The sequence below is a fragment of the Sceloporus occidentalis genome, unplaced genomic scaffold, assembly GCF_023333645.1.
Source record: "Sceloporus occidentalis isolate IW3139 unplaced genomic scaffold, rSceOcc1.0.p SCAF_1, whole genome shotgun sequence".
In the NCBI taxonomy this organism is placed as follows: Eukaryota; Metazoa; Chordata; class Lepidosauria; order Squamata; family Phrynosomatidae; genus Sceloporus; species Sceloporus occidentalis.
In genome coordinates this window covers 243,580,185-243,724,363 of record NW_028316981.1, presented here as the reverse complement: position 1 = coordinate 243,724,363, position 144,179 = coordinate 243,580,185, and the positions used below count along the sequence as shown (strand labels likewise).

The window sequence follows — 144,179 nt, the reverse complement described above, 5'->3', positions numbered from 1 at the left end:
TAGTTCCTTTTCCTCAAAGAATTTGTTATTTTATTCTGAATTCTATTTTAAACAGCAACCATCCTTTGCAAGATTGTTTGGATTTCTAAGGAAAATCTAAAGATTCCATACCAGCTGTCTGAAGATCTGTTGTTAATGTTCATGTGTTTTACAAGCAGGACCTGTGATGCCCTCAGTAAGCATCACTGAATTCTGTGAAGCTTACTCCCAGGTGGGTATGTATAAGATTGCAGTTATGCACAAGAGTGAGATTTTATTAAATGCTTATTTATTTTGAATGCTTTAATCAGATTTGAATACAAATAATAGAAAGACAGGATGTCTGCTGGGGAGGTAACAGCGTAAGCAATGTGACTTGCTGGGCTGTTGTGATCAATCCAGAGCTCATGTACAGTACTGAACTGTTGAGGAGGTGATGGAAACAATTTCTTGTCAGAGCCACTGCCAGTCATACTGATCTAGGTAGCAAAAAAGCATCTAACCAACATTAAGATAGCTGACTTAGGAGCTTATCACACACAATTTTGACCACGATCTGGGCACAGGCAGGAGATGTGCATGACTGAGTGAAAATGCATTTTATCATATGCTGTACTGTCCTCAAGGTGGCCCCATGCCATTGCCCAGCACCAAGCTGTTCCTGATCAGGGCTCAGTTGCGTGATTTTGCTCCGCCGGAAAGCTTCTGCCTTTCAAAATTCATGCATCGGACCCCTAATTGGGGATGGCTTGGCACTGGGCAATGGCACGGGGCTGCTTTGAGGACAGTGCATTGTGTGATAAAATGCATTTTCACTGGGTCATGCGCGTCTCCTGCCCGTGCCCAGATCAGGGGCAAAAGTGTGTGCGATAAGCTCCATAGATCCCTCTCACACTACACAATTGTAGCACTATGGTTCTACTTTAAATGCTGTGGTTACATTTTGTGGAATCCTAGGGTTTGTAGTTTAGTGCGGCATTAGAGCTCTCTGGCTGAGAGTTCTAAATAGCCCTCTCTAAACTGCAGATCACAAGATTACATAGGATGTTGCCATGGCAATTAAAGTGGAATCAGAGCAATATAATTGTATAAAGTGAAAGGGCCCCTAGTTTTTATTATTATGAAGGCTTCTCCCTGTCCCTGGCAAAATTAGATTCCAATTCTAAATAGAAATAGGTTTTTTTCCCTTGTTAATTATTTTATGCTGTAGGCTTAGCATTGTTTTGATTTTTTCCCCTTAGTATTTTTGCAAGTCACTTTACATGTTTTGCTGGAAAAAAATAAAATTGGTATTCATAGCAATTGGTATAAAAATATGACCTCATGTGTGGAGATTATAATAATTTTAGCAGGGTTTTTTTGTGGAGAAGCACATTATAAGTTTGATTTGCTGCAGTATATAAAAACAACAACAACATATGGCTCTCAGAGAAAACACAACAAGAGCTCATTAAAACAATGATGCCATGGTTCACCTCTTCCCTGCACTATTAACATGGAGATTTAATGCAGAATGTAAACTTGTACAGGTATTCCAATTCAAAAACTGGGGGGAAATGAACCCTCTTATCCCATCCATCAATACAATTTTTGTCATCTAATCATATTCAGTGTTTTATGTGCTCTCCTAGTTAGAAGCAAAATGGAATGTTTAGGTTGAAGGGAAAGCAGAACTCGTGTGTAGTACTGCCTTTTGAGTTACTAAGAAAATCTGTACCCCTTTCCTTGAAAACTGATTCGCAATGCCTTTTCATGAAACTGCTTATAATCTTACTCCTATCCTGTACATTTTCTTTGGTGCCCTGTTAACTGGAGGCACCTCCACCAATCTGATATCTTCCAAAGCAGGCACCCTGTTAGTGATTCATGCATCCATAAGTGCAGCATATATACAGTATGCACAAGTCTCGTTTTGATGGGGTGTAGGCGGATACTCTTTTGCCCTTCTGTTCTGTTCAAAAACCTCTCTCAATGATACAACTGTGTTTGGAATGATACTGGAGTATTTGGAGAGAAGCTCAGCACACCTGCGGCAACTTTGGTGTGGCCACAACTGTTTGCACTGAACAATCGGCCTCCCTAGATAAGGCAGGCAGCAAACACTCTGCAGCTGTGGGAAACAATGTTGACTGTCCACTCTGTGAAGGACAGCCAAGTGAGCTCAGAGAGACCTATTCTGAACCGAGACCACTCTTCTGTTGGTTTGGTTCTTCAGCTTCTGATTGATAGCCTGGCCCTGGCCTTCCTACTGCTAATCAACCACCTGGTATCTCCTTTCCCTCCCAAGTGAAATATGACACCTCAGGGGAGGCTGTTGCTCCTTTTTAACTGAAGGAAGAGAAGGAGGGGAGAAATTGTTCAGATGATCCAGCTGCTCTGAGCTCCTGAAGGAAGTGCAGGTCCACAGTATCTGGCAGACTGTATCTCCCTGTATGAACTGGCCTGAGCCCTGAGATCCTCTGGAGAGGCCCTTCCCTCTGTCTCACCACCATCCCAAGCACAGTTGTTGGGATGTGAGAGAGGGTCTTCTTGGTGGCTGCTGCTAGACTTTGGAACTTCCTGCCCAGGGAGACCAGAATAGCCTCTTCCTTATTGACCTTCTGCAGGCAGATTAAAACCTCCTTATGCAGGCAGGCTTATGCAGGAAACAGAATGTTCTTAAAGGACCAGCTAGGGTGTTGTATCATTTTAAGTGTTTTAAATTTTTTATCTTGTTAACTGTATTTTTATTCTTTTAATAAGCAATTGATTTTAATATTTTAACAATTTAATTCTATTTTAATGTATCACTTTTCTGTTTGAATTGCATTGTTTTTTAATATTGTGAAGCCACTCTTAGCCCAAGTTCTGGGAAAAGAGCAGGCTACAAATAAATATGGTGGTGATGATGATGATGATGATGATGATGATGATGATGATGAAAAACCTGGATGCACTTCATCTGAGAGTGCACCCTAAGTCCTCCCATTTTGGGATGTGACCAATGACCTGAGTCTCCATCCTTCCTCCTCTCCCCACTGGTAAGTGACAGCAGTCATGGGCCTTTCTTGAAAGGTGCCAGCCAGTGGGAGGACAAGGAACAGTGTGTATGAAGCTATGCATACATGTAGGATCTCATCCCAAATCTGTTGGACTGCAACTACCATCATTCCCAACCAGTACAGTTAAGGAAGAAAACGGTTGGCTCATACCATGCCTATTTTCATGGTCAAGGGAACCATAAGGACATCTCTTTAGTTCCTTGCCTAACAATTTTATCTTGTGGTACCAATGAGTTGATTTGCTATTGGAGTCAAAGCACATCTTGGAACTGTGTGGAACTCCCTCAGAACTGACCTCAAATAAAGGACAGTAACTGAGTAAAAAAATTCAAGGCTGATCTGTATCAGTTTACTGTGGTTTTTTTTAATGAATCAAACTGATACAGGAATCAAAAGAACTTTCAAAATAGTTATTTGCTGCTTCAAGAACAGGATAGTTTGAGAGATTCTTGTTTCTCTTTGGACATGTAATTCATAGTTATGCATGAACCACCTGTGAGAAACTGTTCCTGTAGCCCTGGGAGAATGTGTATTGTATCATATGTATGAGACATCTCCAAGGTCCCTGTCCCCAACTGCCCTGATCAAGTCCTTCAGGCTCAGGTCCATGTTCTCCCTGATTGAATCTAATAATAATAATAATAATAATAATAATAATAATAATAATAATAGGATTTATTTATATGCCACCCAATCACTGGGAATCCGGGTGGCTTACAACAGAGGAGATAATAGACGGTTCCCTGCCCTCAGGCTTACAATCTAAAAAGACACGACACAAAAGGAGAAGGGAATGGTGAGGGGGGGGAGATCAGGTCCAGCATTCTTCTCTCCCTTTGAGGCCTGGACCAAGGCAGATGGACTGGAGGGAGGGCTCTTCTTCTTCAGGCTAGCCCTGATGGAGCTGGGTCTGCCTGGTCAACTCCCTCGCAGGCCGGAAGATGACAGTTATGGAGGGAGGAGTATCACATCTGGCATGTGATCTTCTGCCTTCTACCTTTCCTATCATCATTATCTTTTCTAATGATTCATGCTTTCTCATGATGTAGTCAAAGTATGACAGTTGCAATTTAGTCATCCTGGTTTCCAGATAGAGTTCAGGCTTAATCTGTCCTAGAACCCATGTGTTTGTCTTGACTGACCAGAGTATTCTCAGCACTCTTCTCCAGCACATGAGTTGATTTTCTTTCTATTGGCTTTCTTCACTGACCAACTCTTACATCTGTATGGTGATGGGGGATATAATGACTTGGACAATCCTCACTTTAATATTCAGACTAGTATTTATACTTCAGGATCATGTCCAGTTCTTTCCTAGCTGACCTTTCCAATCCTAGTCTTCTGATTTCTTGACTGTAGTCTTGGTTCTGATCAATCTTTGATCCAAGGTACAGGAACTCTTTGACTATTTCAATTTTCTTGTTATCTATGATGAATTCTTGTTGATCTTCTGTGGTTGTTATTTATGTTTCCTTAATGTTCAGCATCAAGCCCACCCAGGCACTTTCCCCTTTGACTCAGCATATTTTTACTTAAAATTCTTACTGCCAGTAACTAAGCTTTAAGGGAATGTATGAAGTCGAAGGTTTTGACAGCTGGCATCCATAGTTTTTTGTGGGTTTTTTGGGCTATGATGTCATGTTCTGGAAGAGTTTATTCCTGACTTTTCATCAGCATCTGTGGCTGGTATCTTCAGAGAATGTTGGCATGGAAATGAGTGGGGTGTATATATACTGTGTGAACCTTGGTCGAAAGGAAGTGATTTACATGATAATCTGTGTGTTGGTCTGTTGTTGACATTGCAGACTGGGTCAGCCAGAAAAATCAGCAGTAGCAGAACACGTTAGAAACCATCCTGGGCATAAAATTCTATTTGAAATCACTGAAATTCTGGACCATTCTAACAACTATCAGGTCAGAATGCACAGGGAAGCCATTGAAATCCACAAGCACCTGGACAACTTCATCAGGAAGGAATAAACCCTTAAAGGAAACAAAGGTGCGTTACAGACTGCCTAAAAGCGGCGGTCTGCCGCCGCCTCCATTTACAGCGTGGAGGAGCCCCAGCATCCAAACTGCGCAGCTCCTCTGCACTGCAAAAAGAAGCCCCAAAATGATGCTTCTTTTCACAGCGCGCTAATGACATCACGAGGCGCCAATGGCGCACTCGCGACGGCATTAGTGCTGCACAACGTCCGGACACTACGCATCTGCGACATCAAAATGGTGCCCCCCATGTGGACGGGCACCGCCATTTTGTATGTACCCAGTACATACTAGGGTTAGGGGCATCAGGAAGTGACACTCCTTCCTAACCCTAGTATGTTCTGGGGACGTACTATACGCCCATCCGGAATGGGCCAAAGTTTGGCTACCAGTCCTGAAAAACACCAAAATCAAGACCCAGCAAGTGCAAACGAAAACCACCCAGGGTCAGGGGGGTTTCCCAGCAGACAATGGATCACTAGTTAATAGACATCCTGAGGCCTTGCCATTCAACAACAGACCAACACACAGATTAACATGTAAATCACTTCCTCTTAGCCAAGGATCACACGGTATATATACCTCACTCACTTCCATTCCAGCAATCTCTGAAGATGCCAGCCACAGATGCTGGTGAAATGTCAGGAATAAACTCTTCCAGAACATGACCACATAGCCCAAAAACACACAAAAAACTTTAAGGGAGTTGTTTTTATCAGAATAAAGCCAGGAAGTCTGCACAGAAGCTGGCACACCATCAAATGATATTATCATTGGGTAGGGAGAGTGCCCCTCTGGGCAATCCTACTGGGCTAATAATAATAATAATAATAAATAATAATAATAATAATAATAAAAAATTCTATTTCTATTTCCCGCCTCTCCCTGCGGATCGAGGCAGGATTACAACAAACAAATTATTCCGGCTAGATTGGAATTCTAGAACCTAAACTGGAATCCCATATATCTTCACTGGGCATAGCATGTCATGGTGTTGGGTTACTTGATGTAACCTTGTTCCCACTCATGTATTGGGTTTATTACTCTTAATGTCTCAATAAGTCTTAACAAAATTATATTCAAGTGACATGCAGAACTCACAATACATGAACATATGTTGACTCAATCAACAATAAACATATCAGTTGTGTAAACTGATCTGTACTTAAACAGAGAGAACTCATATTCTCTTTCCATATTGTGGCTTATATCCAAATGAGGATAAGTGTGTGTGCAGGAAGGAGCTTCATGTCCAGCAGGTTTGTTTTCACACTTCTTTCAGGGAACACCCTGTCCTAAAAAGACATAACAATTTTATATACTTCAGCTTCTCTCTTCAGCAGTGGAAACTATTGAATTGAGAAGTGATGCACAAGAATTGGTTTTGCATGTATTTTCCTTTCACACAAGCCTCTCATCAAGTGAACAGTATACACACACACATACACACACCACAGTGCAGTTAAAGTTCCCTTCTTGGGCACACTAATGAGTTAGCAGAAGTCAGATGGTTCCCGGTTCAAATCCTTCTCTCAACCATCAGCTCATCTTGGATAACAGAAATAGAACTCCTGATGTCAAACAGCAGAGTTTTACTCTTTGGAGACCTAGCCTTAGATGAGAAGCAAGTCTGTGAAAGAGTAGAAAAGTGACTGTGATTCACCACTCTTAGGAAGAAAATTCTTTAGACCAGCTAAAGATAAATGTTAGGGTCTCATCTGTGATCCCATGAGAATGAGACACAATAAAAGACATGGGAAGAAAGACCTTCAGAATAGAAAAGACCCTGTTGGGGATCTATGTATTTTCTATGAAGTGAAAGAGTGGAAGTTTCCCTTCACACATCTCTAAAATGGTCAAGAACCATTGTAGGCTTAAGTGCAACTCTTACTTGGCAACTTTCTTGGAGAAAGAAGCTTATTGTGTCATCTCATTTAACACCAGCACCTTTAGCAAAACCTTGAAATGCAGTTCCTCCCTCATTCTTTGTTTAGGCTTCACAGAGACTACCAAGGTCAAATCTGAGCTGTTGTTGAGACTGAAATGCAATTCAAGCTAAATTTTTCAGAACATTGGAAAGGTCTGTGCTTTCTTTTTTCAAGCATGTAATTCTCAATGATGACTAATGCAAAGATTAACCCCTTCTCTCTCCACTCTTCAACTGTGACAGGGTATCTTCTACACATTCTTCAGATGATGTTTCTGTCAAAGTATGGACACTGATTCCCGGACTATCAGATGACTGGAATCTTTACAAGTTCAACAGAACAGTGCAGAGCGGAGATACATTAATGGTTTAATACAGAGATAATCTTCAGGTCCAGGAGTAGGGCATTGGATGGAGACTTTTATGTGCTCTATATACTCAACTATAAGTCAACCTCACGAATAAGTTGAGGTTTGGTTTTGGGGCCAAAATTATGGATTCTGCCATGACCTGTGGATAGATCGAGGGTAAAATTTGGAGGCTCCTTCAGTGTGTGTATGTGTGCGTATGGAAAGAGGGACTCTCACTGAGGCTTATCTTCATCATTTCAGCTTTCATTTCAACCAAAAGCACCAGAGGGAGGAGGACTCTTAAACAAACAGCAATATCAATCAATCATGCAGGACTCTTTCTGCTTGGCTCTTTCTAGCTAAACTTCACTCCGCAGGGCATGGTGAAAGGTGAAAGAGCTGTTATCACGTTTCCATAGTGACCCGTAAATAAGTTGACCTGGGATTTTGGGGTCAATTTGTGGGCATAAATTTTTAGACTTACAGATGGGTATATGTGGTAGTTATGTATTGCTGTTTTTCAGATGAAAAAATTAAGACCTACTGTATATACCCAAAAGACCTGGGTTGATTTAGATATGGGTCAATATGGTAATACTTTCTTCCCCAGCCCAGCTGTCTCCCGAAGGGACAGGCAAGCTGCAGAGGAGGAAGAAGGACAGGTGCTTGAACTTCAAGCCTCTTCCCAACCCAGCTGTCTCCTGAGGGGTCAGCCGGGTCGCAAAGAAGGGTGGGTGCTCACCCTTCAAGCCTTGTCCCAGCCTGGCTGCCCCTTGGGAGACAGCCAGGGTGGGAACGAGAAGGCAAGGCAGGCACTTGCTACTGAAGCCTCGTCTTCAGCCGCTTGTCTCCCAAGGGGACATCCAGGCTGTGAAGGAGAAATAAGGGCACGTGTGTGCTCACCTTTCAAGACTCTCCCCAGTCCGGCTGTCTCCTGAGGGGACAGCTGAGCTGCAGAGGGGGAGGAAGGGTGCTGGGACCCTATGTTTTACCCTCCACTTATCCATGGGTCATATCAGAGTCCCTAATTTTGGCGCCAAAATCTGTCCCTTATTTATACATGAGGTCGACTTAAGGTCAAGTATATATGGTATGTCTGGAGCAGAGGATATTTTTGTTGCTGAACTGCAGTCTGTGAAAGTGCTGCTCATGAGAGCACTAGATGTAGTTTCAAAAAGCCTTGTGTCACATTTCACAAGTTATTATTACATATGTTTTCCTGTAACAAGAGTAGTTTTACAGATAAGAGAATGGAGGAAAGAAGGACACTAGGAAATGTGAGTGCATCACACTTCCTGTGACCTGTATGTTTTTATTTACTGTGTGAAGAGGAACACTTGTATCTTCATCCAGGCTTTGGAGAAGAAAGAACTTGCTTATTCCCTTGTGGAGAGAGGGACCAAATTTCTGTAGTGGAGCATAAAAGAAGCATGAAGAACAGAAGGTACAATAAGCCCTTGGCTATCCTGTTGTCATTCCATAACATCTGTTGCCGTTCTTTATTTCTATATTGTCGTCTGCCAAGACAAGACACTGCTGGTAGAATATTTTCCCCTCTTCTCTGTAGCTCTTTTCATGTGGTCTGGAGGGTTAGGGACACAGATTTGAGGGACATACAATTAGGGCTGCATGTAGAAGGCAACAGGATGGGGAGTACCACTTTATAAATTTAAACTACCTTCTGACATGTAGTGCAGAGCCTTCTTGTTATGGATAATATTATGTGTAATGCTGCTCTTTGGCAGAAATGTGGTTTATGCATGGAACAGACCTTGGAAGTAAATTACAACAAACATTGCCTTTTTTGGTCATGACAGTGCAATGAAGTGACATTTCAAAAGTTTGCAAGAAGCAGAGATGCCATTAATTTGTTTGGTTTAATAATATGTTACTTTTAAATTACATTTTGAGATACATTTTGAGTGAAATTGAGTGGAATTTTTCATGTTTTCTGCCATTGTCTTATCAGTCCTTAATTTAGCTTTCATTTTTTTTAAAGCAGTGAAAAAGAAATAAATAATGCAACAAGTTAACTTTGAAACATCCTTGTAACGAGCAAGAACATGGAATCCCTCTTTAATATCATATAATGAAAATGAGGTTTTTTTTCCAAAGTAACATAAAATAAAATAAAACTTTTATTTATATCCCGCTTTTCTGTGACAAGACAATCGAAGCGGCAACAACATGTTAAAATCTACATTTACAAATTTATGTCCCAAATTCCTTCCCTTAAAACAGGATTAAAAAATTACAATTAAAACATCTATTAAAAACACAATAAAATACAGCGAGGACAGAGCGGTGGGCTGATACATGATGCGGGGGGCAGTCATTCTGTGGCTGGGCACTTTTATTCAGGAAAGGCCTGCCGGAAGGGATCCATCTTGACAGCTTTTTTAATGCTGTCACTCCTAGTTTTTCCGGCAACCAGACTGGCTGCCATATTTTGCACTAGTTGAAGTTTCCGGACTAAGCACAAGGGTAGCCCCATGTAGAGCACATTACAGAAATCAAGTCGTGAAGTTACCAGTGAATGTACAACAGTTTCTTGGTCCTTTACTTCCAGGAAAGGGCGCAGCTGGCGTATCAGCCGAAGCTGATAATAGGTGCTCCTGATTGCCGCATTCACCTGATTTCTCATGTGAAGCGACGGATCTAGGAGCACCCCCAGACTGCGAACACAGTCCTTTGTGGAGAGTGTGACCCCATCTAGGACTGGAGGTTGCAAGCCTATACCTGGTTTGGGGGGGCCTACTGTAAGTACCTCCGTTTTGTCTGGATTCAGCCTGAGTTTGTTTTTCCTCATCCAGCCCATTACCACTTCAAGACACTGATTGAAGGGAGAAATGCCATCTGTTGTTATAGCTGCTGATCGGGACATGGAGAAATATATTTGGGTGTCATCGGCGTACTGATAACACCCTGCCCCTAACTTTCTAAACTTCTCCAGAAAAAATTGTAGTTGATGTGGGGGGATGACAATAGGAACTATCCAAGGTACTCAGCCATGATGACAAGAGAGAAAGTGTGTCCCTGGTAAAGATAAGGTTAACAACTACAGATCTATAGCACTGAAAGCTATTAGCAGACCACCAGAAGCAAAAGGTTCCAAAATCATAAGAAATTTCCATGTGAGGAAGAGGCATCACTTCTTGTTAATTGCACTCAAGTCAATCCTGACCCATGGTGATCCTTTGGATGAGAAACTCCAAGATTCTCTGCCCTCCACTGCTCTGCTTAGGTCCTGCAAATTCAGGCCCATGACCTCCTTGATTGTCTAGCAATAGTTGCAACCTACAAAAACTAGATTGTCTGCAACTGCCCAGAGGACTTTTTCAGCAACCACTCCCAGATTATGGAATGGCTTGCCTGACATGATCTGTCATATTACCACCTTAAACAGCTTCAAAAAAGCTATTAAGACGGATCTCTTCCGGAAGGCCTTTCCTGAATAGATAACCAGCCACCAATAAAGTCGAATCCGCTATACCTATGATTTTTGCTACAGCCACTGTTCAACCTGACTGTCTGTTTGTTTGTTGTTATTTTAAAGCATGTTTTAATTATGAATTGTTTAATTGTATTTTAGGGGGGATATTGGGGTTGGGGATTGTATGTTTTAACATGTAAGCCACCCCGGTTGTGCTATACAGAGAGGCAGGATATAAATAAATGTTGTTGTTGATGATGTTGTTATTATCTGACATGTGGTCTTCCTTTCTTTATACTGCTTTCTATCTTTCCTAACATTATTGCCATTTCTAATAAGTCATGCCTTTTCATGATGTAGCCAAAGTGTGACAGCCTCAGTTTGACCACCTTGGCTTCCAGGGACAGTTCAGGCCTGACCTATTCTAGGATCTATTTGTTTGTCTTTTTGGCTATCAACTGTATTCGCAGCACTCTTCTAGCAGAAAATCTCAGATGAGTTGATTTTCTTCCTATCTGCTTTCTTTGCTGTCCAGCTCTCACTTCTGTACATGGTAATGAGGAATATAATGGACTGGACAATTCTAACTTTAGTGCTCAGTTGTTTATGTCTAGGATGTTTTCTAGTTCTTTCATCACTGCCCTTCCCATTTCTAGTCATCTTCTGATTTCCTGACTGCATTCTCCGATCTGATCAATGTTTGAACTAAGGCATGGGAAATCTTTGACTATTTTGATTTCTTCATTATCTAGGCTGAATTTATGTAGATCTTCTCTGGTCATTATTTTTGTTTACTTAATGTTCAGCATTAAGCCTGCCTTTGCACTTTCTTCTTTAACTTTCCTTAGTAATTGTTCCAAGTCACTAACCAAAGAAAATTCTCAGTGTATTTGTCCTGAGAATTAAGTCAACATTTTTCTTGAGTTTTTCTACAGTGAGTTTCAACAGTGGAGAATAAAGTAAGGTGGCCATATGTTATAGAAGGGTGATCCTCAAACTTTGGTCTTCCAGGTGTTTTGGACTTCAACTACCAGAAGCCCTTGGCCAGCAGTCAGGAATTCTGGGAGATGTCCAAAACATCTGGATGACCAAAGTTTGGGAACCACTGTTATCAAAGAAGCTTATTTGAACAGCTGAAAGAGGAGGCTCCTCATTTGAAACACATTCTGTTTTTTAGGGCTGTCCAGTCCAAGTCCCATTGAAATGTAAAGAACCCCAAGAAGGGACAGCAGGGGCCTTGACTTTGTCCTTTCTTTTACATTTAGCATCTGGAGAGTAGACTGAATAGACACAAATGTCAGCTTGTCAGTCTTCCCTATTATGCTTAAAAGTATCTCATTTCTATTTGAATTATTGTAATTATCTCTAAATTTGTATCCGTGCATATGAACTACATTTTCAAACTTTTTTGTACCTTTCAGGAGGGTGCAACATATAAGTAACCTCTCTGCTCTAGAGCAAAATATCAACATGGAGAATGTCCATAGGACATTTAGAATAGCCAGATGTCCTGGCCTGTGTTGGGCAATATGATGTAACCTTTGATGTTTGGCATACTATTTGCTGAATGGGTCAATTGTGTTTGTTAGTGTCACAAGACTAACAAAAGGGAGGGAGGAAAAAAGGGAATCTTACATCACCTATAAGACTAACTGATTCATACTTTCGCAGAAGCTTTTGTGGATATCAGCCCACTTTTTCAGATGTGATGACAGAGTGACATTAAAGTGTATTTATACACTTGGGGGAGTGGAGTAGCATGTAGTAGAATTCAGAAAGATACAATTTGCAATCCTCTTCCTAAATTTTCAAAGCACAATGGGAGGAGATGCAGATCTTCCAGATCTTTAAAATGGTCAGTTACTACTGACATGTGAAAACAGTAAGTCTTGGCATCAAAACATTTGTTGGGGATATTCCTTGTGAGGATTCTGATAGTAACATATGTAACATGCCATGAAATCATTATCTTTGTTCATACCACTGCTAATGAATTTCCAATTGTAAATATAATTCAATCCAGCTGTTTCTCTTTACAGTCTTCCTTTGTAATTACTTTCGTTTCAGAACTGTACTTATAAATTCCATGTCCAGAAAGGTTGATATGCTGTGCTGCTGATTTTTGGGTATTGCCGTTTTTATGTCAGATTCATTTCTATTTATTCCCTTGCATAGTGACTGTCCTGCTTGTTCAGTGTAGAAAGCAGAGGGACATTGCTGACATACAGTGATGTATATCACATTTAAGAATAAGCAAGTAAATGAACATCTGACATCATGAGTGGTAATAATAATAATAATAATAATAATAATAATAATAATATAGATTTATTTCTAGCCCGCCCAATCACGAAGAATCCAGCTGGGTTACAACAATAAAATACTGTAAATCAAATTACAATAGAATTAAAAAAAAAATCAAACCCTAGACCTACCCCCCTTCCCAGTACTAAAACAGAATTAAACAGCAATAGTATAAAAACATTAAAAACATTAAAGACATTAAACAAAAACAAAAACAAAAAAAAATTGGCAGGAAGATAGGCGGGGAAGAATAGACAGATGAGGGGACAAATATCTCTATATCTGTTGTTAGTCTCTGTAATGCTGTTCTAAGAGTAGATGTGGGCACAGAGTTGGCATCTGGGTTTGTGGCAGGGTCTTGCCCCTATATTATCACTCATGTTATGTATCCCGTTGTGGGTGAGTAGTTGTTTAAGGTTGGGAAGACTGCCTCTCAGAGATTGTGAGAGGGCTATATTAATCTCTAGAAGAGCTTGTAGCTCTTTGATGATATTTGAGTGGTCTCACCTGGGAGCTGTAGGTGACAATTGGTTGTGTTATGTCATTTTCTGTTTTTGGTTTGTTATGCAGTAGATTGTTCTTGGGAATAAAGCCTGATTTGGACAGTAATCCAGGTCATTTTGCCCTGCCTTCCAGCATGCTGTCTTCCAATGCAGGCAGATTCTGGCAACAGGCAGCTCCCTGTCTTATGCATCAAAGTCTAATATGCATATTTATTGAGCATAATTCATAACAGCTGCAAATCTAGGGGTTGTGAGGCTCTGTCAAATAATTAAAGCTGTTGCTATTTATTGCTGCTGCTATACATGCTAAATCCACAGTAATAAAAATTGCTGGTCAAATTCAGAGAAAACACTTACTGACAACATAAATATTTTAAACTTGCCTTTCGGCCATTAGATTTTTCTGGTTTTCTTACCTCCAACAAGATATAGTAAGAACGGATGTGCATTCTTTAGCTCATACCAGTCATCATTTTGTTCCTTCAACTGATACATAAAAGAAAAGAGAGAAACAGGAAAAATAAGAAGGAAAACATGAGATAGTCAGAATGTGTATATTTTAAAAGCATACTTCAAGTGATTAATGGGTGCCTCGTTGAATTTCATTGTATCAGTGAGACTTAATGGCTGCTGACCTTGGCCATGTGAAAAATAAACAAGCATTGGTTTCTGGAGATGATGAGTAATGGGGGAGCAACCACTGCTTTTTACAACTGCCAACTTATCTGTACAATATGAAATATGAAAAAGAAAAGAAAAAGACTTTAGAGCTGGACAGCATTATATTTTTCATTCTGATCTTTTACAGAAAGTGTACATTTCTTTGTGAAGCCTCCTGTTTCCAAACACTTTGAACTCATGTGCCTGAGCGTCCATTCAGATGATTTGAAAATGTTATCCAGGCCCAGTAGCACTATGGAGCATGCTCAGGCAGATGCTAGCGTTCAAGTGCTTTCCTGACACATATTTTAATGTTTTTCCCCTACCACTGTCCTCTGGAATGTGATGCGGGGTGTGTATATGCATGTCAGTCTGTTTGTGGCAATTCATTTTTTCATCTTGTAATTGTGATTTTCATCATCCTTTAAAATATATATACCAACAGCCATAAGGATGCGTGTTCAGATTGTGATGGCACTGTAATGGGGAAGTTAACTCATTTTTCCTTTACCAATTTCCCACTGAAAATTGTGTCTTGGAGCTATTATTTGCCAGCCCTCTCCCCAGCAGCTATGTGCTGCCAGTACAAGCTTCAACGGGACAGTTTTGAACCATTACAGTAGTGTTAACATCTTCATAACTTTACTCACAGTAGGACCACACTAGACAACTTTATCATTTTTGAAGCAGAATGGTCCCTTCAAAGGACCATAGAAATACCAGCAAGTCTGAAGGGTTAAGCTGTGTATCACAAAGTAACACAGGAGGCAGGCACTAAATGAATAGTTGGCCAGGATACAAGTATACTGGAAGACTATGTGGCTGATGAATGAAGAGTAGCACTGTTGTGTAGCCTGCATCTTGTTTTTATCAGTTCAGAGGTATGTTCCTGAATTCCTAGATGAAACAGAATATTTAGGTCCATTTCATTCTGGCTTTAGGCCTGGTTGTAAGATGAAAACATCTTTGGTCACTTTGGTGGATGAACTATGCAGGGAACTGGATGGGGAAAGTGTGCCCCTATTGGTTCTTCAAGATCTCTCAGTGGCTTTAGATACCTTTAGCTGTGGTATCCATCTGGGCCATGTTTCTGATGAGGTTTAGGGCACTGTTCTACAAACTGTTCAATCCTTCTGGGGTGGGGGTGTGTGAACTCAGAAGGTTGTGCTGGAGGCCTCCCGTTTTATGTCCTGGCCATTGGCCTGTGGGATTCCTTGGTGCTCAATTTTGCCCCCCCCCCATGCTTTTTAACATCTACATTAAACTTTGGCGGGATATAGACCACCCAAAAAGGGCGGTCTGCCGCTGCTTCCATTTCCGCTGGTGGGAAGCCTCAGCTGTTAAACGCCGAGGCTTCCCGGCGGTGAAAAAAGAACCCGCAAAAAGTGGGTTCTTTTTGTGTCACGCTTGTGATGCCCAAGTGCGCAAATGGCACACTTGTGATGTTGCCAGCATGATGGGAGTGCAGACGCTATACATCCATCGCGTCAAAATGGCGGCGTCTGTGTGTACAGTGCGCTGCCATTTTGACGCCCCTGTCACGTGCTAGGGGTGAGGCCAGTATGGACGCTGTGTCCTCGGCCAACCCCTAGCATGTGACGGGGGTGGCACAAAGGCCCATTTAAATCAGGCCTTTGGAAGAAGTCATCTGAAGTTCTGGGTTTTGGTGTCATCAGTATGTTGATTTCAAGGAAGCTATATCAGTACTAAACCAACATTTGCTGTCAGCAACAGGCTGGATGAAGGCAAACTAATTGGAAACTTAATCCAGGCAATTTATTCCTGGTCAGTCAGAAGGCAGATTAGGGAATAGGGACTCTGTGTATGATAGATGGGGTTAACCCCCAAAAAAGTCCCCTTTGCCACAGAAGCCCCAAAAGGTGTTTCAGAGAAAGGTAGAATGAAGCTGCCCTTTGCACTCCTAAAACTGCACACAAAGACACACGCATACACACACGAGAAAGAGAGAGAGCGAGCGTGTGAGAGTGAGTGAGAGAGGAGGAGGCTGGGTCCATAAACCTGCCTGATTCCAGGGATGTAGCCAAGGGGGGGGGGATCTTGGGGTCCGGACCCCCCCTTCCAATAGAAAAATGAATGGTGTGTGCTGCTGCGCCGCCGCACCCAAGCCCCATTATAATGGTGGCACTTAGTCTGGACCCCCCCCTTCCTAAAATCCTGGCTACGTCCCTGCTGATTCCATGCTCTCCTTTTCCAAGACAGATCCTCCATTTCTCCCTCATGCCCAGAAGGATTTCCAAAATGCCCACTCTTTCCCTTTGCAAAGTCCAAAACCACACACACACACACACACACACACACACACACACACGGTCCATAAACAGTGTTGCCAATCACCCTTGAAGGAAATCCCCCTGAAATTGGCAACACTGTCCATAAACCAGGCTGCAAAGAGGAGAGAGGCTGGGCCAGGGAAGTGTGTGTGTATCCCTTTAAGAAGTCTCTCCCAGGGACAGCAAGGCAGCTTGCAAAATCAGGAAACCAGATGCATTTGGAGCCTTGGTTTTTCACACAGCAGCCATTACGTGAGAGCAGCCAATTCGCAAGCAAGATGGAAACGTAAATTTGGTAGTTTTGCGAATTTACTTATTTCCTGATTAACCTCACATTTACCCTAGATTCTCTTCTGATTGCCTACAGCTTCATGTGAAAAGCAGATGCAAATTTGTCCCTAAACCCTGGAGGACCCTGCATTGGCCCCACTTTAAACTTCCAGTTTTGCCCTGTGTGATAACTTCTAAATACAGGAAGCTCAATGAAGTTCCTGTAACCTACATATTCAGTTGCAAAAGCAAATGGATTGATTGGTAGAATGAGATTTGTTTTGCTTTGTGACTCAGGATTCCATTGCACAATGGCTCTTGCATAATGAAAGTGACAGAGCATGGTGGAAGAAGTTCCTTTTCTGGAGCTGAGACACACACACACACATTTAGACACAAGCTCTAGGGTTTGACAGTAGTTTTGATCTTTTTAAAATTACCATGAAGGACAGCAAGTAGAACAACGATTCTTAGCACCACTTCCTTAAGTTGGTTGACAACAGGTATGGTTTACCTCTCCTCCCCAAGTCAGAAACTTAACTCTGAGCTAGGAAATATACATGGCTAGGGTATGAAAAAATAAAATTTAATAATAAAATTTATTTATATCCCCCTCCTCTACGAAACACAATTGGGACTGTTTACAACATTAAAATATACATACACAAACTATCATTCCCACCCACCCCTTAAAATACAATTAAACAGATTAAAATTAAAACATACAAATAAGTGGCTATAGTGAAATCAAATCAAAAGATGGATTTCCTTTATTTTGGTAACCAGGAAAAAGAAAAAACTGGAAATCAAGAAAAAAAATCTTGATGAAGATGCGGGGGAGGCTAGAAGGGCACTGTGGAGTTTCATCATTAACATGATTGCCTTACACAGAGGATGTGCGTGTATCACATGCAGGTTTTAAACCACAACTTTAGCAAGAGAATAGCACCTTTGGCAGTACCTACTGCACAATGCTACCTCCAGTCTGTTGCTGGTGTGCCATTGAAGCATTGTTAGAGGGCCTATTTTCATTGACGGGGAAATGCATCAATAAGCAGCCAATTGCAGTGCCACCCCATTACTGTACCATTGTTATAGTGATGGTTTGTGGCTGTCCTGGTATTGAGCAGTCATGTGCCATCAGTCTCCTCTCTCCCCCTCACTATTTCCAGGCAGGCTATTTTCTTTCTCCCCCCCACCTTCTTTTTCACTTTCTTTCTTTCTTTTTTAAATCACATTCCCATAACTCCAGAATTATGTTACAAATAAAAAAGGAAAAAAAAGAAAGGAATGCTGGGTAGGGCAGGGGGCAGGGAGGCAGCGTTAAGGGGAAATGAGATAGAGAGACTGTGGGGACCATCAATGGCATCAAATACCCCTGTCGCACTATTGAAGAGAGAGGTCTGATAACAAAAGCTCCAAAACCAGTATGTTTCTGTTCTCTTAATAATATGATTACAGAGAGACTGAGGCATGTTTGATAAAGTCCTAAGTGTAGTGAAGATCTAAAAGACATTTGTGCTTCAGCTGTCTTTACTTCATTTTCACATCAGAAGCTGCTATCAGAAGGCATGAAATAAATTCCTATGAGCATCTGGATAATTTTTTCTACACTTTTGTTATCCACACAGGATAATATGCCTTTCTGTTCTTCATAAGAATATTGTAAATGGCAGGATACAATAAAGAGAGCACAGAAATGTTAGAGGAACAAGTCAACTATTCAAGGGAAAATATATATATTATATGTTGGGCGTCTTCCTTACTTGTGGATCTACTTGTCACACTAGATTAGTGGCCCATCTAGCTCATTATTCTGGCACCAAATCTTGCTAGACATCAGCAGATGTGTCTAGAAATATTGGATTCCCATTATAAAAGGAAAGTGTGACAAGCACTGACTATTTTCCATTAGATCATCTTTTTTCTCTCTGGCCGCGTTCCCACTACGTTTAAATCCAGATCGTGATCTGGGTTAAACGGGCATGGTTCCCACTGAATCTGATTTCAGAAATCGATTCAGAAAGGGGCGCCATTCTTTTTGCCCATTTTTACCCATTTAACCTATGTCAAAAAGACACAGAGAAAATGGGGTGTTTTGGGGGCTGAATCAATTTATTTAGAAATAAATCAATTCTGCCGAAGTGGGAACCAGGCGGATTCAAATTGGAATTGAATATTCCCTGGTTCCCACTGGCAGTCCAGCCTGGGGTGGGGGGCATCTGGCATGGCCCGGCCTCTCCTGGCCCCCAAATCCCCAGCCCTACCTCCTTACTGACTTCTTTGGCCTCTGACCAGCTTCTCTGGGCCTTTTAAAACATTTCTTGTGGCCAGGGAGGCCGGAAGGACGTTGCAGAGAAGCCAGAAGCCATGCGGCCTGCTTCCTGGCTTTCCCCCAGCTTCTCTGCGACCTCCTTTAGAAAATTTAGAAAAAGGCATAGGGAAGCCAGTCAGTGGCCAAAGAAGCCAGTAAAGAGGCTGGGCCAGGGATTTTGGGGCTGGGCCCCCAACACTTGCAGATTCCTGAACTGATTCCTGAAAATGGCACAAACATAGTGGGAACCAAGTTTTTTCTGAACCAGTTTCAGGAATTGGTTCAGGAAACAGATTTTCTGGTAAGTGGGAATGAGCCCTTAATTAAGTATGGATTCTACCATTCAACAATATCTTATTAATACGATTATGGATGATTAAAACTGATTATTGTTATCTGAAGCTCCTATGAAGGGTTAGGTTGTACAGCTGGGATGGAAAGAATATTCCTAATTATTTTTTTAAAAAGTAAAAAACCTGGTTTCTCATTTGTTGGGAATCCCTGACGGGACTCTTCACAGTTTAGGACTTATTCTACATGAAAAATGCCTATGGCATTTCTGTGCAGAAAATAGTACTTTTTTTTGCAAGAAAATGCCATTTTATGGGCTAAATAAGTAGATACCCCATGTACACCCACCAGGAGTCAGTCCCAAACTGTGGATAGTCTTTACAAATATCCATTTTTCATTACTGTCTTGCAGCAAAGATAAAAAAAGTTAACATATTTCTTCTTTCCTGTGAGAATGAAATTTCCAAAAGTCAGCATTCATGTTGTACAGTACTATGCAATGGAAAGCATACCTAAGTTACTGGACAGATGACCTAAAGTGGTAGGTCTTTGCTAACTCCTGTAGTGCTAAATATGCAAAAAGAAGAAGACTGCCAAATCATTCATATTGTGCACACAGTAATGTCACAGGGTAACTTCAGTTTCATTATCTAACTTTATTCAAATTTGTAGAAACATGAGAGTAAAGATTCAACTGCTACTAAAGACTGAGGCCTAGACTTTGAACAATTAAGTGTTTCTTACAGAAACACATGCCTTGGGGCCTGTTATATATCCTAACCACATGTGCAAGACAAACAAATAAAAATGTATCAATAAATACCTTGTTAGCTGGAGACTTCATTTTGAGATTTCCCAGGATTGAAACAGCATGATACTAACTGAGGCTGAATAGAGGCCTTTTTGATTTAGGAGGCTGACTACTATAGCAACCATATTTCATACTAGTTGGAATTTGGTATTCATACATACTCAAGAAAGTGCTTTAAGCTATATAGTTTTAAGGTCTCACCACAGAATACTGATGAGATGGCATACTAAATTCTTTGCAATGTCTTTCTGTTGATGTCCAGGGGAATACAATCTTGTAATTCTGCAGAATGATTTAGACTCAAATGATAACTAAAGATTTACCTCTCCATGTTTTAATGTTTGAAAGGGCAGAGAATTTACACAGAAGAGAGAGCTGTTCTTGCTGCCTGTACCAATTTTAGCTACCCCCGCCCCGCCATGTTTAAAGTCATCCAGAGTAATTGTACTATTAGGTAATTTCGAAGCAAATGGTTCAGCAGTCCATCTTTGTTTTAACAAGCACCCTACTATGACCTTGCACACAAAGGCCTGATCTTATTGGTAATGCCAATTAGAACATACTGAATTAAACAGTTGTTCATTCACCAACATTCATCTCAGTTTCAGTGATTCCATGGGTCTACTCTAGCTGGAAACCTCAATAGGATTCAGGTCGAATAGTGGAATACTTCAGTCTGGATGGTCAAAATGTACGTTGAGTCACCTCCACCTGCAGCATAGCAAAAAACTGAAGCCAGTCTAACCAATGTACAGCTATTGTGAAGGAACAGTTGAAATTCCATAGTGATGACATTGTTTTTCTGGCTAAAAATGCCCACTTTTGCTTCCTACCTGATAATGCCTGCTTGTCAACAATTTCAGAAAACTACACAGCTCCAGTTCTTTCTCCTCCAAAGGAAAAGAACCTTATACCTGTTACCCCTAAAAAAAATGGTGACGAGACCAAATGTTTCTGTGGGGTTTTTGGGCTATGTGGCCATTTTCTAGAAGAGTTTCTTCCTGACGTTTTGCCAGCATCTGTGGCTGGCATCTTCAGAGAAATGTTATTTTTCATAACGGCAATTCTATACACCCAGATGCAATTCCCACTAAGTTCAAAGATGCTTAGTCCTAGGTAGGTACAGGCTTGCAGTTTCATTCCACTTTGGTTCTAATTGTCCATATCTGATTCAAAAAGTTGAAACGGTGTTATGCAAATACTAAAGTCACTATATAGAGAAGGCAAGGCTAACAAAAAGAGAAAAATTGGGTTCTATCAGTTACTTAACCATGAACTCATTTGGTGAATTCTAGCAAGGGATAAGGGATCAGCAGCAAAAGAAGAAGAACCGCATTATGCTAACTATGTCTGTAAATTGTTTTAATGATAAAGTAATAAAGTTTATAAAACTTTTTGTGTACTGAGGCTGCAATTGTATAAACATAAGGTTATTTGGGAATATTACCCCAGAGTTTTTACTTTTGCATGACCTTCTATGGATTTTCAAAATATCCTAATAAAACATTAAGGTAAGAAATAATAAAATATAGACAAGGAAACCAGCCAGAACCTAATTTCTCCATTGATCAATTTACAAAAAAATGGCTGTAGGTCTATACAAAAGAAGCATGAATTTCCTCTTCCAGGAAATTTTAAACACCTAACACATTTAGTCCCCTTAAATCAAGATATATTTGTATGCATACATGCATGGGCATATTCACATCTCTAACATCTCACTAGAAGTGTGGGGGATTTTTCATGACTTACAAGTCACAGAACAGTCTAACTGCATTACAAACATTTTTTTAAACAACACACAATATAGATCACACATATAAAGGTGGAATGGTTTACACATGGTGTAATGTTCTGAGTGTTGGACTAGGACACTGGGAGACGAGGGTCTGAATCCTCGCCCAGTTATGGAAACCCACTGAGCAAGTCACAATCTCTCAGCCTAAGAGGATGGCAATGGCAATCCCTTCTGAAAAAACATGCCAAGAAAATCCTATTATAGGTTTGCCTTACGGTTGCCATAAGTCAGAAACAACTCAATGGGACACAACATGAATGTGTTCTCTCTCTCTCACAGACGTGGAATTTAAAATTTCACTTTCCTCATCACTTTTGCTTTCCTAATGTAATATGTTATCTTTAATATTCATTACTATTACAGTTTTGAACATGATTGTTAACTGATAAGGGTTGAAGCAGATGTTTTTTTAAAAATCATATATTAGTACATCTGTCGACCAATTGAGAAATCCCAATACAGATAAATGAGCTTCCTAACAATAGTATCCCCCATGTTTCCAAAGCATTTAGTCTTTCTTTAAAAGAACATATTTTCAAAGATGATACTATGTATATGGATAGCATTACATTTATTGTAGTCATTTTTTTATCATGTCAGGCATTAAAATTCTTTTCTTTCTTGTACATACAGAGACATGTGTTTTATTTATTTTATTTGTAAAAATGAAAAATACTGAATTAGAGGCTTACAATGTTTTTAAAATGTGAAAGGGACTTTAAAAGAGACTTCATCCTTAGGCTGAATGGAAAGTTAGAGAGATCAAACTTCACTCTGTATGGTAACTGGAGCTTTGTCACAGTAGATATAAGAGCTCAGTTGTTCAAGGGATGCTGTGTTGTTGCTATGATCTGGAACATGTGATCAGGCTTTATTCAGCAAACTGTTCACATTCCTTTGAATTGCTGCATTACAGAAAGGAGCTGCTGATTGCGCTCCTGAATGCTTTGTTGTTCATCTCTCAACCTTTCCTGATCATGTAGAATCTCTTCCTGTGAAAAAATAATAAAAAAGTTAAATATACTTCATAAGCCTCAAGAATGAACTATAAAACAAATAAAACTGGTATCTTCTTCAGACCAATCCCATAAGCTCCTAGAATTTGAATGTGTATTTGTTTCTATTTATGCCTCTTTCTTTGAAATGGACAGGAGATTAATTCAATCCATCTATCTATCTATGTCTCTTTGATGAGGAAACTACAGTTTTAAACATTTCTATCTCATCATCAAGGGGAAAACCGTTCTTAGTAATGTCTTGTTACTGAGCGTTACCTCTAGTTATGGAAATGAAGGACAAAATGTGTAAGCATATCAGTAGAGCTCTGCTGGATCAGGTTAAAGAACTGTTATTCCAGCATTATTGTTTACCAACGGGAAGCCCACAAGGCATCCTCGCATTAGTGTCCCCCCCTCTCAAATAGTATTCAGAAGCATACTGCCTTGGATACTGAAGATAACATATGGTGGACTGGTAGCCACTGATAGACCTAGCTTGTGTATGTCTCATTTCCCTTTAATTCAAATCAGTGGCTATCACAAAATCATCATCTCAATTCTACAGCTCAGTTTTGGATTTGTGAACAACCTCCTTTTATCTGTCCTGAATCCCTCACCATTCAGCTTTTTTGGATGAGCCTACGTTCCAGCACTGAGTGATGTATGTTCTGAAGTGGAGAGCCAGTGTGGTAAAGCAGTTTGAATGGTGGAGTAGGACTCTGGGAAACTAGTATTTGACTCCTAACCCAACACTGGAACCCACTGGCTGACCTTGGGCAAGGCAGACTCTCTCAGACCCAGTAGAAGGTAATGGTAAACCTCCTCAGGGGAAAAAAAAACCCAATGATAGGTTTGCCTTAAATCAGTGTCAACCTGGAGGCATGTAACAATAACAATATGGTCTAAAGGAGGTTGTATCTGCTTCTCTGCTTCATCCTTTTCAAAATGTTGGTGCCTGACCGTCATTTTATATCTGAGTTAAAATTTGGCAGCTCAGAGTAATGGATTTTCATGAAACACTTGTTTCAATGTTCTGTCAGAGGGACTAATTATACAGGGCAATGTGGACTGGGTACAAAGACATACAGAATCCCTGGCATACTGCTAAGGTAAACTTTGTTTGCTCTTTCCAGTGAAGTATGGATTATATAATCATAGAATCATAGAGCTGAAAGACACCACAAGGGCCAGCCAATCCAGCCCCCTGATGAGCAGGAATACATAAGCAAAGCACTCCTGGTGAATGGTCACCCAGTGTCTGTTTAAAAACCTCCAAAGGAGATTCCACCACACGCGGAGGAAGCATAATTTACTGTCAAATGATTCTGACTGTCAGGAAGTTCTTCCTAATGTTTAGGTGAAGTCTCTTTTCCTGTAGTTTGAATCCATTGCTCCTTGCTCTATTCTAGCAGCAAAAAACAAGTTTGCTCCATCTTCAATATGACATCCTTTCAAATATTTAAACATGTTATCTCTTAACCTTCACTTCTCTAGGCCAAACATACCCACATTTCTAAGCTACTGCTCATAGGCTTCAAGAGTTTTTTCTATTTTGGTCACCCTCCTCTGGACATGTTCCAGCTTGACAATATCCTTCTTGAACTACAGTGCCCAGAACTGGACACAGTATTCCAGGTGAGGCCTGACCAAAGCAGAATAGTCCAAAAGGAAAAGGTACCCTGACTCTTATGCATTTACTCAGAAATAAAGCCTAGCATCTTAAGGAAGATTTACAAGCAAGACAGCATACAGTTGCCTTTAGTATTTCAATTGTTATTATGTGTCTTCAAGTTATAATCCAAGAACCAGTTACCACTCTGAGACCCTGATATCAATTTAATATCTTGTAATTTAATATTAAAAAGGGAAATTTTAGGCTAGTGGCTTGAGCAGCACAGGAAACCAGCTATACTGGGTCAAACTGGATAGTCCAGACTGGGAGAAGTCTAAGGCACTCAGCCTTGATGTGCTCATTGAAGATCAGAATCAGCATAATCCCTAGACTATGGAGAAGGTGATAGTGAGTTCGACTCAGAGATTGTTTGCAGATCCCAGACAAAGAGAGTTTCGGAATGAATCCCTTTTCGTCTGGTAACATTTACACCAATTGCTTGGCCGTTACTGTGTATCACACTATTCTTCTCTCGGAGAAAACCATTTAGCAATGAAATAATCCATTAATGCCAAGAATACTGTCCTAGGATGTGATTTTGAGTACAGTGCGCCAGTGTTATATGTGGCTTTGAGCTTACGTGGAAAGCTGTGTAGAGCCGCGCAAGAGCATGCAGGGCGCAATGGGTGGTGCATCCCATTAGAATGAATGGGGTGCACGCCTCTGGTGCTTGAATGGGGCTCGAGCATACGTGGGATTTGGCTTACGTGAGGGTCTGGAACGGATCTTCCCCGTAAGCCAAGGGCGCACTGTATAAATATAGACATTTTAGCACTAGCCATTTGGTCTAGTCTGAAGCAGAACAAAATCTCTGTTTGACTTCTACTACATTCCCCAATAAGCCAGCCCACCCCACATGTCACAGTGGCTACTGAGACATCTCCATTCCGGACACCCCTTGATTGGAGCTACACTTCAGGATTGGTAGAGTATTACCATTAGCAAGGCCTCCACTTTTCACCTTTTCCCACCTTTGCTTCGTTAGTTCTTGTGTATATGCATGAGAGACAGTATGTGTACGAGTGTGTCGAGTTTTTTTACTAATAAACTACAAAACCCATTTGGAATTGCCTCTGGAGTATTCTGTGCAATTTGGAACAAATATACAAAAAGATCCAAGGCTGAATGTTGCCCCAGCCAAAGTGTACTTTTATCTGAGCTATTAAAATTCCCCTAAAATGTATTAATTTGTTGGTGCCCTCCCAGGACCCTCAGGTTTTTGGATAACAAAAATCAACTCTAACTTATGGCAATCCTATCAAGATTTGGATAGAGGGGTTTTGCCATTACCACCTTCTGAAACTGAGATTTGCCATGGCCATCTAGTGGGTTTTCATGCTAAGTGGAATTCAAACCCTGCTCTTCCTGAGTCCTAGTCCAACACCCAGACCATTACATCACACTGGCTTTCAATATTTCAGGTAAAAATGATGTTTTGAAAGATTTATAATAACAAGGAAAAAGCCATTTCCCCAACTATAACATTTTGTTTTACACTTTGTTTAAATCAAACAACAGAAATTAATTGCAATGCAATTAGCACATAATATACACATATCAACTTGCCCCAACCACAGTTTCATCTGAATTAATTAAACAATAAAGAGTTTTCGTTTTGTTTTGTTTTTAAGTTTTTGTAATTGAATTCCTACAAATTGCTTAAGAATTTAAGAAATTCTAAAACTGAAATACTTAAAAATGGATTTAGAGAAAAACATATTATTATTATTATTGCTTTCACGTTACCAGTTTCTAGCATGAGGTCCTTCACATTAAAAAACACACAAACACTCCAAGAAGCTGCAGGGTACACCAAATTACATTCTCTAAAAACAATTTTAATACAGTGAGTCAGAACTGGATGAATCATCACTGCATTACTGTCTGGATCACTTCACACAGTGCAAGGGCAAAGGAAAACAGGATCCATATATTAAACTGTGCTGCTGTGCTTTTTGAAGTAAAAGTTTGCTTTTTCTTGGCATTTTAATCTTTGGGATCTGCTCCTGATGGATGCAGAGAGCAGGGGGAATCCCTTTTGGTAAATTTTCCTAATTACACAATGAGTAAGATAAGAACACAGTGGTATAAAACCTCTATAGAAAATCTCTGTTGCTGACCTCAAATTTCAGTGGCTAAGCCTAGAACTTCACCACCACGAGGGTGCATCCAAACATCAGAGAAGTAATTAATGCACCTTGTAAAGCTATTTAATGAATTGCTCTTTACCAGCACCTAGCTGGAAACTCTCAAGAATCATTCCACTTCCTAAAACATCAGCAGATAATCCTATGGTAAAGGATTTTAGGCCCATTTCACTTATTAATCAAGATGCCACGTTTCTTTCATCTATTCTAGTTAACAGGAGTAACACCTTTATAAGCGACTATATTCAAGATAGTCAAGTTGGTTTTATGCCAAGCCGAAGATTAGCTGATGCAATTAGGAGGACGCTGAACATCATACATGATGCTAATCACTCACACTCCCAACTCTCATTGTTATCTTTGGATGCCCTCAAGGCATTTGATAGATTAGAATGGCCTTATCTTTTGGGGTTTTTGGAAGGTATGAATTTTGGTTCACAGCTCTAGTCAGAAGCCTTTACATAGGGTCAACAGCAACAGTTTATATAAATGGGCAAGAATCTCCAAGGATAGATCTCTGCAGAGGCACCAAACAAGGGTGCCCTCTGTCACCAGTGTTATTTGCCTTAGCAGCAGAGCCCCTTGCTGACTCTATTAGGAATAATCATAAAATTCATGGTTGGCTCCATGGCATGCAGGAGCATAAGTTAAACCTTTATGCAGATGATGTATTTCTTCAAGACATGGACACCTCATTCCCCACACTAAAACATGTTCTCCACTGCTTTGATGTAAAAGCAGGCATCAGAGTCAACTTACAAAAATCCAAACTACTTTGTCTTAATACGCCTTTAGATAAGCAATTGAAATGGCAACATTTGACTAGCCTCCATCTTTGTCCATCGGGTTTCACTTACTTGGGTTTCACTTACTTAGGTATATTAATTACAGAAGATCCAATCCAGCTGCTCCCACAGAATTATAAACCTCTCACAGATTGGATGAAATCTAGATTGAAACTCTGGAAATCATACAAACTCTCGCTGTTGGGTAGGATAACTTTATTAAAAATGAAACTTCTATCCAAACGTTCGTTTTTGTTCCAAACTATTCCTCTGTCCATTCCCAGTTCTTATTTTATTTCATGGCGAAAACAAGTAGACAACTTTACATTTGCAGGTAAACGAATTCACTTTCCTAAAAATTGACGATATATGAAATCTAAGTTTGGAGGTCTTGCCATACCCAACCTGGAATACTACTTTGCAGCATTTCAATTAATCCAAGCTACCCAGCTCAGTAAGAGATCTACCTCTACACTTTGGGTAGAATTAAAATTAACCATAGAAAAACCTCAGTCTGTCAGCCCTTTTTTTCCTAACATCTCAGCTAGAACTCTGGACAGCATAGAAAACCCTTTTCTTTGAACATCACTTTCTGTTTGGAAGAAATGGTGCCATCTTATGGCTTCCAGCCCTCTCCCAATTAGACCATTCCTACTACATCCTTCTTTTCTTAGCCCAGGTAAGTTCACACAATTTAAAGGATGGGAAGATAAGGCCATCTATATCATACAAGACTTATTTCAGAATTCTAGACCTAAAACTACAGAAAGCATTTTAAATGTGTTGTCGCCCCTTAGACCCTCTTGGCTCCAAATTTAACAAATTACCTCATTTGTGTCCCAACTAGTACGGTCAGGAGAAACTCCTAGATCATTGACCATACTTGAACAAATGTGTACAGTCCCAGATCCACCACTGAAGGGAGGGTCAGCTGCACTGTATAACTGGATGGTTGAAAACTCCTATGGGAGGGGTACATTTTATAAAACAGGGTGGGAGTTGGATATACAGTTGGTTATTTCAGATGCAGAATGGCATCATATATGGTCATGTCCTCCTTATAAGTCTAAGTCATCTGCCCTATGGGAAAACACATTGAAAGTAGTATACAGATGGTACCTGACCCCTGTCCAGCTAGCATGAATGACAAGGAAGACATCTCCTTTGTGCTGGAGGGATTGTGGGGCAAGAGGTACTTAACTACACATGTGGTTGGAGTGCCCAAATGTTCAACAATTCTGGATACAGACTGTTCAATTGATGTCAGACATTACTAAGGAAAAGGTTCAACCCGCCCCAGAGTTGCTTCTCCTGTAGGGTTGCCATTCATCAGGACCTCCAAACCGGGACAAATGTAGGACAAAATGTTCAAATGTAGGACACATTTTTTTTGTGTCCTACATTTGAATAGGAGCCTCCGAGGCTTTCCCTCTGGGCCTGGGCCCCACCCTCGTCGGGGGCGGAGCCCAAGCGGAGAGGGACTACTCCCTTTCAGGGAGGCTTTCCCTATGGGCCTGGGCCACGCCCTCGGCAGGGGCGGAGCCCAAGCGGAGAAGGCCTCCTCCCTTTCAGGAAGGCTTTCCCTGTGGGCCTGGGCCCCGCCCTTGGCAGGGGCGGAGCCCAGGCGGAGAGGGACTCATCCCCTTCAGGGAGGCTTTCCCTCTGGGCCTGGGCCCCGCCCTCGGCGGGGGCGGAGCCCAAGCGGAGAGGGACTCCTCCCCTTCAGGGAGGCTTTCCCTTTGGGCCTGGGCCCCGCCCTTGGCGGGGGCGGAACTCAGGCAGAGAGGGACTCCTCCCCTTCAGGGAGGCTTTCCCTGCAGGCCTGGGCCCTGCCCTCGGCGGGGGCGGAGCCCAAGCGGAGAGGGCCTCCTCCCTTTCAGGGAGGCTTTCCCTCTGGGCCTGGGCCCCGCCCTTGGTGGGGGCGGAGCCCAGGCGGAGAGGGACTCCTCCCCTTCAGGGAGGCTTTCCCTGCAAGCCTGGGCCCAAGCGGCAAGGGAAAGCCTCCCTCAGCTTGCTATATCTCGCCCGGGAGCAGGGGCAATCCCGGTGGCGGGGCCAAACCGGGCCGTGACCGTGCGGCCCCGCCCCAAACCGGGAAAGTCCCGCCCCCAGGCGGGATATGGCAAGCCTATTCTCCTGTCACTATTTCAATTTGTTAATAAATTTCTCCATCATAAAGAAATTACATCTTTTTCACTTGCTATAGCTAGATTAACTCCAGGATGTACTAGGGCTGATAGAATTAGCATGTAGTTTGCAGCATTGAAGTTATTTCCCCAACAGTGTTGCAAAACAGTTCTGTGAGAAACTGCATATTACTTCAGTAAAATATGCTGTGTATACAATTGAAAGCAGGCCTTAGGTCATGGCATAAGGAAACACTCAGGCTTTTTCTAGTCACTGCCTCCCCCCTTCATTTTGTAAATATTTACCCTTAGTTTATAGAGCTCTTTCCTTTCCTTGTCATTTTCTTCAGCTCTAGCTTTGAGCCATGCTTCGTTCTGGACCTTGTGTTTTTCTAGCATCTCTTGGAGGTCCTGGTTTAGAGAAAATCCATCTGTGTGAGAAGCAATTTGTCAAGTACATGATTCAAAATAGAAACCAAAACTGAAATCAATGAAATGTTCAGGATAGCTGAAGAGCTCTGCTTCAGCATATTCCAGTACCCTTACAACTGCAGTAAGAGCTGTGGAAGAAGATAACAGCAATACATTGTGCCAGGTGAGAAGAAAAAGAAAATATTTACCTTCTGTTGATTTTTAAAGTGTATGTCATATTGCTCTTTTTCCTGTTTGAAAGCTACTGTTGCCTGAACCAATTCAGCTTTTGCCCTGAGAATGAACCGTGCAAGGGAAAGAAAAAAGGATTTTAAAAACAGCAAAAATACAGATTAAAGTCCATCCTTCCCAAGCTGCTGGTCATGGGTAGGGTTGCCATAGTGCCGGACCTCCAAACCGGGAAAATTTTGTCCTACATTTTCCCTCGCGATTGCGGCGGGGAGCGGAAGCCAAGCGGCGAGGGGAAGCCTCCACTTACAGAGGCTTTCCCTCCCCGCCTGGGCCCCGGGCCTCGCCGCGATCGGAGGCCAGGATCGGGGCCTCGTCTTGTTCCTGGCCCCCGCAGAGACCAGGAAGGAGGCGAGGAGAGCGCCAGCCATCGCCGGGGCCTCGCCTCGTTCCTGGCCCCCGCGGAGACCAGGAAGGAGGCGAGGAGAGCGCCGGCCATCGCCGGGGCCTCGCCTCGTTCCTGGCCCCCGCGGAGACCAGGAAGGAGGCGAGGAGAGCGCCGGCCATCGCCGGGGCCTCGCCTCGTTCCTGGCCCCCGCGGAGACCAGGAAGGAGGCGAGGAGAGCGCCGGCCATCGCCGGGGCCTCGCCTCCTTCTTGGCCCCCGCAGGGACCAGGAAGGAGGCGAGCAGGCCGCCGGCGATGGCCAGGGCTTCGCCTCCTTCTTGGCCCCCGCGGAGACCAGGAAGGAGGCGAGCAGGCCACCGGCGATCACCGGGGCCTCACCACCTTCTTGGCCCCCGCAGGGACCAGGAAGGAGGCGAGCAGGCCGCCAGCGATCACCGGGGCTTCGCCTCCTTCCTGGCCCCCGCGGAGACCAGGAAGGAGGCGAGCAGGCCACCGGCGATCACCGGGGCCTCGCCGCCTTCTTGGCCCCCGCAGGGACCAGGAAGGAGGCGAGCAGGCCGCAGGCGATGGCCGGGGCTTCGCCTCCTTCCTGGCCCCCGCAAGGACCTAGGAAGGAGGCGAGCAGGCCGCCGGCCATCGCCGGGGCCTCGCCTCGTTCCTGGCCCCCGCAGAGACCAGGAAGGAGGCGAGGAGGCTGCAGGGAGGCGGGGAGGTTGGCGCGGCTGCGCCCAAGAGGCGCCGCCTCCCTGCAGCCTCCTCTGCCCCAGGCCTCGCTGCTCTCCTTTTCCTCCGCACGGCCATGCGCAGTGGAGGAGGAGGAGGGCAGCGAGGCCCCAGGGTTGCCTAGCAACCCCGCTGCAACCGGGTTTTTCCCGGTTTTTGGCTGCACCCGTGCCGTGACCGGGCAGGTGCCGCCAAAACCGGGAAAAAACCGGTTGCAGCCGGGTTATGGCAACCTCATGGGTCACTTTGGCAGAGGATTACAGGAGATGTACTCCTATGGATCTGGTAATTTGAGAAAGGTTAATCAAAGTATACAACAGGGAAAAACAGTGGTCCAAAGCAAATTAGGGGTTTAGCAATAAATATTTTTTCAAAAACCTATCTTCCCATGTTTCAATGCATTTTAATAAAAATCCTCTCCTCAACTAGAACACTAAAATTGAGCACTTAAAAATGCCCCAGTGGGGCTCTTGAATAGTGTAAAAGGACAAAACAAAATCAAATGTAGAACTCTATACAGCAAGAGTCTGCTGGGTTGTATATTGCAGCCTATAAATTCCTCTTTGACCTTTCAATTATTGTGACTTTTGTGCAGCATTGTTCTTTTTTCTACTTTTAGTAGTGAGTGGTTTTGGCTCATAGTTTAACCTAATTCTATATGACATGTGACATGCCACATTGTATGATGCTACAGTATCTAACAGCAGAAATAGAACCACATAAATTTACTGGGATAGCCTTCAAGCCAAAAAGAAAATGAAAGGAGAAAAAAAAAGCCATGAATGTCCAAGGGAAGACAGTGCCTATTTCTGGTACAGGTTGAACAGCTGTCTGATATAGACTGAACAGTTATTGTTAATGGCTAGACAATCAAGTCTCCAAGAACCTATACTGATGAAAATGTCGACACCAGTGATTCACAAACTTTAGTCTTCCAGATGTTTTGGACTTCAACTCTCAGAATTCCTAACTGTTGATCAAGCTAGCTGGGGCTTCCCAGAGTGGAACTCCAAAACATCTAGCGAACCAACGTTTAGGAACCATTGGTCTACACATTGTAATTTACCCAGCATACCATCTTTACTAAGGGCTGAAACAACATGCAGGCGTCTGTCTGACATCTCCAAATGGTTTTTCTCCTGTTTGGTTTGTAACATCTTGCCTGATAAAGAGGTCCATGGAGCTTCAAAAGCTTGCAACAAGTATATTGTGCATTTTGGTTGGCCGATAAAGGTATCACTGATGGATTTTTGTTTAGATTTAAGAAAGTAAACCAACAACTGCATCCACAACCTCTTTTAATACAGAGTTAATTCCGAATATTTCCCTCTGTCTCCTTACTCATCTGGCTTTTCAGCAATGAACAATGGAAAATTCAAACTTGTTTTAATGGATCTGTCATAGTGTCTTCCCAATGGAATCCTAGAAACTGTGCTCCTGTTGAGGCAACTGAGGATCTCAAGTGGAAAATCTCCAGCAACCCCACAAGGTTACAACTCATGTGTTTTTATGGGAACCAAAAAACAAAACAAACAAACAAAAAAAAAACAATTTTTAGCTTGATGTGAACATGTGCCCTAAGATATCTTGATATTTGTGACAAACATCACTGGTTTTATGGTGTTGATTCTTTTATATTGCTTTAGACTTCATGCTTGTATTTCATTTTGAGTCAACAGTGTGATGTGGCAGCTAAAAAGGCCAATGCAATATTAGTCTGCATCAATAAAAGTATAGTGTCTAGATCAAGAGAAGTAGTAGTGCCACTCTATTCTGCTTTAGTCAGGCCCCACCTGGAATATTGTGTCCAGTTCTGGTCACTACAATTTAAAAAGGACATTGAGAAACTTTAGCATGTCCAAAGGAGGATGATGAAAATGGTGAAGGGTCTGGAAACCATGTCCTATGAGCAGGGGTAGGCAACCCTTTTGAACCGGGGGCCGGGTTGCTGTCCCTCAGACAACTGGGGGGCCGAAGCCAAAAAATAAATAATTAAATAATTTAAAAAAATTACATAAATAAATAAACCGGGACAAATGTAGGACAAAATTTTCAAATGGAAGGCACTTTTTAAATAAAAAATGGAGGACATACGAAAAAATTTGCTGATTTTTTAAAAAATGTTAAGATAAATGCATGTTTCTGAGGCTTCTATAGACAATTGCCCCACCATGCCCCTTGCACGAGACGCCAAAGGCCCCGGTGGCAATCGGTGGCAGGACTGGGCTGGGGCCGGTCCCAAGGCCTCGCTGGGCCGCATCCGGCCCGCGGGCCACAGGTTGCCTACCCCTGTCCTATGAGGAACGACTTAGGAAGCTGGGGATGTTTAGCCTGGAGAAGAGAAGGTTAAGAGATGATATGATAGCTGTGTTTAAATATTAGAAGGGATGCCATACTGAGGAGTGAACAAGCTTGTTTTCTGCTGCTCCAGAGAATAGGACCCGGAACAATGGATGCAAGCTACAGCAAAAGAGATTCCACCTCAACATTAGGAGGAACTTCCTGATAGTAAGGGCTGTTCGACAGTGGAATGCACTCCCTCGAAGTGTAGTGCATTGGAGGTCTTTAAACAGAGGCTGGATGGCCATCTGTTGGGGATGCTTTGATTGAGAGTTCCTGCATGGCAGGGGGTTGGACTGGATGGCCCTTGTGGTCTCTTCCAATTCTATGATTCTATGATTTTTTTTCATGTAGATTGTTACTGTAACCTACACAGAGAACATTGTTTGTTGGGTGGTACATAAATATTATAATGAATGAATGAATAAATAAATATGAGGTTTAATTGAGATGAATTTACATTGAAATAAGAGCTTCCTCCATTAGAAGAAGCATTTTCTTCTAATGGAGGAAGCTCCTCTAGTCTGAACTTGTATGAATTAGCTGCATTTCCACTTTCCCCAAGGAAAGTTTCTGTATAAATTAAATTCTGCCTACATTACCATTATCAGAAGGTGGACCAAGAGGAAATATCATCAGCATTTTCTACCTTATCTTTGTTTCCAAAATACTACGATCCCCAGGAAATATATTATTTATATGTAGTGAAACAATTCTGAGATTCAATTAGATTCTCCCACATTTTAAAACACTGAATGGTATGAGGAGGGGAAGAATATTTGAAAAATATTTAAACAATGGTCAAAAATGTTTCTCAACTGCTGAGAAACTCTGACTCTTGGACTGAAGAGTATTTTCACATTTCAGAACTTATTCTGCACAAAATCCACTCATGGTTGTTTTGCACAGGATACAGCATTTTCTATATAGAAAGTAACATTTCTGCAGATACATTATTTTCCATGTAGCGCATACTGTAACTGGGGACTTATATTCTGTGCAAAAATTCACACGTTTGTTTTGTGAAGAAAATGTGTAAAAAGAATATGTCTGCACAGAAATATATTTTCTGCACAGAAAATGCTGTTTCAGGCACAAAGCAGCCATCTGAGACGCTGACTCTGTTGATTGCAAGATCGGCAGGTTGGCAGTTCAAGGCCTGGGTCCCGCATGATGGGGTGAGCTCCCATCACTAGTCCCAGCTCCTGCCAACCTAGCAGTTCAAAAACATGCAAATGCAAGTAGATAAATAAGTACTACTCTGGTGGGAAGGTAAACAACATTCTGTGCAATCATGCTGGCCACATGATCACAGAGTAGTCTCTGACAATGCTGGCTCTTCGGCTTAGTAACACAGATGAGCACCATCCCCTATGATTGGTCAGGGCTTGACAACCTTGTCAACGGAGAATATCTGAATATCTTTACCTTTAACTCCAGAATTGCAAATAGCATTTGAAAATGGGGCAGTCGGAAGAATTTGCTAAAATTATACATTACTTCCTTTGAGAAGAAAATGAGTGAAGAATTACATGCCTAGAGAATGTTATAGGGGGAAACATTTCATTCCTTTATACCATAAGCATGCTAATCCCTTCCATTTAAAGGCAGCTAACCATGTCTCCCAAAGAAGCACTAGATCAAATAGCCATTCTAATAATGCCAAAGAATACCTACATGTTGAGCTTTTGAAATTCAGAGTCCAGCAAAGCAAAGGCCCTTGTAATCATCTCCATTGCTTGGTTACGCACAGAATGGAAATCTTGGAACTGAACTGTCTGGGTAGAAAGTCATTAGTTAACACTGCTTGAGCTGTTATAAAATAGGATGAAAGAAGAGAAAGCTTTTATCATGATTAACCTCCACTTTTACTGAGAGCAATGTTTCAAGATTAGCCAAGTTTTCTTGCATCACAGCCTGTTTCTTGGCCCAATAGATTTTTTCCTCTGTGGAGACCATAAGAAATTAGAAATGTTAGAATAATGCCAATCCAGAACTGATGTAGTCTATAATCTTATTCTTTCATTCAATCTTGATAAAGGGAAGGCTGTGTTACAGAGTGGTGAATGTTTGGGTAAATGTTATCTTATTTCTAGGTTTCAACTGAGCCTCTAATATTTTACTCCTGCTTCCAAAGGGAGCACGGGAAATGTTCGGCATTTATTTAGTTAATACAATGATTATTAATAGTGGCAATGCAATGTAACTAATCTGATCTTTTACAGCATAATGCCTGATGTTTAACAACCATTTCTTAGCATTTAGTACTAATTAATTCATTTGAAAAGGAGTATATTATGTAGACAAATATTTAATTGGTAGTTTAATTGCTAAGCAAATTAAATATAGAGTAATTACTTTGCTATGTAATGGTGATACTTGGGTAATCTGGGTAATCTTTATAAACAAATGATTTAAAGAAAATTTAAATGGGTCCCTCCAGCAAATATAATTTATTTTGAAAATGCATTTGAGCAATGTTTTCATTGCAGGAGACACAGACTGAGGCACTGACTAAAGGTTTTCCCAGGGCTAACTTAAATGGCAAGCAATGCAAACACTCAGCAGACTTCACTTCTTTTTATTCTATTCATCACTTAAATGTCAGGTGTCCTTCCTTCCTTTACCACAGGCATATGGGTAAAAGTGGTCCCCTAGAAACCAACATCTGGGCCTGAGCTGTAGTCTCTATGCAAAAGCAGAGTCTACAAATGGCCACTTATACAATATTCTGATGGGACTTATTTATTTGTTCATATATTTATTTGTAATATTTATATGGTGCATTTCATCATAAAATGCTCTCAGGATGGGTAAAATATATGGTACATTCTTGCACCAATAAAAATGCATGTCCAGTCACTGTGAAAAATTCCACAGAAACTTACATTTCTCTCAGTCTAATACAGAGATAGGAGAAGTGTGGTGTACAGGCCACATGCATTTCTCCAGGGCATTTTTGCAGCCCCTAAGGAATTTAATTTTTTATTTAGTATTAATTTGTTATTTCTAAACAAAAACAAATTTAAATTTCTTTACTCAAAATGTCCCCTGAAACTTTTTTTTAAAACATGTTTTTGCCCTCCCTGGGATTGTTGTAAACTAGAGGCACTTTTAAAAATGGAAAACTTCATGCCCAGGGGACAAAAATATGGCAAAAATTGCTCCTAATGTTTCATAGAGAGCATAGGAGCCACTTATGGAGTTAAGAAGAAGAAGGTGGAGGCATGGTCACCGGTATCTGATGAGGAATGTATGTGACCCTATCAAACTTAGGCCCTATACAGACTGGCCTGAAAGGTCAGCTGGGGGCAGAATCGGGGTGTCATGTCCAGATGACACATGATGCTCTTCCGGTACTGCATCCATATGACACAGTGCTGAAGGAATGCCATATAGCCATGCTGCCGTGGCTATAGCAACCTTCTGAGGGCACTAAAAGGAGCCCCTTTCTGCAGCCATGGTGTGAGGTTGCTGTGGTCCCAATATGACTAGGAAAGGGGTGATATCCTGCTGCCCCTTTGGGGTGGTCTGTCAAGCCTCTTAGTAAAAGCCTTATCACATTACAAATATAAGCCAAGATGCAGTGAGATAGAAGTGGCTTTCTACTTACATCTCCACGTGTCCTCAAAGCACTTTCATTCCCTTTCCAGAGGGAAAAAGCATACCTTTTACCAAATGGATTTTCCAGTGTGACAAAAGGTATGCTTTTATGACTGTCTCCCCCAGGAAGAGAATGGAAGTGCTTTAGCAGCATATGGAGGGATAAGCAGAAAGCAGCTTCTGTCTTGGTGCATTTTGGCTTACTTTTGTAATGCAATAGGTTCTAAGGCCCTGTACAGACTGACACTTTGTGCTGGCCTGTGGGTGGAGTCAAGGTGCAGAGTCTTGATGCTGGATGCCCTGCCCTTGCCCCCAGGGCATCATGATGCCGCGTGCCATTCCAGACAACACATGCATCATGGTGCTCCTCTGGCAATGCATCCAGATGATGCAGCCCTGAAGAGGTGCCATACAGCTGCACTGCTGTGGCTATGGCGCTTTCTGGAGGGTGCAAAAAGAAGCTACTTTTTCCGGCTCTTTTTGCACCCTCCAGAGGCTGGATTGGGCCATGGTGTGAGGTTGTCACAGCCTCGATCTGGCCAGGAAAGGGGAGGCTGCAAACCACCCTTTTGAGGCAGTCTGAATAGCCCCTAAGTTACTCATCCCTAGTTTAGTATATAAGTCCAACTGTTTAATTATAGACCTGTTGGAACAAGATTGTTTCTATCAACCATCAAAAGCTGTTCAAAGTTGGTGCCTGACAGCATTCCACAGTTGTAATATCACCACTGAGAAGGCCAATTGTGGTTTGTGTATGGCTGGACTATCTTGGATGATGGGATGATCAAAAGGGTCTCTCTGTCAGATCTCATATCATAGGCAGGATCAAAGGCCTTAACAGACTGTGTCAAGAGTGCTGGCTCAACATAAGCACAGTTACTGCTTTATGTCTGGGGAGACCAATATGTTTGTACTTGTATTTAGTAAAAAATAAAGAACTGGATGACTGAACGTAAGTTGAAATTGGTAGTGATTTTAAAAAAGGAAGGCCATACAAGATTGCTAGAGCATGAAAAAACCAGGAGTATTCACTCCGGGAAAAATGTATAACATGGTAATAGTGATTTCTATAACCTTTGGGAATACTTCTGTTTTTGCACAGATACTGACCAAGTTATTAATGTGAGTATTACTGATTATAAGACAACCAATACAGCATATTCTACTAAGGTACAAGTGAAGCCACTAGTTCTACAAGTTTGTATCAATTTGAGCTATACATGTAACTTGGATTATTCTATTTAAAATATTTATCTATTTCTCTTCATGAAAATTAATTCCAGATCAGATGCCAGCAACATAACATGTTTATTACAAACAGTTTTTTTATGTGCAACATCTCCTGTTGTGCTAATGTGGGGATTTTATACAAACAAAAGGAAGCCTGCTTTTTTGAGCAACAAATTCTACATGATTCCATTTATAGTTAAACAAACCTACAATTCTTGCAATTAATATGAAGGAAGCTGGTGGGGGGTGGGCATTAAAGGACAAGGGAAAACACTATGGAGACATGAGGTAGCTTCTATCTTTGCTATTAACCCCCCCCCCCCCAACTTCCCTTTTATCAGGCAACAGCCAAATTCTCAATGAATGAGCATGGGGAATGTGGACTAAAGATAACCCATGGCAATTGGCAGACAGCAGAAATTTCTTACCCGGACAGATTTTGCTGGACTGCACCTACCAGTATTCTTCACTACTGCCTTTGTAGATGAGGGCAATGGGAACTGCAGTCCAACAATGTCTAGAAGTGTACACAGTTCTCAATATTTTCTTACAATGAGAAGCTGTGAAGGTCTTGACTTAGCAAAACTGAAACAAAGCACTTACTGGAACAGGAGGTGGTGGAGAAACTGATTCAGTCAGCAAAGGCGAGCCTGTTAATTCATATCTCACTTTGGGGATTTTGGTGGGTGTAAACCTACACATCCAAATAATAATCATAATTATTACTTTTTATCTGCCTCTCCCCATGGATTGAGGAGGGAAACAACAACAAATAAGCAACACATGACATCAGTTTAAAAGAATAAATAAGACCAGTACATATTAAAACAATCAATCCATAGTTTAAAATTCACAATTTAAAAATAATCTAGATAAGTCTAAACATTAACAGTTAATTTAGGATTAGATTTATTTCACATGAACATTGTTGTTTCTACCATGCTACTTCCAACCTTTAAATACATATTAGATACATTATATATTTATGTGTCTTCCTGCCAAACTCAAAACATATATAGTTTTTTGTGACTTAATGGCTTTCTGTGATAATTTATGGTTAAGAACATGGGCTTGAGTTACTAGTTCTCCATATATTTCTTGATTTTGGAGCATATTTTATTAGTTGGCTTACGGTCCAAGGGGGCCTCATATTATCTGTGGTAGCCTACCATCTTCCTTAGTTAGAGTTCGTCCTGGATGGCATGCAGTTCTGCATACATAAAAATGATATGGAATGTGACTCATCTAGCTGAAATCCTACTGATTTTGCCGAAAATCATGAAAAAAGTGTAATTGGGGTTCACACCCCCGCACATTTCTCTCATCAGTAAATTGCCATGGAGGAATTGGGCACTTGCTTGTCCAGTGAGTAAAGTATACTTGGAGCCGCCATTTGGCAATAACAGGATCTTTACTCACAAGATGCTTTACTCACTGGACAAGCAAGCACCAACACCTCCATGATGATTTACTGGCGAGAGAAGCATGTGGGGGTGTGTGTGTGAGTGTGTGTGAACCCTGATCACACTTTTTTCATTTTGGACGATTTCATGGTGATTTACTCATGGTAAGCCTCTCATATGATATTCTCCAAAGTTTCAGTTTAGAACCTGTCTCCAGTATGTGAATCTACAATGTCAGTAGGATTTCAGCTAGATGTGTGATATTCTCTTTTGTGTTTATATGATAAACTAGACTGTTTTCAAATATCAAATGTTAGGAACACATAATGGACTTGATGCCCCTTGAGGTCTCTTCCAACTCTATGATTCTATGATTCTGTCATTGGATGTTAATAGATATTTTTATTGCTATAAAATGAGGCTGCATCAAGTAAACAGTGCATTAAGGAAGAAATGCCTTGTAGCCTGTGGGTTGTTCATGAACGCTTTAGTACTTACATGTAATCATTTCTGAATATCTCAGATTTCTCATTTAAATAATTATGGTGTTTTGATGCTGTTTTACATTATTTTTGTTTTATTAAAAAGTGGGGGGATGTTGGAGGGAGTGTTGAAAATTTATGATGAAAACTGCCCATGAATGTTTTTTAAATGAAAGGAAGTTTATAAAACCAAGCCCAAACTAAGGGGCGAAACAGACTGGCCCTTCTGAAAGTGGATTGGGGCCTCTGGTACTGCACTCCATGGCCCCAACTTGCCTTTTTGCTGGCCAAAAAACAGCCACTCCTTTTTGTGCTGGTAAAAAGCCAGCTTTTCCTCCCTGCTGTGGCTGGAAGCCAGCTTTAAGGTGCTCCAGTGGTGTGCAGCATACAAACGCCACCCACAGCTGGGCAGCCCACAGCTGGGCAGCTGGGCAGCTTGAAGCTGGCCTCCGGGCATCTTGGGGCAATGCGTCATCTGAACGCCATGCCCCCAAGATGCCTGGAAGCTGGCTTTTTATGCTGATCTCTTTCGCACCTAAGTTATATGGAATATATCATAACTTATAAAAATGTTATTTTAAAAGGACTCATGCTTTTTCTTCTTTGAGTAGGTGTAAGGCAAAAACGATGTCAGGAAAAAAAATACCTGCTGTTTATTCCTTGGATTCCCAGTTCTGAAAGAATCTCCTTCATAACTAAAATTCAGAACAGAAAAATCCATTAATTCAACAGACAGTCATGGTTAAAAAGAAATTCTATCTTGTAATCATTAAGGCTACATCCGCATAATAATCCAGGTTGACACTTCTTTAACTGCCAAGGTTCAGTGCTATGAAATTCTGGAAACTTTGGTTTTGTGACACATTATCCTTCTGCGTCAGTAAGCTCTGGTGCCACAACAAACTACAGTTCCCAGAATTCCATAGCATTAAGCCATGCAGTTAGAGTGGTGTCAACCTGGATTATTACTGCAGTGTGGATGCCTAAGAAACCTAACCCTAAAAAACATTTGTAGTTAGCAGTCACAATAGAAACACACAGGGCTGGAGGGCAGTGTCTGCAGATGATAAATGGCATTATCATCAGCAATACAAAAACATGATTGCTTTCTTTCTCCGGTTGACTGAAAATATAGTCCTAACTCAAAAGATGTCTTGTCTGTGAAGCATTAGGGTGCGCTACTAGTCAAACTATTCTGCTGGCTAACATCTGTGAAAGAATAAAAAATGGGGTTGAAGATGAGGAAGATCCAAATCTCCTCCAGCCTACAAATGCAGCCACTATGGGCCTGAACAGATAGGCCAAAATAAAGCTGCTTCAGTCCACATTGGAAGTATGCTGTTTAAACGACACATGCATCTTAAAAGGCCCAAAGCTGCGCTCCAGTTCTTAGGACTGCAGTGTGGCTTTGGCGCAGCTTCCAGCCTCTTAGGACGTATGCTTCATTTAAATAGAACACTTCCAAAGTGGCCTGAAGCAGCTTTATTTTGGCCTGTCTGTTAAGGCCCTAAAACTCCAATGCCATCAGGCCTATCCTTAAGATACAGATCCCACCATCTGTCCATCTGCCATGGTCCAGGCCTCAGAGGGAAAGAAGAATGCTGGACCTGATCCCCTTCCCCTCAACCATTCCCTTCTCCTTCTGTGTCGTGTCTTCTTAGATTGTAAGCATGAAGGCAGGGAACAGTCTAATTAAATGATTTTATGTACAGTGCTGTGTAAATTTACAGTGCTATATAAATAAAGCTGCTTAATAATAATAATAATAATAATAATAATAATAATAATAATATTCTGGTTCAGAACATGGCAGCCAGATTGATTATGGGTACATCCAGGAGGGATCATATTACACCGATCTTGAAATCACTCAATTGGCTGCCAGTTAGTTTCCAGGCAAAGCACAGAGTGTTGGTTATTAGCTTTAAAGCCCAATAACATTTGGATCAAGGTTACCTATAGGGTCGCCTTCTCCCATATAATCCACCCTGTCCTCTGAGAAATGTTTGCTCCAACCTGCCAGGACTAGACTGACAATGGTTTCCCAGAGGACCTTTTTGTTGGTTGCCCTCAAACTATGGATTGACCTGCTGACTGCATTTAAAACAACATTAAGGATATATTTCTTCCAGCAGGCCTACCCAGTCAATTTTAAATCATGCCTTTTTAATTGTATATGTATGCTTACAAGTTTATTTTAATGGTTTTATAATATTGTATTTTAACTGTGGGTTTCTGTTTTTAATTGTATTTTATATTTTAACACACTGTACCCCACCTCAAGCCTTGAGGAGAGGTGGGAAATAAATACAATTTATTTATATATTTAGTTTTACATTGCACTCCATGGCTGCAAATCTACACACACATAACTTGGGAGTAGGTGTCAACTGAATGTATTTTTTGAGCACGGTTACCAGATGTCCTCCTTTTCCAGGACATGTCCTACATTTCAACCTTCTGTTCAGGAAGAATTTCTAAATTTCTCCATCTTGAGCATGACTAAGAAGCCTGTTCGGTAATACCATGTTTGCTGTTCCTCTTCAAGAAATGTGTCTGCATGGAAGCCTTTATTTACTGCAAATAAAGATTGGCTGGATCCTTTTAAGGAAAAGGTTAGCAAATGTATAGTTTTTTGTGGGTTTTTTGGGCTATGTGGCCATGTTCTAGAAGAGTTTCTTCCTGACATTTCACCAGCATCTGTGACTGGCATCTTCAGAGAATGCTAACCTGGAAGAGACTGGGTGTGTATATATATGTATGTATACACACACACACACACACACACACATATATATATACATATATATATACACACTATGTGTCCCTGGGTGAGAAGGAGTGATTCCAATGTTAATTTGTGTATTGTTCTGTTATTGATGGCCTCCTCAGGGTAGGAAGATATGCAAAAGAGGATTAGTGTCTGCTAATTGGAAAAGCCTCTGACCCTGAGTGGTTTCTCATTTGCATTTGCTGAGTCCTGGTTCTAGTGTTCTTCAGGACTGGTAGCAAAACTTTATTTACTTTGAGGGTTTCTTCTTTCCTGTTGAAGTTGTCCAAGCAGGAAGAAACTCTTCTAGAACATGGCCACATAGCCCGAAAAACCCACAAAAAACGATGGATGCCAGCCATGGAAGCCTTCAACTTCACAATAGCAAATGTGTTAGGTAATAGGCTGCTTGAGGGCACAATGCAAATGCTTAATGGGTTTCCACCCCTTAATTTCAGCACAATGGGCAAATGAAAGGAATTATTTAAATGTCAAGGGGTTGTGACTAGTCAAGTACAATGTTAAGCTATTGTCTTGCTCATTACTCTATAAGTATGTTGCAAGCCAAAAAGGCATTTTAATGAAGACATGTTCATCAGAAAAATACAGCTGAGTACATAATTATAAAACTATAAACCATATGAAATGAATTTATATTTATACAAGTGTTGTTAGCTTTCATTTTGCAAAGTCCTACATTTTGGTGCCTTGTCCTCCCTTGCAGTTAGGACATCTGGTCACCCTGGCTTTGAGAAGTGTTAAATGCTTCCAATAATGTCATAAATTATTATCACAAATGCATCATGGAAAAGCTTCAGTCCATGCAGATTCTTCAGTTTGCGTGGGCTCAACTTCAGACAAGAAGGAAGGCTATGTGAAAATCTCCGGCTCAGCAAGTACAACAGCATACAATTTTCAAGGTTTACAGTTGATTTGCTGCTGCAACTTGCAGAGACTTTGACAGGGGTCTACATATTTATTTAGTAAGCTTCCTACTTTCTTCCCAGTTATTGTAGAATCAGGGGTTCACCCTCTGCTCTGGTTCTGGCTGAAAGCAAGTAGGCTAGATCAAGTGTTCCTAATCCCAGTGGCATCACTAGGGGGTGCACCAGGAGACTCCCTGGTAGAGGGGTGACAACTGGAGGGGCCCTCCTCTCACTGCAGGCAACATGGTGCTGCAACTGGCACCTGTCCCATCTTCTCCACTGCCATCGGTGGAGAAGGAAGCCATAGCACCAGAAGAAGAGGAGGAGTGAGTGTGCCCCTCCTGACTTCACCTACATGAGGCTCCCTCCTCACAAGGAAGCCATGCGGAGGCAAAAAGTGGGGCATGCCTGGCCCTCTTGGCTTTGCTTCTGTGTGCTTTCCTCTTGAAGCGGGAGACACATGGAAGTGAAGGGGGGTGAATTTCTCTCCCCACCCTCATTTGCCTGTGTCCCCCACACCGGGTGACACCAGACTTGGGAAATCCACTGCCTAGTCCTAATTCTCTCTCCCTAAATAAGTGAGAAGAAATAATGCCCTTTATTTCACATTGATCTTGGAACAGCCCTTTTAGCTAAGATTTCTGTCTTAATATATTTTCTTTCTGTATTTTTGAATGACAAACTGTGAGCAAATGTGGTTGGTACTTGATGCATAATACTTAATGACATCATGAGGAGAAAGCCCTAGATCTCAGGTTTTTGCCTGGAAACCTCAAGGCCTGGGGTGATCCTGATTTGGCAACCCTACCCACCTTGTCCCTTTATTTCAGTCATTACATTGAGGTAGTTGTAAAAGTCTGTTAAGTGTACCCAAATACTAATGGTGAAGTGCTGTCGGCAGTGAAACCATTGATGAAAAAAGTGGGACCCACATCATTTTGAAAAGCATATTCTAATGTTGCTGTAGGATACGATTTCAATTTAATCAAGTAAGGAATGCAAATCTGTAGGAATGTATATCTCGTATCTAAAAGTCAATTTGGTTATAATTGAAACCTTAATTACTAGCAATAACTTAACTGACTGTATTACAGCTGCAAGGAAGTAATATTGATTCCAAATGTTTGGTGAACTTAGCTTTACAGTTTGTAACAAGGTAAGATAGTAAAACAGCTTTATGAGGCTAAACATATTCTGCTATAGAGATTCATGACAGAAACCAAAGCAGCATACTCAACAACAAAATAGGATGCGTAGGGAGACTGTGAATTGTGTTTCTTAGGAGTTTGGATACAAAATGAAATGTTGTATAGAGGCCCTAGGAAATTAAAGAACCAATTAAATACTTTCTGAATGTGATTCAGTAATTGCAAAGTAGTCATGACTGATGGTTTGACTGAAAATGATGAAGAACCCATTTTATTTTCCTCAACCAGCTAAGTCACACACATTTACTTTCATGTTCACAAAGAGCATAACTCTGAAAGTGCTTAGCTGAGTTACTCTGGCAATGCAATAGTTAAGTAATCTCTAAATTCTCCCACCATAGATAACTTACAATTTAAGCAGGACCAGACTGCAAGCTCATATCCATTGATCTGGAATTATGACCCTCTAAACTGAATAGGAATTATTTTGGAGAAAACTTTCACAGCACTGTAATAGTATGGTTACTGTTTTAAGAGGAAATGAGTTTGTAAATTCAGAAGTTCTAGTGGCCACTTATTGGTACCATTGAAGACTCAGTATGCAAGTGAACTTCCAGTTAACATCTGATAATCAAAAGCAACCCCTAAACTTACTAGGTTGTCTATCTGAAGGCTTTATCAATTTCATTCCTATGAGATCGTTGAAATCTTTTTCATTTATTCCACCAAAGATATAGAGCTGTGATAAAAGAAAATAAGAATACTTGGTAATGGATTGGTTTAAAATGTTTTACAAAGCAATATTAACACAAATCATGCTTAGGGGAATTTTTGATGTAATGTTTTCTCTGGAATTCCTTGAGATCCTCAGTAATCCCTTTGCAGTGTATTATGTGCAGAGAAGCTTTATCTCTCAAGATGCATATTCTGGAGATCTACTTAGATCCTAAGTTGAAAATAAATCTGAACAATGAATCAGGCAAAAATAATGGCAATAAACTTTAAAGCTGTCAACTATTTTCAGGAGCTGCTTCTGTGCCTTTGAGAGCATAGTTACATAATGATGAAGCTTTTTGCAACCATTCTATGCAACTGTATAAGGGGAAACTATATCTAAGGTTGCTATTAAAATCAAAGGAAAAGACCAATAAGAATCTTGGCAAGCCAAAGCTTAATCATTGTGTTTATATTTGTGCTCAGATAAAAACAGAGAGGAGAAGCATGAGCCAACCAGAAGCAGGCAAAAGCTTGGGTTGAGCAACTGATTCTTCAGTGGAGATTGGCAGAGGGATGCTTCAAGACAGAATCAGATTAAAAAAAATAACATACTACAGAACATGTTAAATTGCGAATGCTTTGTCCTCATGATGTGCAGCAGCACTGAAGCCTTTCTATGTTTCTATCTCCTAATTCTAATTTAATTACCATATATACTTGTCTATAAGTCAATAATTTTATGGCTACAAATTGACCCCAAAATCCCAGGTTGACTTATTTATGTATGGTAATGTGATAGCAGTTCTTTCAGATTTCCCCTTTCTCAGTATGGTTCATATATGTGTTGGACTACAATTCCCATTGCACACAAACAGCATGGGCATTTCAAGGACACCATGTTTAGAAAGGCTCTGGCTTTCCAAGCATTTGGACAGAATTTTCCCCCCAATCTTGATCCCTAAATCTCTAGGAGAGGTGCTGGAAAGTGGCCCAAAATGAAGGTTAAGAGGTAATGACAACATCATCTGAAAACATTTGTTTGTAGAGGCAAATTTTGCTTTTATCTCTGAAGATTTATTTTGGCAAGTTGAATTTCCTCAAATGCATCTGACTTGCTGCACGTTTGCATGCTGCTTTCCAATTTTCACAACAAATCATTAATAGTCCAGTGAAGAGAAAACCCATCAGTCTTTTCCAACCAATATCTTCTCTTTGTCTTTTCCATTATGCTTAGTACCATGAGATGTATCTGAATCTGGTGGCATTTCTTAGGCTAGGGTTCAGCTTACTCATCATTTTCTTTTCTTTATATTCCATTCTCCCATTTGAAGTTTTCACTTTGCTAGTGAAACAGAACTTTGCCCCCAACTCTTCTAAAGATGATAGACTGTGTGGAACAATCAACATGGAAATGTGCAGCTAAATACAGATGACCAAGCAAAACAATATTAAAAAAATAAATATATGACATTTGTGTCCTGTGATATAATGAGTGACAGCAGAACAAGGGAAGAAGGCACTGTCCCTCATCTCCCATGATTTCCCCCATGGACAACTCTCTGTCCCCCCACATCTGCTATTTCTTCCCATTAGTAAATTTACTAGTATATCTCTGAGGACCTGTAGCAGCTTACAGGAAGATATTCAATGTGTGGAAATGGCGTGGCTTACAATTCAAGGATTACATTCCTGTTCCCTGTCATCCTAGTGTTTCCCTCGCTGATTTTGCTGATTTTTGTGAAAGGAAAAAGATGTCAGGTTCACAGAATTTCCACAGCACATACTATTTCTCTCTGTGAAAGTGATCTACTCACCATTACCTTTTTTACATGTTGTTAAGCTTTAACATTATTAGCTGATTTACCGCTTAGATGTGCATATTTTTTCCCTCAGTATTTTTGTGCACAATTGAGAGGAATTAGACAATGTACACACTGAGAGAGACTGTAAAATTCAAAAAATGACAGGTTTCTCGCTTTAAAAAGCATTTCACTTACATGGCTGTGGAGAATAAAAGCGACATGATTCTGTCTGCAAGCAGGGGGGATCCCCACATAAAGTGGCATCTTCCATTTCATCCGTGCTGCGTGACATGAATGAAATAAAAAAGGTAATAAATAATAAAGCAAACTCACCGTCAGAAATCTAAACAATAAGTCTTTCCAATGGATTAGGTCAGAAGTATTCTTAGTACTAAAAATATTTTGTGAGGAAACACTGAAAATCTGAGATCTTTTATGGGGCATAACAGTAGTAACAAAAGCTACAGTAGTAATGAAAGGCATGACAACAATAACACTGAGGTAATCCTCCATTTGAACTTCTAGGGAAAAGAAGAAGAAGAAGGAAAAGATTTCTCTAGAGAGAGTACTCTCTATTTTTACATACCATAGTTATTGAATTTAAAATCAGTATAACTTCAAACTAAATATACAGGAGTGCTATTGTAATAAAGCAGATTTAATTGAAATGAACTGGAAAGAGGGAAAGGTTCAGGGATAAAAGATGAAAGAGAAGGTATTTATTATGCCAAAGAAAATATAAGCAACAAATCTGACATCAGCATAAACTGACTTTCAATTTTCATTTCTCTCAAAATGCTTTATAAGTACTATGATTAGGAAACACTAAGTGGCAATTTATTTTTTTACTATTTAATATAAGACAGCTTTCCCTAGTCTGCTGTCTTCCAGATGAACTGCATTATAATTCCATTCATCTTTAGCCAGCATTTGCTTTCTGTGTAGTTGTAGTCCAACATACAGTATTTGGAAGACACCAGGCTGGAGAAGATTGATGTGAGACACTGACCATTTCGATGAGGAATAGGGAAATGTTTTTCACCTGGGACTGCTATGAGTGTACTGACAGGTCATATACTATTCCCAGGGGAAAGAACCCCTATGTAATAACAATATATAAGGAAAAGTTCTTCCTATTACAGGTTGATTTTTATGCCAGAAAACAAATCCAACATTTCCTAGCAACCTTGGAAGCCTTCAAGGCTTCATCCTGTCATTCATATTTATTTCGTTATAAATTTCTATTTCAGTTTTCTTCTAAGGCTCTTAACATAAGACACCAATTTCTCTTCCTGCAGTTTATTCTGTGAGGCAAGTTGGGCTGAAAGAGAGTGACTGACCCAAGGTCATCCAGTGTAATTCATAGATCAGTCGAGATTTGAACCAAGATCATCCCTGCCCTAGTCCAATCTTCTAATCCCTACACATACACACAAATACACACTGATCTCCAGGCACTGTAGCCACACGTAGAATCAAAAGTTGCTGTGATTTGAGGAGATCTCAACAGGTTGACTCCTGCTGAGATGATAAATGATGATATTGAGAAATCTATCAACAAAGCCACATGGATGAAACCAGAGAACACTCCTCATCAAGACTTCTTCTCTACATATCATATCCCTCTTGTCTATTGCAGTTATGCTGACTGATGGCAGAAGTCATATAGAGAGTACTGAATTGTGGAAGAATATGTGCTCAGTTATGTCTGAGCTTGATTTAGCATCTAAACCCAAAAATAAAACTTGTTTTCCAGCTGTCTTATGAGGATTTTTGCTTCATCCAGTACCAGCCTGAAATCAAAAGGGACCATTCTTTCTTGAACTTATAGACTCACTAAGAAATCCTGGGCTGGAAACGAAGCACATATAAATGAGAAAATAAGGAACAAAAAACAAATTAAACAGGTTCTTTCACAAAGATGCTTGGTAAGTATTTTGTTTATTCATTGTAGCATCAAAATATACCAATTATACTATATATGGTCTGGATATGTAAGATATTAATTTCCAAATAATATTGTCTCCTTTACATATTAGATTAAAAGAAAGGGAGATGTTTCAACCCATATCTGGTTTGTTTCATTTTTAAAAATATGCAGGTGTACAGCTCTTTTTTAAAATAATGTTTATAAAATTAAAAAGTAAATTTCTATACAAACGTAGCTTTTCCTGGTTTTCATGCTAAAAAAATCTTGAAGTCGTTTTTAAAAAATGGGGATATGAATACTTTTAAAACAAGTATTAGCACTGGCTTTTTTTAATGAGCAAAAGAACTGCATAATATAGATGCATAAATGTTCTCAATGTGAGTCTATTATATATTAGTTTTCAGAGTCAACTTTACATATAATTTCCTTTAATGCTTCTCCGTCAAGTGATGCTTTATTAAATACAATTTTGAAAATGCTGCTTACATTTAAGTCAGAACAACTATTCCAGCATGACACCCACTGCTCCTTGGAACTACTGTGGGTACACATTTACTATTAAGATCTGTCTAAAGAAAACCTCATTACGATCATTTCTCCCTCCTTTTTCCTCTAAGGTTGAGAAGCCTTTGTTACATCACTGCCTTATCTACAAGTCATCATTCTGGCCTCTAGTTATTTTCTCCTCTGTAATTTCTTTCTTTCTCTCTGGACATTATCATATGATCTCCATTCTCGCCACAATCTCGCTAATTTAAAAAAAAATGAAACATGATGGTTTGAGAGCAGCGATTATCACACAACTTCACAATTGTGTGACTGGGATTGTTTCTGCCATTGTGCTCTCTTCTGCACTCCCCCATAACCCTACCTTCCTGCCCAGTATCCTACCCATCATTCTTTTCAGTTTGATTTTATTTTTACTTTTTAATGCAATTCCAGAGTTATAGTGATGTGATTCAATTAAAAAATAAAAATAAAATGAGATAGGAATAAAATAAAATAAAGGCAATCCTGCCTGGAAATAGTGAGTGGAGAGGGGACAGGGGGAGAGGAGAAGACTGTGACACCATATCACTGCCAATATTGCAAGTTCATGGTAGTGAAGTTTCACACCAGAGGACTAATGAGACTGCAGCACAATTGGAAGGTTATTGATTAGTTCCCTATCAATGAAAAGGGATGACCTGACCACACTTGAGAGACAGAGCAGCTATGGGTTAGAGGTGATGTTGTGTCCTAAGTATGGTCAAGGGTGCTATTTATGGTTATAATTGCGGTTTTAAAAGCTGCATGCGATAATCTCTCTCTCTCTCTCTCTCTCTCACACACACACATTTTGGAGAGGTTTTCAGGTTTTAGGTGGACTGAGCTACTTTGGTATGCGTGGCTGTTTGTGGATGGAGGTTCCTAGTGGAATACCCAAAAGGCACGTTAGTGATATTCTACCCAGAATTTGTCAGTGTAAGTCTGTCTGCTGAAGTGGTTGGATATTTTGGCTGATGTACAACATCTGCATTCAGTGCAACATTATGGAAATTGAGGTGTGCATGGGTTGCCATTATGAATGGCTGTGCATTGCACTAGAATGCACATTGGTCCAAAACACACTGCAGAAACAATCCACTTTGAGACCGCTTTAACTCCCCTGGCTCAGTATTAGGGAATCCTGGGAATAGCAGTTTATGTATTGTGACACCAGAGCTCTCTGAGAGAGAAGGCTAGATAGCTCACAAAACTACAGTTCCTTAGTACTGAGCAAGGGCAGTTAAATAATAAAAAATAATAAAAATTTTATTTGTATACCGCCCTTCCAATGATCAGGGCGGTGAACAGCACATTTCAATACAATACAATAAAAAATACTTATACATATTACAAACAACAATAATTAAAACCAATATTAAAACCCCATCAGCCAGCTACCATCGCTGTCGAAGGGTAGGGGAAAACTAGCTGGAGCTTGATTCAGGGAACGCTTGCCGAAACAGGAGGGTTTTTAGTTAAAGTGGCCTCAAACTGGATTATTTCTGCAGTGTGTTCTAGACCCTTGGGCATTCCACAGACATGTGCACTGAACCTTTTGTTTTGCATTTGCTTACACATTTGGCATCTTGGATCAAGATCAGGTATCTTTTGTAACACTACCATTCAATGGAAGGATTATGTAGCACATTAATGTATAATTATGCATGGGTGGTTTTATGCTTCACAATGCTGATGTAAACCTCTGTCTTTCTCTCCTTTAATGAATCTTTTTCTGAAGGTTCAGGAAACCTAAGTCCAAAATAGTTAAAAAGTCTACCCAGGTCTACCCTGTCCCTTAGTGCAGGAGGAGGAATCATAGGACGGTGTGAGAGAAGGTCCAAGCATCAGACTGCTGTTTTCTGGCTTTGCAGGGTTACTGCATAGGGGCTCACTAATGTGTTAGTAATATCATATTCCCTCCCCGAGTCTATATATGAGCACACGCAGCATTTTATAGATTAATAGCTGGAAGGTCGTCAGAAAGCATGTGCTTTGAGAGGTCTCCATTTACTGAGTCTTGTAGTAGCCTATAAGTCTAAGTAAATGGAGACCTCTCACAGCTCATGCCTTCTGAAGACCTTCATAGACAAATCACAGAATCACTGAATCACAGAGATGGAAGAGATCACAGGGACCATCCAGTCCAACCCTCTGTCATACAGGAATACACAATCAAAGCATTCCCGACAGATGACTATCCAGCTTCTGTTTAAAAACTTTCAAAGAAGGAGATTCCACCACACTCTGAGGCAGTGTATTCCACTGTCAAAACAGCTCTAATCATCAAGACGTTCTTCCTAATGTTTAGGGGGAATCACTTTTCCTGTAGAAAATCCATTGTTGTCTTTCTCTGAACCCTTGTTTATTCCCTTCCAACCAACCAATAGGGCCAGGCTAAATTCAATCCTGTTTTGCTAATGAAGTCTAACCAGAATATAGCTTGCTAAAAGGTTATTACAGGGCCCATTCACACTTGGAAATAACCTGGGCTCCAAACTGGTTTAAATTGGGGCTGTTCAGACTTGAGCTGGGGTTTCCAGACTTGAATTAGGGGATTGTTCACACTTGTGCTGGCATTTTCTGACCTGGAAAGGGGTGCAGTGCAGTGCAGTGCAAATCCCCCTTAAACTGTTTTTTTTAACATGGGTTTTCCTGTGGTTCATTTCAAAAGAACCGGGTTTTTTTGCAGGAGCTGCCAATGGGAACTCAAAACTTGATCCCATTCAAGCATCCTGATCTCCCTGGCCTTCCTCCTCTTCCTCCCCGCAAAGCAGTCTCCGATCTCCCTGGCCTTCCTCCTCTTCCTCCCCCCAAAGCAGCCTCCAATCTACCTGGCCACCCTCTCCCTCCCCCCCTCTTGCCAGGATCATGGCATTTTATCCCATTGCCAATGTGAACGGGGAATTGGGATAAAATGCCATGATCATGGCAAATCAATGCCACGGCTTTATTCGATCATGGCAAATATAGGAAATAACCAGGTTTCCACACAGTTATTTCTGAGTGAGAATGGGCCCTCAGTTTCCAAAGGCAGTGCTAACTCATCATATTGTGTATATGTTATGTAATTATTTATGTAATTGTTTTTGCATTTCTGTAAACCGCCTTGATCCTTTGGAAAGGTGGTATATAAATAAATTTTATTATTACTATTATTATTATTATTATTATTATTATTATTATTATTATATTTTCCTGAAATAATGAACATTTGCATAAAAAGTAAAGTTGCCAAAACTATCAATATCTGAGAGGGCTGCCAGGTCAGGAGTATCCTAGGCACTAATATTTCAGGACTCAAACTTGAGACATAAGAACAGTTCTTTGGTGATGTAATAGGGAGTGGGTCATGGTGATGTCACTGAGCATAATATTTTACAAATCAAGAACAATTGCTTGTGTCATTCAGGTGTTTTTTTTTTTAAAAAAAACCTCACCAAAGCTCAAAACAGATGGGTCAAATGATGCGGTTTCCAGCCACATTTGGGTTATAGCATTTTGATGATTCATACCCCAAACATGGGTGGAAACCATGCTGATGCTATGTCTTCCCAAAGGAACAGGACAAAAAGGAGGAGAAAAATCAGCTCCTTTTCAGCAGCCCGGTTCAGGACTGCGGTAGTTGCCTGAATCAGTGCCAGGCTTGTGTGGTTGCCATGGCCCCAGTGCGAATGGTGCCACAGCAGTCCTACCGACTGTCTGTTTTGGGCCCAAGTCTAACAAATGAGAAAATATCTATCTGTTTGGAAATTAAGGCCTGAGACAGATGGGAAGTGGTGTGGTGCCACTGATTCTAGGGTTTGGGAGCACGCACCAACCGCACACTCCCAAACCCTAGTCCGTATAGACACTGTCACCATGGTGGCCTCCCGTCCCAACAGGGGCTGCCATGATGACACAAGCATGGCATCACATCCGTATGTTGGGGTGCCACGCTTGTGTCATCGATGTGCCACAGTGCGCTAATGGTGCAATGATGGCAGCACCCATGCGGGCCAAACCCCCCCATTTTTTCTGGGTTCTTTTTGGTGTGGAGGGAGCCCGTGCAGTTTGACCCTGGTCTCCCGAGTTCTAGTTCAAGAGAAATTTTCCCCACACCTCTGTTTTTAACAGCTTTGCAGTCACTGCTTTCAGAAACATATCAGGGATGTAGCCGGGGGGGGGGGGGTTCTTGGAGTCCGGACCCCCCCTTCCATTAGATAAAATGAATGGTGTGTGCTGCTGCGCCGCCGCACCCAAGCCCCATTATAATGGTGGCACTTAGTCTGGAACCCCCCCCCCCCTTCCCAAAATCCTGGCTACATATGGGAGTTATAATGTAATCAAAGTAGGTTTTCCAAGCTCTGTTTTGAACATAAAAAAATTGCAAAGGTTTCCCAAGTACTGATTTTAACACATGTTAAGTTGTAGTCCAACCAACAAAATTTTCCCCACAAAAAGAGTTTTTCAGATTCAGTTTTTCAGTTAATCATCTTCATCAGCCTGTGGCTCTCACTAGCCACCATTTTCTTTGTTATAATGGTTTCATAGTTTTCTGCTGGATGTTTGTAAAAAAAAAAAAGTAGAGAAATGAGAAAAAGAAGGAAAAGGAAGATTAAAATATAGGTAGGATAAGGAGCGGTAGAAAGAGGAAAAGAGAGGTGTTACAAGTCAGACAAATTTTAGTTGTCGACTCCTCCATTTGTGCATATACCACAATATGCACACAATATGCAGGGGTTGGGGGGGGGGCTGGGATCTATGTATCCCAGGGGTTGAGGGGGCTGTGATGCCTACATCGGGAGTTCCAGGTATCCCAGGGGTTTCTGGGAGGGGCTGGGATGCCTAGGTCAGAAGATCTAGGCATCCCAGAGGTTTGGATGGGCCCTGTCAAATTTGTCAAAAGTCCAGGCTGTTGCTTACGTCACTGTGATTGACAGTCATTTTGCAGCGGCTCAAGTATTGGGAATGACAACCATGCAAAAAATAAAATCTGATTACACTGGGGTAAGAAAAGATCTGCTTTATAGTGGGAACCAGAGGCTTTTCTGAACCGATTTCCAATGAAAAGTGAAGTCAAATCAGGAAGTGGATTATCCAGTAAGTGGGAATGAGCCCTCTGTGTGGCTTCTGGCCACTTTCGGAGTATGCGTCATATAAATGCCCAAAGAGGCTGGAAGCTGCTCTTTCCTGCCTGTCTGTTTCAGGCCCATGGCTAAGTGGAGATTTTAACCCTGGTCTCCCGAGTTCTAGTTCATTGCTCAAACCATTACACCATACTGACTCCTGATTCTGGGTTACTCTAAGAAAGTCACTTTTTCTTTCTCAGATATCAAAATTAGTAGGCCAGTCTTGGTGATGTAGGGAGGTTGCACATATAGTGCTCCACCTCAGGCAGCAAAATCTCTTTAGTTGATGAAAAATCTAGGGAAGCCTAGGAGGCCTTTCGTAGTGTGGATGTTAACAGACCTAGTAGTCTGTGCTGATGGGATTTGTCCTTCCCAATTATTCTCAGTATCTATTAGAGGTTTTACTTTTCAGGGGACTTAATAATAACATTTGTATCCTGTCTCTCACTCTGGTACAGAATTGTTTACTGGGTCCAGAAGGAGCTAACCTTGTCCTGAAAAAGTCAAATTGCCTGAGTGCCTTGAGAAGACGCACAAAAAGATACAAGACCTTTGATCGATAATATTTGATGTTATGGCCATACAGCATATCTGAAATAAAAGCTGGATAACAGCTTAGAACTAAGAAGCACTGTGTAGATATTTTGTGTTTTGATGTTGCCTTATGTGAGGCCAAGGCCACAGAATGAACAACAAAAGAAGCTGTTTAGGTTAAGACCTTGCCAGGATTGATAAGAAACCAAGTGAAGACAAGAGCTCAGAAGCATGCTCACACACTAACAGGGGGAAAAGGCTTTGCTTAGTAGGTTGCAAGGGACGACTACAATGATAAGAGGAGTGAGAATGCCTGTACTTGACTTCTCTTGTTTTGTTTCTTTTCAAAAAAAGAAGTCATAATATTAGTGCAAACTGCAGTTGGGAATGGGCAGAGATAAACTTGAGTTTATAGGAAACCACAGGAATGTACCAACGAGATAACATATCCACATGGTTGAAGAAGGATCAAAAGATCACAAAAGAAACCATGATATACCAGAACTGCAAACAAAGTACCCAAAACAAAGTATGTGGACAAAGGACAAGGGTACCTGGAAAAAATTGATTCCTCCACTTCTGACTGGCGATTTTAGTATTTGTGATCATCATTATAAGTCTGATCAGACAAGATGTATAAAAGTGCACAAGAAAGGCTACATACATTTCCTCTTCTTTTTAACACAGCTTCACCTCACTTCTTCTCTTCTGAATTTCTCTGGACTACTGGACCCAGAAAGCTAAGTAGTAGTAGTAGTAGTAGTAGTTGTTGTTGTTGTTGTAGTTGTTGTTGTTGTGTGCCTTCAAGTCTTTGCTGACTTATGGTGACCCTAAGGCAGCCCTAACCTGGGGTTTTGTTGGCAAGTTCCTTCAGACAGGGCTTTTCCATTGCCATCCTCTGAGGTTGAGAGAGTGTGACTTGCCCAAGGTCACCCTGTGGATTTCCATGGCTGTGCTGGGATTCGCATCCTCATCTCCAGAGTCCAATGTTCAAATAGACCTCTCTAAAATTAGGATTTGTTAAACAGTCTCTATTCTTTTAACTACCTGATACTTAAATTATTCTCTGAGATTCTGATTCAGAGCAAGTGTCTCCAGCTTTTTTCACGCATTTGGAATTTTAATAGTATGCGCTGGATTCTCACCAAAAAACAAAACAAAAACAAAGCTCCGTGTCATTTAGAATCAAGTATGAGCCCAAAATGCCAAATGACGTATCTGCTCCCATAAACCAAATATATATTTCACAGAAGGTGAAACTGTGATGCTTAGGGGAATAGTCATAGGCAAAATATATATGTATGCCATACCCAATTATTTATTCACATAATTTATATTGTGCCTTTTCCTCAAGACTGGGACCCTTTAAACTGCCATGGCTGCATACTATGGAATCCTGTGGTTTGTAGTTTGGTGAGCTGAGAATTTTAAATGTCTTTCCCTAAACTGCAAATCCCAGGATTCCACAGCATGCTGTCATAGCAGTTAGAGTAGAATCATACTGCTACAATTGTGTACTGTGAACAAAAAAGGGCATGGAGCCTTGCAGGTGTGCCAAGGAAGATCTCCACAGGCAGAGCAATATTTATTAACATCATGTTGGTGGCTCCAGACAGAATATTTTTTTTGGATTTGAGTTTTAATTTGATTTTTTCAAAACTGGGTTTTAGGATTTTTCCCATGTTTGGAATTTAGGATCCTGTCTGAACTGTGAACTAATTTAGAACCAAACTTGGTTAATCTTTTAAATGTCTTTAAGATTTCAAAATAAAGATTAAGTTTAAAGTTCAGGTGTAAAATAAATGGACTAATTTTACGATAGAATTAACTCTTTTGAGTGTGGATGTATACCAATGTAATCTGTTATATGCTGCAACTTTTTTTTTATTGCCAAGATATAAATTTTTTAGTTAAGCAACTTTAGTTTTTCACTTTGGCTTAAACACATAATTCGTTATATACCACACTGAATCCTTTACAAATGTAAACTATCAGATAAAAAGACACTCCTTCTGTTGCTCATTTTACCATCTATAGTGCTTCTTTTTTGTATCCTTGACAGGTTTCCCTGCTGTCACCCTACCTTGCAGGGCTGTTTTAGGAAACTACAGTGCTGGAGTAATGGATGTACACATATGACAGTTGTGTTCAGATATTGTTGCGGTAACCAGATCAATTGTTGGTATAAATATTGCTAAATAATTAAAATGTTTTGTTACTTAAATACATTGAAGGTTAAAAATCTGGTTTTAATTTTCACAGCTTATAGCATAGTGGTATTTCAAGTGAGAATTGTCATGGCTATTGGTGGATTGAAATAAACGAGTCCCCCTTTTAGCTGGCACACTATTGGATGTAGGAATCTAGTTAAACAGAATTTAACTGGAATGTGCTACGGGCATCATTTAAGACATTTTAAGACAAAAAAAATTCAGTAGAAAGTGTTACATGAATCAATAGTATTGAACAATATGTACACAAAACTCTAAGCAGTATATCACATTAAAGCTTATCCTTAGGTTATGTGAGCATTGAAAAAGTCCTCTAGGAGAACATGAATGACAGCAGCAGTTAGAATAATATACAGTTAAGATTTTATGCAGTTGACCAAACTGGCATTCTAAAAGCATCAGTAAAATAATTGGATCAATTGGACCACTAGCATAGTTGCTTAAATTATATGACTTCTCATCTCTCTCACTTCAAAAGCTATAGAATCATAGAATCTATAGCATGGTACGTCTACCTGACTCTAACCTAGTTAAATATCTAGGGATTCCAGAGAAAAAAGAAGAAGCTTATCACTTGCTTCCTCACCAGAGTAGCTGTTGCTGCCATTCCGTTTTCTCCTCCAACCTCTCCCTGTCAGTCCCTCTGGTGCAGAGTGATGATGATATATTCAAAAGCTATCATCTTGGCTATTTTTACTGACAGGGTATTCTCAATATGGTGCTTAATTTTGTCCCATAGATCCACACTAATTAGATTTACAAGGGCTGCTCAGTTCTGTGTTTTAGAGGAGTGGAGAGGCCTTGTGAGACAGCCTGAACTTTTTTTTTATATAAAAAGCCCCACAGACAGAAATTTTAACTCTGAAAAAGGGGACATGCCCAGGAAAAAAGAGGCCATATGGTAACACTTAATTATCTGAAAGGGAGTTCTATTCACATTCACTCAAGTGTGACTGGACTTCTCTTGGATAATTGGGGGCTCTGATAAAGCAGACTTCTACTTGTATTCAAAACAAATGAAGACAGGACTCCCTTTCAGATCTGGGAACTTCACCTGGCAAGGTATAAAGGGAGGTTGGGTCTTCCTCAGAGGTACTGTGCATGTGGATATAGTCCCCAGGGTTTTGCGATGGGCCATATCAAGACCCTGCGTGATTACAAGGCTGCATCCGAACTACATGGTTAACTTCCATGGTTCAATGCTATGGAATTCTGGGAATTGTAGTTATGTGAGATATTTAGCCTTCTGTTAGAGAGCTCTGGTGTCACAACAAACTACAATTTCCAAAATTCCATAGGATGGAGCCAATAGATTATTTCTGCAGTGCAGGTACAGCCAGCTGAATGGGACTTCTGGGTTTGTGATGATGTTTTTGTTTTGACCTGCTTTGTTTATGCTTGCAGAGCTCTATATGGTATTCTACTTTAGTTTAAGACTGCTCTATAAAACATCTGATAAATTGGCACCTTGCTGGGAATCCTAAATAAGCATATATCCCCTACTGATTTCTCACTCTACATCGAACAATTTAGCTCCCTTGCACAATGGTGTGTCCAATTAAAACTAGACAACTCCTTAGTAATTCAAGTGTAGGATCATTGCAAAAAAAAGGGGTGGGGGTGAGTCTTACTACTAAATAGTGTTCTGATTATCTGCCTAGATGACTGGCCTCAGAAACAAGGGTAACACTACTGAAAAAACAAGAGCAAGAGGTTTCTACTAAAATCAGATTCTCATAAAACTGGGTATCTATCTGTTCATACCTCATAGGGTTACCATAAATCCCAGAAAACTGGGAACATCTCAGATTATAGAGATTAAAAATGCCTTGGCTGGCTAGGCAGCAGATCCCGGATTCCAACTTTGTTCCAGGCTGCATTTTGTCAGAGACCTTGTCTCCAATGTTTGCACTGAAACTCCTTCTCTGAAAGCCCCTGCAGGCAAGAATGGATAGAGGAACTTTGCAGTGATGTGTTCTCCCTCCATCTCCTCATCACTCACAATCTCCTCCCCCTCCCCTTTTTATTCATCCAAGGAAGAAAAGTAACCTGCATTGAATAAGAGATTGGGGATTTTATTGAGTTTTACTGAGCAGATTCATGGTAAGGGACATGTTGAGGGAAGCATGGCCAGTGGGGGAGGGGGGGAGAGATGATCATGGAAGAGTCTTACTGCTGAAAGGGGAACATATTTGTTTAGCTGTGGTTCTCAAATTTGATGGGGCGATCCTTTTGCCCTTAGTTCTGATTCTCCACAGCTGACTTGGATTATTGAGTTCCAGTTACTCAGCTGAAGGGGAGGGGAATACTTCTGAGCCATGGTACTTAGAAGTATGTTTAGCTTTTCTTTTAAATAGCTCCCTTTGACTGTGCTTGCTATCTTCATGCACACTTGCTGGATCTGAGCATATACTCTAGTGGGGCTTTTAAATTCAGATCAAGCATGAATGAATGGTTTCTTTGTGATTAAGTCCAGTTGGATTCAGCAGTAATCACTCTTTAGGAGGTTTGTTCTGTCAGATTGTGTGTCTCTCTGTGTGTTCTGTAAGCACTGAAATAATGGGTGCCCATCTTGGTATAAAATACAGTGATTCTCTCTCCGCTTTTGGTAGGCCAAGATGTAGTGTTTATAAAATTATGTGTGGGCAAAGTCCCCCTTTAAAAGCAAAGATAAAGAAAAGACAATTTGTAGATGTCATGTGAGAGGGCCATGGATACAGGATGTCTGTGAATAACGCACCTTTCAAAACATTCTTTATATTTTAGCAAGGTAAACCACTAAGGCTCTGGATAAGGAAGTTGGTTCAGCTCAGTTTGGTAGATGGAAATAGTTGCACTGGAATATTTGAAAGGCAATGTTTTTTTTTTTTTGGGGGGGGGGGGAATAGAATTCTGCATAAGATTGGACTGATGAGGGAAATAGATTAATTGTCATCCACTAGGGACCTTGTTGACATTTAGTACATTAGGGGTGAAACAGATGGGCAGGAAAAAGTGGCTTGAAGCTGCCTTTTCTGAAGCCACATTGAAACCCCACCAACTGCACCGCCGGCTCCCAAGGCAGATGGAGTGCTCATGTCATGACCACATGATATGGCTTCATGCCAGGAAGAAGCGGAAAAAAGCTGTTTCTTTTTTAAATAGTTTTTCTCTGCATAATAATAATAATAAAATTTATTTATATACCGCCCTTCTTAGAATCAGGGCGGTGTACAACAAAAGACATACAACAATATAATAATACAAACATAATTTAAAAACAGTACAGTACAATAAAAACAATAAAATTCGTGCCAGCTTGACAATGCTGACGGACGGGGCGGGGGGGAGGGGAGAGCATTCTGGGGCGAAATAGTCAGGGGTAGGCCTGCTCAAAGAAGTAGGTTTTCAGCCCCTTCTTAAATTGGGCTAGGGAGGTGGCTAAGCGGAGCTCAAGGGGCAGCGAGTTCCAGAGGTTGGGGGCCGAGATGGTGAAGCCCCTCCTAGAGGTGGAAGCTAATCTAGCCTTTGCGACTCTTAGAAGTTGCTGCCCAGATGATCTGAGTGTGCGGGGCGGATTATATGGAGAGAGGCGGTCCTCCAGATACCCTGGGCCCAAGCCATTTAGGGCTTTATAGGTAATAACCAACACCTTGTACTGCGGCCGGAAGCGAATAGGCAGCCAGTGAAGATCTTTAAGCACTGGTGTTATATGACTGGCCCTGGATGTACCAGTGACCAGTCGGGCCTAGAGGTGTCTAGAGGGCACTATCCTGCTGGCTTCAAGGCATGTGTCATCTAAACTCCACACCTTCAAGTCAGTCTGAAAGCACCTCTTTTTGCCTGTCTGGGCGCAAGCCCCATTCATTTAAATGGGGCTCAAGCATAAGCAGAATTCCCTTTATGGGGGGGGGGGGTGTTCCGGAATGGATCTCCCATGTAATGGAAGGGCAGACTGTATATGGTTTTATTGTGGTAATTTTATTCAGGGAGGGAGGGTGAGGGTTGGAGGGAATATGGGGTTTGCGTTGTTTGATTATTTTGTACTGTATTAACTTCTGTTCTTACCCACCTCGATCTCCAAAAGGGAAGAGGTGGGATATAAATAATATTTTATTATTTATTATTATTTTGCTGAGGCAGCTTCTTCTGGCTGTCCAATGGACAGTCCATCCAGAACATATAATGTTTACCTAGGACCAAAAGCTAAGCATTTCTTCTGCGCCACAAATTTGTCAGTAGATAAAATAATCTATTTAAGTACATGGAATATCAACTGAATTAATATACTACACAGATGTGTAGCATCTAATGAAGATAAAATCATGAATGCTGATTCATTAAGTTGGCAAATGATTTGCCTATCTACTGAATGAACATTCATAGTTATTAATGAATTTATGACACTTTCTCTACTGTCATCTAATACAAAAGAAATATCTAACAATCTCTGGAAATTAATATTTATCTTAGCATCTATAGACATTCTTTCACTCAAGTAACGAACAGAAATGATCAAACATTCATAACTATAAACCATCTAATACATAGTACTCCTTAATGACTTGTCTCAAAGGAGTTGTAATGTAATGAATTAGCTACTGATGCTTTTCATGGAATAGAGAGAATTTTTTTAATCTGTTAACTGCAGTAGATCGTGGCAGAGTTGGGAGATCAAAGTTGGGAACTTTCAGACTTTGAAAAATGGCTGCTGAAGCAAGTTCAGGGACCAGTATTGGAGCTGGGCTGTACCTGGAAAGTGGTTTTGGGGGGCAGAAGCCATGTGATAAAACCAGGGGGCAGCCTGAATTTAGCTTGAATTCAGGACTAGTAAGCTGCTTTATTTTGCAGTGCATTAAGCTCCAAAATAAAAGTTTCAGAGATCAACCATAGGGACTAGGTATCAGGAATGGGAAGAAAACCCACAAAATTTCTGTAGCTTGAAATGTTAAGGAATTGTTAACCCTTGCAGAAGTTCTTGGCTTTAGTATACAAATAGGAAACGGAGTGGGGTTTTTTCCACTAGACAAATTCTTTTCTGCTCAAAACTGGTGTCTTTTCCCTTTGAGAATCAAATCACACAGAGAGAAGAACTATTTGTTTAATGCAAAAGCCTCAAATAATCCACTGGACACTTTTAATTTTTAAAAGGCCATGAAACAAGGCACCAGCTATTGCAGTTTTGAGTGATTGTGCAATTTGAGCAAAAATGATTTCCTGCAAATGTGAAAACTCTCACTGGGACCTGGAGAGAATGTCTTGCCAGCTTGCAAGTGAGGTAAAAAAATTTTGAGGTTTCATATGAGAACAAGAATTAATTTCCCTAATAGGCATGACTCTTCAAGGAGATATATTTCACCTGTGTGTGATCATCTAGAGGCCCCTACCTAAGAGAGTTTTTAGCTTTAGTTATAAATTTTATTTTTGTTCTAGTGTCTGAATCATCAGCATTTTTCCATTTCCTGTGGCTTTTTCTAGAGCCAAATCTACTTTCATGTAACACTGAGGCTTTCTGGCATTCATAGCTCCCTTTTATAGAAATTGGTTACATGAAGGAAGTCTGATAATGGGAGAGGTACAGAGGAAATGATAATGGACACATATTGTTGTGTTTCCAAACAAGGTAAACCATGCAGTATAAAACACACAAGTGTTTAAAAATACGTTTTGGATGCTTGAACTCCAAGAGTATTCCAACTTCTCTGATGGACATTCTAGGAACAGAGTTCTCATTTGAATCTATAAACCAATGGATTAAAAATGAAAGAGTGGATAAGGGCAACCTGGTTTATCTCACTAAACTTAGGCAATATAAACCAGTAGCATTTACATTACAAAGAACAAAAACTTTTGTCCTCTTTGCCATTCTTTCCTCATCCCTCATCGGAAGTGCTTTCTTTTAAAGTGAACTCCTGCCCCTGAGAACTTGCCTGACAGACAGACAGACAGCCTTCCACCCAAGCCCACTGTATACAACACTTTACGAGGATTAAAAAAAGGGTTAAGTGTTGATATGTGCTGTAATCTTAGGGTCTTCCAGACAAAGCTTTCATTTTGTGATTCACCCTGTCTCACTCATGGAAATCCATCACTGAATAACAGAAGAGCTCCACAGTATCTTTTGACTGGCAGCACTAGGATATGTTTCAGCAGAGATTTTTGATTTCTTTTAGAGGGCAGGTGAAGATATTTTTTATTTATTTAATTAGGCAAGTCTTTTGAATTTTAATTATGAAGCAGTAATGTATAATAATAATAATAATAATAATAATAATAATAATAATAATAAATTTTTATTTATATACCGCCCGGTGGCGAACCAATCTGGGCGGTTTACAACATTAAAATAACATGTATGCTTTAATCTTTATTGGAAATTATGTTTTAAACATCTTTAAAGTGTTCTAACTGTTTTTGAACAACATTGTAGTTTACATATTTTTAACTTTTGTATATTAATGTTTTAGCTTGATCTTTTAAATTTTTTGTCAAGTGCCTTGAATTCTACCTTGGAAGAAAATTTTGGTATAAATTCAAAGAACACACAAATAAATAATAGGGATCCTTTGTTATTTTTTTTAAAATCCTGGATTTGAGTTAAATGTACTTCAAAATATAGTTTTGAAATTTACATTTGCTCTTACCTCACTGTCTGTATTTCATTTCCAACCACACATCCTGTACCAATAGCCTAACATGGATAGCCCTCTGAAAAACAGCTGTTTATTTGTTTGTTTACTGTCTAACAAGGACTGTAGTATACAATCTGCACTCTGTCTGACATGGAAGGTTAAAACAAAACAAAAGCCCCATTGAAATTTAAAATGACATCTGGGTTCACTAGATTACTATTCAACAGTCAAATGTTCCTTGCCACATGTTTAAAATACAAACAGAAAGTTCAAAGGAAAGCAAGCAATATGAGGAAAAACCATTCAAAACTGAGAAGCAGAAACTAAAATAACTTTACACATTTTTAAAGTTTTAAAGGCAGTTTTAAAGTATATTAGAAAAAAAATCTTGCTTAGTAATTTTCAGACAAGTGTTTCTGCCTTGCTTTTCCTACTTACCTAAACTTAATTTCATAATATCATTCCTTAGGATTTTGGTACCATCCTTGGACTCAGAGATTCCTCCAAACAAATAAATGTCCTGAAAGCAAGAACAAAAACAGTAATACATTTGACAAATCAGCAGCCTAGTGGAGACTCAGGGGAAGAGCCAAGCCTGGAGGCGCCTTCCTTTAAGCAACGCAGGGCTGAAAGTGCTTGCATGCGTCGGTCCAGGAGAATTGCTGAGAGACAATTGGCATACAAGTCTCAGCTGGCACTGAGAAGAGAGTTTCCTACTTAACCACCTGGGAGACACCAACTCAATGTCAGAGTTTATTGCATGATCCTTTGGTATGATTGCTGCCTGCACTGGCTCCCTGTATCTTGACTCCTTGTTGCCTTGACTCTTGACTTCAGAACAGACTGGACTATTGCTACCCTCTGGCTGACCTGACCCTGGACTGGACTGACTATTGTGATCCCTGTTATCCTGACTTCGGCTTTGGCTTTCTGTTTGCTCTTTCTCTCACTCCCTGCAAAGTTTGAGGACTATTTCCAGCTGCATAGCTAATTACCTTGTTGAGCCATCCTTATCAGCATATGTTTGTGTGTGCTGGCCGCAGTCCAGGACAGAGGCAGAAGCTCATCCCGTTGTGCAGCACTCGGGCCTGAACTGCCAACCTTCTGATCTTCCAATCATCAGAATTGGTGTCTTAACCACTAAGTCACCGCATCTCCCTCTCTTAGTCACTTCAATAATTTTTTTTTTAAAAAATGTCCCATTAAAAGAATTGTTTTGCTGAAGAGTTAATATCCTTAATTTCTATTAATTCTACATTCTTTCCTTTCACCTGCACATAGAGGGGTGGGCATAACTCTCAGTATTATGGTAATTTGTCAATTTTCTGCTTCTGGAAAAGTAGTTATCTGCTAATCTGAATTCCTTTGCTAATTTAAAAGACAGATTGTGCTGCACTCCTTTCATCCTACAAAACAAGTTACTCAGGGGATACCTTGGTGGCCTCCAATTGTTGATGTCTGGGGCTCTGCTGTAATCCTTTGTCTTGCCCTGTAAGGCTCACCTAAACCTCTGGGGACACATGTGGACCATGACTGCTGATTACCTTGGAAATGGCCAGCATTTACTAATTAACAATCTGCTAAAAACACTATGGCTTGGAATGCAGCCAACTCCTCTGCCTATCTCTTCACCTCACATTTCAAAGGACTACAAATGATAGGTATGGCCTAGCAAATGCATAAAGAAGCTTCTCCATGCTGGTTATCAAGGACACTGGAAAACAAGGAAACTGAAATAGTCAAGGGATTCTCACATCTTGGATCAAATACTGATCAAAATAGAGACTGCATCCAAGAAATTAGAATAGGAATGGAAAGAGCAGCTACGAAGGAACTGGACAGGAACCTAAAGTGTAGAGATATAACTCTGAACACCAAAGTAGCAATTGTTCAAGCCACTGTATTCCCCATCACTATGTATGGCTATGACAGCTGGACAGTGAAGAGAGCGTGTGATGTGGAGCTTTAGAAAAGTGCTGTGAATAACATGGCTGGCCAAAAAGATAAACAAATTGATCCTAGAACAGATTAAGCCTGAACTCTCACTGGAACCCAGGATGACTAAACTGACACTGCCTTACTTTGGACACATCATGATAAGGCATGTAGCACTGGAAAAGACAATTATGCTAGGAAAGGTAGAGGGGCGATAGAAAGAAAGCAAGACCACATGTTAGGTGGTTGGATTCAGAGGCCATGGGCATGAGCCTGCAGGACCTGGCAGAACAGTGGAGGACAGGTGTTCTTGGAGAGGTCTCATCCACAGAATCTCCATGAGTCAAGGTCAGCTTGAGAACAGTTAACAACAACATCCTAACTGAACAAAGTAGCAACCACCAAAGAAGAAGGAAAGGGCGTTGGGAAAATCAATCAACACTCCTTCCCCCATTGCAGACTTCCTGCCATTCCATTTTAAAACATGCCCTCCCTGGCCAGTGAAAACTCTCCATTCCCAAGGGGGAAAGGACAAGTCACTACACTAGCACACATTTTATTTTAATTATATTTCCTGTCTTTTTTCTCTCCAGTGTCAAGACTCAAGGTGGCTAAAAACAAGAAATAAAAAGAACACATCACAGTTTTCCCCATAAACAGTCCATCCTCAAAGGCTTCTTAAAACTACTGGCCAGTAAGAATGGCCAACTGCTTCATGCTCAGGCCCTTTAGAGCCTGCCAAACCTCATGTGAAGCCTTGTGGGATTTGTGGTCTCACAAACCTTTGTACTGAGATCTGACCTTGGAATCATGCCCAGTCTTGTATGAAGCCCCACAATGGCAATGCCACCAGAAGACTTCATCTAGACCTGCTTCAAGGTGAAGCCACAGGCTGGTCTTGGGAGAGGCTCAGTGCAACAAGGACCTCACCAGATGTGTCAGGGTAAGAATTTATGAAAATTATGAAGAAAGGGCTTTTAATAGTGTGATGTGCTGTTTTTATTTCTTATTTTTATCCACCTGGGGCAGCGTGTATGCTAAGCTGGGCTTGTCCACTCCTATGATGGTAGGGGGAGTTAACTCCTAGAGTGTAGAGAGGTTTCCACCTGTAATGTTATCCATATTTAATTAGTAAGCCAGAATGGCAAAAAGAAAAAGAAAAAAGAGAAAGAGAAAGAAAAAAGGATTTATTTTAGACACCAAAGGGAGATATACAGGAAAAGGAATAGAGGTGGGGGCATATGTAGATCACAGTGGAGATCACCTCTTGGGAGATGCATACGGCCTATGGGATGCCTACCCCTGCCCTACCTGAAGTACACTATAACAGGGCAAGAGTGGACAAGAAAGTAGATAGAGAGCTGCTTGTAAGATAGTAAGGCACATACACAATGAAGAACATTTGAAATAAGGAGCAGATTTTTGTTGTAGGGAACTCTTTGGTCATCAAAACAAATTCTTCAGTCCAGAATTCTTGTAATTCAAAGTGTACTTCTGCAACTCACTGCAGAATAAACTAGTTAATATCCTATAAGCCTAAAGTCTGCTCATTCTTGCAATAGACATGTTACCACATTCAGTTTCTGCAATATTTCCGGTTCTCCTTTCAAACAATAAAACTGAAGGCAACATCATTCCAAAACAAAATTAAACAAAACAAGACAAACAAAAATTGAAGGATTTTTTTTACCTTATCATGGTGTGCTGTGAATGTATGATGGGATCTTCCAACAGGCTTTTCTCCTTTCACTTCACACTTTTGCCATGTTAAAGATACTTGGGCAGCAGGACACAGGAAAACAACACACACACACACACACACACACAATTTTACATTTTCTCTTAGTTTTCACAATCTAAGAAAGCAGATATTTTTCACAGACTTTGACAAGGAGTCCTAAAAAATGTAGGAGTACTAATAATAATGTAGGAGTTCAGTAATAATATACACCACAAATTAGGCTATGTAATTTCCAAGCTTTTTCTGATAGAAATCCTAAATTGAGCTGCATTAAACTTGAATTTCACTACGGGGTTGTCTGTACAGGTCGGTGGATCTGGCCTGATCCCACGGTAAATACCCTTTACCCTGGGTCATTCTGACCCCTGATTTGCCACAGAGTTTCCTGGAAACTCTGTGGCAAACCCTGGCTGTTTAAATGACACCCCCCTCCTGGTCCTGGTGCTCCTTACTTTGCTTCACTGTCACTCTTACTGAGAAGCCCATGTCACTGTGTCTGACATGGAAATGAGGTGCTTTGCCACATGGTAGCAGCCAGGTGCCCCATTTCTGCTTCAGATGTGGTTATGGGCACCTTCTCAGTAGGAACAATGATGCAGCAAGGTAAGGGGAAGTGTGAGATAGGTATGTAAACACCCACCTGTCCCTGGATGACCCTGGAACCAACCTAGGTGAGCACCCGGGCCAGTAATTATACTGGATAGAAGCTCACACATGCTATCCTGATCGGTTTGCTCAGCCCCTACCATGGCTTTCGAATAACAAATTTGATCTGTAGAAGATCATGAACAAAACAATCAACAGCACTAGTCAAGGTTACAAGTTAAGGGAACAGATTTGCACAGCCTTAGACAAAGATGGAAAGTGGTAGTATGGGGACTCCCCCTCCCCCCCCCCCCCCCGAGTAAGGCATTAGAAAAGCCAGTGTTCCAACATATCAGTCAGTAAACACCAATATGGAATAAGACTTCCATAAATAATTTTACATCAGTTCCCATAATGCAGAATTAACCTCTGTGAATGTATGACTCTTCAAGGGGATTGACAGGAACGGAAATACTGAAGAGAAATAGGAGACCAAGACCAAATTAGTCACATTTAATTCCTACTGCCAATCAGTAGATTTAACAATAACCACAGCTAACTTTTTATATTGATTTCAGTAGGGGCTAAATAAACATGCTCTGGATCCAATCTAAAAAGTTTGTTAATTACATCATTTAAACAAAACATAATATAGTTTTTGAAAATAGGTGCTGAAGTCTCTGTCATAATTTGTCAGCAATTCAATCACAGTTGCACTCATTGGCTAAAACGACTGAAATTCAGAGCATGCCAAGATCATACAGAGCAATATGGTAGAAAGCTACTTCCACAATATTTTTCTAGCATACAGAATAGAAGTTGAATAGAAGTTGAAGTTAATTACTATCTTAACAAATAATAACTACCATATATACGTGACTATAAGTCAAGAAATTTTTGTCCCAAATCCTGGATAGACTTATCCACGGGGCAATAGGTCCTTCGAGCAAGCCTCCTTCCAGCCAGGCTGCCTCTGCAAGGGATAGCCCAACTGAGGAGGTGCTGGGAAGGGTGACCAATCGCCCTGCAGTCTCTCCCTGGCTGGGCTCCCTCCAAAGGGAAATGCCCAGCAAGGGAGATGACTGCGTGATGTGCAGCCTCTCCTCGGCTGGGCTCTTTCCCCAGAGAAGGAGCCTGGCTGAGGAGACACTAAGGAGGGCATGCAATCGCCCTGCAGCCTCTCCACATTTTTGGCCCCAAAATCCACATTTTTGGCCCCAAAAGTTGACCTCGACTTATATACGAGTTCACCCTGTTTATACGGTAGCTCTGAAATCAGCTATGGTTTAGGGTGACTATGTGGGAGGGAGTTCTCTGAATGCTGGTACTGAGGTGTACCCCAAAAGTATCTGGGGTTGTTACAATCATTTTAATCTTTTTTAAAAAGCCAAACACACATTCAAAACCATTCTCAGATCTCTTGCTAACTTATAACAGTAATTCATAGGCCATAGAAAATGATCTGTAATAATGAAAGACACCTGTGTCCAGTGCAAACACGTCTGTACAATATTCATCTTCATCGGAGCAACCTCCAAACATATAGATGATTTCTCCAATTGTTGCAAAAGCATGGCCTGACCTGAAATGTTAAGCATCATTTGAAAGGAACAGTGTGCCATACAGCTCATTTAAACAAAAATATCACAGAAACCCAAAAGGATATGAATAGAGAAGTGGTAAACAATAGAAAATAAACCTTAGACTCATGTATAAATCTTCTTTCTCCTTGATGGAGGAAGATTAGATGGATCACTCAGTGCATTTCCAAAAGGAAAACTTTCAGTAATTTTAAATTGTTCTTATGGGGTGTGTTCCACAAATTTTGAAAAGTGCTGAATTTAGAAAACAATTTTAAGGACTCAGAACATCTGGGAACTATATGAAACAAATGACTTAGTCTTGAACTGTGCCTTAGGCACTCCTGGTTCAAAATAGAAGTGAATAGGAACAAGGTGGGGAAATAGCAACAGAAGTAGGGATTTAATTACTCTGATTCACAAGTATTTGAAAGTCTTCCAAAAGAACTGCAACAGGTTTCCTCCTCAAACATAAAGAACTTTTAGAGCCAGTGTAGTGCAATGGCTTGTGTGTTGGATTAGGACTAGAGAGATCAGTATTTCAATCCCTACTCCACCGCAGAACCCACTGGGTGAACTTGGTCAAGTCACACTCTTTCAGGCTTAGACAAAAGCAATGACAAACATTATAAATCTTGCCAAGAAAAGCTTCTGATAGGATCACTATAAGTAAGAGTTGTCTTGAAGGCACATAAGGACAACAACAAGAATAAAGAACTTTGATGATAACATTCCTTTCTGACATCAAAGAACATCTAGGAATATGGGCCGTCAAGGAACTATACCTCTCACCACATCAGGCAGGACTAGCCAGTACTGCTCCAGTTACAGGATCTGTTGTAAGGCTGCAGTCAACCATGATGTGATTGTTCATATGACGTCCATTTCCTACCTACAACTCCCATAAGAAATTGCAGGTTTGCTGCTTTTTTCACTGTCTTCGTTGTTCAGTCTCCCTGATCAGAAAATTTGCAGCCTAGCAAAAGGTAGAATCAGTGGACAAATGTATTCTTTTGCAGTTTTGGCTTAATCCAGTCAGATGGCTGTGTGGAGTCAGAGATCCAGTCAAAGGATTTTTTGGTGGATGAGAATTTGGTTTTCAAAATTCATGCAGTTATTTATTTCTGTCACAAGCTCAAACTAGAGAGAGGGAGTTTCACCTCTCTCTGTGTGTATTGGATGGTATTTTTCAGCTTCATTCTAGTAATGTCTTTAATACATGTAAGACGAATGAATGAGTTCTGACTTAAACCCAGAGCTGAAGAACCGAAGAACCAAGGAATTGTGCTTTAAACATAGCTAAAGGACCAAACAAGATGGTTCCGCGCAAAGCATTGATGTGACGAAAGTATTTGGCAACCGAGGCGAGGAAAGTCTGAAAACTTGGAAGCTGAAGCGGGGTGCCGTCCAGGTGTGACGAACTATGACTGGGAAGAACCTTATCTCCTGAGTCGCCATGATGAGGAACTGACAGGACAATGGAGAACTTTGAACAGAACGAGTTGCTTTGAACACAGACTGATCTGAACAACCTGTCTGTCCTCCCAAAAGAGGAAGTTGAGTAATGGGCTGCAATATTGCAAGACTTCAGCAGCCAAGAGCCAGAGAGAAGAAAAAGTATAAAGACCCTGGACTTTCATCTCCATTTTGTTGGCACCAACCGCGGCAACGGTGTCATCCCCAGCCTTCGAGAACAACTGATCAATGTTCGGCGGGTAGGGCTGCCATAATTGTCCACTTTTACCAGGGACAAAATGTAGGACAAATTCAAGACCAAACTGTAGGGCAACTGCAGGACAAAACTCAGCTCAAAATGTAGGACATTTAAGGTCCACCATTTTTCTTCAATGTCCTACATTTTGGGCTGAGTTTTGTCCTGCAGTTGTCCTACAGTTTGGTCTTGAATTTGTTCCACATTTTGTCCCTGGTAAAAGTGGACAATTATGGCAACCCAGGGCGGAAGGAAAGTGTGTGTGAGTATTGTATGAATGTGTGAGTGAAAGAGCTCTTGATAATCAATGTTGGTGTTACTTGTGTGATTCAATAAATGTTACATGCATGGTGTTTAAAACCAAATTTGGTGTCTCAATGTCTGTTTCAGCCCTACTGTGAATGAGTTCACAGAGAGAGGGATTCTCATTACACGCTCTCAGGATAAACAGGCTGCCCTTACAATCTTGGGCATAACATACATGTGTTTAACTTAAATTTGAATGGCAAATTAAAATAAATATAATATTAAGTTTTTGCCCCAATTGTCATGCCCAGCCTGGAGGACGGCTTGGAGGACTCAGAGGATGAGCTAGAGCCCCTGGGACCTGAACCTGTAATGGAGGAGCCAGAGCCCCTGGGGCTTGAACCTGTAATGGAGGAGCCAGAGGCTGGCCCTAGTTCTGCTGGAGCAGAGTCTATGGCCCCTCCAGAGATTCAGCAGTCAAGTTTGCCTGGTGCCGAGGCTGTGGACATGGAGGAGGATCTGGGCAGCGTGCCTACCTTCAATGAGCGTCGAGCAGAAAGAGAGGGCCTTCGAAGATCTCGGAGGCTTTATCAGAAGCGTCTTCGTAATCAGACACTGCTGAAGGCCAGCTCCTTGCCTTCTTAAGCACCTGGAGCATGTGTGGTTCTTTGCCAGTGGATATCTGACTCTTTTAGAGGAAAGACTCTGTCTCTGGCTCCTTGGCTTCTTGTCTTGACTACCCGGAAACCTTGACCTTGGACTGCTTTATCGACCTGCCTATCTGTTATCCTGAACCTCGGACCGTCTGACAATTCTCTTGGTAATCCCTTTTGGTAGAACTACTGTGAATCTCCAGGACTGTGTAGCTCACACTGACTTTGCTGTGCTGGGAGAGGCTTTGTTTGTTTGAGAACTAGCTGCCTTATCAGCCCTTTGGCTGCTTTCCCGGACACCAATTGAATGAGATTTTTTAAAAAAGCTTAATAATGATTAATTCATCAGCAATTTTCTTAACTTTCCTATCTCTGGGCTGAGACTTGCTACTCAAAAAGTGTGCAGACATCCTTGGCTGCCTAATCTGTGTATTAATCCTTACACCAACCCACCCAGCCTTGCAGATGAAAAGACTAAGAAGAGAGAGGCTTGCCTAAGGTAAGTGAGGACATGGCAATGGAGAGATTCAAGCCAGAGGCTTCCTTCTGTTTCACTTACGGTAGCTCCCGTACTAGTTTTCTATGAAGCAGTACAGCTGACATCTATACAGCAACAGCAAGTGTGTTATGCTGAAATAACTGCTATTAAAACTCACTGCTGTTGTCTACTCTAGCAGCAGGTCTATGGAATCAAGTATACCTGCCACTTACTGCTTTTTGATATCCAGATTGTTTGAATTAACTCTCAAGGGTTTCAAGTGCAAAACAGTGGTATCAAGTATCTCCCAAGGTGGTTGGAAATGGGAAAGAGCAGAATTCCCCCCTCCCTTTTAGTCATGTCAGGGAATGGGTTATGGGCTTTGAGCAATGGATATCACCAAACCGTTGATTCGTGAACTGCCCCATCCCAAGGGACAGTTTTACACCATACTCAATACTTTTCTCCCAAATGTCAATGTTTCCATTTCTCATTCTAGCCTTCTTCCCTGATTCCTGTGTGCCATTGTCCTCATCTCTCATACAGGCTTTTGAAAAGTTCCTTTCTGGATTACAGCACTCAGAATCTCACAGGTAGCCTTGCCACTGGGGACTGTGGGGGCTGTAGTTAAAAAGTAATCTTTCCAAGTTTTTCTGTCCTACTCAATTAACATCAATTCCCAGGCTTGTTGCCAACTCCTAGCTACCTGAAAAGCTGATCTTATCTAGACAGAGTGAATGATTTGGGGGGTGTCATGAACTGAAAAGGATGAAGATAATTTAGTTATTCAATTTATTCTGCTGCCAAGGAGAGGAGGAGGAATTAATGGAAATTTACACTTCAGGTAAAATTAATTCATTTGTGATGGGGTGCTGGAGAAGAGTGCTGAGGATACCGTGGATGGCACCCCCCCCCCCAAAAAAAAAAAAAAAAAAGAGAGAGAGAGAGAGAGAGAGAGAGAGAGAAACAATTAGCTCCTAAAACATATCAAGCTTGAACTCTGCCTGGGAACCAAGATGTCTAAATTGAGGCTGTCACATTTTGGCCATATCATGAGAAGGAATGACTCATCAGAAGGAATAGGGCAGCAGAAAGCGAGGAAGACCACATACCAGATAGCTATACTCAGTCAGGGAGATCACAGTCCTGAACCTGCATGATCTGAGCTGAGAAGCTGAGAATGTCTCATTCATAGGGTCTTCATGAGTCAAAGTCAACTCAAAGGCAACAAATAACAAACCAAAGAACATGGCTTGCTTTGGATACAATGAACCTTGCTTTCTCTCTTTCTCTCTGTGTGTGCACCTTTGTTAATCTACCTCAGTCACCAAAAGGTTTGGGTCCTGCCCACTTAGAAGCTGATAATACCCAGGACTCTGCTACACCCATCTTAACTCCTAACTCCTTGGCACTACAAAACAACAATGAGAACAATGAAACTGACCAAAGGTCAATAATGTGGTGCCCTCTAGATATTTGGCACTATAAGTACCATAATTCACAACCAATGCTCCTGCTGGTTTGGGCTGATGGGAGTTGTAGTACAGAATATATGTAGAGCACTAGGTAGCCCACCCAGGCTTATATAGAGGCACATCAAATGCCTACTCGATGCTCCACAGTCCTCCTTTGGCAGGGATTGTTTCCCGAAGAAACCTTATTTAGCTTAATCTGCATTATTCAAATATTAAAGATGTGAATGTGTTTACTATTTCCTTTATCACTGTAATTAAATTTCTTGGGGATTGATGTATGAAATAATAAAAGAGAGTGGTGTGAATCCTAAAGCAATTACGTAGAACTTCAGAGCAATGAGGGATTGTTTCCATTGAGACTGGGTGTACCCCCTTAAAATGACTCTTGAGGGTAAGAGGGTGCTCTGAAATGGGAAGGAGCATGGTGGGTTGAAGTTGGAGTAATTTGCAGAAAGTGGGTGTATTTTGCACAAAGAAGAGATACATTTGGATCCAAGGCAATATTTTTCTTATGAATAGATGACATACTTTCCTTGTAGAAAATACAAATACATTGAATATTCTTTCCATTGCAATAACTGGTTCATTGCCTTTGTAATAAGGGATGTGATTACACGAGAAGAATAATAGCTATTATTTTTTATTCGGGGAGCTCCAGTTGTCAGTACCTTAAATGTATTATGCTTATTATAGTAGTTTAGTCACAGAAAAATGTAAAATCAATCCTTGCAAAGATGAGGCATAATACTATTTTAGTGTCTCCTCATACCAAAGTAAAATTTCATTTAAAGCTACATAGGTTAGCTCATAAATACAGTCCAAAAATTTCTGATATCAGGCATGGCATTAGTAAACATATCTCGATATTGATAGGTTTAGTAATGGAATGCTTGATATCAGGAATCCTTGGACTATGTTTATAAGCTAATTTAAGTAGCTTTCAATGATATTTTGCCTTGGCACATTTCTAACAGCTGCACTCATATTAATAGTTCAACATCATAATATATCTGTAAGAATCTGTACATGTGACATGGCTCAGCTCTTGTCACTGACTGATGGAACATTTGATCACTTCAGTCATCCTGAATTCTTCTGTGGGCCATCTCTGTGCATTTGTGGTTTCAAATTTAGGGCAATACTCATCCAAGAACCCTGGATTCCATTCAAGACAAATTCAGACCTTTTAATTTTACTGAAATGCCAGCAGCTGCCAGATCCAACAAACAAACTTTGAGTTATTTCACAATGAGCTGAACTGCATGGAGAAGAAAAACTCACACAGCCATTTTGTATCCAAATTGTTTTTTTAAAAATCAGGGTAAATGGGTAACAAATACATTGTTATCTCTCTTTTTTTTAAAACAAAATAACATACACAGAGATTGTTGGCAAAAGGAAGCCTAAAGCAACATTTCCCCAACATGTTGCAGTGCTGCGGTTTCCTTGTGCTTCTCTGGCTTATGTATCAGAATTATCTGAGGATAAGGGAGAACAGTTACTAATTTGTCATGCTTGCATTTTTGTGTTGGTGCCTTATGTTCCCTAATGGTCTTAAGTTGACTGCAATTTGTCATGTTCAGGTTTCTATGCATACTTCAGAAACTTAATAAGTGCTCTTCTCCATACTCTGAGCAAGCAAAGAATCATTTTAGAAGTTTTAATAAATTGGTCTTAGTTCTCTGAGTTATGGTAGCATCAGTGGAGGCAATGGATCAGGTGAAAATAAATTGGTATAAGAACCTAATTTAGCAGATTTAGCAGAGAGGTGGAGAGCATTTGGTCTTCCAGATGCTTTGCACTACAACACCTATAATTCTTTTCCATAGTCATCTTGTCTGGGGACTTCAGAGGACTGAAGTCCAAAACATTTGGGGCACCCAAGAGTGATTATTTATTTATTTGATTTATATCCTGGCTTTCTCTCAAATGGTACTCAAAGCAACTTACAATGTAAATTAAACAAAAATAGTTAAAGCAACATGTAGCTAAAAGGTTTGAAAGAATTAAATTATTAGTCTAACTAAAATGTTCACCAAGATCCTACATCACAGATGTAGCTGTGAATGCCTTACTATAAAGGTTATCACATGAACTCTGTTCTCACTAATGAAAGAAAGTGCATACATACGTGTGGCACTCCCTACTACATGTCTCTTCATTAGCATGACTGGGTGGTTACTAGCCCCTAATGCTCTCTTCTGCCCTTCACCTTAACCCTGCCTCCCTGCCCTATGCTCTATCCAACGTGCCTTTCATTTGTGTGTGTGTGTGTTTAAATACAGTTCTAGAGTTATGCGAATGCCGTTTAACTTACACACACACACAGAGCTCTATTTTGATTCTTATTTAAAACATCTAGCACTGATTAGTGGCTCCCATGTCAGTGAGACAGTTAATCTGTTCCCAGTTTCCATCTGAACTTTAAAGGAGATACAAAACAGATTCATCACCTTGGACAGCTTCTCTAAAACATGAACTAAAACCCAGAGCAGATTAATCACCCCACTGACATGGAAGGCACCAGCTACCATTGAAAATGTGTAATAGCAGGACGGTAACCTCCAGATACTTATTTTAATAAATAATATCATAGTGTACATAACTGCTATACAATTTTTTTAATAGTGATAGTAAAAATACAATGACATTAAGTTTCATATAGAAAAAAAACCTGAACAAAATTTGTAAACAGTTCTCAATAAAAGGAGGTGTGCAAACAAGTCCTGTTTCTGAATTCTTCAAAACAATCTATAATAAATGTTTCAAAAAGGAAGAAAGAAATATCTGATTACAGTGAGGTGTCAAATCTCCTTTCTCCATTTTCATGTTCCAGATTTGCTCCTAGCAGATTAGTCTCCAGAATGCCTGAAGAGCAGGTTGGGCATGGAAAAATGGAGGCATGGAAGCATGCATGCATGCATGCATGCATGCATGCATGCATAAATAAATAAATAAATAAATAAATAAATATTTATTCCAAAATGGAGAGTGAGGCCTATGGGTTCACAGCTGAAGCTGTCCGGGGAGCAAAGAACAATATACCAAACAAGGCACAATGAAAAGCACCCCTGAAAGCATAGAGGGGGGGAATGAGATAAATTTGGGGTTCACACTGGTTCTAGTTATATTTTATAATTTTCAACAGGGAGGGGGCAGGGAAAATCAAACTGAAAAAGTGGGGAATAAACTCAGCATTTTAACATAGCTTCAACATGGGTTCATGTTAAAATCACCATGTTTCATACAAGGTAGTAATGAGAAAAAGAAAGCAGGAATTGGTTTGTTTTAATATGCTTTGAATTCAACTCCAGTTCATAGAGACTCTTTCCCAGAGTTTTCCTGGTAGGATTTATTAGTCACAAAATATTTGCCATTCCCTTCCTCTGAGGCTGAGAAAGTATAAATTGCAGAAGGTCATCCAGTGGAAGTCTATGGCAGAGCAGAGATTTAAACCCTGGACTTTCAGAGTCCTACTAGTAGCATATCAGTACCTCTCAGCCTGGACCTTCATGGAACAATTACAAGCACAGCTTCACATGACACAGCATGGCAGTCCCAGCACTGCTTCATTATGGAGACAGGTTTGAAAAGACAACAAATTAAGATTTCAGGGAATCTGATAAATTCTAGGGAAATAAAACACTGCTAGCCATGACCATTCAAAGCTTTGCACCTGTTAACAGAGCAAGCTATGCAGCTATGGCCTCAGGATTCAGCCTTTTTGAAATGTCTGATTGAGCTTACTTTTATTGACTTGTGCTGATACATTTTTTTCTAAGAAAACACTAGGCTTCCTAGCGGCAGTAGCATGGTCTGTAGTATGCAGCTGTGAACTCCTCTACTATTTTAATTTCCTGCAATGCCTTTATGCCTTAATGTAGCATTTCCTTCAGTGCCTTAATCTAACATTAGCTGGAGTCAAATAGCATTGACAGCATGAGAGTGAGGAATTAAAAAAAAAAAAAAAAAAGGGGGGGGAATTCACAAAACTTTATTGGGCCAATGAAAAATTCAGGAAAAAAATTCATGCAAGTTTTTAAAGCTCCACTGGCTTCTTAATCAGTCAAAGGAAGAAGTAAAAAAATGATTTAGGGGCAAAACAGATCAGCATAAAGAGCCAGCTTCAGGGTGGCGTGGGGGCATGGCATACAGACGCCGGACACCCCAATGCCACCCCCATCTGGTGGCACCCCACCCTGCTGACCACACAGCGGTTCACGGCACGGTGTTTCTGTGACATGACATTTAAATGCGCCGCACTGCGGAAATGGGGGAAAGCTGCGGTGGCAGAAAGGGCGGCCTTTTTCCAGCCCCAAAAGGAGGAGCATTTTGCTGCTTCTTTTTGGGCTGGAAAAATGCCTGATTGGGGCCATGGTGTGCGGTTGCCACAGCCCTGATCCAGCGTTCAAAATGGCAGAATGACACTACCCTTTTAGGGCCATCTGTTTCAGCTCAAAGTTAGAATCGTGGGCCTACATGTTTTCAAGATGGTGGGTTTGGCTGTTGGTAGTTAAGATGGTCTGAAGGTTGTTGATTCTAACTACATTTTTTATTTCTCTTCCTGTATGATTTTTAACACCCTTGCCTGATGAAGAAGCTAGTTGAGCTTTGAAAGGTTGCATAATATGTTTTGTGCATTTTTTGGTCGGCTTAATAAAGGTATTGCTGTTTTGTGGATTTTGGATGTTACTGTATTTTACTGTATAGCTGATATAGTTACCCCTGGGGTGTGTGTGTGTGTGTGTGTGTGTGTATATAGAGAGAGAGGGGGGGGAGGAGGGCAGAAACAGACAGACAGACAGACTAGTAACTAACCTGGCACCTGGAGCTGAACCAGATGTTTTGACTGGAGTCCAACTCTGGGATACTGAAAGATATTATGGTCACAACAACAAAAGTACTTTAGAATGTTATGGACAATAATGTATAGACGCATACAGAATATAGTGAGTGTTTGATATCTGCTGGGGTTTGGTTCAAGGACCTTTCCCCTATGGATATTAAAATCCATGGATGCTGAAGTCCCATTAAATACAATGGTGTAGTAAAATGGTATCCCTTATATAAAATGTCAAAATCAAGGTTTGCTTTTTGAAATGGATTTATTTAAAAAAATCAAGCTGTGATGGAGAATCAGTATATATGGAGGGGTGATTGTATAAATTTCCTTGTGTATTTCAAAACTGGAACACAGGTAGATGAATATATATTTATTTAAAAGCATAGTAGCTTCTACAGTAAAGGGCTTGTTTACAGAAACAGTGGTTTCTCTAGTGATTAATTGCATAAACATTTGCAATACACATCTGGCATCAGAAAGTTAAAAGCCTGAAGGATAAAAACAGATAACAGTATAAAAAAATAATGAGGTTCAACAACTCCTGTCAAAGGTGGTGTGCTATGTAGCAAATCAGCAGCTGACATCCTGTGCAGTTATAATATATTAAGATGGAATACCGGGAATTTACATTTACAGTCATGACGAATTGCATATGCCCTCCTCACCTACCTTTGTAGCTTGCTAGTGTTTCTGAGGCACTAGAGATGGGAGCACTGTCAAATGACATCTGCACCATGCTCCCAGTTATGGAGTGCTTTGGAACAAGCAGTTGTGGGATCCTAAGGAATTTTTTCAGCTGCCTGTTCCTAAGACAACCAATAACTGCACGTGTGTTGTGTGTTGTGGGTGTCACTTCCCTACACTCCAGTCTCCAGCACTTCGGAAGCCCTTCACTCAGGGTGCTGCCAGGTTGTGACAGTAGGTTGTAGGGTGGCATTGTCAGTGATAACTATGATGAAAGAGTTCCATCATTGTAGTCACTATAACAGTGTAGGATTTTGGTCATCAGAAATAAGGTGGAAACATATTTATGTTCTATTTGTACTTTTTTTCATAAATACAAGGAACATTATTAAATTTATTTATTTATTGGATTTATATCCCACCTTTCTCCCAAAATCAGATTCAGTGATATTAAATACACCATTAAATGATTTTGGTTTGATTGGGATTGTACTAAACTTAATATTTTGTGAGTGTTCAGTTCTACTCACCTGTATTGAACACATACAGGTCATCAACAGCTTTTCCACACTGTATACCGCCATACACATAGATGTTTTCTCCTACAACAGCTGAACTATGTTTGAGAGTCTGAGGTGTAATACCAGTAGTAGTAGCTTTCTGCCATGTTAAAGAACCTTAAGATAAAGAAGAAGTGCATTAGTTGCCTCTTGTTAAAAGAGGGCTGATAGTGAAATATGCTTTCTAGTTTGACATGTTTCACAGAATATTATGGAAGTCTAGACTGCAAATTGTTTGTTAGATTTCTTTATGTCTTCTGCAAAGCAGCATTCCTCTTTCATTTTGTTTTAATGTGGTTCATAGTCACAGAACTACTTTTTAATTTAGTGGTTTTTTATTTTATTACAATGAATTGAGACAATGAAGTGTTCTAAGTAATATCTGAGAAAACAACAGAGCTTGTTTTTTTATTTGGGTATATTTGCACCACCTAATTTCTTTCTGTGAGAAGACAGAGCAAACTACAGCTACTTGTCCCTGTCCACCATAGTGCTTAATAATGTCTCATGCCAACCTTTGAATGGCAATTAATAAATAAATGAACATGTATTGAAATCCCATGGATTCAAAGGATCTACTCTAGTTGCACCAAGTAAATGGATTTAGGTCTACAGTTGTAACAAAGAGAGCAAGTTATCAGAAGAGCAGTATTGTCGGGCTTGTTCTACATCATCTGAAATCTAAACAGAAAAATTATGGAGAAATTTGTGCCTGCTTTACAACATCATCATAATCACAGAATATTCATGAATTCATTTACATAAATCTCACAGGTTATGTATCAGGTTGTTTGTGAACAATATACATTTGTAACAGTGTATGTTATGGTACTAATCATAACCAAAACACCAGAGTTTAGAAAAGTGACTTCTTTGGTTGATACCTCCCATAACCCCCCAGCCAACATGATTAATGTCCATACAGTAGTTTGTTTGTTTGTTTGTTTGTTTGTTGTACAAATGCAGCTGCCATGTTCATATGTGATGCTTAGTTTTGGTTAATTGAATTAGTTTTGGGCCCACAGTGAAATATCATGTTTTCTTCTGTTTTTAGTGAATTAGAGTTTATTCTTCTTCTTGACTCCAGACTGTTAGACCCTGGTGTGTTTGATGCCCAGGGTTCCATTTTGGTGCCAGAAGAGCAACTGGCCCCACTCTCTTCAAAATCAAGGTACATACAATGTGAGAGTAAGCACACTCTGCATACCCTGTGTTATACTTGGGGTTTCCATATTTCCATATTTTCACATCTGGGGCCAGGCATGTTCTTAAGAGGCCCTAATAAACTCAAAATCATGCACTCAGTTCTGAAATATGAACTATCTGGATGAACCCCAGAGATAACACCTCTATAAAGCATCTAGACATGTTAACATAATGCAGTAGGTCTGGAAAGAAGCATATGCATGCCCTTTAGAAGGCAGTCAGCATTTGTTTTCTTTGTAAAATCATACAACTATTGCTCAAATTAGGGCTCTAGTGCTGCCCCAGGCTAAATCCATATACACTGAAGTGCTCTGACTTCTGGAACTAATCAGTCTAAAGTGGGATTTAAAATGTGGTGTATTATGAACTGGCATGTAGCAGCACTGAGTAAGCCTTTGATTTGGAATGTTCTTAGCAGGGATCCTAACCTAGGAGCCAAATCACCTTTAGTGAGCATATATCTGAAAAAGGAGCTGTTTTAAATGAGTGACATTCCTTTCAGTTCTGTAAGTGCCATGGGAAAGCAGGCTCCAGAGCTGCATGGCAATAGACCTAATCAAATGGTATTTAATTAGTTTATTGAGCCACTTGGTAATATATCTGTGCAGAATTAGCTCCAATTTTCCATGAACAGAAATAATAAATAATCCTACTAGAGGAAAATTGTAAGATATGAAGCTATCCAATGAGAATTTTGTATACATATGTTAAAGCTTTTAAAATTGAGTAAAACTGAAAGGCTAGGAATTGATAAGATCCTCTCCACCATCACATTGAAGATAACACTACAAAGATAAATTGACCACATCGAGGCAAGAATAAGACCATCCAAAGCCTTTGTTTCAAGCTGTCACTGTTGACTCCCAACAATAATAAATTATGATAATAAGAGCTGCTTATATAACACAAAAGTAAGAGCCCTTTTGACTTGCCATTACCTAAATGAACTATAAATCCCTGACAATCCAATTTTATGTTTTTACTCACCAAGATCAAATATGTAGACTCCTGGAAGGCAAAGCTCAGCATTCGTGCTTGAACTACCTCCAAACAAATATATCTTGCCTTTTACTATGCTATAAAGCAAAGTTGAAATGTTACAGGCAGCTATAAAGCACATGTTTATAATTTTGTATAGAATAACACGCAACTTGTTACACAATGATATTATTGAGCCTAATATCAATCTAGCATACAAATCTATAAGAAACACTGAGGAAGACATTATATTTTTTTGTGATCTAGGGCCACGAATGGTAGTGGGTAGTCGGATTCCTTTGCAGCTTTCTTCTGACTATGTATATATGTATGCATGTTTGAGTTCCTTTTATATCCTACCTTTCCTCCAATGAGCTCAAAGTGGTGTACATAGCTCTCCCTTCCCCCTTCTTTTACTGATAACAATCCTATCATTCATGTCTAACTGAGACAGAGAATGACTAAGGGCCCTTACACACTACACAATTATAGCTTTACTTTAACTGCCACAGCAACATCTTATGGAATTTTGGAGTTTGTAGTTTGATGAGGCACTACAGCTCTCTGGCTGAGAACTGTAAAAAAACAACAACAAAACCATCTCCTTATAATTTACAAATTAAAGGTATAATTTTAATTTTGCTCATTTATATCACAACTGTTACCATTACATTCAGTGAAATATGGGAATTACAATTTATGAGTAACATTAGCAGTAAAAAAAATTACTAAGGATTCTGTATGGTGTGGCATGGGAGGAGGTCATGGGGGGTGATATCATGAGTTAGTGCACCAAGTGACACCAACTCTAGTGATGCCATTGTCCATTTGGGAGTAGAACACGGTTCTCTCTTTTCCCAGTCCAACACTTTAATGGCTAAACTACTACTAGCTTTCCAAACAGTTGATGACCTTGCCAAAGGATGTTCTTCTTAGCTGTTTTCCATGGCACCTGGCAAGGTGTGTGTGTGGGAATTAGCCCCACAAACCAAGGTGTATAGTACACAAGGGCAGCTGAATTATTTTGTCACCTGAGGGGTAAACATAATCTTACAATTGCCTGCCCTTGTCCTCCTGCTTTGCATTTATATTATTGCTTTGCATTTATATTATTATATAAAAACAATAATCTTACAATTGCCTGCCCTCTGTCCCCCTCCAGTATTAATAAGTTCAATAATTAACCATGGCAGTCAAAATTTGCTGTATGGGAAAGCTGCCTAATTCTGCTTTGTGGAAGAGCAACCATTGATCTGGATTCTGATTGGTTTTCTCTTCTGTCCATCTGATCTCCTATAAGAAATACTGTTCCATCTCTTTGACCTAGATTGAAAGATCTTCTCCACCTCGCTTTTGATAGTATCATTTGAATTGTTAATTATCTTGTATTTTATTATATTTTATTATTGTATTTTATTGTTGTGATTAGTGCTTGTATACTATGTATTGAAACTGGGTTGTAATCATGCCTCGGTCCACCTGGGAGAGGCGGGAAAATATAAATAAAATTATTATTATTATTATTATTATTATTATTATTATTATTATTACCTACAAACTACACAACAAAGAGCTTATTTTGTGTGTTCTTTCATAAAAAGGCCATAATGTAGAAAACAAGTTACTTGCAATATATGTGTGTGTGAGAGAGAGAGTGAGTGAAGGAGAGAAACAGAAAAACCAGGATGGAATGAAGTCACATTTGCAAAATAATAGACCTTTAAAGGTCTATTTTAGAGGCTTTTTGATAAGACATGGCTAATGTTTTATTTGTCATTTTCTGGTTTGAGATGAGCAACAGCAAAGGGGGTGGAAATCAGTTCTCATCCAATATCCCCCTCCCAGAGATTTGCTTTCTCATTGAAGGCATGACCCGAAATGATGCCATGTCTCTTCAGGTTAAATCCCCAAATGACTTTTGGGATCATGGAGAGTCATGAGAGTGTGAGGGGAAAAATACTAGACTTTGTAGCATTTCAAACCTGTTCTGAGAAAAAAAAAATAACCTGTGAAAATTTAAATATGGGATTCTGTGGGTTTGTGAAGTCTTATTTGAGGGGGGGGGGTCCCCCAAGAAATGCATGCAGCTCAAAGGCCACATTTCCCCCACCTCTATTGTAATCAACCCCAAGGTTTTTTCCCCCAGGGTAAGGGAAAAAATTGGAAAAATAGCAAACAACATTGAGAAGTCAAGTCACTTCTTTAGCACTTACAATAAGCAATGGAAGTGAATTGCTTCTCCAACATTGTGACATGCAACAAGAGTGAAATACTTTTTTAAAAAAGAAACTTTCCATGCTTTGAAATAACTTGCTGTGTTGAAAACACTTGGGGTCTACAAGAAGGTGACTGAGCTTAACTATGAAACATTTGAATGGTGGTACACGGTGATATCTACTGCTGAGCACCAATTGTGGTGCATGATTAACTTGATAAGGCATATCAGTAACACTGGGACTTAGGTGAGAATTGGGGTCTGCTGGGAGAAAGTGCCAGTGAATGGAAAATGCTTTGGGAGCATACAATGAATTGATGGAAAGACATGGGTTTTGAGAAATGATGCTTGAAGGATGAGGCACAAAAAGAAAATGCATTGTGTGGTCATACTCAAGGTCCATTAGGTCTAGATAGCATCCTGTTTTCTACACTGGCTAACCAGATGCCTCTGTAAAGCCAATAACGAAGACATGAAAACTATACAGTTCTTTTCTGTTATTACTCCCCAGCCACTGGTATTCAGTAAAATACTACCTCTGAACTTAGCAGGGTACACATTGCAATGATGAGTATCAGTCACTGATCTCTTGCTACCGGCCACACTTTGTGGAGGTTCTGGGATTTATAGTAGACCCCCCCCCAAAAAAAACCCCCACACATTTCTAAGCACTGATTCTTTCATGTCCTGCCCGCACGCTGTTGCTTCCCAGCCTACATGAAAAGCCAGTAAAATATGCATTGAAAGATATAAGACCTAGGGGAAGCAATGGTATTTAAATAATAAGAATATTAGTACAAAAGGATTAATAATGAACAGAGCTATTTATACACAGAAGTCCCTTTCAATGTCTTCCTACGATAGCTGTCATGGTATCATGAGGCCTTTGGGTATATGCAGTCTAAATATCCTAAAGGCGCCAGATCCCATCTGATTTGGAAGCTAAGCAGAGTCAGAGAACACCAGCTGCTGTAGGCTATATTTCAGAAGAAGGAACTGGCAAAACCACGGCTATTCCTTGCCTATGAAAACCCTAGGAAATTTATGGGGTTGCCATAAGTCAACAGGAGACATGAAGGTGTGCGTCTATGAATGTACACATACAGCAATTCACTATGCAGCTTTCTCTATGCCAGTCCACCTTCAGCCTTCTCCAAAGAATTGTAGTGGTATGAGGAAAAACCCACAGTCCATTTAGGAAGGTATTCTACACAATTAAGGATGCAGGGATGATCACTGCCATCAGGAATAATTGATAGTTGCAGCCCCCTTATGAAGCCTAAGCAAATAATGTATACTGGTGGGAGAAAATGCACAAAAGAGAAATAAGTATATCTTTAAATGGTGGAAACCATTCTGTGCCTTTTGGATACAATGACATGTATATTCTAATAAACTATCTGCAAATCCAAATTCACATATTCTATTGTTGTTTGGAGCTTGATGACATCTTTGAGGGAGGCAGCATGAAATGCCCCATGTGGCTTTCACAGCTGTTGACTCACTAATTTTTGTAGAACTTTACATGTTCTTGCTAGCACCATGCTAAATGCTGGCAGGGGAATGCATTTGATTTTCAAACATTAAGAGAAAAGAATAAACCAAAGAAAAATAAATTTCCAAGCACCAGAGTATGCAAAAATAAAACACACTCCAGGCCAGGAAACTTTCCCCCTATATTTTAGTTTAATGTGTGAACAAAATAATATATTACACAGGAATCTATCTGCAGTGCCTTTTGACAAGAAAAATGTTTCATTATTCATGTTTGAAAAAAGGAAATAGTTCATTTTGAATATATTCCAGTATCAATAATTTCATTATAATTCAAATCAGTTAGAAGAAACCAGTAATTGTTTTAGTAAGACTGCAATTACAAGTGCACTTACTAGAGATCAAACCCCAACAAATGCTACTGGTTAGGAATGTGTTACAAATTGTTTAAACTGCCTGTATCAAAATGTCAATAGAAATAATTTAGCAAAATTATAAATCAATTTAGGGGTGTTTTTGTATGTGGGGGATGGAGGAATGCTACCACTATTTTTTTTTATAAACATACAGCAAACTCTTCAAGCTGTAATGCTTGGATGAAAGCATCACAGTCTGGCAAACCCTGAACTGGTACCAAGATCTGTCTGGCCTTATGTAGCTTCTTCCTTGGGCACTGCCGCCTTTTGGGTCAGAAGAAGCAAAACTGTGCTGCAGACATAGCTTGGAACCCTTGGTTCCAACTGCCAGAAAATTATGACCATAGGGGGACTCTGGGAGTTATCGTTCCCCAAAGTTACTTTTGTCACTCTCAAATAGGCCTGGTTTTAGGATCAGAACAGTATTACATTAATCACTGAAACCCATACAGTTCATCTTACACTAACTTGATAGATCAGGGTGGGCATCTGCCAGGAGTTGAGGGGCCGCATTTGCCTCCAGGGGACTTCAGAGGGGCACACCTTTGTGGTGGTTCCAATTACAGCTTTTTCCAATCCACTCCGCAAATGTGTATCATGACAATCTTGCCATGCTTAGGGACTCTCCTGGGCCATTTTAGGCCTAAGAGAGGCCCTTAGAAAACCAGGATGTAAATCTCCAAAGGTCAACTTTACAATGGCAGAAAAACATGAATGTCCATGTACAATCACTGTGGTACAAGGTTAATGAAGACAAAGAATTCTGAAACAAGCTCAAGTTTACCAAGGCAGCCATATTCTTTCTCTTTGGAAATAACAAGTAAGTATTAACTTTTTCACTGTTGGAGTTTACAGCTTATTTGGATAGAACCCCCTTTTCTACTTCTACCCTGCAAGCATATCATTTTTTGAAAAAGTGATACAGCTAATACAGTCTCCATATGGGCAAACACTAGTGTGGAAACCAGCTGCATAAATCAGAGGCAGTGTTAAGCAAGCTTTCAGAGAACCCAAGTGATTAAGATATGGGATCAGTTAAAAGGCATACCAGTTATTGCTTAATGAGCTGATGTTTGGTACCTGAAGCAAACACATAATTGCTGAAGTTCTTCTGTTTCATTTTATGTCTCTGCATGGTGAATATTCAGCTTGAATCTATAGCTTGTTTTCTATACATCTTTGTGCTTTCAGGATCTTCCAGAATATCTGGAGGATTCTGGGAGCTGTAGTCCCAGAAAGCAGCTTTTCTAAGCTTTGCTCCACACTTGTGTAGTTTGGTAGCACCCAATCATTGTGATGCCATTTCAAGGAGCAAATGATACACCAATCCCATTTCAAGACCTTTGGAGTCTAAATAACATGTGGCCATCAGGCACCTAGTTCTCTTTTTCCCAGTCCCTAATATGACCTGTTGCAGTCCTAAGTAGGATTGGAACCCCACTCTTTCTCTTTCTGTCTTTCTGCTGCAACTGATGTGGTGGAAAGGGAAACAACAAAACAAAACCCAGACATAACAACAATTCCACTTAGAAAAACATAAGAGTTAAAGTGATCAAGTTGATTCCTAAAGAGAAGCAGAACTAGGGCTGCCATTTGTCCTGGAAAACCTAGAAAATCCCAGACTGAAGAGACTATAAAAGGTCCCAACTGGCTGGCTCAGTTGAAACAATAAATCCCAGATTCTCCTTCATCGTAGGCCAGTGGTAGATTAAAATGCAGCAGTAGCAATGAAGCAGGAAACGAGGCAAGAGGGACCATGAGGTGAGAGCCTCATCCTGCCCTGTAGGCTCCAGTTGTTACTGCACAGGTATAGCATTGCCACCTTATTCTTCCATTCGTCTCTACTTCCCCTGACAGGAGCCAGAAGACATGAAAAGAAAAGAGGCAAGCAGAGATGGCCTTGTGTTGTGTAGTGATTGTGTCAGCGGCTGGAGCTTAGGGCTAGGCAGCATGGTGGAACTTCATTTCCAAACAGCCTGAGAGAGTAACTCTCCACAAACCACAATACCTGTTTTCGGCCAGCTCCAAAGCATAAAATACATTGTGCAAGCTTTGAAAGCTTCACTGGCTTCTTCATCAGGCAAAGATGTTAAAAATCTTATAGAATAAAAATGGTGATACTGTTAGAGTAAAAGATAGAATAGCTGAACAGTGACAGATGGTGGCTTCCAAGTTGAAGGGGCATGGTGAATCTGCTCACAGTTTTAGTGCTAACTTTATAAGGGCTAACCAAGGTGTTAAACCCTAGCTCAATTGAAATCCAGATTACAACACACAGTGGATCTACTGCTCACATTGATATAGAAGACTGTAGGCAACATTGCTTCTAATTGTTAGCATGAGCAGCCCTCCCCAACTCAAAAAGATCTGTTTTTGCATAAGCATAGCCCATATAAGAATGCCAACAGAAAACCAACAATATATATATATGGTAATGATATTTAGTCCAAAGGTCCATCTACTGAACATATATTTTGCATGTTTATTCATCCATCCATTCATTCCTAGAATTTCTATATCACCCTTCCTAAAATATTAACAAGGCAGCTTATAAATATTAAAAGATAAAGCCACTGAAAGCAAAACATTAACAGGACAGTTTATAAATGTTCAAAGATGAAACCCCAAATAATGTCTTTAAAAGCAGTCAGAAATACGGTATATCTTCTGAAAATAATGTTCTGCAATATTGCATTGAAATAAAATCATCTGCTCATTTAAAAACAAGCAGTGAAGGTGGTAAGTGTACCATTTTTAAGCAAGCATACCAAACCTGCTGCAAAACCAAAATGTCCTCATTCTGATACCTTCCCATTATGCATCTGATGTTGGAAGGGCATGTAGAAGGAGCCCAGTGATGGAACAAAATTATCAAACAGGTTTAGAAGGACATAGACGTTCCTTGAGATAATTTGATTTCAAAACATTTAAAGATTCAAATCAACACCTTGAACTGAACCTAGAAATGAATTGGTAACCAATGGAGCTGGTAAAAGTTTGGTATAAAATGACCAGGGCTGTGTTCACATTACCATTATAGCACTTTCATACCACTCTGTTATAGATCCATCCTATGGGATCTTGACATTTATTGTTTCATGAGGTGCTTGGGATTCTCTGCCACAAGTATCACAAAGTCCTAGGATGCCATAGGAAAGAGGAATGGTAGTTAAAATGCCATCAAAGTGCTATAACTGTGCAGTGTTGATACACTTCTGCTCTACCATGATAGAAATATTCTGAACCTATGGACCTAGCCCTATCCCTGTACTGACCAAGGGGATCTTCATGCAGAATGTAATTTCATCAAGACCAGAAGATCCAGGACTGAGGGTGCTCTGACACTTTTCAAAATATATTTGGGGTGGGGGTGGGGAGCAAAGTGTGAGCTGTGTTGTTATCTCTTTCACACATGTCCTGTGGGGAAAATAATTGCACATTTTTTTCTATATATTTCCCATACTCTCTCTCTTTCAGTCTCTGTATATGTATCCCCACAATACCATGATCCATAATAATACAAAAAGTCCCTATTTCTCTGCCCAAAAATAGGATAAGAAATTAAAGTGCAATTCATGCACAGCACTAGCTACTTTTTCAAGGAAGGAAGGGATGGAACTAAAATGTAAATTTAGCTGAAAACAAACAGTTCCTGCCCACCACCAGTACTTGGGCACTCACAAACTTGCTTTTCATAAAATAAAACTGGAATTAGCAGGAAAACTATTTCATTGGCAAAAATGGAAAACAAATGATATCACCAGTCCCAAATTCCTTTCCTTCCAAACAAAAGTCCATTTTATGAAGTCAGAATGTGATCAAGTTTTATAAGATGAAGGTTAGAATAATGTTGGTATAGGTACTAGATTAATGTAGTGAGTGCATTTTATAAAACTCCCATAGACAAAGGAAAGAGGGTTCAAGAAATGACACAACTCAATCAAAAACAAAATTGGGTTGAAATAACTAACAAGTTCAAACACACTAGAAAATGGAAAGGAGGAAATAACTCAGTAGTGAGTAAGGAGAAAGAGCAAGCAGAAAAAAACTGGTTAGCAAATAAGATTAAAAAACAAAGCAGATACAAAGACTGAAGTAAGAATAGATGAAGCATAGGAAATGTGGGCAAATATGAAAGAAGTAGTTGAAGAAGAGGACATGAGAATCCATGCTAAAAAAAGACACACCAAGTAGCCTAGTTTCTTGCAAAGAGCTGAAAACAATGAGGAATACATAGTGAGAAGCAGATGACTCATGTGTGATTGTACAAGGAAATAACCGCTGAAAAAGAAATACATAGTTCAAGTATATAATCAGGAGAATCAGCGTGATGTACAATTCTGCAAAGTGGCTGCTTTTTTTCTGATTTTCTGATTTGAGCATTGGGCTAGGACTCTAGGCAACCAGGGTTCAAATCCCACTCAGCCATGGAAATCCACAGGATGACTTGAAGGCACAGAACAACAATATAATAAGGGCTGGATTAAGATATGCTGAGACAAGAGTTTGGGACTTGGCACAAAGGCTGGGGACTTCTGGGAGTTGTGGTCCAAAAAAACCAAACTTTTCCAGGGTCTCAGCAGAGTCCCTAAGAAATGTCATTTGTGGCCTCATAGCATCACTAAAATGTGCATTAGTTTAAGAGAATCATAATCTTAACCTTTTAGAAGATTCTGGTAATATGGCTGTGCACTAATCCAGCACTGTATTCAATTAGGTTCATATACAGTACTTTGTTTGGCCTGTTAACAGTTGGTCAAGCAACTAACGCTGACTGATAACCATATCAGTCAAGGTCCCTTGATGTAGGGGAAAATAAGTGCAACTGGGATAGATGGTTCTTTCACAGCTTCATTGTGGATGGACTCAGATGACAGAGCCAATCAATGCCTTAGCCATCATGAATGTGTCGTTGGTTCCTCCTTCCATAACATATATAACATATAAATCCTGTTACTTCACCTTTTAAAAAAAAAATACTCAAAAGTTTTTGAAGAACAAAGAACTTTAGTTAAAAAGTTAAAAAATACTGGGCCAAAGCAATGCAACAGATTTTAGACTTAAAATTCCCATATATTCCTGAGTTATATCTTCTTAATATGACTTTTGTTCTAAGACCAGACAAAGAGAAGGCACACTGGAGAATGGTCCTATATCTAGTAACTGCAGCCAGAATTATATTGGCTAAGTACTGGAAACTAGAAAAAATACCTATGATAGAGGAATGGATAGGAAAGATCTTAGAATTAAAAGAAATGGGCATAATAACCGTTTGGAACAACAAAAAAATCAACAAACTATTGTGAAACCCATCTCAAAATATTTAAAAAATATATGGGGGATAAAATCAAATATGTAAAGATTTATTAGCAAATAACTACTTTAAAGAGCATATAAGCTAGTAATTACAAATACATGGAAAAAGAGAAAGATATAGGACCGTCTCACTAAGCCTTATATTATGACAAGTAATGACATATATGTTGGGGATAAATTTAGACAAGAAAATGTAAGATTTGGAAGTCAAGGAAGCTTATGTATAGATGAAGATATGAAATATTATGATGTTTCTTTGTAATGGAAAACTAATAAAAATAAATAATTAAAAACATAAATCATGTTACTCCATTTTTAAAAAAATAACCAAAAGTTTTTGAAGAACAAAGAACTTTAATGAAAAAGGATTAATCTTGTGTTTAATAATAATAATAATAATAATAATAATAAACCAAGGAGTCAGTGTAGCAAAATCTAAATAGTTTCCTGACTCAGTTTGGGAAATGTAAGAGATAACCCACAATTTTGTGGACTGCTTCTGATGCCAGCTTGAGAGTATGCATTTTATGAAAGCAATTGCTTACCAAAGTGAGTGCCCTTGTCTTGGACAAGGAATATGTCCATCCTGTGGTATCTTTTCCCAAGCCAGATCAGTAGGGGTAACTGAAAATGAGGACATTTTGAGATTATCATGGGTGCATAAGCAAAGACAAATAGACACATGGGACTGGTATTAGTAAATGAATACAAAGGTTTTTGTAAAAATAGATACAACACCTTGATCATTCATGGCTGCTTTTAACTGTCATTCCTATGACTTTTCTTCTCACATTACAGATCCACAATTAAATTTATTCTTATTGTGAATAATTTATTCCTTAAAAAACTTTTAAAACTTAAAAAAACCCCTTTCCATAGAGCCTGACTGTATTTTGAAACATTATTAGAATGAAACATATGATATTTCACAACGATTCTCAAAGAGTTATACTGTAAGCCCAGAATCCTGTAAGTGACAGATGCTGGTGTAATCCCTGTTATACCAATGAGGATTGTTTTCTTCAGTCCTTAACAGTTATAGCAGTGTACATACTTTTAAACACATCACAGAAGGAGATATCCAACAGCTCCTTGTGCCACTGCCTCTTGCCCTGGGTGTGCAACAGCAGCTGGGGCTCCCTCAGGAGTACCACTATATCCTCCTGGTAATTTATTAGCTGTAGGGGATGTCCTCTCTGGCTGCCCTTAAGTACCTAGAGAAAAAGGAGTAGGCTTACACTGGAACAAGACTCTTCCTTCCTCTCTGGTTGAGGAAGGGGAGGCAGAATGAATCCAGGTGCATCCCCACAGCCAACTGAAAGCTAAAGTGTTGGAGCTGCACTTGGGAGCTCCCCAGATGCTGTTTCACATCAGGAGAGGGAACTAGGCAGGAAGGAGCACTTCCTTCTTGGTGACTAGCCTAAGTATGCTGGCACAGATTTATGCTTTGCAAGCAGACTATTGGATCCCAGCCAGTCTGTTTTAAGTCTCTGTCATGAATAATCTCCATCCCAGGTTAACAATCAAAAAGTGACACTTCCACTGCCATCAGCTACTTGGCAAATGATTTTCCCTCTCTCTATGAAAGAAACCTGGGAGGGTGATGACACAGGTATCTGTGAAGCCAGCCAGACTACTCTTTTTAAGGACAGCTGGGGCTGCATCTACACTGAAGAATTAATACAGTTTGACACTGCTTTAATTGTCGTGGCTCAATTCTAAAATTTGTAGTTTTGTGAGATATTTAGCCTTCTCTGGTGCCACAAGAGTACACATCCCAGAGTTCCATAGGATGGAGCCATGACAGTTAAACTGGTGCCAAACTACATTAATTGTGTAATATGGTAGCAGCCTAGAGCTAGTGACCATGGCACAGCTTCCAAATGGTTTCACCTTAAACTCAGAGATGAGATAGAAAACAAATTAAATGATTGTGTCTTCAGGAAATATTATATGAAGACTATTAATTATACTGTGTGAAGATCTGATTAACAGTGAAAATTCTCTTTCCAGCTTTGTTCCCAACAGAAGTAGGCATATGCTTCAAGCAATGCCTCTATTGTTTTTATCACTCACACAAAATCAGCAAGTAAGACCTCACACATGCATTTTTCTAGGCTTCCCATTGATTGATCTATTGGCTGATCAATTTTAATAGGCTACATAAAACATCCCATATCAAAGATTTCAGATTACAATAAACTTAAACATTAAAATATAAAAATAATGATTAAAATGCACATTCATAAAATGATGTCTGGAATTTATTAGTCAGGAAACACTTATGGAAATGGATGAAAAAAAAAGTATTGGTTTGGATATAACTGCATCATTACAATTGTACACCTCCATCACACATATTGTTGAACATTTGAAAAGTGTGTCTGAGGTTTTCATGTTTTCATTGGTCACATGACAAAGAATCCTGCTTATCCAATAGGGCAGTCTGATGTAACTGTGTGAGTGGGGCTCCAGACATGATGACATTTATTTAGGCCATAGTGGATACATTTATATCTTCAGAAGACTGAAATGGATTTTCTACAACCTATTTAGACCAGGGCCAGTGTGGGGGATAATGCACAAGCAACTAACTTCCAGCCTTTCTCTTCTCATTTTCTGTATTAATAGTTTCCAAAGGGAGTAGATGTATTAGTCCTTTGCAGCAAAACCAAGAAGCAGCGCTGTCATTATCTAATACATTTGTTTGTCAATAAAATGCCACAGGAATTTTTGTTACTCTTTGTATTGTTTATGATACACTTTCCCCAAATTATAGTGATAAACCTCTTTTGCATTACCAATGAGTGGCCTGTTATAGTGAAATATGTGCAACTCCAGTGGGAGGAATAAACCCATGAACAAGCTGCCTGCTAGAAAAGATTAATGGTTTCTCACTTGTCAACATGTAGAAGTCATTAAAATAGGTTGGCTGATCATCCTGGGAGAGAAAGAAAGAGAGATTGAAGTTGATATTTTTATTTACAGGGCATCAGTATTGTCATTTAGATAAAAAAAAAAAAACTTAAAAATTAAATTCAAGTTTTAGTTATCTCAGGTGGCCACTGCTAGAAATAATAGCTGAACAGTTATCCAGAGAGAAATGAACATGTCTCTGAGATGCACACTGGGTGACAATGAATAGAATGCAATAATTCTTAAGTAAATACTTGTGCACAGTGGAAATGAGAAGATTTAAAGCAAACAGGAAATGCAGATGTGACATGCCACTTATTATACTACACTAGCTATAAACACTAAATGGTAATCAAATTAACAGGAGATAACAAACAAAACTGATAGTACTTACAGAAGTATTATAAAAGGAACAGCCGCCAAACATGAATGCTATATTTCCTGCCATAGCCAATGCATGTCCATGTCTAAAGAATAACATGGAAATAACAGTAAATAACTTTCAGATGTGCCAATAATATACTCTTTCAGTCCTTATTTTGAAAAGAAGAGTACCGTACTAGTGCATTTACTAGTGTATATAGCTAATACACATCAGAGAGTTTGGTGTATTTTGGATGACCTAAAGCTGTCCCAATCTCAAACAATAGTCTGAGTCCAACAGGATTATTACACTTTGATCCATTGCACCACCAGAAATGGCCTGTTAGAATAAGCACTAGGATCACAGTGGATCCATTGAGAATCCATAAGTTAACATAAAATTAATAAAATCTTTCAAAGTAATATAAATCTCTAACTTCCTTTGTATAATCCTTTCTAAGCCCATCAAAACACTCTATTTGGTTCTAGCAGTAAAGGAAATAGATGTAACTGCTGCAATGAAGACAAACTTATTAACGGGGCCTTTACACTTCCAGGGGAGCTTCATCACTTTCACTCTTGCCCACAAAACTGAGAAACAAAAATGATAATGATTCCAGTTCAATGCCTTATGTAGAGATGAAGCCCATTAAAACTTCTGAGTAAATATGCATACAATTGCCCTCAACTCCAGAAAGCTAGAAACAGGGATAGGGAGCGTTTCAGTCCTCCCTCCCCAGACTAGACTAGATAAAGTAAAGTGGCAAGATAGGGCCATCAGCCAGAAAAGATCTGACATATTGATACAGTGTTGTCATATTTAAGGATATTTCAGTGATAACAGGTAGAAAAATTAATTTGACGTCTCCTTCTGCCTGCAAGTAGGTAAATAAATGACAATAATGACAATATGGTTGTCTTATTAGATTTTTATTCTACTAAATTATCAGAAACTTAGTATATATCACATTTGAAGTATATCCCATTCATATTTGATGACAAGCTGTAATGCAAGAAGCAAAGGAGTTTTTTTTAAAAAAACTTGATGTTCTCTAGGAAAAAACCCCACAAGTGTGTTGACTATTCACTATTATGCTTTACTAAAATAAATGCAAATAAAATGAACAAATAAGTGTGTGAGAAAAAAAGTCAGCTTTTTACCCTCTATTATGACATACCTAGGATTTGGAGCATCTCCAATCACTTCTTTTTGGATCCAGTGTCCACTTGCTAATGCCATCTTGAAACTACTAAAAAAAAAGATTGTGTGCAGAAAACAAAATGTATGAATTGCCTTGACAATATATAGTAAAAAAATTTTTTTAAATGATTTACAGATGGATACTACTTCTGGGATCCCAACAGCTTAATGTGCAAATGGAAAACACAGCTCCCATAAAAGTATGTGGGAAGCATTGTTGATTTATCTTTCCATCTGGAAATCCACTTGAGAGACCTGTCCCAAACCTTTCAAATTAGGTTTGGAAGGTGAAGAAGAACTGCAGTTAAAAAAAAGTAATTGGGGAGGACAATTTACATTGCACTTTCTTTAATCAATATTAGCATGTTTACAGAAAATTACTGTCATAACAGATCTGTTACATTGCTTGCAAATTAGTTTGTGAAAAAATGTTGAAATAATAACAAACCATGAGTCAGGACTGGTTCTCCCTCTTCTTTTCTCCTTGCCATGTTCACTCACCTGTGTGCCTCTCTTTCATTAATAGCTCAGGAAACAGTGTCCCTGCAAGCTCACTAAGCCGTCAAATATTAATTCCTAGTCTAATTTATTCACCAGCTTTATCTCACTCTTTACCTACCTTCATAGCAGTTGCTATGATACCAAAGTACACAGAGAGAAACGCACACCTCACTGTTGCCTTTCTGATTCCGCATTATTTCCGGGTTACTTGAAGTCATGGTAACGTAATAGATACTTCTCATAGTGTACATCCAACCCACATAATTTTATTGCTTTATCACTGTGCTAGGAAAACTGCTAAATTTCTTAAAAGGCAGAGTAACAGGACTGTTTTTTTTTTTATTATTTAAGACTGGAACCCTGTAAACATTTACTGGAGGTTAAGCCCTACTGAACTCAATGGGGCTTACAATTTCAGTAAATATGCATAGGATTGCACTAAGTAGCTAAGCCAAGCAACCAAGTTTGTGCTCTAGTAATAGGTCACATTGCCCATGTAGCTTACTTCTGTACAGACGTACATAGCGCTGCACTGTAAACTGGCTTACCTCTGCTGGCTCAACAAATTTCTCATCTTTGTAAAGCCTTGTGTGTATGCATGCATGTGTGTGTGTGTATAGAGAAACGGAAAGAACTGTACAGTCCTTCAGATATTGTTGAACTTGAATTCCCATCACTCTTCATCCTCATCACTGGGTATGCTGGCTAGAGCAACAATAAGTTGCAACCTAACAGCATCTGGAGAGACATGTAATTCATATCCCTGCTATACCACTTCCCACCTCTTCAACCAACTTCTTTGAAGAAGTAACCTTAATTCCTGTGGCAAAGATCACAAGACTTTGTTAGCTTTCATATTCACAGCCAGAAGCTGACACTGGAGTAGGTGAGGGTAATTCCTCCATGCCTAAGTACAGTTTTGGATCTGGAAGTTAGAAAAATATATGTCTAGAAAGCCTATTTCTATATACTTTCTGCATAGGAGTTACTAAGGACATATGGAGAACATGGTGACAAGAGGGGGAAAAAGTCTGAGCAAATGCAGTAGAAATGGTCCTATTTGTTAGCCAGTATGGTCTGGTTGGACTGGCAGAAACTCTCCAAACTCTCAGGAAGACTCCTTTCCATCGCTTGGTACCTAATGGCTTTTTAACTGGGAGTGCCAGCACCAATAATGGGAGCAAGCCATCTTCAGCACTCTAAATACAACTCATTTTCACCATTGAACAGTGGTTCCTTCTCAAAAAAGAGTTGCAAGAAGCAAGGCAAAAGCATAGTCACAAAGGGGATCTTACCCATACAGCTTACTTAATATATTTACAAGTAGATAGCAAAGAGATAAATATGCTCTACAACTGCTTGGCGGCAACATTGGTGCAGAGGTAAACAACATTACAGTCTGCGTTGAAGACACTGTATTTATAGGTTATGACTGTCAAAAACAAAATACTCTTACCCCTTCATATTTGTGGCTTTGATATTTGTGGATTTTATTATTCATTGATTTTATTGATATGTTCTCTCTAGGAATATCTAGGTCCTACAATGCAACTCTATGGTCAACTTTAACCAAACATTGCACTAAAAGACCTAGACATTCCTAGAGAGAATACTCTACTAGGCCTTTGTAGCTCCTCCAGTGCAGTTCTATGATCAGTGTCTGTTGGACATTAACCACAGCATTGCACTGGAGGACCTAGAGATTCCTAGAGAGGTGTCCTCTCAGGTAAAAACATGGTGTTTTTGTTATTTGCAGTTTTTCCACATTCGTGGGGGTCTTGTGCCCCTAACTCTAGTGAATATAGAAGGACAAGTGCAATTGTACGAGAAACAAATCATTGTGTACAAATGCAGACTTCCATTGAAAAGCAAAAATTAAATCTATTGAAAATATGCATATCAAGTCAGGAATAAGAAATGTATGGGCCTCTCCAGGTATTGTTGAATTACAGCTCTGATCAGCCCTAACCAGAATGGTTAATGCTAAAGAATGATGGAACTGTATTCCAATGTCTTTAGAGTCGCACCTTTCCGCCACCACTGCACTACATAGTAACTTTGGTATGGCTAGAAGAAATCTGCCATTATACTTTTCATTGAGATTAGTTTAAAATTTAAAATTGCCCACATCTCGTGATGGAACAAATAAAGTGCTGCATTATCACACTATACTGGCCCCTGTGACAGCACAGCTGGACCCTGTATATAGGCAATTTTGAGGGCTAGTAAACCCCTCTGAACAATCCTTGCCAAGAAAACCTTGTTTTTAGGATCACCATAAGTCAGAAATGATTTCAAGGCACACAACAACAAGAAGACTGGCTTTCCACTTTCTGTGCTGGCACAATTGCTCTCCAGCTTTTTAGGCCAAGTGCAAGCAGGGGGAAGCGTCATGGCTCTGCCTCAGTTCCCTCGCCAAGACCCTGCTTTACCTCCAGCAGCACAAACATCAGACATCACTATTGGCTGTGGCATTTGGTGGTTTCCATGTCAGTGAGGCACTGGATCCAATCCAGGTTTTAGCCTGAGCTTCAGAAGTGCTATCCAAAGCACCCTGGATAGCTCCTTACAGTTAAGGACCTTATGCTCTAAAAACTTCAACCAGATTCCTCTCCTCAGTATCATGGAAGCTACTGGCCACTGGTGCTAATGTGGTCCTTTAGGATCGGGTTGTTGATATCATATTTATGTTTTGTCTTTGTTTTGTAAGAACTCCTTCTGATAAATACTGACAATTGCACACAAATCCTTTGTTGTTGTTTTAGGCTTATCTGAAGACAGGAAAACAATTTCCACCATTATAGCTCCCCCAAATCACAATGAATTAAACTACGTAACCTGCAGATCTGCTTTAATTAGGATTAGCCTTTACCCTAAGAGAAATGTAACACTACTCATTATTGCGCATCATTAACACACTTGGGCAGGAGCTAAAAGATTAAACCAGCCTGGATGGAGCATTTGGATGCAATCCAATGTATGATTACGCTTTTCAATCCAGCTTTTTGATTTCATAACTTCTGACTTTTGTCCAAATAAGTCATGGATTTAACTACCAAATCCATAATGATGACATTTAAGTGATGACTGCAGTTGTAAAACCTTCATTCTCCCTGAATTATTAGAAAAAGATAATTCTGTTGTCACGCTGAAGCAAGAGAAGCTAACTTAAGCAACAAATCTAATATTGAATATACACTGGATCACTAAATTCTAATTAATATAAGTGCTCATCTATGCATTGCCTGCAGTTTTCTATTAAATGAGATCCACAGTTACCTACTGAGTGGGATCTTTATTACACGGCTTTAAATTAGAGCGTTTTTCTCCCCGCTGAATCTGCTCAGTGATAAAAGCCAATATATTAGAATAGAATCCGTGATGCCAGAATAAAGGCTTGTGGAGGCAAGACAACTTCAGAGTTAGTGCTTCATATATATCTGCCCTCCAGTTCAATCCCTGTGTCTCTGTGTGTGCCTCCAAGTCAGCAGTCAACTTATGGTGGCCCCATTAATTTCACAGGGATTTCTTAGACAAGGAATACTCAGAGGAGATTTGCCAATTCCTTCCTCTGAAATATAAACTACAGCACTTGGCATTCGTTGGTGGTCTCCTATCCAAGTACTAATGAGGGCTGACCCTGCTTAGTGTCAAAGATCAGATGGGATCTGGTGCCTTTAGGATATTTAGGCATTTAATCCCCATACTTTGTTTTAAAAAAAAAGAATAGAAAAGCAAGTCTAATAATAGGTTTGACAAGGACCAGAGCTAACATTCTGGGAGACCAGGGTTCAAATACGTGCTAAGCCATGGAAACTGTCTGAATGACCTTGTGCAAGTCACATTCTCTCAGCCTCAGAGGAAGGTGAAGGCAAACCCCCTGTGAACCAATCTTGCCAAGAAAAATCCATGACAGGTTGTATTGATTTAATTCTCACAACTTAGGCTTGGCCTGGAGTGTCTCCCTTTATCTTGAGGAGGGCACACTCTCATGACCTTCAGTTGTCAAACATGTAGGTTCTAGGATCCTGAGACAGGTAAAATTATCAGCCAGGTTTCATCATGAGAAACTATTTTATTAAGACAACAAGGTAGAAAAGATAAGCAGAGCTCTGAGATCCTAAGAAACAAAGGCAAAGACAAAAGGATACATACACAGGCCAGGTAGCAGTGAAGGCATAAATCTATAAGGCAAGGCTTCTTTGTCTACAAGCACCTTATATATTGTTATCATACAGCATTAACTTATCATATCCTACATCATCATGTATCTTACTGACTCTGCACCAACGGGAGGGGTAAGGGGGGCAATCATGCCCTCTCAGCAAATTATCAAATTTCAGATGCAGGGATGTTCTGGGAAACACTATCTCCCCTTTACACTGGAATATTCCTCCCTTCCTCCTCTCTGTACAAAGAACTCTCATTGCCCCATTCTCATAAGAAAACACATTTATTATTATTTATTATTTAAGGTATTTATACCCCGTCCTTCATCCCTAAAGGCTCTCAGTATGGCTTACAATTATTATTATTTTTAATTAGTCGGTTCCCTGCCCTCAGGCTTACAATCTAAAAAGACACAACATAAAAGGAGAAGGGAATGGTGGTAGAGAAGGGGATCGGGTCTAGCATTCTTCTCTCCCTTGGAGGCCTGGACCAAGGCAGATGAACTGGAGGGAGGACTCTGCTTCTTAATCTAGGCCAGGCCCGATGGAGCTGGGCCTGCATCTCTCCTTACATACTACATATGGCCCACATACTTATAGAAGCAAATTGCAGCCTGAACCAAACTATTACTAGGCCTAGGAATTCCCAGGCTATACACAGCTAGGTTTAGGGACACCAGAAGTCAGAAATGACTTGAAGGCACAGATCAACATCAGCTTACTTGACTGTGATGTAATATTAGATCACCAAGACCCTTCAATTCCTTTTCAATTTGGGGTGACCCTAGAGTTCTAGTCCTAGCACCCAAACTGGAATGCTGAGCTGACAGACCCCTTCCCAAAAGCCACATCCAGAGTTCCTGAAAGTGTTTTTAATTTTGGGTTATAATCTATTTTCTATAATGTATGCCACTGGCAGGTCCATTTTATTTTATTTTATTCTTTCTTATGTACAGCGCTGTGTAAACTTAGAGTGCTTTATAAATAAAGTTAATAGTAATAATAATAATGTGCAATGACATTCCTTCCTATACCACTAGCAAGTTATCGCTAGAATATGTTCTTAGTAAATACGGGAGCATCGGACTAAAATAAAACAAATAAAAAAGATGTTTAAAAAAGATGTCTGGAGAAGAGACGCTTAAGGGGTGATATGATAGGCCTGTTTAAGTATTTGAAGAGGTGTCATATTGAGGAGGGAGCAAGCTTGTTCTCTGCTGCTCCAGAGAACAGGACCCGGAACAATGGATGCAAGCTCCAGGAAAAGAGATTCCACCTCAACATTAGGAAGAACTTCCTGCCAGTAAGGGCTGTTCAACAGTGGAACAAAGTCCCTCAGAGTGTAGTGGAGTCTTTAAACAGAGGCTGGATGGCCATCTGTTGGGGATGCTTTGATTGAGAGTTCCTGCATGGCAGAATGGGGTTGGACTGGATGGCCCTTGCGGTCTCTTCCACTGGGGCTAATTTTGGCATTAAAGAGAGATTAAAGCGCATTTAAAGCATCCCACAAATAAAGTGAAAATGGCAAGTAATTGCGTGAATGGTTATCACACGCAGTTGTGCAAATAAAGTGATACCGGAAGTGCATTGTCACTGAAATCCCAAAAGTAAAAAGACGTGCGTTAATGCCTTTGTGATCACTTCAGTGGAAGGTTTTGTGTGATGTTGTGTGGAATCGTTTTGTGTAATTACGCAATTTTTCTGGTCTATTCACAGGATAAACTCCCAATCTCCTTCGTGTGATAAACTCCTATGATTCTGCTAGTCAGTGAGATCAAGGCTGTATCTACAATGTAGAAATAATGCAGTTTGACACCACTGTAACTACCATGGTTCCATCCTACAGAACCCTGGGATTTGTAGTTTTTTGTGAGGTACCAGCCCTCCTTGGCGGAGGAGGCCAAAGACCTTCCAAAACTACAAATCCCAGGCCAGGGGTATCACAGGATGGACCCCTGAGGCACTTAAAAGTGGTGTCAGACTGCCTTATTACTCTAGTTCAGTCACACCTTTTGTGAAAGTGGGTTTATTTTAAAAGGAATATGAAAATAATTTCTTTGTTGTGGTTGTTGTTTTGCCTTGGTTTGCTTTTATTATACATACATATATATATATATATATATATTAATATGTTTTTATATAGTTTATATATATCTATATCTATATGTCTATCTATCTATCTATCTATTTATATATATATATATATATATATATATATATATATTTTATATTTTTATTATACAGAGGAGCCGTTTTTTTTCAAAACTGCCTGAGGGAACGTTGCCCTGGGAAACCAAAGGCGGCGGTTGGTGATGCGAAACCATGACGACCGCTCCGCCCCCTACCAACCAACCAACCAACCAACCACGCCTTTGCAGGGAGGCCCCTCCCCTTTCCTGCGTATATGACGCAACCTCCGCTGGGGGCGTCGAGGAGAGGTAGAGGTGCAGCAGTGATAGCGGTCACGTGCTTCAGGGCTGGGCGGGGCTTTTGCGAAGGAGAAGGAGGAGGAGCGAGGCAGAGGCCGTGGTGACGTGTTTTAGGGCGTGGCTTTGCGGAGGAGGAGGAGCGAGGCAGAGGCGGGGCTGCAGCACTAGCGGCGGCAGCGGTCACGTGCTTCAGGGCGGGGCTTTGCGGAGGAAGAGGAGGAGAAGCAGCAGCGAGGCAGTTCCTTTGAGAACGAAGGCGAACCAGCAGCGACTGCAGCCGTCGCCTCCTCTCCCTCCTTGGCGCGCTCCCCGCGACGGTGGCAGCCGATGAAGGAGCCGGCGGGCGGCCGCCTGGAGCCCCTGCCTCGCCTCCTCCTCCTCCTCCTCCTCCAGGGCGGGATGGGAGCGCAATGAGCCCAGAGCCGGAACCACCGCCGCCACCTCCACCTCCACCGGCTCTCCTTCCTCTGCCTGCGCCGGCAGCCCCGGAGGTGGTGGCCCTGACCGTGGCGGCGGTGGTCGACGGCGAAGCGGCGGCGGCGGCGGCGGCGACAGGAGCCAAGAAGTGCGGCAGCCGCATCATGCTGGTGAGGCGGGTGGGCCTCAAGCCCGTCGGAGGCGCCGCTGCGGTGAGTGGCCCTCCTTCCCTCCCTCCCTTGCCAGCCTTGGGAGCCTCTCTCCCCGGTTTCTGGGGCCTGGATGGCCTCGGATCGGGCTCCCATCCACTTTAAGAAGGGTTCCCCCCTTCTCTGGATCATTGCTTGGCCTTGGGCAAGTCGCACTCTCTCAGCCCCAGAGGGAAGGGCCAAGGCCGACACACCTCCCTCCCTCCCTCTTCTGGAGAGTTCAGTGATTCGCATTGTACATCTTCTTGTTATGTGGGGCTATTTATGTCGTTTTCTGGGAGGGAGGGAGGGAGGGAGGCACTTTAAAATAGTTTCAGTATTTTTTAATAATTTTAAAATAATTTCTAATATTAATACTTTTTAAATATATTTTTTAAATCGCCGCCTTCCTCCTCCGCTTCCTTTCTCCTTCCCTAGTTTCCTGTCTTCTCTGACTCCAGCTTCCCTTCTCTCACCATCCCTTCACTTTCTCCAACCTTCAGTCGCTTTCCTGTTCTTCCTTCCTCCTTACCTGACTTGTTCCCATCGCCTGCCCATTTAGCTTTCCCTCTGTTGTTGGCTTTTTATTATTGGCGTGTTATCGCTAACCATTCCATTTTTATATGTATGGGTTTTATTATTATTAGCCACCTCAATTGATTGGAAGGGCAGGATATAAATAACATTATTGTTGTTGTTGTATAAATAGGATCATAGAACCAAAGAATCGTAGGGTTGGAAGAGACGCCAAGGGCCCTGATCCAGCCCAGCCCCATTCTGCCATGCAGGAAATCACAGTCAAAGCATCCCTGACAGATGGCCATGCAGCCTCTGCTTAAAGGCCTCCAAGGAGGGAGACTCCATTACACCACGCATTTCCAACTAATGGGGACTCTGCCATGGGGTTTTCTTGCTCAGAGGGTGTTGGGGTCGCCATAAGTTTGAAAAGACATGAAGGCGCACAACACAACTACTAGGTTCAGCCCTCCACATTGGCAGCTTTGACTTGGGCAAATTGGATTGTTCACGGATCTGATTAATACTGCATGTTCTCTCTAGGCCCCCTCCAGTGCAACTCTGTGGTCAGATTCTGCCGGAGATTTACCACAGACTCATGCTGGAAGACCTAGAGATTCCTAGGAAGGACACTTCTCCAGGCATTTTGAGGACCTCCGATGCAATTCTGTGGTCAGCGTCCACTAAAACTTGGCCATACAGCCGTGCTGGAGGATTTAGAGATTCCTAGGGAGGTGTTTTCTCAGATAAAAAAGTAGTGTGTTTTTTTATTGGCAGGTTTTCCACATTCACAGGGGTCCTATTCCCCTAACCCCAGTGAATGTGGGAAGGGGGTTCAGGTTCACAGAAACTTACATCTCCATGAGGGCTTGTATTCCCCAAACTCCTTCTCCTTCCCCATCTAATACAGACATTGTTTATTCTTTTCTGGTTGTTGTTGGCTGCCTTCAACTCAACTCATGGCAACGCGGTGGATGAGGCATCTATCTCAAGGACCTCCTATCCTCTACCTCTCTTTTGGGTGCTGCAAGCCCAGGCCTGTCTCTTCCCTGATTGAGTCTAGCAATCTGACTTCTGGCCTCCCACCTTTCCTAGTGTCATTTTTTCTTATGATGCTTTTCTCGTTATTTAATAGGCTTTAATGTTAGGCATCAATGCAGAGCACCCACTTGAGGCCTTACCCTCAATGCAAACAAATGGTGCAGTGTGTCTTGGGAAGGTCCTTTAGGTCTCATAAAATGCTTATCAGTTCCTGCATTTCCTTCAAGAGCTTCAGCACACCTTTAACAGGGTTAGTTTTATTGCACCTACAGTCAGCCCTCCAGACCCCACCCACCCCCCACGGATGCCAAAAATCACGGGATCTCAAGTCTCATTGTTTTTAATGGTTCTGCACGATGCGTGCAGCCACACTGGCACAGCTGTGCGCACACACTGCCATCCAGGAGAATGGGGCAGGGCCATCTGTGGATGCGCCAATCTGAAGATGGCAAGCCTGTGGTGTATGCACTCCAGAGAACTTAAACGGAATCTACAACCATCTGTATAATTCTTGTCATGAGCCAGTATGGCATAGTGATTTGAGTGTTGGACTGCAACTCTGGAGACCAGGGTCTGATTCCCGGCTCTGCCATGAAACCCACTGGGTGATCTTGGGCAAGTCACATCCTCTCAGCCTCAGAGGATGGCAGTGGCAAACCTCCTTTGATCAAATTGTGCCCAGAAAAACAATGATAGGTTCATCATAGGGTCGCCATGGGTCAGAAATGTCTTGAAGACACACAAGTCTGAGCCCACAGGCATTGTGAATGTCCATTATCACACTCTGCAAGTTATAATAGTGCTTCTCAGGCTCTCTGATGTGGAAAACCAGCAGTTATCTCCTCCCCCCCCCCCCCCACAATTTTCCACAGACCACTAGCAGATTTGTCCTTGTTGGTACATCTGTTTCTTTTCTTGGAAACTCCACAGATCAGCAACCAGTGTTCATGGGCTTGTGTTAATCCAGGAACCACCATTTTTGAGTAGCACCACTTTATTTCTATTCTATGTTTTACTCTTTCTGTTTATATTGTGTTATCCTTAAGTAAGGTACTGTTCCCGATTCCTGTCTTCTCATAGACTTCTATTTTTGCCATTAAGCTTGCTGGTTAGGCCTCCTTTGAGGTGGTTTGTCTTAAGACTACTTAATGTTCTCAGTCACATGCTTGATGCATTTCATCTTAATTCAGAATTTTCCTCCCTGGGCATCTATAATACTTTATAAAACACACAAAGGATTGACTTATTCTAATCCTTATTGGTTGCCAATAATTAATAAAAATCTGCCCCCCCCCAAAAAAAAAAATTGAGCCCTAATTGAAGCATGTGCTGACTTTCTGACAAAATGGCAGAGATTTCCATAAAGTGTAGGAACTCTTGCATCACCTTACATGTAGCTAGCATAATAAACTTTGAATGAATGCATCTTGGAGTTAATTCAAACATAACATCTCCACTGCAGAGTGGAGTTAACTGAAATAGTTTGAATAGAAGCTGTTCATGCAGCATAGCCTGATGGAGGTTATCATGTGATCATGGCCGAAGATGAGAAGTAGGTTCAAGTTAGCACTGGACATTCCTGATAGCAGTAGAGAACCCAGACAACCTCCAGGGACACCTGTCTAAGGCTGTCTACTCCACTATATACTCAATAGATGAAACATACAATGCAAATGGTTATTAACTGTATGTTAATACTAGCTTTTCAGAAGTTGGCAGAACTAACCTATGAAGTAAAAATTACATTCACATTTGTTTTTCATTTCTGAGAACTTTTCTCAGTCATGCCAGACAAACCTAATCTCTTTCTTTGATAAAATTACCAGCTTGGTAGATGAAGGGAATGCTGTGGATATAGTATATCTTGATTTCAGTAAGGCCTTTGACAAGGTTTCCCATGACATTCTTGCAAACAAGCTTGTAAAATGTGGGCTAGACAAAGGAACTGTTAAATGGATCTGTAATTGGTTGACCGGCCGAACCCAAAGGGTGCTCAACAATGGCTCCTTTTCATCCTGGAGAGAAGTGACCAGTGGGGTCCCACAGGGCTCTGTCCTGGGCCCAGTGCTATTCAACATCTTTATCAATGACCTGGATGACAGAATTGGGAGCATACTTATCAAATTTGCAGATGACACCAAATTAGGAGGAATAGCTAATACCCCAGAGGACAGGATCAAGTTTCAAAATGACCTGAATAGACTAGAAAGCTGGGCCAAAGCTAACAAAATGAAATTCAACACAGAGAAATGTAAGGTATTGCACTTAGGGCGGAAAAATAAAATGCACAGATATAGGATGGGTGACACCTGGCTGAATGAAACTACGTGTGAAAGGGATCTAGGAGTCCAAGTAGACCACAAGTTGAACATGAGTGAACAGTGTGATGCGGCAGCTAAAAAGGCCAATGCTGTTTTAGGCTGCATCAATAGAAGTATAGTGTCTAGATCAAGAGAAGTAATAGTGCCACTGTATTCTGCTCTGGTCAGGCCCCACCTAGAATATTGTGTCCAGTTCTGGGCACCACAATTCAGAAAGGACATTGAGAAACTGGAGCGTGTCCAAAGGAGGGCGACAAAAATGGTGAAGGGTCTGGAAACCATGCCCTATGAGGAACGACTTAGGGAGCTGGGGATGTTTAGCCTGGAGAAAAGAAGGTTAAGAGGTGATATGATAGCCCTGTTTAAATATTTGAAAGGATGTCATATTGAAGAGGGAGCAAGCTTGTTTTCTGCTGCTCCAGAGAACAGGACCCGGAACAATGGATGCAAGCTACAGGAAAAGAGATTCCACATGAACATTAGGAGGAACTTCCTGACAGTAAGGGCTGTTCGACAGTGGAATGCACTCCCTCGGAGGGTGATAGAGTCTCCTTCCTTGGAGGTCTTTAAACAGAGGCTGGATGGCCATCTGTCAGGGATGCTTTGAATTGGATTTCCTGCATGGCAGGGGGTTGGACTGGATGGCCCTAGTGGTCTCTTCCAACTCTACGATTCTATGATTCTATGATTCTATGATAATCAGATACTGAGTATCTGATCAGATCTGTGCATGCAAATCTATTGTCTAGTATAATGGAAACAAATGGCATATGCAGATCTTGCGAAAGACTACAGATGCATTCAAAAACAAGGTATTCAGAAGACGGAGTGTTAGATATACTCCTTGATTGCTGTTTGGTCTACTACTTACTATATGACTCTGTAATATAGACAGTTTGCCTGATGGTCATGTCTCAAGGCAGACACCCTGGCTTATATCAAAGCAGAATATGTACTATATTGCAATGCATTTATGTACTGCTGTGCAAAAGGAATTTCCAGTAGTCTGTATTCAGGTAATGTTCGTATTGCTACCTGAGGCATTTTTAATGCTAGTGTTGTTCTGCTGTGGAGGTAGTTTCATTGAATTGGGAAAAAAGAGTAGCTCAGACCACTGGCACTTGATTTTCACAGGCTCCCTTGGTGACTGCAAGCCAGTGTAGATGCCCAACTGTTCTAAATTAAGTTAGGAAGCAGTTACAGTTATTCGAAGCATCTTCTTGCTTTGTGCAGCCAGTTTGCTTGGTCTCGTAGGTTTAGAGGCCATGGGGAATAAACATGATCACCTGATACTTTTGAGACCATATTTCAGAACAGGGAAAAAACTAGTGGGTGGGGGAGGAACTTGTAGCTCTTCAGATTCTGTTCTCTCAGTATGGTACACAAGGCAGGTCTATTTCCCATCAATCCAGTTCAGTTTGGCAATTCATCAGGGATGATGGGAGCATCAGAGTACAAAGATGTTGATGCTGTAGTGTGTTAGAAATCACAGAGCAGTAGTGTTACTTCCTTTTTTTGGCATACTGATTTGTTTTGGGTTTATGTAACCTTTTGGTAACTAGCCATGAAAATTAAACGTCAGGTCAGAAAATGTTTAGTTCCCTTCATTCTGGTATGAAATTACTGATATGTTTATTGCTTATTGTATTACCTCACCAATTCTTCAGGAGTAAATTTTATGTGTTAATATAAAGATGCATGTTGATGTTGGATATCACTTTTTCCAAAATTCAGTGGTACAAAGGTTTTGTCTCTGAATCATGCTTGCTAAAATTGCAAGAGAATCCCCCCCTTAACTCTTTCGATAGTACTTTCAGTCAAAAACGGAATTGGGTGTGGATAACACATGCAGAGGAAATGAAACTTAAAAGTTTCATGAGAGAAACTGATAGTAAATGTCAGTTTCTCGTAAAACGAGTACAGTATTAGAAACTTCTTACAATATACAGTGGTTTACTTGTGTTAGGCAAATTGATTAAAACTTATTTTGCCTTTGTTACAGTTTTGGCAAAAAACTCACAATATGATTTAAAGTAAATTATTCCCACTTTTCAAAATCAGGTTTCTTTCACTGCATTAAGTAGTTAATTGTTACAACGTTCAGACAGGATAAATGTAAAATTTCCCTTTTCAGAGTTAAATATTTATAGGAATTTAACTATATAGAGTTCATATTTTTGTTTATTACACTTGCTAAGTAGGCTATGAAGTGTTTCAGGCTAAGTGGAGAGAGATTAGAAAAATGAACGGCTGCTGCCATGCTTCACCTCAGTGACTGTATCAAACGAATGGATAAGAGAACAAAGTGAACAGTCACAGCCATCATCTGCAAGTGGGCATACCTTATACTAGATTATTGATGGTGGTAGTGGTAAATTAGCTTTTACAGCAGTGTGGTACAGTATTAGGAGGAGGGGATAGTTGGATGAAGCAGGAAGAACATATATATATATATATATATATATATATATATGAGGAAATATAATAGTGTGGGCGGGGCCTGTGCTCCTGGGACTCCTCGTCTCCAAACAAATAATGCCCAAACAAACGCACCATGCACGTGTTGCAGTGCGGAGAACTTTTAATAGTGCAAGAAGGAAAACGTCAAGGTCTTCAAACAATAATGAAACAATCCACTGTTGGTACTGACGGCTGCTGGGAAGGGGAAAAGTTACTTCACTTTGCACTCCTCCCTTTCTCAACCATCTCAAACTCTCCATCCTCCTTTCTCAGTGACTTCCAACTCTGCTTTCTCAAAGGGAATATAATGGGAACAGGAAAATGTTAACAGAAATTCATTATTTGTTTTCACATTTGACTAGCCTACATTTTTTCCCCAAGCTACCCACACCTATCCTTTGGATTCTGAATGAAATCCATTGTCATGCTAGGAGAAATCTGATGATGCAGTGGGACTTTCTTTCCTACCTTTCATCACTGAAGCCCTCTGGAGTGCCAAAATAATCTGCACTGGGGTTGGAGCAGACTGTGAGGATCTATCTGAGCTTTAGGTAGAAAGGGGGACTCTTCCAATCCAGTTAATAGAAACTATTATTTCAGCCGACTAAAAATTGAGTACCTCTCGGCTCTTTTATGGTTGGTGGTAGGCATAACTTTGATGAAATTGTTGTAGCTACTTTGAGTCCATATGAGTGGAGTATAACACTTAATATTCCACATGAATTGATTATTAGATTTGAAATTGTGTGCTCATTGAAGTAAGTGATAATTTTCAGAAAGTACTTGCCCTTTCGCTACTGTGATGCTGCTTTATGAGTGTAACTAAACTTAAAGCTTAATTGATTAAATTGAATAATTACACATACAATATCTGCTACTGGCAGACATATCCCCAAAGCTCTTAATCGTACACATTTTGCCTGCTTAAGCATTTCATTTGATAAAAGCAAAACCATTGTGCGTGCTGTACAGTCGGTCCTTCTTATACACGGATTTTTTATACACGGATTTAAGCATACACGGTTTGAAAATGTTCCAAAAAAGTATAAATTTACCTTGATGTTCCATTTTTTATTAGGGACACCATTTTACTATGTCATTATACTTAATGGGACTTGAGCATACACGGATTTTGTTATACACGGGGGATCTTGGAAGCAAACCCCAGCGTATAACAAGGATCCACTGTATATGCCCATCGGTCAGTGATTGCTGCAGAGTATTTTTTCACTTGCAGTAAGTCTGCATGTGAAACTGATTTTATATGTATACTATAAGAAGAGAATATTGCAGTTTATCATTCTTGAGAAAAGGGAAAATGTAACAGCTGAAAAGAAACAATCTAAAAACTATTCAGGTTTGGAGGCAAAATTGTGTTCCTGTTTGGTAGATGATTAGAACACCGAGGGGCGAAACAGACAGCCCCTTTGCGCTGGCTTGGGGGTATCATCAGAGCGCAGCACTTAGACACCGCACACTCTGATGCCACTCCCAAGCCGGCATTACGCCGCACACCCAACCACATGGATGGTCCCTGCTCCTGCTGCATGGTGTTTATACACCACAGGAGTGTTAAAGAATCGCAGCGGCAGCAGAAAAAACGGCATTTTGCAGGCTCAAAAGGGAGCGGCATTTTGCCGCTTCTTTTTGTGCTGGCAAAAGCTGGGTTGGGGGCAGGGCATGAGGTTGCTGTGGTCCCGACCAGGCATTCAAAGGGGCAGCAACAAGCTGCCCCTTCAGGGCCATCTGCTTAGGCCCTTAGTTGGTTCTGTTTCACAGAATAGAGTTAGACAATAATAGATTTTCTCAGCACCCTGGATGCCCTAGGACCAGTTTTTCCTTTCCTTCCTGTGCTGTTCTAGGCCTGGTGTATTTGGGGTTTCTAAAAAAAATAATAATTCGTGGTTAGACAAATGGCCTTTCCCAGTAATAAAACAAGGGATAGAGATCCCAAAACATGGCAAAACTCTGTCCTATTCCTTGTGGACCATTTTCAGGAACAAATACTGATTTATTTATTTGTTTTATATTGGGAGGTGTGAAGTCTTTCCTGGTCCAACCTGGGATGGAGGCACCCACACCTGGCTCACTGTCACTGGTGAAGTTTATCAAGTTGGTAAACTGACAGACTTCCCCACCCTGGAATCCCCCAAATGTTGTGTTAGGTGACAGTTCTCATTACCCCAACCAGAAAGTCCAATGGCTGTGCTTGCAGGGGTGTTGGGAATTACAGTCCAGCCCATCTATTAGAGCAGAAACTTGCTCTACCCTGTGCATCACACTGGTTGTGAGATTAATATACCTCCTATCTGAATAGTAAATTGGATACTTCCAAAAAAATTTCTCAGAAGCTGTGAAGTATTAAGGTAACTGAATGGATATGTTAAATAATTACTTCACACATACCTTATGTCTTTCTCCTTCGAAGGAAATCCCACTCAATTTAGTGTGCTTAGTTCTGGTAAGCATGCTGACTATTTTCACTCTCCCAGCATCTAAAAAGAGGAAACAAACCTCTTTCTGATAATGTGCATTTTCACTGTGTGGTGCAGTTCTTTCCATTATTACAGTTTGAGTTTGGTGACCTTGATTTGGGTCATTTAATAGAGTGTTCCTATCTGCAAGCATTTTTTTTAAAAAAATACTTGCTCCAAACATGTAAAATTGGCTTAATTACAGGTTTTGAGTTGGAAACATAGTGAGACGATGTCCTTTTGTTGCACAAATTGGCATGTAGGCTATAGTACTATTCAAGCCTAATGTGAGTGCTTAACTCTGATTGATTTGACAAAAAATCAGCTGGATCTGTGTTTAAAATAGAATGCTACCTTCTGTCATTTAAAGTGTTTTCAGAAACCTTTTTCTAAGAACTGTGCCATATTAACATTGATTCTTATCTTAACAGCAAGGTATTGGCCGACCAAGTGTGTACCATGCTGTTATTGTCATCTTCCTTGAATTCTTCGCTTGGGGCCTGCTCACAACACCCATGCTTACAGTAAGTTTTCTTACCTAGAGATCTTCAATATAATTCAAATAACCATTAATAACCATTTGGAATTATATAGTTGGCTCTTTATATCCACAGGGGCTCTGTTCTGGACCTCGTCCCACCTCCTGGTGGATAGCAAAATCAATGGGACCTCAAATCCCATTATTCTTAATAGTGGTGCAATGTGTGGATAACCGCATTGGTGTGGCCATGTGCATGTGTTGCCATTGAGGAGAATGGGGCTGGACCATCCACACAGTCTCCAATCTGCAGATGGCAGTCCACAGATGGGAAGCCCATGGAACGGGAGAGCCAACTGTACTTGGTTACCGGCATTTTGCACAGATCTGCCATAATGCTTTGGAATGTGTTTTGTACCAATCTACGAAAATCTCATAACTGCTGACTTCATCGAAAACTCCAGATGTGTGGTAGCTCACTTCTTCAGTATAGTGCTCATTGCCACACAATAGAGGGAAATACAAGTTATAGTAAAAATACTGCATAGTATTTTTTTCATGGTAGAAAACATTACCTATCTGGTGAACTGTGACAGTACAGTGTGCCCGTGCCATGTGCGGATGCATTTTATGCAGCTTCAAGCTTACGCAGAAGCTGCGTGGGGAGGTAAGCAATGGCGCGTGCCTCGCACCTCCACATGCCCACGCCTCATAATCACCTATGAGGCTCGAGCATAGGCAGATTTTCCCTTACACGGGAGGATCCGGAACGGATCCCCCGTGTAAGGAGAGGGCCCGCTGTACAAGGTATTCTGTAAATTGTGTTCCTTGACATGCACAACTTGTGGAACAAATTATAGTAATGTTTTGATGGAAGAAGAAGGGCACCAAGATCCTGGATGGGTTTAGCTGGTTCTTGTTGCCATTTAGCTCATCTCCTTGCTTCTTTGACATATGACTTCATTAAAAGGAAAGACAAACCCATGAAGCCATTATTTGGCTGAAAAACAGCCATTTGGTTTCTCATTTTTTTAGGACTATCTCAGGAAGACATTCTATCTATTAACTACTTAAAGACTGTAAATAATCTAACTATCCTGACTTGCTTATTTTTCCTTTCTTCCCTTTTATATTGCCTTGGTTAGCTTGCAAGCCATTATTCTAAGTTGATAGCATTCTGTATATGTAATGAGTGATGTATATAGTAGTATTGTTGGAAGAGAAGTCACAACTTGGGTTTTACACGTCACACTGAATAGTGTATAGAAAATATAACAACCATGGATGTCCAAATATGCCCAGTAAGATTCATGAGGGATTAGTGTGTATGCAGAAGTGGAACTAATGTGTATAAGTCTTGGACAGAATTACTGACAGAGTAACCTTTGAACTGATGCTTTTAGGCATAGTGTTAAATTAACCTTCCAAAGTGGAAACCCCAAAGTTTTGACTTTAAAGTAAGTTTTGCTATTGATAGTACTGCTAAACATTGGAAGATAATACATCTGATTACCTTTGAAAGTTTTATATTAAGTACACCAAACATATCCTTTAATTTTTGTGGAAACCCCCCCCCCCTCCCCCAGGACAGTAGCATACCTGCTTTCTACTTATATTTACATGTATTGGCTTTTGTTCGCTGGTAAATTTGAATTTAGAATGTGATGTACAAGGAACCAGAGTGGTGTAGTGGTTTGAGCATCGGACTGTGACTCTGGAGACAAGGATTGGAATCCCGGGTCAGTCATGGTTAACCTTGGGAAAGTCACATTCTCTCAGCCTCAGTGGCAATGGCAAACCCCCTCTGAAGAAACTTGCCATCCCTGTGATATGTTTGCCTTAGGGTTGCCATAAGTTGGAAATAACTTGCCAAGGCACACAACAACAATAAATATGATGCACAGGAATGAAATGCATGTAATTAATCTTTAAAGAATCACAATGAAAGCATATATTGAAAATTCTTCAGTTTTCTATCCCATTTCTTTTTAATGCTCACTTCTTTTAAAGATCAGCTGAGTTTTGGAGGCATACAGCTTTATCAGAACAGGGGTTCTGGGGGCCTTTCACACTATACAGTATTCCACTTTAACATCCATGGCTCCATCCTATGGAATCCTGAGATTTACAGTTTAGGGAGGGTTATTTAGAATTCTCATCTCTGTTGCCTCACCGAACTAAAAACATAAGGATTCTGTAGGATGCAGTCATGGCAGTTAAGTGGAATCACAGTGCTATAATTTGTAGAGTGAAAGGACACCTGGAGGTTCTCTTTTGATGTTTTAGACTCCTGCCTAGGGGCTGTACACCTAATAGTTAACATAAAATAAGTTTTGCAGTGCACCTCTCCCCTCCCCAGCTCCCTGAGAACCCTGATACAAAATTGGCTGGCTAAAAGGATAGACAGTTTGACTTGGTATAGGAAGTTTTCTGTGCTCCTAAATAGATGTTAAAAGGCCAGGTTTCAATTTAAAGATATATAAACAGTTTAAAAATTGTAACAATAACCTAAAAATATTTTTATCATATATTTTTTCATGAGAGCACTACTTAGTTTCTATTCTTCAATTCAGTATTGTCACATTTTTAGAGACTGGAATGGTGGGTAGACTATATTTAAATAAATAGCATCTTTATGCCCTTATTAAATGGGAAAATAGCCTTTGGTTAGAAACTGTTGAGATGTTTAAAAACATTAAAGCTAATTTGGGCAACTATTCAAACAATGCTGCTGTTTAGTTTTGGGGATATACTTATGATACATACATTTTGTCACAATTAATTCTGTAACACTGGTTGATAACTGCCTAGGTGGCTTAGTCATTATAGTGGGTTGGATCCTAACTTGCACTCAATGGAGTTTTGATGACACTAGAGGAAGGAATGAGGAGGATGATTTTTTTGCCTCCCAGTTTTCTTTGCTCTCTTAAAACCCTCCTTCCACATTGTTCTTCCAGTGGGGAACCTCCTCTGGGTTCTGGTTTCCTCTATGAATGGAAGGAATCCTTCTGTTTATGGATGACAAAATCTGGCTTCAGCCTTATGCAACTATTTTTTGCAGTGGTTAAGTATCTTATTTTATTCGAAGGTTTTAATAAGAAATATTTCTTTTTTAGGTTTTACGTGAAACTTTTCCTCAGCATACATTTCTAATGAATGGCCTCATCCAGGGAGTTAAGGTAAGAATGGTTTGAAGAGTGTACCATTTGTCACAGTTCTTGTATATTGATGTTTGGGTCAGTAATAGGCAGAGGAACACAATGCTTTGGAGCGGCCAGTATTACATGTGTGATGGAAATAGTGCCAAAGTAGACATGGGTCTTAAGGATTCATTTTTCTGACTTGTTTTAAAAAGAAACATGTCGCAGGTTATATGTATTTAAGTTATTAAGTTTACATTCTTGTACATAAACTTACCTGTTAGTAAGTCCAGTTGATTTCAGTGAGGCTTACTTCAAAGTTGATATGGCTACATTTTCCAGTAATAAGTAGTTTCTAGAAAACAGATAGTAAGCAGTGGATTGGATAGAGCCAGTTCATCCTGAACTGGTAGTTAACTGGGTTAGGATGAAGGAAAAAGTTACTATCTAAACTGCATTACATTTGCACACTACAGAATGGTATAATTTACATTATGCTAGAGGAACAGAGTAAGGAGACTGGCAAGGAAGCACCAATGCTTGTTTGAAAGTACATTTTGTTTTGTTTATTGTAATAGAATATATTACTGTGACATGTGTTTTTCTTTGTTGTAGTATCATGATGAGTCTAGAAAGATTCTGCTGAAACATCTCTTCCAAACTAATTCAAGATGCCATGTACCTTTCGTTCTTAAGACTCCCTCTGTAGTTAAGATTCTGTGTAGACTTTGTAAATATTAAGCAGTGTTTTAAAAAAACAAAATGAATAGTATTGTTTTAAATCTGCAAAGAAATATTCCATAATTTGTAGAGGGACAAAGAACAATATGAAAATTGGGGACTACAACTTATTTTAAAATACAGTTGCCCCTCTGTTTTCACGGGGGATCTGTTCTGGAACACCCCCCCCTCCCAAAAAAAGGATATTCGCCTGTATTCAAGCCCCACTGGCTTGAATGGCAGCATGTGCCTGTGGGCACCCTATTTTGTCCCCCTCACAAAGGACGCAGACTTCAGGTCTGTGAAAATGGAGGGGGGACTGTATTATTCTCATGATACAGTGCACATAATGGGTTTGTGGAACATTTCTCATTGACATAAGTCACTGTGTTGATTCCCTGATTTCATGCCTTCTTGTAAATATGGTCCATAGACTTGGAGAACTTTACAGGACACTCTAGATGTAGCACTGGAGGCTACAGAGTAAATGGGAATCATTAAAAAAAGCCTCTGCCTTTCACTCTTCTATTGGATCACAGCCTTCCATTTGTGAAATGGCTGTTCTCAAGCCAGACCAATATGCTTACAAACTGTAAAATGAAAGGGGGTAGACAGGCGTTTCAGGTCTTCCTTTGGGAAAGTACCTGCTAGGAAATAAATGTATGCAGCAAGAATTGTTTGTACTGGGGTAAAAGTTACAGTGGTGGATCTTGTGGGTTTTTTTCTTTCTTTCATCCCAGCTGAATCTTCTTTCCTTGCTTGTAGGAGTTCACATTTAAACACTTATTTTCTTGTTGACCTCCTATCTCCTGAGGAAAGGTGCTGCTTTTATTTTGATGTAGGGCTTTCCAGCAATAATTATGTGTGAATACATGACACCATCTTTAATTCTGTTGCTACCAGTAGTGACGTTAATGAAACCAGCATAAACTTCACAAGTTATGAAGCTATGTTGGAAATTGTATTTATTTATCTAGGGCAAAATTCTTTGAAAAGCTATCACAAAGAGCAAGTAAAATGAAAAACATAACCACCACCACCCCCGCCACACACACACACACACACACACACGAAAACCAGGATCTTGTGTTCTTGCCACATTCTTTTGTGCAAATCTAACCTGATCTCACAGAGAGATAAAATGGTCATGAATCTCTACTTAGTTTGCCTGTTAGCTATAGTTCAGAGTTTAATAGTTGCACTAGGCTTATTTTCACTACTGTATTGTAGTCTTCTAAACTAGACTTCTAGTCCTATAGACCTTCTCGTCTAGTCTAGTCTAGTCTAACCATCAGCTGTTTTTGTAGCAAAAGTTAATTTAAAAAATATTTTCTCTAGTTTGATGGGTCAAAAGCTGAGTTTCTGGCAGCATGCAGTGCTGCTATTCCCGGCATGGTATACCTATCATTGTAGTTGGCATGGCTCTTTACTCCTACTCCCCAGCCCTGGGGGAAAGCGTCGCTTGCTTTGCATGGCTGGGGTGTGTGTATATAAGAGGTTCTTTGCCTCCCAATATCTTCTCCAGTGCAGTATACTAAAATGTTTTTGGTGTTTGCGTGTACAATATAATAACAGGAATAAAGAGTAATAAATATATTGTTATTCTATATTCTACTCCTACTCCTGTAAAAACCTCGTAAGTCCTTTACTCCTACTCCCTAGCCCTGCTATAAAGTCTGAGTTTATAAATATTGAGAATTGTGTGAGAATTGTCAACAGCATGATGATTCAGTGCAGTCCAAAATGTATGTGATACTGTGTGTAGGGATTTTACTCTTCAGAAGAAACTAATTAGAATTATGAAAAGTTTGGATGTCCAGAAAAGGAATGATTTCACAAAAGTTCAGGGTTTTCTAAGGAGTGTGAATGAATGATTAGAGAAGGAGATGGTGGGTTGGATCCAAGCATGCCACTTGTAGGACATAGGGCATTTTGGGTGTGGGCGGATGCATGCACGCATGCATGTGTACATGCAGAGAAATTATTTTCATTCATCCCCACTGCCCATGTGTTTCCATAATAAGCTCTGGCAGGTTGGAGAAAATGTGTACCAGCTTGGAAGGTTATGATGGAACTGAAAGAGATTCAGTAGAAATTGGCAACTTTATCTTCTTCCAGTAGGACCATGCATTTAATCTCCAGGTCTTCTATTTGTAGAAGAGCAAGTGTGAATTTAAACCTTTATAAAGGAAACTTAAAATTGCTTTTGTTGAGGTTCTTGTTGCATCTTCCTGTTTTTCTCTTAAGGTGGAATATCTCAACCAGGCAGGGCCCGTGTAACCTAAGCAGACATAGAATATAACTATGTTCCATATGAAATCTGTCTATTTCATGTTTGCATCAATATCATGTTTGAAAGTTAAGAACCTGTGATGCTGGACCTTTGCTTAGAATCCTAGGAATTGCAGGTGTTGGAGGGCCTGAGACTGTTGATTTTCTTGTCTGAGTAATTCTTAAAAAGTTGAAAATAACTGTCACTGACACACACTGAGGTGTAGAAAATGTAGAATTCGAAAATATTCTAACTGCATGTCAGAGTGTGGTATTGATATTGTCAACTGTTATTTGCTGGCTCTTTATGCAAAGAAAAGAATGTTAATTTCAGCCTGTTCAAAATCATTAGGACACTAGCAGTTAGAGCAACCGTGAGATTGGCATTATGCTACTTAACTAAGAGTTGCATTAGTTTCCTGCCAGACAGTTGAAGTAATCTGGTATTGCAGCAATGCGTAACAGATTTGGCAGACTTTATACATTAGATGTCTTAACAGTTCCTCTCATGTTACTTGTGCTTCAGAATGTAAGTAAATAAATGGCTACTTTGTCTCCAGGGAGAATTTGTGTGACTGTTCAGAAAAAAAATGTATTTTTTTCCATGTTATGTTTATTAATTTTATACTGGAGGGGGAAGGTTTGCAGTCCATCTTTAAACAGAAAGTGTAGTACAACTTTTTTGAGATGAGGGGTTGAGGGGAAATTTAGGAAATTAGATCAAAAAGATTAAAAAGCTTTTTTTAAGTGTGAAAAGGTCTGATCTTCCTCATGTATAAAGTAGGCCATATCTGCAGTGGTTTGGCCCTCTCCTTCAGATGGGAAAAACATCAAGTGTTCAAGTATATTACTCAGTGGGTGGCAATGTGTGCACATTTGCCTTATTGCACCTGTGAGTGCACACTGCCACTGGCTAATATGGAGCAGGACAGTCTGCTGAGCTCTAGTCCGCAGATGGCTAGCCTTCCTATGCAGCGGACTCACTGTATAACAGGATAGCAACTGGATTAACACTTTAGTTGCAAACTAGGCTTGATAAATATGGGGGTTGCTCTTAACTCTAATTATAATGTTGTAGGGCTGCTTTCGGGACATGGTGGTTTAGCAGTTAAGATGCTGACTCTGATGATCACAAGGTTGGCAGGTCGGCAGTTCAAGAACCAAGTGCCACGTGATGGAGTGAGCTCCAATCAGCAGTCCCAGCTTCTGCCAACTTAGCAGTTTGAAAGCATGTAGAAATGCAAGTAGATAAATAGGTACCATTTATATATAGTGCATTCCATGCAGTCATGCTGGCCACGTGGCCATGGGGGGGGTCATTTTTTATAATGTTAGCCCCCTTGGCTTAGTAACGGAGATGAGCACCGTCCTTTACAGTTGGGACACGACTAGGCAATCTTGTCAAAGGGGAGCCTTTACCTACACTCAGGACTGCTTTTATTTTTATTTCATATTTTGTTCATTATATCAATTGGTAATGTGCCATCCAACAACTTAATATCTTGTTCCTTTTCTTTAATATTTACCCTAGTTCATTCAAGAAAAAACCTGGGATTCCATGAGCTATTTAGTTTTAGGCAGAGATTTGAGTTTCAGATTACTCTGTTGTTAAATAATGCCAAAAGTAGGCTCAAGTGGAAACTAAAGGGAACTGCAGATCTGGCTTTTAATGTTTTTGGTAGGGGAACATTTTTTCCCAGTCTTGTGCTAGCTTGCACATAATTAGTGAAATATAGCATCCATTCATATGCTGCACTGAATTATTTTTGCCTTTTACCCCTCTTTGAACTGGATGTTGGAGGCTTGTACATGAAAGCATGCATCGGCTTTTGCTTACATACCTTCGTTTTCAAAGAAGAATTTTAAATTGCATAGTATGTTGAAAATGGTTGCAATAGTCAAGATGGAGTTTATGCAAAATGTTATCCATGCACCAACCTTACTTTAATGCAGCAGTGCTCAGGGAAACAACTTGGTTGTTTTTTTTTAATTTTGCATTTTCCTTTCCCCTTAGAAAACAGTCGTGGATGTTCTTATTTTTTATCTTGTAACTTAGCATACTGTTCTCAGTTTGTGTGTGAAATTTCATTCCCGTATCTCAGTGTTCAGCACAGTTACTGCATTACAAACATAAAGATCCGTGGGCAGAGTAAAGCAGAGATGTACAACTGTGGAAGGCTCAGGGGCTCCATTAGCTCCCAAGGAGACCATGGAGGACCACGCTGCTGCCTGCCAAAAACTATTTTTTGTCCCCAAATGCCCCACAACACCTTATAGGTGGCATGGGGTGTGTGTGTGTCATTTTTGCCATGTTTTTTGTGAGGCCCTGGATGATTTTAGACACAGGGGAGACTTTTGTAAAATAAATAGGAAATGACCACTATAGTTCCAGTTTTAAAGCTTCCTGGACCTAAAAGGGTATGAGAGGCAAAACATGGCAAAAATGCACAACATGGTGAAAATGAACCCCAAGCCCCCCTAGATAATATTTTAAAGCATATTTTGATGATTCGTTTTACCCCTGGGGGCTACACATGGCCTGCAAGACTCATTTTGCTTCCATTAAAACAACATAGCTGGTCTCATAATTTGTTGGCAACATCTGGGTCATAGATAAAACACCAAACCAAGGAAAGACTTAGAACATGTATGCAGTATATAAAACAAACATGAGATCTTTTTAATTATTTACTAAATGCAATCAAACAAGTTAAATTGGATTTCAGTGTTTTTATGGTTTTGTGAAGTTTTCCAGAAAATTATATCACTGATTTCTGCTGAAAAATAGCAGCTAACATTTTGTGCACCAGATACAAAAAATTGATGCTTCATGTTTGTGATAAAGTGATACAAGAGGATATGAATACAAAAGGTAATATGAATATGACTAGGCAGCACATTATTAATTATACTAATACCACAGGTTCTTGATGGGATTGTTTTCCCACTGACAACAGAATGGGTGAGGAATGTCAGATTTGGGTAGTTTGTTTTCATTTATATTTGACTTTTGCCACATTTTAGGGTGAGAATAAAGGCCATGATTTCCAAAGTAGCATGTAGTAGCATATGAAGGATCTTCTGTGGTAGCAACCCAATTTTGGAATTTTCTTCTTAAAGAGGTTTAGTTAGTGTCTATGTTCAATAACATTCTTATGCCAGGTTTATTTTGTTTTCCTAGGCTTTTAAACTTCTATTGTTTTTTGTCCATTTACTGTTCCATATCATCCATTGAAAGATTTTGGGATTTTGATTATATATTTTCAAAATTGTGGTGTTTTATTTTAAAACTTTTAACTGTCTTGAAAACCTCTTTGAAAGATGGGATAATTATTATTGGGAGTCACAAATTTTGCGAGTCTTGGGGTTTGGGGGAGAAAATGAAATATTTGGGGCACCTGTTACTTCTTACATTTTTAATGGATAATTTCCAAAGTGTGTTCAGTTTACAGCTTTTGCCATCTCTAGTTCTGTTGTTTGCACTTTGTTTTTGCTCTTTTGCTATGCCTTCCCCATCTGTGTGTAGGGCAGGTTGGTTCCAGGCTCTGGGCCCACTATATTCTGATTTATTGTACAGAGTGATTTTGACTTTGTGACGTTTCCTGCTACTGGGGCCATTTTTATATTATGATGCTAAAAGATGCCACTTTTAATTGAGATGAACTGCATGTCTGATTCTGCTGAGACAGATACTGTACTCCCATTGTAATGAACAGTTTTCTACTTGTTTAGCACCTTTCACATTTGCTATTGTCATGGAAACATCCTTCCTCCTTTGTCCTAGCATATAGCCAAATTTCAAAGGCACTACTCAAGTCTTCAATGTAGCGTGACTAAATTGGCATAACCCGTGTAAAAACTTTATTTCTGTTCTCAGTTTGCTTTCTTATGGACCTTTAAATGGTTCTTTGTTAGTACAGTAGGTGCTTTCCAGAAGATAATACATTTTATGATTACTGTATTGTTTAGATTAAATGGTACACTACAGACATAAGAGGGACCAAAAGAGTAAAAAAATACATTTCTGTTTCTTTCCTAGGGTTTTTTATCCTTCATGAGTGCTCCACTTATAGGTGCTCTGTCTGATGTCTGGGGAAGAAAGTCATTCCTTCTGGTTACAGTTTTCTTTACTTGTGTACCAATTCCATTAATGAAGATAAGTCCATGGTAAGTGGCACAAATGACAGTAGGGTTTTTTGGCATACTGAAGAAACTAGAAGAGTGAGCTCTCAGGAAAAGATAATTGACTTCAGGGAAGTGATTTATCTCAAGGTAGGATCCAATTACTGCTGCTGTGTCCAAGGATCTTGGTTCACTTCTTTTAATTGTGATGTGCAAAATGGAATGTTTGATTATAAAGCTAGTAGAATAATTAAATTGATTATTTTGTTATCGTTTTATAAAAGTCTTTCTGCACTGTTACATTATAACAAATGTCACTTAACTCTACAGGTGGTATTTCGCTATGATTTCTGTATCTGGGATTTTTGCTGTTACCTTCTCTGTGATATTTGCGTATGTAGCAGACATAACACAAGAACATGAAAGAAGCACGGCATATGGACTGGTAAGACAGTTTCTTAAAGGTCTTTGAAAAATCTAGGTGTATGGCTTCATGGATAGCTGGTTTTTTTGTTTTTGTTTTTTGCATTAGCGTGCATAGCACTGATGGATAAGTCTTCATTTTCACAAAAACAGAAGTACCAATAGATAAATTTTAACTGTATGCTGGACAGATAATGTTTGACTATGGTTCATCCAGTTGACTTTGAGCTAGAGAAGAATACCTTCCTTTGCAGCTATAATAAGTTCAGAGCTGATGCAATAAAGAAGAATAGAATCATAGATTTCTTCATTCCTAGGCTCACAGTCAAGAAACCAGAAACTGTATTTGGCAGTCTTCTGAGTCAGGTGTAGGATATCCTATTGTAAGGTATAGAGCTGGATGAGGTTACTTACAAGATTGCTTGTGACTTAGATTCTCTTGGTAAGGCATAGTAAGAATCAGTAATGGCCTATTTCTTGCTTTGGTTGTAAGAAAGAGAGAATGATGTGAAGATACTTGTTTAACTTAATATATCCAAAATTCAAAATTGGCTATTAGGTTGTAGTTCATTCATTAATGTATAAGGCACCAGAACAGCATTTTAGCGTGCGTCTCTAATAGGTCCTTTTTTGTCCAAAAAAAAAAAAAAAAAGACATGTATGTCTCATTGATTTACCCAGCTATTGGCAGATACTGCTGGTTTGTTAGATTGCCTCACACCTCCTGTTGTATTGTGGGATTAGCAGTTTAGGAAGAGGTGTTTAGAATTCTTAGCCAGAGAGCTTTTAGGTCAGCAGAGCAAAAAGGTTCCCTCCCAAAAGACATGGACACTCTCCCAGCAAAGATACACTGAAGAACCCTTTGGTTCTTCACACTGGGAGGAACTAACCCCAGCCACAATCAGTCACTGGAATCTGCCCAGAATTTTTTCCAGAAATAGAATTGAACCTCCTGGCTGGAAAATGTCCCCACCCCAAAAAGAAGAAGCTTAATGTACTTGAGAGTTTAAGGATATTTCTTGATGATTGGAAAATGATTAGTTATTTATGTAGTCACTAACAATGTTAGATTTGTAATTTGTTGTTTACCTAATTTGGTAAGCAATTGACATCTGAAACACCTTAATTGCTACAAGCAGAGATAGCCATTGGTTGCTGACATTCTTAGGGAAGCGTTCATTGATTTCAGTTCTGTAAGGCATATACACCCATCTATCTCTCTCCCATTTTAAAAACTATTTCCCTTTTTTTCTGGCGGGGGCGAGCCTAGAACTATATACAGATGTTGACATGGTAGCAGAATGGGGGTTGCCAGTATAATGTTCTTTGAGCTTTCAGGTTGAAGGAAATCGGGGGTAGGGAGCTGGTCCATGTACTGAAAAAATGGATTACCATGGCGCTAGCATAGTGTATTGGTTTGAGCATTGGGCTGTGACTCTGGAGACTAGGGTTTGAATCTCCATTTGGTCATGAAAACCTGCTGGGTGACCTTGGGCAGATCACATGCTCTCAGCCTCAGAAAATCCCATGATAGATTAATCTTTAAGTCTCTCAGAAATGACTTGAAGGCACACAGTAATAACAACAAACCGTGGATTAGGTTAAGATGTAACTTGGCCTCTAGATTTGGTGTTTGCTTTCTTTTTTTTCACCCTCCAAGTGAAACATTATGATTTTAGAAGGTGCATGCCTTCCTCTGTGAACAAAATGTGAACAGGTGATTTTCCACAGTTTGTCATGAGAACAGTGTTCTGCAGTGATCTTCCCTTGCAGTTTATACTCACTGCCTGAGCTGTTAGTTACTATGAGTTGGCAACAGTAAAAAGGAAATACATTTATTATAACGTGAGCTTTTTATAATGTGAACTTCAGCCCCATTTATCAGATGTATGAAGGTGCATCTGCACAGTTTGGTTAAATGTGGGATTATAGACACTAAGGACAAAGGTATATTAGAAGTATGAGGTATTAAAATTATTGATGCTAACAATATTAGTACTAGCACATATCCAAACTGTTGCAGATAATTCAATTAGTGTAATAAGAATCCATTATCTTGTAATAGTCTGACTATTTCACAGTGATAACAGCAGAATGTGTGTGAAAATGTTGCTTGCAAATCTGCATATACCTTTGAAATGACTGAGAGTATGTAGAAACTTACTCAGAAATAGAAGCCCTTGGCGGGATACAGACGGGCAGGGGAAGACGTCTTGGAGGTGTATTCTGCTGAATACGGAGCCTCCAGACCGCCCGCCCCGGGGGCGTGGCTCAGGAGATGGGGCTTCCACACGGGGGGCAGTGAAGACGCCTCACCTGGGTCCGTTTCGGACCCGCAGTTTCCAAACCGCCGCCTCGGAGGACGCTGCAAAGAGAGAGGCAGCTTCCTCACGGGCGGCCAAAAACGGGGCGCTTTTTTTTCCTTTGCCGGCTGGCGGATGCGCAGCTGCAGCGCTAAGCAGCGGCGGCAGAAAGCTTATGTGCACATTTAAAGTGCCCAAGCCCCTTTAAAACTTTTCCCCCCGCTCTGCCCAAGAACAATGGTGGTCTCCTGCCAGCTGGTGATCAGCTGGTGTTGGCATCCTTGTCCGCTTGCACTTTGCCAGTGTCACCAGCATCATGGATGCCTCCTCTCCTTTGGTCCCCGCGCTCCTGCTGAATCTGCAATGCACAGCCACAGCTGTCTCCGCTGCCACCGCTGTCCCCCTGCCATCCCCCATCACCTCCCTTGTACATATGTAAATATTTACAGTTTTAGCGGTTTTTATTGTTAGGTGAAAATGGCACAGGAATGTGTGTAGGGGCTCACTTTAAAGTCCAAACTTTCCAAGCAGCGCATGCATACATGTTGCTCTAGGGTTAGGGTTAGGGTTAGGGTTAGGGTTAGGGTTACGAGTCTTAAAATGCGCTGCAGTTGTGCTGCAGCTTCCACACCTGCATGGCAGCTGACGCTGCAATTAAAGCCTGACTGCAAACTGCGCATGTTCCAGGACCCCGACTCATTATGTGACGCAGCAGACACGGAGCTTTTAAATGGGCAACTTAAATTAGCGGCGTAGCAATTCTGGCGTACCGTTGCAGCAGCTTACAGACGGAGCTGCGCAGCTGCGCATCAAACGGAAAAAAAGCAGAGAAAAGCAGCACCTTTTTAATGCCGCTTCTTCCCGCTTGGGGCATGCAGGGGGCGTGTTCATGGCGGCATTCAGGTAAGGCCCGTCTGAAGGCTCTACCTTCATGACGTCATGAATACACCCCTTTTTGCCCGTCTGTATCCCGCCCTTGATTCATTTAAGTTTGTTCCTCAAATCTTGAGCCCTGGAATTTCCCCCTCTCCCCTCTCCTTAAAGCATAAGCAGTAACTACTAGAGACAGCTATTCTAAAGATTCTCAAGTTCCTGGAATTCTTTTCCTTCCATGACATTAAGCATTTTTCCTTTGCTGCTATCAGAATTGAAGCATTAAGAAGTCTTTTGTACAGCAGTCACTCAGTGGTAGAAAGTTGCGGAGTGTCTGCATATCTGCCCCTAGTTTTTTTAAAAAAAATAATGGATCCACTCAAGAGTTATAGTGTCACTATAGGAAATACACCTAATTACCAAGTAACAGTAACGTGCTTCTGATGTATTGAAGGTCTGTAGAGACATTTCCCTTGCTGCTTCATTAGTATTTAAGCATCACAGCACCTTCTGCAAAATAAGAGTGGTTACTTGAAAAACACTTTACTTAAAAACATTTTATTGAAGTATTACGCCATTGAGTTTGTAAAAGAGGAAGGTGACTTCTGTAGAGTATTTCACATTATTGAAGTGAACATACATATCATTAAGAAAATCATGTGAACATTCTCAGGATGGTTATCCAACCTTGCTAAGTTTACCATGAGCTACCTGTCCCTATTATTATTTGTCTAGTGCATTAGTGCTTAGAAGATAAAGGTGAATCACAAAGTGTAAATGCACATCTCTTTTCCTTCCCTATCTAATGCCTAATGGTGTTAAAGGGCTACTGAGAAGAGAAAGGGTCACATCTAATAGTTGTGACTGGACTAGACTTGTTGAATCGGTGAGACATGCACTGGTGTTGCTTTAGACTAATCAGACTAACATAGGTGTTTCAGAAATGGGTCTGCTGTAGGTGAAAATAACAGCTGGTTAGACCCACCGGTACTTCAAACATACAGCCTTTGTTGCTAAGTATTGGTAAAATAATGCACAGTATGGTGGCAGTGCCATGAATTTTTGTAGCCATAGTTAGTGTGCAGACAAGTGGAAAATTACAGAAGCCCACATTTCCCATCTTCTTAGGAAACCTTTGTAATGTTTCTTTGTCTGTTAGACTATTTGAGTTTACATATGCTCATTCCAAATTGCAGTACAAAATGTGTTGCCCTATATGAAGATTTTAATTTGATTTCCAGGCTATTTCTACTCTTGCAACAACTGTCCTCTAGTTTTGCATGTCCCTATTATTTCCTAATTTGGACTTCTGGTCGAAGTGCAATTCAATCCATAGTAGACCTGTAGACTTAATGGTGTCCAAATAACCCACTATAAGAAATTGATTCACAGTAATGTGGCATAGGGAAGGGAAAGTGATAAATTTGGAGAAGAAAAGTTCTAGTTTTGATGACAAAACTTGAGCTTGAAACAGAAAAAGAACCAGTGTGTTTGGGGGTGGGGGGTGGGAATAGAACGTGAATATAAAAATATAGACAGTTAAAGGTAAGAAGTTCAAAGGAAATGTGAAGTGAGAAATGAATCTAATATAAAGAACAGAAAAGAGGGAGATGTGATTGAAACTTTGTACTGACTAAATGAGGTAGGTGGCAAAATTATGAACAGGAAAATGAAGCTTTAAAATAGCTAAAAGTTCATAGAGATGAACATTGCAATACTCCAACTTAAGAATGATGAATCATTGTAGTATCAGTTGTAAGGATTGCAGAAATATGAAAGAATTGAAAATGACATGTTTTAGTAGGGAGTAGAATCTGAAAGGGAGCAAATTTTAGCACAGATTATCATTGTTAATATTATTAAAGTACTTCACATTATATAAAACACCATACAAAAGAGAGAATATACAGGGTCGCCTTTATTAAATCTGAGTTAGATCAGTCAACCTTGCCGTTATAACCAGAAGCCAGTGAGAAGGAGCAGTAGATTCTATGGTTTATGCAGAGAAAATGGCTTAATAGAGTGATTTGTAAATTTACAACATAGGAAAATGGTGGTTTAATGGAGAAAGTGTAAGGCTTTCGTCATAGGAGTTCAAAGTTTGCCAAATGACCACTAGCAGTTTATAAACAAGTATTGACCAAAACCCCATTGTTGTTTTTTTCCCTATTCAAACATGGATTATTTATTGTAGTTGGGAATAACCAACAGGATGCCAACCTTGGTTTGTTTCCATAGCCTTAACTGGATTTGTCTGCCAGTATCTCAGCTTATTTAATTTGGTTTTCAGGAAATAATTTATGTTAGGACTATTATGTGCTGCTGCTTAGAAGTAGTGTAAAATTTTAGTAGATTTTTTTTATGAAATGTGATTTGCATTGGTCTGTTTCATCCCGTAGGAATTCATAATGTTCTTCCCAAGCATGCTTAGTGGGAATATCTGTTGCCTTTGTGAGAACTTTCATGTGGGAGAGGTAGGAGGGAGCCATACATTGAAAATGACACTGAATAGTGACCAGGGGACGAGGGACTTAGTACATGAGTTCTAGTTAGGTAGTTTAAAGAATGTGAAGGCAACTGATTGGGCGGGGGCAGCTTTTCTTTCTTTCGGCTGTGCTAGCTAGGGAGCTGCAGGTCAACAAAACTTAGAGGGCCATGTGATTCTCATGGGCAACACAAGTCTGTTGTAGCTTCTGATGCCAGAGAAAAGCCTTGGTGAGCTCCACAAAGAAACAAAACAACTTGTACAGTTACATACAGTGAAATTTTCAAACTAAAAAGTCTAAGAAAAGTTAGGTGGCATTGGAAGATTCCTGTATTTTCACAATCGCTTATCTTTAGATGGGAACCAGTATCATCATGTACAAATGGCTTCGTTTTACTTCACATTTTCAGAGTTCTCTGTTCTGTGACAATGGTAGTGCACTGTTCATTTTTTTCTTTGAAGCCATATTTTCCAGGTAAGTTACTTATAAAGGTGTTCGGTTAGCTTTATTTGAGTTCTATGTATGGTAGGCCAGCATACAACATGAGGAACCAGTTTCATGACTCTTTGTATAGAATGATTTTTGCGTATAATCTGAAACCCAGTTTTTCTTACCCAGAATGGCAAAGTGTTTTCCCTAGGGATTTTTAGGACACTTTTCTAAGCATTACTAGGTCCTGCAGCATGACCTCCAGCAGAAGGATACCATAGAATTATGCAGAAGAATCTAGAAAATGCCTAGAAAACATATTTTTGGTCATGTACAGTCGGCCCTTCTTAAACACTGATTTTTTATACGTGGATTCAAGCATCCATGGTTTGAAAATATTCAAAAAAAGTATAAATTTCAAATATCAAACCTTGGTTTTCCATTTTTTATAAGGGACACCATTTTGCTATGTCATTATATTTAATGGAACTTGAGCATACACGGATTTTGTTATCTACGGGGGATCTTGGAACCAAATCCCAGCGGACAAGGGTCCACTGTATAACTGAAACTGCGTAATACGAGCAACAATTTCCTGTGTATAGTGAAACAAAAACATCTAAATCATAAAATCTGCACATTATTACAGGAGTGGGCAACTTCCTGAAATCTGGGAGCTGCTAGACCTGTGAGGATCAGACCTTCCACTCACTCACCCATGACACAAATTCTGAAAGGGGGCTCTCACACTGGGGGGATGGAGGGCAGCTTTGTGATTTTTAGGCATCCTTGAAATAATTTAGTTCTAGAAAAATATTTTTTGTGTTTGGGAAAGGACGTTTGGGCAGGTCAGGGAGGACGACAAGCTAAATTTCTGCCTGTTCCCTAGAGGATGGGAGGGCCATTTTCAGTGAAATAAATAAACAATAGTGGGGCATAGGGAAATGGCCTCATGCAGCCTGTTGGCCACAGTTTGACCATCCCTGCTTTAAAGTTTTGAAATGCACCCCCCCCCCCAAATAAATGTCATATCACTTTTTCTTCTAGCAAAGTACTAAAATGTAGCTGTCTTTCTCATTTAGGTCTCTGCCACATTTGCAGCAAGTTTGGTAACTAGTCCAGCTATTGGAGCACACCTCTCTACCCTCTATGGTGATAATTTGGTGGTATTAATAGCAACAGTTGTAGCTGTTGTGGACATCTGTTTCATTCTGCTGGCTGTACCAGAATCTCTACCTGAAAAAATGAGACCACCTTCATGGGGAGCCCTTATATCATGGGAACAAGCAGATCCTTTTGCAGTGAGTTATTCTTTGCATTCATTCTCCTAAGGAAAGTTTTTGTTTATTGAAAACAATATTCAGGTAGATAAACTTTCAGCAGTTTTATATACATTAACTAAATGCGAATCCCATCAGATATGCCTGAAGTAGCTCCTTGAATCTTGACTTGCCCATAGAAACAGCTCTTGAGTTGCCATGGACAACATACTGGGGTTATTGTCTTCAGTGTTTGCAGTTCACAGGTGTAGTGCTTATCTTTGTCTTGTTATTGCTGGTTCAAACGGAAATACAATTAGTATGGTCGTAGCAGTATACTCCATATGATGGTAAAATCCAAAATGACCTTGCAGAAATTAGTGCAGTCTTCTGTTTCAGATTTGTCCTACAATCAGTAATACAGGACTACTCTTTGGAAAAGCCAGTGCACCTTGTGAAGAAGGGCAAGTTGCCAGCCAAATGTGGTACCTTAAGTCCTTTCTGCTTTTCTGCAGGCATCATTTGCCTAATTTGCCGTCTCCAGGAAGTTCAGACCATGCTAACAGTCCCAATTCCTGTCTTAGGGGAACAACTGAATATGAGAGAAGCAACTATAGCAATTGTTACTGTGTCCATGTTGTACTCACTAGGAGTGTTGTAGTGTTTCTTTACTCAACTTGGGGGGTGGGGTGGGGAGATGAAGCTCTTGGAGGAACAAACTCCCCTCTGTTGTTCAGGTAACAAAGCATAAGAACTGCTTTGATGGCCACAGGTCCATTTTTGTTAAGCTCATGGTTTCCATGAGCAGCTGGCCAAGTGAACCTAGAAAGCTCATAAATGGAAGAAAGCCCATTAATAGGTGTTTGAAATGAACCACAGGTGGAATATAGTCTGAAAAATGTACCTCAAATAAAACAAAACAAACAAAAAACCTTAGAACCATATGTAATTCTTTCTAGTTTCTTCCCTTGATTGATTTTCCTTCAATCTTTTGACAGTCATTGAGAAAAGTTGGGAAGGATTCCACAATCTTGCTGACTTGCATTACCGTCTTTCTTTCGTACCTGCCTGAGGCTGGCCAGTATTCTAGCTTTTTTCTGTACTTGAGACAAGTAAGTAATTTTGTTGTTTGGTGTTTTTAAAGTATTATTCTGACTTACCAGATTGTTTCAGATAAATTCTTAAATTTAGAATATACCTAAGGAATAAATGAAAGGTTTAAAGTGGAGGGGGAATGAGTATGGTCTGGGGGCTGCATTTAGTCCCCAAGGCTGTTTTGTACCACCCTGACTCCTGCAGTGATTCACTTTTAAATTGCTCACATAGTCTAGCCTTTGATAAGGACAATATAATCCATTTTCCCAAAGCAGAAGTGAATTCTAACCATGCCTGGTTTCATTTCCCCCATTTTTGGCATTCCTGGCAGTCTGTGCTCCCCCTGAAAAGTTCTTGAGGTATTAAATATGCAAAAAGTTGCATAATATTCACTGAAGTATTATAGCATATAGCCATTGTACAGCTGAGCTTGTTTTAGTATTACTTGGGCAATTGTGGGTTTCAGTGCACAGATCTGGTACAAATATTTATATTTTTAAACAGTGCAATGGCCAAAGTTCACATGACTAATGGTATGCTTGCAGTAGGACACCCTTTTCCTTTAACAACAAACCCATGAATTTCTTTCCTGCTCCCAACCAGCAATTCTTTGAAAACTCAGAAATGATTTATGATTCAGATTGGGGTACAGTTTAGGCTTAAATAACAGCTACTGATGACATCCTTGTACAGGATATAGAGGACTGGGTGATGTAACTAGAAAAAGCTGAAATCCTGTGTACACCTGGGAGTCTCTTGACAACTAAATGATTCTTTTCTCAACAAACATACTCCTTGTACTTCTGTATCTGTTTAGAAGAAGACATAACTTACATGTGACTGTATGGTTGATAGAAAAAAAGTCCCTTTAGATGATGTTGGTGATTCTGTTTATTTCCTTTTAGAAATCTTAATTTATAGTCTCATATGAAATATGTCCCATCTAACAGGACACGACACTAAGGAATCTGTTGTACTTTTTGTTTGACCAAAAGTTGACTTACTCTTTATACCTGATCTCAACCTCTTCTGAGCCAAATTCCTTTCAGAACAGTAACAGCCACCACTGGAATCACTTTTGACGTTCTTATAACCCAAAGTTGCTTTTTGGGTCTTGCTTAATTTTCAGTAGTTTTGTATAAGTGTAGTCATTCTCATTCGTTTAATCATTTGTACAAAACGTTTCTGTGTCCAAATGTTTCTGTGTCTCGGTTTGCCTGCAGGTGATAAAATTTGAATATGCTAGCATTGCAGCATTCATAGCAGTTATTGGAATTCTGTCTATAGTTGCTCAGGTAAGCATAATCTTGTAACACTTAATTTTAATGAACATTCATAACAACAGGCTTGGAAAAATGAAGGTCTTTGCAAGTTCATGCTGAGAGAGTGTTCCAAAGCTGGTACATCAACAGTGAAAAGCTCTCTTTCTTTTCTTATGGGTTGCAGAACAGATTTTGCATGTTCTAAATAGTCCACTCAGATTCCATACCAAGATGAGAATTGTGCAGCTCATAGCCTGCATGTAGCACTTTGGAGATTCCCACTGGCCCTTTGTGGGTCGCCAAGGTGTCCCCATTCCCCAGAACTTCAGATTTGTTTCTAGCAGGAAAACTCAGGTTGTCCACTGAAATGAAACACTCATTAGTGCCAGATTAGGCCATTCCAAACAGTTTCAAGAGGGAACAAAGGGGGGGGGGGGTAAAAGTGGTCAAATGTCACTTCCAATCCCCACAGGAGCATATGTGACAGGGCACTGCAGCCTTCCAGTGGTTCAGAGGAACCAAAAATTGTGGTTAGCAGCCTTCTGGGCTCTGTGTAAATGTTGTAGCAGTTTTCCTGTATTGATTAACATTTGAACTAGACGCCATGTCAATTCTGTAGCATAAGTTCTTTTACCAAAATACTGTTGAAGCACAATAGCTTTTCGGTTGGCTAAGAAGCTACCCCTATTGGGCATCTGCTTGTCTTGAATACAACTTAAAAATTTGTCCCGCTCGAGTTCTGTTGTTCTAAATATAACAGCTGAAGAGAATATAAGGAAAAAGATGACATGAGATCTGAATAGAGATGGGAAAGAAATTCAAGTGTGTGTGGTTTGTGATGTGTGAGAATGTTAATAAAAACTGAGTCCATATTTTTTAAGTTTTGCATTATCAGGAAACAAATGTGAGCATCAGATTTTATTTTCTTTTTGAATTATGCATACATATGTGCACAACTGGAAATGCACATCTTTGAAAAATGTACACAAATTGAAATATCAATGAGATGATATATAAACATGGAAACATTTGGAAAATTATGTACCTAAATTCTCACATAGTTCAGTATTGGAGAAGAAAACAAAGCCTCACAACCCAGTACAAAACAAGGACAGGAAGAAAATGCTAGTGGAAAACTGCACAAAACTGAGTTGAGAGAGTTGTGAACTGAAATAGTGTTAATAAGGATTGTTACAAGAAGGATTCACATGAATACTATAGAAATAGTTCTTCTATTAATTGCAGGAAGAGCTAGTACAATAGTTAAGAACACAGCCTACCCTTAAAATTGTTCCTAAGATGTAGTCTCACTAGGTGGAATAAGGACCGTTCATATATCTCAATTTCATTTCCATCTGATAATACTCTTTTTGTTTACAGAGTAGTTTCATGATTACTGAAAAAGAGGATGTAAATTTTTTTTTTTGTGATTAACTTGAAAATACTTGTTCTTTAGAAAGTTTCTCCCCAAATTTGGCTATAGTGACTTCATTTAAAAATGAAGGTAAGTTGTGACATGCTAGTTGACTGACTGTTTGTAAATATATAATGCTTAAGACTGTCTAAATTTTAAAGCTTTTTTTTTCTCTTGTAGACTATTTTTCTCAGTATCCTGATGCGGTCTATAGGGAATAAAAATACAGTACTCCTTGGCCTTGGTTTTCAGATGTTCCAGCTGGCCTGGTATGGTTTTGGTTCTCAACCCTGGTAAGTGCAGTGGTCTTAGAACAGGTATGTCTTTGTTGGCACTTTTAAATTCTCCATTTCTTACTGTTCTGTAGCTGTTCTGCTTCAGTTATTGTAAGCCACCTTGGGTACTGATGGGGCTGAAAAGGAGGTGGAATGTTTCTGAGAAATGTATCTGACTTTGAAGCACACTTTCAAATATATGGGGAATAGAGTTCTGCTGCTGTCTGCAACTCTGAAGGTTGTGATAACTGGTTATTCTGGAGAGTATTGGGCAAGGTCCAGGGATCATAAGGAGCCAAGGCATTGTAGGAAATTCTTACATGATACTGCACACCTCTGTTCAGCTTCTAGAGTTTTCATCTTATATTTTATAACCTCTTGCTGTATGAAGTGTGTATTTTGATATTTTCAACTGAACAGTTGGGAAGTGTTTAAGAGTTAGGCTGAAAGATACAGTTTATGTATGCTTCTTCATCTGCACAATTAAGCAGTTTGTATATAACATCTAGCCATTTTACGGTATAAAATAGACCACTACCTAGCAAGGTTCTCTGCCCCATGTCTTGAGAAGTACACTAACTGATGATCTTTCTGTGTGGGGTAAGCATTGTTAACTATTGCAGCTTCTTGGGGTGGGAAACTTCCAATGGTCAGTACCAGTCCTCATAGCAAACATAATATGTATCTTAGCTTTAAATATAATGCTACCAACATGTAACAACTGTAAAACAATCTTTTGTCTTGCTTTCAAATTATGTCATGGCCTGGCTTTGTGTGTCTTGCTAGGATGATGTGGGCAGCAGGAGCTGTAGCAGCCATGTCAAGTATTACATTTCCAGCAATCAGTGCTCTTGTGTCCCGAAATGCAGACTCAGACCAACAAGGTGAATACATTGACTTTCTTTTTCTGTAAAATATTGTTTTAAGTGCTGATTTCTTTCCAAATCAGTGTGCTTTACTGGCCACTTTCACAAGGCTACTAAGTATCAAATCACATTAGCTCTTTGAAAGCAATACATTATACATCTTACATGTGTACTTTATTTTAATTTAAAAATCACAGATATAACGGCCATTGTATGCTTGATTAAAGAAAAAATACATCACACATGGTCTTAACATTAGTAGTTTTTTAAAAAGTAGCTAGCAAATGTACCATAGCAAAACCACAATATGTAGACCTTTTTTCAATCGGATAGAGAGTGCACCATTCCATAAATTTGTCTGTGACCTTGGAAGATAAGCAACATCACAGTTACTGTTGACAAAGTAAATGCGTAAGTGCCATAAAATTTATCCAAAAGATTTAGATTTTTGAGCTTACATGTGCATGTGTGTAGCTGTGCTTTAGAAAACACACTAGCTTTTTGGAAGCAGTGCATTATACATCTTACTTGTACAGTATACATGATAGGAAATAAGTTTTGCTTAACGTGGATCTTCAAAAATTGTGATCTGGGACATGCTGAAGTCCACTTTCCTTATTGAGTAACCTTTGGAGGGGGCATCATTGAAAGGTGTGGGCTGGGACCAGGGAATTGGTATGAGATAGTCTAGCTGAGAGAGAGAAAAAAAAATGAAAAATTGAAAACTGAAAGTCCTTAATCATACTGAATCATACATGACATAGTCCTCTGATAACAGTTAGCCAGCATAACTGTGACCAGTTAATAGTCCTGTGCAATTGAATAAGTAGTGGTCTTATGCAAAAGGCCAGTAAAATTTCATTTCCAATTGGTTGATGGCTGATTTTGAGCAAATAGACTATTATAAGTCCTGTCTAATTGGTTGAGGACAAAAGACCAGGAAAACTTGACAGTTGCTGGTAGTACAGTATCCAAGGGGCTTCCGTTCTGGACCTCTACCCCATCCCTGTAGATGTTAAATACTTCAGAACCTCAAATCACATTATACTCAGTTATGGTGTGACATGTATGCAACTGTGTTTTGTGGCCGTGTGCATGCTCTGCCATTGAGGAGAACAGAACTGGGCTATCTACAGATGCTCCAATCTGCAGGTGGGAAGACCACCAATACAGAGGTCTGAATGTAATAGTCACTCCTGATATGTAGAGATGCACAGATTAGAAGAGCTTCAGATATTTAAAAAGCAGAAAAGAAGAAAAGTAAGGTTTCTGTGACTGACTGTTTCCACTGCTTAGTTATAGCTGTTTCTAACAGTCTCCAGCTATGCTATTTCTAAGACAAGTGTCATACCTGATAGTGCTGGACAGTTAGGCTATTAAATACTGCACAATAGTGCTATACCTGTTAGGGAATAATATAGCAGATGTATCTTTTGAAGTAACTGTGGAAAAATATATGGGGTTTCCCCCCTTTGATACCTATTTAGAAATGTGTAGAATCCTTAAACCAGTGGTTGTGCAACACAAAATATGATAGGAATATGCCCAGACTGAAAAATCTATGTGGTGTGTGTGTGTACTGAGCCCAAGTCCATATGAATTTTATTGAGTCTCTTCCTGTTTTGGTAAGATGATCACATATTTTGCTGAATGGCATAGAATGGAAATAAAATGATAGTATCAACAAGAGAAAAAACACTTGAAAAATAATTTAAATTAGAAAATTTGCAGGTTAAAACAGAATAACCCAAAGCATTAATCTTGCAGTAATTCTTTTGAGGTCTTCAGGAGTTAATGAGTGCAAGCTACTGCCATCTAGTGGTTACTGAGTTCTTCAACATGATGTGTGGTTTCTCCATTGAAATGAGTAATCAAATTGCCACTCTGGATTTTTGAAACAAGGAAATCTCTACATTTCAGAGAACATATTTATGTACCAAGATAACACCTGGTCTGAAGGGTTGTTTTTTTTTTTGCAGTGCAACTAATCCTCCTGGAACACTTAATGCTCAGTCACTTTGAAACACCATGATAGTTACATGATAGCTTGAAAATCATTAAAGTGCAGGTTAGAGTTGCTGTATTATAATTTTAAAACTGAACTGGTCAGTTGAGATTATTTTGCTTTTTATTTAAATTTGCTTTTCTTTCTACAGGAGTTGTCCAGGGAATAATAACTGGAATCAGAGGCCTTTGCAATGGTCTTGGCCCTGCTCTTTATGGCTTTATATTTTTCCTATTCCATGTGGAACTTAATGAGTTGGCACCTGTTCAAGATAAAACAACTATGCAGGATCCAAGTGATGAAGTAAATTCTGATTGGTGTCTTGTTTCTTTTTAATTGTTCTGTGGTGTTACATGTTTGCAGTAAAAACCAGTTACATATGCTGTTCTAGCTTGGTTGTAGGAAACCTATAGACATCTGCATGTTGCTGCTTTTTTCATATTGGAACCTGACAGCATAAGATTATGCAAGAAATGTTTTTAGCCCACATGCCATCCTTAAAGGGATATGGAAGAACTCTACCATCAGAAATTTCTGAAAAAGTTTTTCCATGTTGGGAGGGATTCCTTGTGCTGTTGTCCTAATTCATTACCTTTGATAACTGTTCACAGATATGTCTTAATTTTTTTCCCTTTTCTGCCTCTTGACAGTAAAACCCTGTACTATCTGTTATATTTGATAACCCATTTTTATAGTATGATTGGATAAAGTCACTTGAACAAACTTGACACTTGTGCAGTTATGTAAACAAAATGTAGGGAATGCGTGTCTACACTCTACAGATGTTATAGAATTGCACTCCCTTCAAGTCAGTGCTAGGTTTCTACAGCTGGATATAGGCATCCTTGTTTTAAAATGGCTTCTCATAAAATCAACTTAATTTGGTACTATGTGGGAAACTGTTTCCCTTGATTCTACACATGCAGCAATTCACAATTACTGACCATTATCTTAGTTCTCTTATAAAGTTTGACTTTTATAAAAATTATTCTGAAGTTTATTCTGAATATACTTCTGGAAACTTTGTATTTTATTTCAAAAACGTCTTTTATGTGCAAGAGAATGTTTTTCCAGTACCAAAAAGCTACCTTTTCTGCAATTGCATTCATTTCCACGGGGGGAAAAAGATAGTTGGGGCAGTGCCAATTTTCCTTAGGAATTCAGAGAGCAAAAGCTTATGGGGAGGATACTATTGAGACTAACTGTTTATTTTTCTGTCTGTGTTTATCATAAATGGGTGATTCATTGTTTCTCTTTGTCACCACAGTGTGTCCATTTATTTTTATGTAGCCGCCTCTTTGCTGGTGTATTTGAGGTGCTTTATAATGGGGCTGTCAGAATTTCCACACATTTATGGTTGAGTCAGCACTTCTGTTTATAATCATGTAGTTTTTAATAATTTACAGTTTGTGGCAAAGGCACTGCTGAAGCCTGTCATAATAGTGCTCCCAGGGAAAACATTTTTCAATAGAAGAGTGATATAAAAGTTATTATTAATAACCTATAATTCCTATTTATTATTAACTCTGGCTATTGATACGATAATTTGAAGATGTTAGTATCTTCCTAATCTTGTATCAGTTGGTATTCATTTCTGTTACCTGCTTATATTGTGTATACTCTATATAATATGTACAGTTACATCATCAAGAGTTCTTTATCTTTCTTGAGTTTGCCTGGTATGATCTTGGGTCAAAGAGAAGTGGATTGCCACTACTCACCATCCTCCTTCCAGAGTACCTATGAGGAATAGGTTAATCCTTCTGTTCCCACCCAGTCCAAGTCAAAAAAGTAATTTTTCCAGATTCCTTCAAGAGTCCCATGTGCCATTGGAGTACACCTAGTCCCAGTTGCGTCTTGGTGTCTCCTGTGAGGCTGGCAAACTGGCTGGGATGTCTTCTTGTCTTGCTTTTACAGCTGCCTCCATGAGCAGGGTGTTCTGGGTGGCCAGGCAACCTGCTGCCAAACATAGCAAGATACAGATAGGACAGTTCTGTGACCAGCTTTGGAAGCAATTAGAACAATTGAGATTGGTGACTCCTTCCAACTGCTACTTCCATTCAGCAAGACATTAGAGATAAGATATCACCCCATCACTGAGTCAAGGCAGGATCTGGATTGTTGAAAACCGCATGCTTTTACATGGCTGCCAAGGCCATCTAAACATTTTTAACTCCTGGCTGAATGTGGGTTTTTTGGCTAGTCAGTTAGTGTAACAAAAGTAATTGTACTAACACTATCTGTACAGAGTCATAGGTAGCTTAGACATAGGTTTGCATATCCTCATTTTCATTTCATCCTCACAGATTCCTTTGAGATTGCTCATCCATTCATTTGCTCTCTTCCTTTCTCTCTCCAGAGTTCAATTATACCTGGCCCGCCTTTCCTATTCGGAGCATGTGCAGTCCTTCTAGCTTTTCTGGTTGCCTTATTTATCCCTGAGCACAGTAAAGCCAACAGTTCCAGGAAGCACAGCAACAGCATCAGCAGTATCCAGAGCAACAACCCAGATCGAGGCAGTGATGAGGACATTGAGCCACTGCTGCAAGATAGCAGCGTATGAGAGCTAGACTTTGCTAATGTTAATATTGACTGCAAGCAAGCAAAATCCATGCACTGAGCTCTAAATTCAGAGCATAACTTTACTGGAGTGAGATTTTGACTCGTCAGAAGCTTTGCACATTTCACATTGTGTAAGTGGGCATTGATGTCCAATTTGGGAGGATTTCAGCCACTTACTGTGTTTTTGTTTTTTGTTTTGTATAACAGTCCAAAGTAGTTATTTTTGTGTATCTGTGCAAATCCAATCAAGCCCAATACTGAACTTGGAATTATGGAATACATTATCTTGGAAAATACCTTAACACACATTTGAACACTGAGCACCTAAATTCACTGTGAACAGACCACAGCCCCTGCAAGAAATAGCAAGTAGTCAAGTTTTTCCATTATGCCTTTCCATTGGATATGTACTCCTTTGTAGCCCTCTTGGGTTTGGGAAAATATTATATACAAGTAAATGTTACTGATAGAAAAAGGTCATTAGGAAATCTCTCCATCATTATCTTACTTATCATGTTGTCTTGATGAATTGATATTGCTTAACTAGTTAGTGATGAGTGTTGCAGGAGAACTTCAGCCACTGAAATAGAGGTTATTTACAAGTTTTTCAACTCTTATGCCCAAAGACTCTTAACTTACTATGTGCAAAAAGGGCTCCATTTGGAATCTAAAATGAGCAAAAACAATTCTTTACTGATGGAAGGCATTAGTTGTTACTGAACTAGCTAGCATCTCCTGCGTGGCCAGTTCTAACACAGAAACTAATTAACTGGATGCTGAGGCAATTTACATTGACTTGTGTGTATTTACTGCATCATCTGTCACTTCTGATCTGCCATATGAAGCACTTCCAAACCTGTTAATTTCACTCCTGCCTTCATATCAATTTCTGAAGAATCTCTTGGAATTACAATTATGAAATGCTTCTCCAAAAGAGGCTTTAAAAGATGGTTTAGTTTCTACACCGTATCAAGCTATAATTTTTAGAGGCATTTTATGAAATTGCACAGATTTCTATGTATTTTGCTGCAGTGGAAAAGGATCATTACACAACAGTCTAACAAAGTACTCTTATGAATGTTTTATATGTACTGAAATATATGTAGATATTTGTAAGAAGTTTTACTTTTTCCAGATGAGATAATGTGTAAATCTTGTATTTATAAATGTAATGAGGGTGTTGACAGATATACAGCTTTTATAAAGGATTGTGTAATGACTGACCAAAATTTAAATATATATATATATATATTTTGAAACTTGTTCCGCCTTAAGCAAAGATATCAAACCTTTTGTACTATGCAGTTTGGTTTTTAAGTTAATAAGCTTCCTAATGCATAATAAATTTGCAACCTATATTATACATGTTTCAGATGTGATTTTACTATTTTATGTATAATTTCTCCTAGTACAAAAGGGATATTGAAATAATTTGAGGTACATCATTATTAGCTCAGTGTCGGAGTAATATGTCATAACTCATTAACTTTCTTTCCTTGCCCAAGATTTTGCAGACTTTAGAGGTTTCATAAAAATGAGTATTAAAAATTATTTAAATTGGATTTTAAAATTCAAATCAGTGTACATGATAGAACTGATTAAATATAATTTAAACTAATTAAAGATTAAAGATAATTTAAACTGGTTAAAGATGAAGCAGATCTAATGGCAGCAAGTGCTTTTCCCAAGAAGTCCCATTTTCTTTCAATGAATAAATGGAGAGTAGCTCAAATGTGATCATTGAACTCTCAGTACACAAATGGTTTCCAGGACTTAGAATGAATTGTAAGTATCTTTCCAAGCTCCTCTCTCTGAGACACACACACAAACATACACCGTGTCTGAAAAGCTAAAAATTAACCTGACCTAATAACAAAGGAGTGAAGAATACGAAGTCACATGTATTCTTTGTCTTGTTTTGCTTCTCTGCTGTGTTAAATTACCTTCCCGTTTACTTAGGAATGTGCATCCTATGGTGAATATTGTCAGCTGATTTCTTGGGTTCCAGAACCTCAGTTGGCAAAACCGTATGAAGCAACCAAAGCTTCTGTCTAACCTTGTTGGTCTGTTACCTCAGGATTTTATGTATGCTACATGACTAACGTAGAATATGAGTAGTTGGGAATTAAAAATGTTAAGGGAAAAATTTTTTGTGGCAAAAGAACATTTGAGGCACACAAGCCTTATTGTATAGAGAAGTGTTTCCCATAAATCTCATATCCATGATTCCTCTTGGAATCACTCCAAAGTAAAAGCAGTAATACCAAGTTGACAACACCTATTGCATCCTAAGTAAGTAATATAA

The 144,179-nt window shown here is 40.0% G+C and overlaps 2 protein-coding genes across 4 annotated transcripts; one reads left to right on the top strand and one right to left on the bottom strand.

Annotated features, from left to right (window-relative positions):
• Window positions 1–22,551: 22,551 nt before the first annotated feature.
• LOC149323691 (kelch domain-containing protein 3-like) lies at window positions 22,552–104,483 on the bottom strand. Of its 3 annotated transcripts, none has more exons than XM_089512067.1 (19): window positions 104,460–104,483; window positions 97,353–97,424; window positions 96,206–96,278; window positions 95,794–95,836; window positions 93,441–93,519; window positions 83,464–83,552; window positions 81,241–81,387; window positions 80,002–80,053; window positions 70,522–70,622; window positions 68,405–68,490; window positions 65,218–65,299; window positions 48,033–48,118; window positions 45,973–46,057; window positions 41,121–41,169; window positions 39,193–39,283; window positions 35,434–35,534; window positions 30,307–30,391; window positions 29,993–30,097; window positions 22,552–22,950 (listed from the first exon to the last, which is right to left on the bottom strand). In XM_089512067.1, the coding sequence occupies exons 2-19, from the start codon at window positions 97,412–97,414 to the stop codon at window positions 22,846–22,848; spliced, it is 1,521 nt and encodes a 506-aa protein (XP_089368193.1). In that variant the 5' UTR covers window positions 97,415–97,424; window positions 104,460–104,483; the 3' UTR covers window positions 22,552–22,845. The 3 variants fall into 3 exon arrangements, with proteins under 3 accessions (XP_089368193.1, XP_089368184.1, XP_089368202.1); XM_089512058.1 differs by lacking the exon at window positions 104,460–104,483 and adding an exon at window positions 97,824–98,259; XM_089512076.1 differs by lacking the exons at window positions 22,552–22,950; window positions 104,460–104,483 and having other exon boundaries at window positions 30,008–30,117; window positions 97,353–97,806.
• A 207-nt stretch (window positions 104,484–104,690) lies between these two features.
• On the top strand, window positions 104,691–143,217 carry LOC149323690 (solute carrier family 71 member 2-like). The gene is made up of 12 exons (XM_089491054.1): window positions 104,691–105,103; window positions 114,323–114,415; window positions 117,486–117,548; window positions 124,540–124,667; window positions 124,953–125,067; window positions 132,219–132,437; window positions 133,394–133,507; window positions 134,714–134,785; window positions 136,347–136,459; window positions 137,228–137,325; window positions 139,464–139,615; window positions 141,672–143,217. The coding sequence occupies exons 1-12, from the start codon at window positions 104,885–104,887 to the stop codon at window positions 141,873–141,875; spliced, it is 1,590 nt and encodes a 529-aa protein (XP_089347180.1). The 5' UTR covers window positions 104,691–104,884; the 3' UTR covers window positions 141,876–143,217.
• Window positions 143,218–144,179: the final 962 nt, after the last annotated feature.

Bases quoted from the DNA above. Each gene is read 5' to 3' on its own strand.
- LOC149323691 (XM_089512067.1), bottom strand. From the start codon at position 97,414: ATGGCATTAGCAAGTGGACACTGGATCCAAAAAGAAGTGATTGGAGAT. The intron at 46,058-48,032 runs GTAAGTGAAATG...CTTTTATCACAG, and splicing joins CTTTTATTCTCCACAGCCAT to CTCTATATCTTTGGTGGAAT. The intron at 35,535-39,192 runs GTAAGTGCTTTG...CTTTCTACCCAG, and splicing joins CTCCACCACCTCCTGTTCCA to ACAGTTCAGTTCCAAGATTT.
- LOC149323690 (XM_089491054.1), top strand. From the start codon at position 104,885: ATGAGCCCAGAGCCGGAACCACCGCCGCCACCTCCACCTCCACCGGCT. The intron at 124,668-124,952 runs GTAAGTGGCACA...TTAACTCTACAG, and splicing joins TTAATGAAGATAAGTCCATG to GTGGTATTTCGCTATGATTT. The intron at 133,508-134,713 runs GTAAGTAATTTT...GTTTGCCTGCAG, and splicing joins TTTTTCTGTACTTGAGACAA to GTGATAAAATTTGAATATGC.